The following is a 135,016-nucleotide window of genomic DNA, read 5'->3' on the forward strand; positions in this document are numbered from 1 at the left end:
TCTTTCTTCTTGGTTCTTAGAGCGGCCGTACACGGGCAGCCCGGGCAGTTAAGGGCTAAGCGACGTACACGGACTGCTCGAACGGTCGGTCATACTGCTCGATCGGTTGGTCGTACTGCTTGAGCGGTACCTACTATATTACTTGCTCTGTGCCGCGCACTGCGCAGTTGACGGCTTGAAGCGGTCATGTGCAGTTCGAGCAGTTAGCAGTCATGTCATGTGTACGGCAGTGAATGAGACATTCACATCACACGAGTTCATCGCGCGGTCGCGGCTTTAAGCCGTCGGTCTTAACTGCTTGAAGCGGTCTGTGTACGGCCGGCTTTACTCTCTTGTACCGTATAATATATCTTATATATAAAAATGAATCGCAAAATGTGTTGGTAAGCGCATAACTCGAGAACGGCTGAACCGATTTCGATAATTCTTTTTTTATTATATTCCTTGGAGTACGAGGATGGTTCTTATGTAGAGAAAACGTAAAAATTATGTACCACGGGCGAAGCCGGGGCGGACCGCTAGTTTTATATAACTTCATGTGACTTTTTATATGATTATTGAAAATTATTTTTAGTTTTTAATACTTTTGTTAGGTAGTTACTGGTCATGATAGTTTTCTTTTTAAAATATTTTTATAATTTCAAGATTGTCCATTAATTATTGGACACCTATATAAACAAAGTATTAACATATTAAAGGCTTCTTTAACCATTATTATTATAATTTACAGCCTTTCTTTCTTGCTCCTCCGCCTCCATTTGCTCCATACATAGGTTATTAATTCATAGGGATAGTTATAAGGGAATGGGGGAATAAAAAATAAAATCGATTTTAATTGTTTATTTTTTAATCTGAATACATTATTTAAAATCAAAAGACAAAATGCGTGCAAAGAGCTTGCCTACTTACTTCGCCAGTCTTAACTCTAGAAATGACTAAAGAGCACTTTATGAAAAGTCGATAAATCTGGTTCTACAGTGGAATTGCTGCTTTTTAGAGCTGGTTTCGAACTGCTTCTATAAAAAAAAAGTACACAAACAATTGATATAGATTAAAAAGGCGACCAAAATATTACTATTTCACATGGTCACATTAAATCTTTATTTATGAATTCATCATACAAGATTTTTTACGGAAGTTCAAATTCAAAAAAAGATACGAAAATTTTACCCCCTTTATTACTATTTACGACTGTAACTATCTAACAACATTTTCTCTTAAATATTTTAATCTAATAGTGATCCGCCCACCCTAATTTCTCTTCGAATATTATAAAAAAGATTTAACGAAATTGGTTCAGCTGTTCTCGAGATTTGTGCTTAGCAAAAAATGAGCGTCATTTTTATATTATAGATTGTTCATGTTTTAGTACTTAAAACAATAATTCTGAATATATTTCTTATGTGCGTGTGTTTGTCACTGATATCCAAAGGACTGGACTGATTTTAATTAAATTCAATTATGGATTTGGAAATGTTTTAGATTTAAATTTTTATCATAAATTTGAACACAATCAAAGCCAGGGGCATATTCTAGTATTTTAGAAAAAAAAAATCACTTAAAAATACATCATATTTTTACCAAATACTTACTTGGATGTAGTTTTCGGAGTGACAAGGAGGCAGTTCATGGGTTGGCCATCCAATTGTCGATTATGATACAAGTCCACAGCTCTCTGTGCATCTTCCAGACTTTTATATATTACCTCAGCAGTACCAGGTCTAACAAGACGAGATTCTAGCATACCACCAACATCATCAAATAATTCCTAAAACAAATAATAGTTTTCACGTAATATATTAAAATTACATTGCAATGTCAGGAATATCAGGCTATAAGAGCGTATACGCATTATGCGGGTAACCGCATTGCGGGTAGCCGTCCGGCTGACCGCAAGCACAATTATGTACGTAATATTCATTTCTATGCGCACTGCGATGCGGCTACCGCAGACCGCACAGTGCGCATAGAAATGAATATTACGTACATAATTGTGCTTGCGGTCAGCCGGACGGCTACCCGCAATGCGGTTACCCGCATAATGCGTATACGCTCTAAAGGTACAGCAGCATTGAAAAATGTAGTAAATGGAAGAAAAAGCCGTTGACAGCAAACAAAATTAAATGGAATAAGAAAAAAGTAAAATAAACCATAGAATTATATAAGAAAAAATGTGTGCGTGTACTAGTGTACACACTTAAGAAGTGAAACTTTTTTATGACCTTATTTTTCAAAAAATAATTTACTATATGCAACTTTACAGAAATACGTCAATCCCGCTTGGTAGGGATAAAAACAAGATGGCGCGTAACAGAAAAATGTCACGCGTAACGAAAAAATGTTACACTAAATTTATTTCCAACCCCGATTAAGAAGTTTCACTTCAATAATGTCCATACCTTTATGTCACCTCCTGTTACAGTGTTGCGTAAATTGCTTACAATAATTCTGTATTCAAGTGGAGGTTTTTCAATATCCTCTTCAGATTTTTCCATACGTAAAGCTGCCATAGGTCGTTTTTTAAGAATTGATGGTGGTCTTGGTGGACTTATCTCTCTTTCTCTGATTGCCATCCTAAAAATAATAAAATTAAAATCCCAAACTAATATAAAAAAAAAAATTGTTGATGTCTTGTCATGTTTATAAAAACTCTTTACCTCTGGTTGTCACTGTTGTGTGCTATTATTTTAAGCTGTAGGCTTGCTTTTCTATTGGATAATATGGGTGCAGGATTGTAGTCTTCACCCATGGGATCATCAATGATTTCAAGATCATTCTCTATGGTACGCACTATAGGCTTTATTGGTAACTTAGCTACAAAACAAAATTGAGATTATAGCAAAATATTAGCAAACTAGCTTTCCGCCCGCGGCTTCGCCCGCTTTGTCTAAAACATAATAAATTATATACTAAAACCATCCTCTTGAATCACTCTACCTATTAAAAAAAACTGCATCAAAATCTGTTGCGTAGTTTTAAAGATTTAAGCATACATAGGGACATAGTGACATAGGGACAGAGAAAGCGACTTTGTTTTATACTATGTAGTGATTTGTAAATACAATGAAAACAAATTCAGTACTTTGAAAATTTTTTATACATAAATTATTGATAATAATACAGAATATGGGGTACTGTTTTGCGAGAACCTAATCCAAGACACGAAAGTGGGATATCTTAACACATTGTTGGCTGCCTTGATAAATTTATTTTAAAGTTTGGTATGCTTTATGGATAAGCATAACCTTTTCCATTTTTTTTGGTTTAATTACTATAAGATAGTTTTATACAAATCTTGGCACCATTCAGATATTATAAGGTATTATTTTTAAATGGGACATAATCATATGCTAATTATTTAGTGATTTACAACCAATATAATTATGTTTGTTCTCTTAAAAATATTTATAAGGAAAAATAATAAATCTAATTTTATAAATGGCCATCCTATATCCCCAAAAAATATAAGAAAGTGATAATATATAATGGAATATCTTAATATAATGGAATATCTTACGCAAAGATGTTGAAGCAAATGTTCTTTCTTCCAAAAATCTTTGATTATTTCTTTGTTTCCTTCCTAAGTTTTTATTTTGTAAGGGTTGATATACAACTTGACGAGATGGGTCTGTAAAAACTGGAAGAATATAATAAATATTATTTAAAAGGATGTAGAACAATGCGTTTATAAGTATGTGCAAGTCAATACTAATATTATAAAGCTGAAGAGTTTGTTTGTTTGAACTTTGAACGCGCTGATCTCGAGAACTATGTGTCCGATTAGAAAAATTCTTTCGGTGTTAGATAGCTCATTTATTGAGGAAGGCTATAGGCTATATATCATCACGCTATGACCAACAGGAGTGGAGCCACAGGGGTGAAACTGCGCAGAGCAGCTAGTGTTATATATTAGAATAAAAATTTTAATAAAAAAAATCAAATAGGAAAATAACTCACGTATATCTCTTTTTATATATGTTTTCATTGGCCTCTGCTTGTTTTGTATTACATGTGATCCTGATGGTTTATTTGAAGCCTGATAAAAAAGTCTCTTTTGTTAAAAAATGTGGCAATTTAAAGAAAGTCTTCATATTATATGCGCATCAGATATCCATAATGATTACTGGTAGCAAAAATACTTATATTCAATATTCCATTTGTTTTTAAATTACTTTCTTGTAAAATATTATATTTAAGCAAATAAATAATTTTGTAATTTAGTATAATATACTCTTAGATCTGCATCAGATTTCCTAACAAATTGAACATTTTGTTAATAGAACATAATATTGAAACATGTTCTGTTAAAATTTCTAATTAATTCAATTAAGACTGTGCACCATTTATCCCTATACATCATCACTTTGAGAAGAAGTAAACCTTTACCAATAATTTCGAACTTGCTGACTGTGTAAAAATTACTTAAAAATTTTAAACATTTAAATATACCTTTTTCGCCCTCAATTGTTGTAATTTTAATCGAGCATCCTTTTGTTTAGCTAGTTCAGCTAATTTTTCTCTTGCATCTCTTATTTGAGTCCTTTTCTTAGAGACGATTTTATTCCTAGCATCAATTATATCTAGATTTAATACCCGAGGTCCTTTTGGTTTACCGGTTTTTCTGAAATTACTATTTTGACAATAGAGATTGGCACCACAAAAATGAATGTCTACAAGTTTTAGAAACATAGAATGTAAAGTATTTATTGAGTTTTACAAAAATTCTTTGCGTTTTAACGATTTTTTTAAATACGTACCTATTTTGATTTCCTCGTTTCTTTTTTTGTATTATATCATCTAAACTCATATCTACATACGATGCCATCTTTTACAGCTGTATTGTTTATTTTTCAACAAGAAGGACACCTTTGTAACTGTATTTTCACCAAAGGCAAATTGCAACATAAAACAAGATCTGAATATTATTCCATAGGGCTACAGAAAATCCAAACAGACCTGTGAAACTGTGAAACAAAGAGAATACAAATACTACGTCTGTGAAACAGACTTGAGAGTTGAGGTTGAGCCGAGCCGTAGAGTGAGAATGAACCATAGAGGAGGCACTAAAATGACAAGTAATGCGTGAGAGAAATACACTTATGACTATAAAGCTAAGAGCAAGCGAGACAGAAACATTGTTTTTTGTTTCTCTCATGTTATGCGATTTCTTTTGTTGGGGACAAAGGCAGTTTGTCCCAAACAAGCGGCTACAGTCCATTGTTTTGCTAGTTTTCTGGTTTTTCTCGCTGTTATGTGACTTCAAAGTTTAATAAACATTGACAGTGATCTGTTTTAATCCGACTTTAAGTGAAAATATGGTGCGTTGTAGTGTGATTGGTTGTAAAAATCGGCCGGAACGAAGATTACCAAATATTACCTTTCACACGTAAGTAAACTTATTTGAAGTATATTGTTTTATAGAACTGGATATAGTTGATACATTTTCATTAACTCTAATGTGAAATTATCTACAAATATATAATATTTTCATCGAAATAGACGTAAACATTTTTTTGTGTTATCCGACTAAATTACGAAGTGTTCTTGTTGTTCAGGACGCCATTTGTTTTTACGTAGTTTCAAATTTATGGTATAATCATGTGATTAACATGAGGGATACCAGTACAGGGTAAAATTTTCCCCAAAATCGTGAAATGTTTTTTTTAATATTAAATGTTAATGTTTGTGTAAAGTTTGTTACACGGTTCGGTTTTCCGGTTCAGTTTTCCTCATTTGCATTGGTTTAAGTATTTTTTTTTCAATGTCGGTTTTTTTGTATATTCCAGGTTACGATGCACATCATAACGCTGAAGACTGCGAAGCTGGCCCTTCCACACGAGCTGCAGCTGCCACTGAAGGCAGCGAGGACGCTGCCCCGTCAGGAGAGGCCGTGTTGGAGTAAAATCCGGAAGGCCACCCCCCGCGCCTTCCTCACCGCGGTGTGGCGCGCTTTCGTCTGCTACTCGCGCGCACATTATCGCGGAACCTCTACCCATTTATTTCTACCGTCATTTTGCTGTTCATTTTCAAATAAATGTATTTCGTTTAATTTGCTTTTAATTTGAACTATTCCCAGTACTTTTTTATTATAAATAGGCACTAAAATGACAAGTAATGCGTGAGAGAAATACACTTATGATTATAAAGCTAAGTTTTTGATGTGAATATCAATTGAATACATTACAATATTTGCGTTCATGAGTAAAGGGGTTATAAGTTAAAAATAAAAATATTTTTTTTTTATATAATGTAATAAAAAATTTTTGTCTTTCGTAATTATTCCCGTATATATCTGTTTTATAACATATTATTCTGTCTTCTGATTCAAATTCAATTTGAATTTGAATCAGAAGAAATAGCAATTAAAACCGCATATTCTGAAACTAGCAACTACTTGCAAGGGAATCACAACCTACAAGGTACTCCCCACGTCCTATAGCACAGACAAAGAAAACATTGCTACAAGCAACATTTAAAGATACAACATAATAAAACAATTACCTAAGTTTGTTCGAAGCCCTCGGTGCGCGAGTCCGACTCGCACTTGACCTTTTTTGTCCTAATTTTACTGTATTTTCTATTATTATTTACCATTGATTGAAATGATATCTAAACTTTAGCCTTGTTTTTTTATAAAAAATATATGAACTAGGATATTTCGATATTTGTGGTTAATTGCGAGAAGTGTAAAAGCAAAAGTTGTAATAAATATTTTAAATACCTACAACTTTACCATTAAACTTTATTCCACAGTTATAGTTTTTTTTAATCCCGATCTCAGATCGATCGTAAATAACTTTTCCTCTAATTTTTGTTACCTATGTTCTCTTCCGTTTGAAATTGATTTCATTGTTCTATAATATTACTTTTATGTTTCAAAAGTTAATAAAAAATCATGTTGAACAATATTACTTTGTTAATTTCAAAAGTTAATATTATATTGCCCGGCTATATATTTTATACCCGTGCGAAGCCGGAGCGGGCCGCTATGTTTTTATATACAACATTCACAGTTTTTCTGTAGTGTATTTACTATTTAGTATCAGCATTGCACCCGTGCGAAGCCGGGGCGGGTCGCTAGTTAAGTTAATAAATAACAAAATCTTTTCAAATCTGTCTTTTTCTATCTTACAAAAAAATACCCAAACATTTATAGATATTTTGCCAGTTTTTCGGATAAAAAGTTTTTGTAATAGTTGGCAACATTGACGTAAGGATTCGCCATCTCGTTCGGGTATACGCCGATGTCGTCTCTATAGTTCATTCTCACTCTACGAGCCGAGCCTTCAAATTTCAAGTTTCATTTTTCAACAATCAACATCATAGATGTCAAAATCGCAACTTTCACCAAAGAATATACTCACTAGAGTGCTCTCGGTAGAGAGTAGAATATTCTTTGCTAGAGTGCGTTTCACGAAAGAGTTCCCCTGCCGTTATGTTGGCATACCCGACTGTCAAAAACGAAAATATTTTTTTTTTTAATCAAAAATGACAGAGAAAATATTCTCCTTTCTTCCTAGCCTTATCCCGTATCTTATGGGTTCGGCTGCCTAGAAAGGAGAATATTTTCTCTGTCATTTTTGATTAAAAAAAAATATTTTCGTTTTTGACAGTCAGTTAAGCCAACATAACGGCAGGGGAACTCTTTCGTGAAACGCACTCTACCTCAGCACTCTACTCACCTGCAGTTCACCGAGCAAGTATACTGAACACAGATTAGAAAATAAACCGGAAATAGATTATATATTGGATGAAAGCTTTTTATATTTTAAATGATTACTATTCACGATACGCTAATATATCATATTTGACAACAAGTTAGAGAATATTATCCTGTTATATTATCCGACCTTAAAAAGCATCCTTGACATAAACAATAAAAGATTCTAGTAACCTCTAGCAATATTATTACTATTTACAGCATATATATAGTATATAATTTGTATATTTATACCCATAGGTGGTACCAAAGAGTATAATGTATGGTAGGGCAGTAGGTGGTACATTAACGTACATTATAGGATTACTCGAAACTCGAAGTTAATCGTTTTCAATTCCCTGAAAGTGTCTAAAAACATTAGGGCGTATTCAGAAAGAAAGCTTGAAACTTATAAGCGCTTATCGGCGCTTGTTCGTTCTACACAAAGGAAGCAGGTTGAAGCAGACCAAAACAAATTTTATATGGCAGCGCCCAGCGCTGACGCGCTTGTTGAAGCTTGTCGAAACTTATCAGCGCCGATCAGCGCTTATCGGCGCGTGTTGATATATTTTCCTGCGCGGGTTACCAGCGCTGACAAGCGCCGATAAGCGCTTATATGTTTCAAGCTTTCTTTCTGAATACGCCCTAACTTCTTATTTCATAGATCACAGATTTCTTTTGATATTTTTACTCTGTTTGAAGCTTGATAATTTGTCATTTGTCTGTTGTCATATTGCAATAATCTGTGAAATGTCAGGCTCTTTGATGTCAGGTCTGTGAAGATGTCATTGCACAATGACGACCACGACTAGGTTTATTCCTCTGAGACCACGACCATGTTTAAGTTTACAAAGTTGTACATCTGTAGCTGTAAATATTTTTTTTATGTTATTCGTATGAATTGATATTTATCCAATGAATTAACATTTTTTTATTATACTTCTGCTAATCGAATTTTTATTAGACCAAAGTTATAATGGATAATGACAGAGAAGATGGGGAAATGAGTGATGAACATGAAATGGACGTAGATGTAGCGAAGGAAGATATTAAAAGTCTTCCTGTCGATGGAAGTACTTTGGTGAGATTTGTGAGTAATTATTATGCTTATTATATAATGCCTCAGTCTAATTTTGATTTGTTTTTTAGCTTTACAAGGCAGACAAAACTGGACCAATTGTAAAACATTTAAATAAAGTCGACGCATTAAAACTTGAGGAGAGGGCTCAGCGCTTTGGACTGAATTTAAGTGGGAATCGGGTCGTTACCCAAAAACAAATTGATGATCTCTATGCTAATGTTGGCATTGAAGGAAATGAAAGACATTTTAGACTGGATGCATTGCACCTAACTGGTATTGATGGATTAACAACGAAAGATGTGTTTGAGTATCTGGAAGATTATAAACCAGTATCATTAGAGTGGATAGACGAAACATCATGTAAGTTGAGGATTGACTTCAATATTTCATTTATTTTGTAAAAGTTCATTTTAAACAGGTGGTTGGTTTTGATGTGTATTTTTTATAATTATTGTTGTACAGAAATCAGAGGTTATTTAGAAGTTATGTGTAGTAATATTCATTTTTAACTGATAATACAAACAAATTCTACATAATGGCTGATTTATTACAGGTAATATAGTGTGTCAGGACCATATTGCGGCAGCATTAGCTTTACTTGTTCATTCACGTGAAATTACTGATGAGGATTTAAAAAATGTGTTATCAGAGAGGTCCTCATATCATTGGCGAGAAGGCATGCCTCATCCTAAGAAAGATGTTATTTTAATGAGATTTGCTACAAACGGTGATAAAAAAATAGGGAAAAAAGTAAGGGAGTCTACAAATGTAGATTCTAATGAAAAGAATCCCTGGGGTGATCTTTGTAAATCTTGGGGAGTTTATGATCACCAAGAAATATTTCAACGTAAATTGCCCGAATTTCATGGCACAAGTGACGATGAAGAAGTTGAAGTGAAGCCTAGAAAATTTATTAAGCCAAGAAACAAGAATCTTGCAATGCGATTGGGTAAGAGGTCTCAGAAAATACAAAATGCAGAAGAATCCAGTGACTCTGATTCTGAATGGAATAAAAAATCGAAAGTTCCCAGAATGAGAATGAGGGCAGATGATGAAGAAAGTAAACGGAAAAGTCGTATTAAGGTTGAATCAAATAGTTTAAGTGACAAAGATGAGTATGCTCCATTATCAATTGAAGTTATAAACTCTCAAAGTGCCCCAATGCCAAATAGATCTTCATCAAAATTGATATCAGAGAAGTTCAAGAAACATGAAAGTGTACATTCTAGTAAAAATATACAATCTCGTCTTGGTGTTAAAGTTGTTCCACAAGAAGACAGGTCTTTCAGTGATAGCTGTTCAGATGATTCTGATTACAATACAATGAGTAGAGTACAAAAAGTTAATGTTCGAAATACAAAGACTTCAAGTGTCTGGTCAAGGTTAGAGGCCAACCCCGGATTGTCAAATGATAAAACAGATTTGAGACAAATTTTAAAGACAAGAAAGCATAAAAAATCTGTCCCGAGAGATGACCTAAGAGAAAGACTTGGTAAATCTAAAACAAATTTAAGAATTGAAATAGACAATAATTATGCAGACTAATAAATAAATATTTTTTATTATTAATGACTTGTTTCATTCTTGCAAATCTGTATTACCAAATTATTATAACATTATTTTACATGTATGAAAGAAAAAAACTTGGTTAACCAATAATAATAAAATTGGAATGTTTGTTTTTAATATTGAAAAGAAGAAAAAAACGATTTTACTAAATGCATATGGATGTACATACCATCAAACAACACTGTACACTGTACATATTATATACCAAAATAGTAATTTTTACCATTTTTGTCTGTTTGTTTGTTATGGCAAATCTCAGGAACGGCTAGGCCGATTTTGACCGGACTTTCACTGACAGATAGCTGTTGTTATAAGGAGTAATTTAGATTATTTATTATACCTATATTACCACTGAGGAACATGAGGGTTTAAAAGGAAAAAACAACCACGCGTGCGGGTGAAACAAGCAGCTAGTTTTTTAATAAAAAACATCATAATATAAAGATTTGAAAGGTTTTTAGTACTATGGATAGTTGTAGGTAGTTTTTAACAATTTTAAATCATCTTAGAAATAAAAAACTAAAAATAGATAAAAGAACTCTTTATTTTATAAATATTTGTTTTTGTGCTTTTTATATAATATATTTTATGTGCGCTTATGTTAAGTAGTTAGTTTTTAATAATATCATTTTTTAAATGTTTTAAATTCATTCAGTCGTCTGAAACTTAACAAGGTGTAGTTATGAGTATTACTTTGTATATATTTAGCTATTTGGAGGTTAATTTGAAAGCATTTGGACTCGTCTTATTAAAAAAAATATACTTATAATGCTACTGTTAATACTTGTTATTTGTTAGTTAATAATATAAACCTTGCATTATATTCATAACATATGTTAAGAATTAATTTTATAGTATTTTTCATCATTATTGTAGGTATGTATATTGGGAAAAACAGCTTATGAAAATAACATAAAAAAAGAAAATATGTAACAACTAATAAGGTAAATATATCTTTCAATCTAGATGAGAAAAATATTGACGTGTTTGTTCAACATATTTTTTGGAGCATTGAAAATAATTTTTATAAAACAAAAAAATTAGTATGGAAATAGTTATATATATTAACAATTTCTATACTATTTTAAAAATGTTATTTTCAATATAGTAAAAAAGATACACCATACTTTGATCTGTTAAACGATTTGGAGATTCTATAAGCATCCATATTGAATCCAGCATGAGATAAAACGATTTATTAATTTTAATGATATTTGTAGGATATGTGCTTCGCTTTGTAGATATTATACACAATTTTAAATATAATTCAGTAAAACATATTGGAATGTTAAATCTTCAGTCTGTGTGATTAAGTACGTTTAGGTCTTTCGAAAAATCACAAATAAATAAAGTCAATTAAAATAATTTTACAAATTAAAACAAGTTCAAAATTATCTCATGTCGTTTTATCTTTCTTTTCTTCATCTTTTTTCTTGGCGATTAGCGTATGTTTAGCCTTTTTTAATTGTTTTTTAACTTTGTCCTTTACTTTATTTTTCTTCACGGGTGTAACAACCTCTGTCGATTTAATTGATGAGCTGTTAGAGTCGCTGTTTCTCTGAGCTGAAATATAACAATGTTTTATTAATTATCAACTGTGTTAAAATCAATTTGTATTAAAATCGTTAAATTTTCTTGTAACCTTGAAGGGCTCCTATTTCTGTTCAGTTTTTTTAAATAAACAGAACCGAACATAACCTATCATATCTTATACCTATTTCATATCTAACGATTGCACATCCATACATCAAAAACCGAAAAATGACGCGCTTAATATATTATAAGCACTAAGCGTAAGCAGTTTGTTACGGATCACAATTTTTCAACAAATTACAATTTATGGTCCTCCTTGGTACAGTGGTTGACGCGTGAGCGTAACACCGAGGGGTCCTGGGTTCGATTCCCGGTGGAGACGATGAAAAAAAAAATGTCTCGGTCTGGTAGGACACAGAAGGCTGATCACCTACTTGTCCCTAAAGAAAATCGATCAGTGAAACAGATGTATAATACATCTGCCCCTTACCCCACTGGGGGACATTGGACTTCACTTTTTTTTCACATATAAAGCAAAATAATAGATTTGTATTACATACCTCTCTTACTAGCGATGGAAGCAGCTATGGCCAGGTCCTCTTGTCTCTCGCGTCTTCTCTCCGCGTCGATTTGTTGCACCAATTCATCTCGCATGCGAACGATTTCTACCAAACGGCACACCAGATGTTCCTCTCGAGCCTAAATATAACAATATTTAGTAATAATAACTAGTGATATTGCTAACTTCGATTTATGGCTAACCAAACTTAATTTTAAACTCAAATGCAATAATGTATGTCAGTTTTTATGTGATTTGAATAAATTGTAAGCAAAGACGGCATTCCACTTTTATATGCAAGAAGTTACTAGTTGTTTTAAAGTTTCACTCTACACTTATCTGTAACCAAACCTTAATCCATTTTTTTCATAAATTAGTTAGAATTGAAATATAAATATTCTTACTTTGTCAGCATCTATACGATTAACGGCTGGACGAGATTGGATGACTCTAATTTCATGTTCAATATCTGCTTGCTCTTGTTCCAGACGCTGTTGTCTCCGACTAAAAAATATTATTTTGTAAATACAAACATACATAATATCCTCAAAAAATTACGATCATGATAAAAAAAAACTTTGAGCAAGCAATATGATAAAATTAAAAAAAAAATTTCAATGACGAATTGAAATGAACTTACATATACATTAGTTCAGTTTGTTTTCTAAACAAATCATTCTTTTCATTGACTAGTTCACAGAGCTGAATAACTAAGTCCTCTATCTCTTCCTGGGGTGCCATTGACGCTTCATCACCTATAACAGATGCACAATAATTAAAAATATAACATATAAAAAAGAATATACCGGTTGTATAGATAACCTCCTCCTTTATTTCGAAGTTGGTTGATAAAATAGAAAATATATCCACAACAAACAAAGTAAATAAGTTTTGATCGAAAAACTATACTAATATTATAAAGCTGAAGAGTTTGTTTGTTTGAACGCGCTAATCTCGGGAACTACTGGTCCGATTTCAAAAATTCTTTCGGTGTTAGATAGCCCATTTATCGAGGAAGGTTATAGGCTATATATCATCACGCCACGACCAACAGGGGTGGAGCCACGGGGTGAAACCGCGTGGAGCAGCTAGTAAATGGATAAAAAGGAGCGATTAGAGGAGTATTTATAGAAGTAATAGAATAAGCATCTAAACTTATACAATCAAATATCAATCCATGTTCTATCGCCATGTTTGTTGTAATTTGTAAACAAGCGTCAAATTCGGTATATTCCTAACTGGACTAAGAAACAAACTGATTCTGGACTAATTAAACTAAGATAGAGATAAATTTTTAATTTATTTTAACTTTCACGTTTTATTTTACGCGAATATATTTTGCTATTTCCATAAATACACAATATTTAACTTTTTACAATATATACAGAAGAAGTCGCGTATTTAGCCACCACCGTCCACAGACCTCTAAGATTTTATTCAAACATTGTGCATGTGCTGGAAATTGTCTTAAAATATAGTGAATAAATGTGCAGTCACTCAATTACCCTCACACTTGTCGCGAATCATCTGCTCAATGAGGACACCCTGCCTCTCTAGACCGAGTTGTTGTGTCTCAAGTAAGTCTAGTTGCACTTGCAGTTCCTCAGGCGACATTTGCATTTTAACTTCACGTCTTTCCGGTAAAGGCAATCCGGGTGCTGGCCCTTTCGGTTTACGACCACCTGAGAAGATTAAATAGATAAACATTGATGTGAAACTACCCGCCAATTTGTACTTATTTCTTGAAATATAAAAATCTTAAACATAAATTTTATGTTATTACTGGCATGGAGTATGAGCAGGAAAAAAATGGCAGCAGGTTGGACACTTTTTACCCAGTTAACACTAATGTGTTGGCTAATGCCAAGCAGACTATTTCTGAAGTGAATCTTCTTTAGGTGCGTTGAGGGTAAAATCTTAATGTCGCGTCATGGCAATTCCGACACGTCATGGAGTAAGGCGACGATTTTGGTATCTTTGGATCTTGCTAAAGAATTTTCACTTCTGATACGTGTGCTCGGCACACGTTCTTTTTCATTATTGAAGTGAAAACTTGTTTAGCGGCGTTGGGTATAAAATCTTAAACTCGCGTCAGGACACGTGACCTGATCGAAAAAGCGTAAGGGGATGGATATCAAACATGCTCAACGTTAATAATCAAGTTTTCACTTCTGCCTGCACTCCCGGAGTGCAACCCGTCTTTTTTTTCTTTGTATTTTAAGTAAGTATATGCTATATAATCATACTGTCAGACAAATTGCTTCGTGTCCCCGAAGTATCCACGCCTCGTTCGAGCGAGCCCCCACAGCCTGACACAGTTGACAAGCTATCTAGTGGTGTGGGCGCGGGTCGCTTTTTCTTTGAATTCGGAGTTAATTTGCCAAACGATTTCTGTAACAAGAAAACTCAACGTTTAAATATTTATAAAAGGATAGTATATTTTTTAAAATTAGGCATCAGTAAAGGTAGTGAAACATAAAGTTACTTATTCATAAAGCTACTTACACAGTTACTTTACAGTACAGGCCCTGAATTGCACAATTTTAGCATCTTAAATATTTTTAAATTTTTAATAAATCTTTATTTTTTGTATCGAAAGAATTACCTCATTCATTTGGCAAGCACAAATAGTATTATTATCTAACGAAAATATGCATTAACCATTTACCATAATCTATTTGACATGTCATTCGGTCGGAATGTGCAGTGGACATAATATATTGTGAGCTCATAGATAGACTGGCCGCATCGTCAACAGTGGTGTTGGGCGGGTCATGATGTTCACTGACATTCTTCATTAATAGCATTTTTTTAAGTAGCGATAATACACCAATAGACAATACCTGGTCAGAATGTGCAGTGGAGGTATGCGAGCTCATAGACGATAGACTGGCTACATCGTCCATAGACGTGGCTGGCATATCATGATGTTCACTGATGCTGATGACGGGCGGCGGCGGTGCTTTCGGCTTCCTGCGGCGCGGCGTGCTCGACGGCAGGTTCGGTGTGCTAGCCGTGATAGGCGATTTGTGCATGCTACTGGGAATAGCAAACAATTAATACAAGTTAATATTTATCACGTGTTGTTAATATTTTATTTTTATACGGCACGATCTGATCCCATACTAAGCTTATTAATAACACTCTTGGTTTACAAGATACAATAGCAGGTGACATATTATTTAGTTGTATTTTTTTAAATAATTTTGAACCACTGATGCTATAAGTTTGCGATGTTTGTGTAGAAAATGACATTGTTGCTTATTCAGTATTTTATAAAATATGATGATCATCTACATAATACTCTTTATTTTTTTCACCAAATGATAACTAGTTACTGACTTTATAATTTATTATGTTCACCTGACTCCTCTACTTAAACAATTTACAGTCGTGGAAACCTGATCGAAGCCAGAGCGAGCGCCTAGTAAGTAATAGGAACTAATATTATAAATAAATTTAATGAATATTTATCATATTAATTATGCAAATAATGTGTTTGCTTATAATTAATTAAGTATAACAACTTTTAAGCATGTGTCAGTATATGGTAATGCTATAGCATGCTTATAAGATTAATTGCAACTACACAGTCATTTGATAATACTAACAGTATCTATTAGTAAAGGATAAGAATGTTGCAATATAAAAAATGTTGCAACTCCCTCATTATTTCATATATAGAATTTTTCATTCTTTTTATATTACTGACCTCATACTGTCGTATTCCTCATCGGAAGAAGGTTCTTCGCCATCAGACCAAAATGGGTTATATGCTGTTATGTGCCGTTTACTGTAACAATGGTTAAATTTAAAACAAATTAAATATTTTCCCAATACATTTCAAATTCGCATACAACTGTTTAGTTAAAATTTGGAATACAAAAATATACTCATATGAAGATTTTCAGACTATAAATTAGCTTAAATTTAAATACACTAACATGGGTGTTGATGATTGTACATCAGGTATTTTCGGTGGAGAAGCTATAGGCGGGACAGCATCATCTTCTTCATCGCTGCTTCCAAATGGGTTGGTACTCACTCTCCTTTGTGATGGAGGTTCAGGCTGCAAAATACACAATAAAATACATCCCCTGCTTTACTTCTAGTTTCTACACTACTAATAAATCTGAGAAGTTTGTTTGTTTGAACGCGCTAAAATCAGACAAAAAAATATTTCACTATTGAATTACGAGTATCACAAGCAAAGCCGGGGCGGACGGCGCTAGCTATTTTATGACATATACTATATTTTGTTATTATAGTGTATAATAATATATTCAGTACAAACGATGTTAAACATTAGGTATACAGGGAATATTATGGCTTAAAAACATTTAACTTTAAACCACTCTAAGTGTTCATCAATATATTTACTAACCTCATCCTCTTCATCCGAGAACGGATTTAAATCTTCAGGATAATCCTTATTGCTTTTCTTTATTTTCTCTTCATTGTCACATTCAATTTTTTTATTGAATGCACTATTTTTTTTTCTTCTTGGCGGTACATTAATTTTTACTTCTGTCTCCTTTTGAGTAGATATATCCAAATCCATATGAGAGTTATCATTTATCAGTTCTCTGTCTAATTCTTTATTTGTGCTTTGAGCTAACCTACTGTCATCAGTTATGTTACTTTTTAAATCATTTAAGGCAGTAATATCATTCTTTGGAACACTTTTTGTTAAATCATCTTCGATATCCGGCTTAATTATTTCTATTTCTTTTGCTTGGGGTTCATTTTCTTGTTCAGTTAATTGTGTTTGTAAAAAATTTAGTTTATCAATACTACTTTTATAAACTTTCTCAGGAGTTGTTCTGTGCAATGTTTCATTTTCTTTTTTCATAAGTTTATCATGAGTTCCAACTGTTACACTATGAGCACTTTCAATAACACCAGGTTCCTCTGTTTTAGTACTAGAACTGCTAATATTATTAGCACTATGTATATCCTTATATTTATTATTATATAAATTATCTTTTATACTAATATTTCCTAATTTACTTTCAATACTGATATCTTTATCAATGTTCTCAAACATATTTATTTTTTCTGAAACAACATATTAATCCTTGACTTAATATACAATAGAATAATATAATATTTAATCGAGGTAATAAGTACTCTGTACAAATTGATTTAAATAAGAGCTAGCGCTCACGAGCAACTTTGTCTCCGCAAATATTTTGTTTCTCCCATCAATTTGTATGGGGAGTTGCGTCACTACGTGCGCGCACTTTCATACGAGCCCATGGGTGGAGAGACAAAATAGTTGCGGAGACAAAGTTGCTTGTGCGCGCTAGCTCTAATGTATGTGTTTTGTTTTACATTGTGTTCAAATTCATTATTGATATAAGTAACTTATAGGTTACATGAATATATAAAACAATTTTATGTAATACTCACATTTTAAAAGTATATTCTGCTAAAATTTCTTTTATTAAAACATTTATTTAGATTTATCACATTATGATTTTTATTGAATGTCACTGCTTTATTTGAAATGTTTTACCTGTTCATATCAGAAATGCAATAATTGATGCAATAAAGAATTATTGTAACATTATGCACATGCAACATTCAATAAGTTGTAATGTCCCAATTACGATTAGGAGCTATAATCTTCATTTATTGCAATAATATTATGTTGTTATAACACACACACAAACATAAAACATACAAACACATGCAGGTGAAAGAAAGAGAAAAATTAAGAAAATCTTACCTAATATTGACTGGGGTCTTTGTTTATCTCTTGTAACCTTTAAGTCACCCTTTAAGATTTCTTGGTTTGAGCTACATGTATCATTAGTGAATGCCAGCATTCCCATTTGATCATTATTGTTAAGATATTTGGATATATTCTTTTCATTTTTACAAGTATCACAAGAGAATTCATTTTCATTAATAATATGAAAGTTTTTAGGATTCAAATGTCCAGAACATTTGGAACAACGGAAACATTGTCTATGGTACAGTTTCTGTGACACAATAAGTCTTTGTGCTAGGTATACAGGAAGTCCACAAGCGGCACATTTGTCCAGAGCCACTTTTCCAAACTTGATTGGTGTCTACAAGATTGAATAAAAAGAGTAGAAAGAAGTTCAAGGAATAAAATTAAATATGACAACACATAAGTGCTACATAAGCAGGCACATACTATCAAGATACATTTCTATGCATATGTAAATTTGTGATATACTAACTGTTGATTGTGAAGATGGCGATGATTTTGACTCACTTTCTGAAACCTTTGTATTTACTGTAAAGCAAATGAATGTGTTAAAATCTCTGTAACTTCAATGTTACATATTATGCGAAATACATGTAGGCATACATGTTGTCAAGCTTTACTTCATTAGGTTCATGTAATATTAGTATTCATTCACTCACCTGTGTGTCCAAGGCGCTGATAGAACTGAGACAAATATGTTAGAACTGACAGTCTATCTGGCACATCGTTTTCTACCATATCCTCAGGGTCTAACAATGCTGGAATGCCTAAATGCTTTTCGGCAATGCTATATGCCAAACGATTGTTTTCGTAAATGTTTTCAGGATCTAATTTTGACAGATCTCTGAAATTTTAGTAATTAATAAGTACAGCATATAAATCAAAAAATTTTGGAGGTTTAGATTAAGAATTTCGTTCTAAATTAGTCAATATACATACATTAAATCGGGCCTAAAGTGATGCACAAGTGCACAAAACGCCATTCCATTTCTCCAGGATGTTGTCATATTATCTATTTGAACATCAGGACAGTCTTTCACCAGACGTTTGCACCATAATTCAAGAGCCTTTGTTCCTTTTACTTCCGACATGGTATTAAATGTTTTGTTTATAATAACACTGATTTGGTCACAAGAAACATATTATAAAAACCAGCGGCGAGTCATAAAACATAAATAACATGTAAGTTATTCATCGTTGATATTTGATATAACTTATAATTTTAACATTAGATTAGATTTTGATATTTCAAATTCATTTTCACATAAACCAATTAAATATAAAATTTCAAAAATAAGTTCGTGATCAATGAATTGAAAGTGCATAAAAATTAGAATTGTATGATGTGTCAAACTGTCAACATTTTAAATGTCAAATTAAGGTACAATAAAAAAATATGACCTCAAAAGTGACAAATCTCAGAGTGACAAATAGTGCAAATCCGCGGACCACAGAGTACTTTAAGATAAATGGGGTCTTTCTTATTTTCATACAATTTTCATCTAAGCAATTTTCATAACTTATATTCGCGCGTTACTTAACGATTCTCCAGTTAATCGCCAATTTAAAGGCAGTTGTCTCTCTTGTAATTATTTATCGTAGGAGCAGCGGAGTATCGTAGGAGCTTAAGCTAAAACTATACTCAAATAAAAAAATACCGCTACAGAATCCGCTGAAAGAATCGAATCGTTTTAAAGATCTAGGGTGCTTTTCAACTAGAGATGTTCTATGCTACGTTGCTGTGGATGCGTTTGATATCCACTGATCATATTCATTGATGCGCATAGCTTAGCTCTGCACTGGTGGAAACGGATTCAACTTAGATTTTTTTAAATGGAAGGATGCTTGCTATGGATGTGTGTTATGGATGATTGTTATGGATGCGTGCTATGGATTGTCGCGAGAAGTATAGCTATGTGCAGAGCAGAGCCTATACTATCGATGTACATAATATTACATAGTTCGAGCTGCGCATTTTCCTCGCACAGCTACTTTGCGGAGGCGAATCTTCATAGCACAGCCTCCTCGTATCATTACGTAGCTTTAGTATAAGTGGAAAAGGTTGGAAACTTTCACAGCATCGCTATTACATTTTCGCAGCGATAGCGACTTTGTTGTAATATACTGTTCAGTGATATATGTATTCTATTTAATTATAACGTAGGTAATCAATAATCTTATATATAAAAATGAATCGCAAAATGTGTTGGTAAGCGCATAACTCGAGAACGGCTGAACCGATTACGATAATACTTTTTTTATTATATTCCTTGAAGTACGAGGATGGTTTTTATGTAGAGAAAACGTAAATATGTACCACGGGCGAAGCCGGGGCGGACCGCTAGTTTATAATAATTGTCCTTCTAATCAAGTTTCTACGTGATCGAGAACCTTATGTACCAATGTAATTTGATAAATGCATGTGTATTTATTGTTGTAATATAATATGATTGTGTTTATATTTACAACTGATGTAACTAGGTACATATTAATACTGTGATGTATTATCAAAGCAATATAATACTCAAGATACGGAATTCTGATAAAATTAAGAAACGAATAACGATAGAAATATAGTTAAGATAAGAAATACCTATCTATGAATCTTTGAAATTAGCTTTGTTTGGTAGTACCATGGTACCTGTGGTACAAAGTACTCTTATAATAATCCAAAAATTTGAATATTATCACAATGAAATATTAATAAAAAATAATATCAATGCAATTTTTGAGTACATTTTTTAAGGCCTTAATAGGGGCTAGCGACCTTGCTAGGTGATTTACAATTACAAGGCGGGATCGGGGGACGGGGGATATGTACATTAAGAATCTAAGAAGAAAAACGGTTATAACTAGAGTTAATTTTCGGTATTAAAAGGGAATTCTACCCGATTCAGGCCTTAAGCACGAGACCCCGACCGGCGACCGGTACCAGAGAGGGAACCGAGCGGCGTTGTGTGCGTGCGTTCGTACATGAACGGGAGGCCGGGCGTGGCCAAGTGCTCTGCGTATATATACAAACCATTACAAACGGTGTGATCTACCTTTTTTTCGAATATAACATACTAGATTTCCGCCCGCGGCTTCGCTCGCGTTTTCAAAGGAAAACCCGCATAGTTCCCGTTCCCGTGGGATTTCCGGGATAAAACCTTATCCTATGTGTTAATCCAATTAAGTTACCCTCTATATGTGTGCTAAATTTCATTGTAATCGGTTCAGTAGTATTTGTGTGAAAGAGTAACAAACACACACACATCATCATAAACTTTCGCATTTATAATATTATACTAGCTGTGCCGCACGGTTTCACCCGCATTACTACGCTCCTGTTGGTCTTAGCATGACTATATTACTCGTGGATAATGAAGCTTTCGAATGGTGAAAGAATTTTTAAAATCGGTCCAGTAGTTTATACCGCAATCGCCGGTACAGCCTGAAAATCAGCGCTGCTTTTGTGCAGCATTTTGCTGAGGCTGTCTCCGTTTGCCTAATGAAGAATGTTACTAGGTATGCCAAATCCCTTGAAATTGTGTCTCAGTAAAGCCTGTATGTATACAAATACACTAGTTTTTGTCGTAGTCAAAAATACCAAGTAGTTTTGATTTTATACGCATTCAAAGTTTCGAAAAATATCGAGTCCCGCTAATAGTCACGTGACCGCTTGTGACGTCACGTCACAACGCACCGCGCGGGCCGCGCGGCCGCGCTTTGTATCAAGTCGGCAGCGCTGTAGTAGGTGTTATAGCTTGCGCAGTATTTTGATGGGTTTTCATCCGCGAATTTCGTTAATAGTCCAATAATAGTAATTACTAATTATTATTCGTTTAATAAAATAACAGTCATGCCAAAGTTTCATCTTTATTTAATGGTTTCTCAAAATATTCTATACGATTGCGTTTTTGCACTGCTGATCTCTGAGGTTTATCTTCATTTTCCTGTTGACATTTGAATTTGTGTGGAACTATACCCTGTTTTTGTTTAATTCTTCTCCCGACCAACTTATATTTTAGTATAGTTCTCCATATCATTCTCAACTTAAAACAAGAAAAAATCTTACTAGCCATCTACCTATACTTAGCCCATACGAGCAGAGCAGAAGAACAATCTAGTATATAGATTAAAACTTGTATAACTTGTATATATATATATATACTAGAGGTCCGCCCCGGCTTCGCCCGTGGTACATATTTCGCAATAAAAGGTAGCCTATGTCCTTTCTCAAAATTTCATGCAAATTGGTTCAGTAGTTTAGGCGTGATTGAGTAACAGACAGACAGACAGAGTTACTTTCGCATTTATAATATTAGTATGGATAACAAAGGATAACGCAAAACAGCTGCAATGTTCTCAAAATATTATAATATGTAGTACTATATTGTAAGAACACGGAAAATTCGCATATACGAAAAATCGCTAGCGGACTGAGTGAGCCAGATTGAGCGTGTTGTGGTGTGACGTCACACCATCACCGAGCGTTTACAACTTGTTTTACTTCTAAATCGGAAACTAATTGACGTATCGACGTAATTTTTTCACTAGTATTATTTATTTTTGACAGAGAATATGGATTGCTAATAATCAAAATTAGTGAACATTCTCCATTGTAAGATAAATTTTATAATGTGTTTGGCTGTGTTTTTTTTTGGCAATAAATTTCTTTTCTTTCTTTCTTTTCTTTCATAAGCCTATTCATTACAATCAAACAAACAAACAAACAAAGTTTTCCTCTTCATAATATGTATTAGTGTAGACTAGCTTACCGCCCGCGGCTTCGCCCGCTTTGTCTAAAACCCAATAAATTATATACTAAAACCTTCTTGAATCACTCTATCTATTAAAAAAAACGCATCCAAATCCGTTTCGTAGTTTCAAAGATACAAAGGGACATAGGGACAGAGAAAGCGACTTTGTTTTATACTATGTAGTGATTAGTATAACTTCTCTCTTTTAACTATGCAAATACGATCACAAATACGTTATGATAATATTCGTCTTATTTCATGGAACCATGTTACAGGTACTTGAAATTACTGGAAAATGCTTTTTTTATAATTTTTTATACACCAGCTTTGCCTCGCAGTTTTACCGTTGTAGTTAGTTGTAGAAATAAATTTCAAACTGGACCAGTAGTTTCTGAGATTAGCGCGTTCAAATAAACGAACAAACAAACTCTCCAGCATTATACAAATATGTGTTACATGAAAATTTCAAAATCTTAAAAATTAAGATAAGTATTGATATTGTTTTTAAAATTAATTTTCAACATTTGGAACGTAAACAGAATATTTTAGAAGCACACATACGGATACAGGTAGCTACATATTTACTTTCTTCTCACTGTGTACATGCACAGATTAGTGTACTGCATGCACGTGAGTGAGCGGTTTTCTTTATTTCCAATGTTTATCAATAATGCAAATCATTATATAAGTACCTAAGTGTGATCGTATCACACGGCTTAATAGATTTAATACACAATTTAATACCTACAACAAATTACGTAAATATTTTAGATAAAAATCTGTACAAATTAAATAGGTATACGTACCAATGCGATTTCTACTTTATTTTATCAAACCCGACGTTCTTGACGTGATTGACTAATCTAAAAAAGTTTGTGAATTGGGGAGTTAGTGATATTGTAGGTGGTAAAATGTCTCTAAAGTCTAAATTAATATGGACTTGATAGGTCAAGTCCATCTCAACATGACCGCCACCTTGGTACAGTGGTTGACGCGTCAGCATAAAACCGAAGGGTCCTGGGTTCGATTCTCGGTGGAGACGAAGAAAAAAAAATGTCTCGGTCTGGCAGGACACAGAAGGCTGATCACCTACTTGTCTCTAAAGAAATTCGATCAGTGATACAAATGTATAATGCATCTGCCCCTTAGGGGACATGGGACTTCACACTCACTTAGTCTAAGATCCCACAGCAGGATTAGTGCGTTATCGTTTCTTTGCTAAAACTTAAATTTTATGTAAGTATATTTATAATCTATATACATATATAAGAAAGTCGTGTTAGTTACTACACTTATAACTCAATAACGGCTGAACCGATTTAGCTGAAAATTGGCAGGGAGGTAGTTTAGAGCCAGGAGAAGGACATAGGATACTAAACATGTACCACGGGCGGAGCCGGGGCGGACCACTAGTTATTAATATAGCTAGCTATCGACTAGGTTGCCAGTCGGCCGCACTGCGTCTTTTGGTACAAGTTTAGAAAGAGAACTTGAAAATATGAGATGAAAAATAAAACTCTTTGTTAACCGAATCAAATATTTTTATTAAATCGCAGGCTACCAATTATTTTTGTACTGTATACATTTACAAGTATAATTCAAATATTTGAATCTTGAAATGAATAGATAATATAATACAATAGCCGAATCATATGTTACATATTTTATGTTAAATATTTCTTCACATATTTTTTTAATTAAGTATTGAGTTTTACAAGCTGAATATACTTTTCCAAGTGCTGTACGGTCGGTATATGATTAAGTGTGGTTCAATAATAATAGCACAATGGGTTCAATCTAGGATTGGGCGGCATATTCCGTTGGCGTCCGGTCGGTATCCAGAAGGACATTGCGATGGGACGCTTATTATGTTTTTATTGCCCACTCCAAAGTTTATTTCCGACAAGATAATCCCATCAATTTGGCGCCTTTGGGATTGCCTGAAATTTATCACATCAAAATAAATAATCTCTCAAGAAGGACTGAATGGATTACACTTACAGTAGCATAATAGGTGCAAACAAGATGTACCTAAACATAAACACAAGTATAATTACTTATGTATTATAACTTATAATAAGGCAGTGGATATGTCGCAGTCATGGTTGTAACTTGTATCTGCTTTTTGATTGAATGACTAGCGCGTTCATTGAATGACGACATTTAATTGAATGACTAATTGACAACTAGTCAAATTGCTTAATCATTAATGTATCGTTCAACGTCTTGACTGAACATCATTAATTAGCATAGTCGTTAGATATAAGGAGGTACATTAGGTTAGGTTAGTGTTTTTTTTTCAAGTACCTACATAGAAATAGGAGCTCGTCACCGTCTTCTTGGGGATGTTTGGAACAAGTAAATTCCGTCGTCATTCAATGAACGAGCTAGTCATATTATTTCAAAAATATGCCGACTGTCTCGGTTGTCTAGTTCTCTCGGGAGTTATATTATATCCGCCCTCTTCAATCGGTTTTGTTACAATACCCTAACGGCTAACTAGTTGGACGTTGAGTGACGCTTGTTAAATCAACGTTCGCGGCCTAGTGATTCAATTGAATGTCGTCATTATCAACGCGCTAGACATTCAATCAAATAGCAGATTCAACCAGATAACGGCGACAGATATATTTTCAACATTGGTATCGTATAAAGAATCTTCTAAGAATACAATAGATACATTATGTCATTATTGGATATCAGTACTTAGATAATTTATATTTAGTATAAAATTAATAACATACTAGCGGTCCGCCCCGGCTTCGCCCGTGGTACCTACATGTTTACGTTTTTGAAGTGAAAACTTCTTCAAATAATATGTTGCTCAGTGAAGATGTAGCTTTCTAATGGTGAAAGATTTTTTGAAATCGGTCCAGTAGTTTATGCGTGAAAACCATACATACACACATACATACATACATAATTACAAACCTTTCCTCTTTATAATATTAGTATAGATAGTATAGATAGGTAAACAGATGCGTTTGTTTTCTCAATATATGCTGATTGATTACTCAATTATCGTAATACCTACCTAATCGTTTTATCTGTCCTTTAAATGAAGTAAGTATAAGCAATTATCATTTTCCTAGAACCTGGATATTTAACGTGTTACAAAATGTAGATAGATATCAACGACTATCATGTAATATTTTAAATAAATTAAAAGAATCAGTTAAGTGCGAATCGGACTCGTAAAGCTAGAGGTTTTGCATACTTAAATATCTAAGTTATTTCTAGGGTTATTTTTCTTTATTGTATTTTTATATGTTCTTACTTCATGAAAATAAATTCCATTTTGAGAGTAAATTTCGAGCAAAAACTTGCATAAAATAACTTTTCAATATTAGTTATATTTTCATTGATTTTCTCTAAAAATTTCTAATAAATGTCACTTTCGGCACGGAATCCTATAAAGAAACATCGCACTAGGTACACAGCAGTTCTTTTTCGCATAATTCTGCAAATCAAATGTTATGTGTATTATGTATAAAATAGTCCTGTTGTGGTGTTTTACCAAACTCCTTAACGACTGGACCGATTTTGATGAAATTTTGTGTGCACAGCATTGAATATGGCGAAAAGAAGGAAAAAATAGATTTTTCATACTCCCAAATCATTTAAAAGTAAGGCATCGTTTGTAATACCCCGCCCCCGTAAGAATAGCGATCGCAAAGGACATGAATAATTATAATTCATTTAATACGTATTGGTGTTCTTATCAATAATAGATTTGAGTATAGCCTATTCTTTATGGATAAAAATGAAATTAATAACACTGTACCTAATAACAAAGATAACATATTTATAAAGAATTTCGTAGAAGTGCCTAACTAATAACTATACGTATAATAAATATTTTATATATAGGTAGATTGCCTTATTTACTTATCTTATTTTAAAATTAAAAGCTAATTCAATTGGTAGTCTACTAGCATCTTAGAGCATTATACCAACAAGTAGGAAACCATTGCGAAGAAAAGCTTCTGTAACTAGTTATTCTGTGGTTAAGGCTAGCACGCATAACTAGAACTCTAGAAATTAGCGATTAAAATCAAGTGGTAGCATAATTTTTTTTAAATGTTTTAAAAATATAATTAACCATTGTAGTTATAAAGAATTAAAAAAATATGTTTTATTTGCATTTGAAAGAAAGCAAGAAAGAAAATACGTTTAATCACAAATACTTTTACAAAATTTTGACTTATAAGTAGATATAACTAAACGTAGAAAATTGAAAAAAAAAATATATCATTTAAGTAATTTTTATTTTTAAATTTTCTATGCGTTGTATCGTTTTCGGTAGATATTAATGCGCCGATTTGAGCTGCTCCAATAAATTTTACAAGTAAACATTTTACAGTATGGACTATAGTGAAGTTATTTTAAGTTGTCGGTATTTACTTCAAAATATTAGATCTCCAGATATTACGACATACTCCATTCACAAGTTTTTGTCCTGGAGGGCAGTTGTCTGGTACAGAAATCACATTGCTAGGCACACCATCGGTTCTGAAACGATATTTAATTATTATAAATCAAGTAATAGAGCCAAAGAACATTAGAAAAGAGCCTTCATGACATATAGGGATCACGTATAAATCCAACGGGGATTTTTTTAAATCCCTTCTTCCTTCTCCCGTTTCTGATATTACCTATCTCGATCAAAAATATAAACAAACACTCTCGTTAAAGCGGTTATTAGTACAGGACATCCCCACTTTAATATTAATAGATATTATAAATGTGAAAGTAACTCTGTCTGTCTGTCTGTTACGCTTTCCCGCTTAAACCTCTCAACCGATTTTGATGAAATTTGGCACAGACAATCTTAAGACCCTAAAGAACATAGGCTACCTTTTATTACACCACGCGGCCGAAGCCGCGGGCAGAAGCTAGTAGATAATAAATTGGTACTTTTGCAAAATAAGCAACATTCCTAGCCAGGAATAGAATCTAAATATTTGTTAAAAAATGATTAAACACCAGGATGTTGATTGTGTGAATATGGTTGTGAAAGCTCACAGTAATAATATGCTCCAGATATCACGACATACTCCATTCACAAGTTCTTGTCCCGGAGGGCAGTTGTCTGGTACAGTAATCACATTACTAGGTAAACTTTCAGCCCTGAAATTATTATAAAATTAAAAAAAAAAGAAATTTTATTAACGCTTTATATTTATTTAGCGCGGTTCTGGGTCCAGTATTCTCTACTCTATCTTTACTAGCCAAGTCATACTTAATATTACGTATGACAGTTGAATTTATTGATAACTAGCTTTCCACCCGCGGCATCAACCGCGCAGTCAAAGAAAAACCCGCATAGTTCACGTTCCCGTGGGATTTCCGGGATAAAACTAAAATAAAAATATCCTATGTCCGGGATAAAAAAAAATCCTATGTCCTTTCTCGGGTATCAAAATATGTCTATACCAAATTTCATGCAAATTGGTTCAGTAGTTAAGGCGTGATTGAGTAACAGACAGACAGACAGAGTTACTTTCGCATTTATAATATAAAGTATAGACAATTAAAATAAAAAAACAGTCAAAAGCTTTTTAGTTTTTATACAAAGGAAGTTAGTTGGTCAAAACTATTTTAACACGCTTTTATTAGCTTCACCTGTATGGGCGTATTCAGAAAGCGCGCCAAGCGACGCGGACGGTAAGTGCTTATAAGTTTCCAGCTTTCTTTCTGAATACGCCCTATGTTTGTATGTAACCGACTCTTTTAGGGCTCCCTCACAAAACCGCGAATTCACATCGCATCGGAAATATCTGCGAATTCGCACGAACGCACCGCAAGACCTGCTTCGCATCGCACATTCCTGCGATATTACGTAATGGCGTATGCAGAAAGCTGGAAACTTATAAGCGCTTAACGGCGCTTGTCAGCGCAGGTAACCCGCGCAGGAAAATATAGTACTGAAAAATAGTACTCACTTCAGAGCGCTGTAAAACCTTAGCTATTGACTTAATGAAAAAATGTTGTAAGTATGTAAAAGTTGTTCCTCGAAAAACAATCTACAGAAATGGTCTGATATCATTTCTTCGTAAAATGATAAAAAAAAAGTTTTATTGAAAAATATAAATATCTCTAATTTCTGAACATTTTCACTTATAACTTTTTTATTTATAGTTCTACGACAAAAATTTGCTGGACCAAAGTTGTAGAGAATTTAATTTGCAACAAATAATGTTAACATTTTTTTTTATCAGATAAATAGTTTAAGAGATATATCGTAAAAACCATTTCAACCGCTATTTTCAAGATGGCGGCCGTGGAACAAGGGTGGCGACCCCACAAACTTGATTTTAGCTTCACACTGACCCCCCCTACACATCAAAAAAATAAAATTGCGTCCTCTAAAAAACGCAAGGTTAGGCCTAAAAAATGTAACATTTCAATGGACTAGTAGACCAGGGCCCGTAGACAAAGTAACAATTAAAAAACGATAACGAAGTTAGAAAAGGAAAAATGTATGGGATTGACATTAGATAGACCACGTGATCTAACGCGGCGTATGTCAATCCCATACATTTTTGCCTTTTCTAACTTCGTTATCGTTTTTTAATTGTTACTTTGTCTAAGGCCCCAGGGTCGATAATTTTTGAAACAAAAAAAAATAGTAGTAGGATGAAACCCATTAGAAAAGGAGGGGAATGTGAATGGGAAATTTGCCTGACTTAGTGAAAGCTCATTATCACACTGTTTGTATGCATTTTCCGAGTAAATTTCCTATGGTAATGTATATTATAATTTACACCATCAGAAAGTAGATATTTCAACGAACAAAAAGATAATATCACTTTTTAATAAAAATTGCGTTTAATTTTAGGTTGAGGTATGAGGTAATAAATAAGGCTTGGTATATTAAATGAAATATTCCACCTGTAATGGTGTTAAATTTTTATATTTATCTAATATGAAACATACGTACGCAATAAACGCAACTTACAAATCGATTCCTGCCCCCCTAGCCAAGTGGCTTTCTGTTAGCGTAGCGTTCAATAGAATAGACTACGAATGTATGAGATTGACGTTTATCTACAGCTTACGTCAATCTCATACATTCGTAGTCAATGATTCGTAGTCTTTTCTATTGAACGCTACGCTAACAGGAAGCCACTTGGCTAGGGGGGCTGATCGCCATACATAACGGTAGGCTCCATTAATTAGAACTTGTGGAGGCGGGCAGTTATCGGGAACTTGGATTGTGCCTCGAGGCTCAGCTAAATGACTTTAAAGATTGCAATCATGAATTAGGAGAGGAAAGTAACTCGTAAACCTCTATAAAGTTCGCTCGCTTCTAGGTGCATTAAAAACTGTTATTTTAAATCGACATGGAAAATCTGATAGGATATAATTAGAAAAAATATTTTGAAGTGAAAACTTCTTTAGCGGCGTTGGGTATAAAATCTTAAACTCGCGTCAGGACACGTGGCCTGATCGAAAAAGCGTAAGACGTACTTTTTTTTTTTAGCCCTTATATTCCATGCGTAAGACGGATACCATTCCAAAATATCAAACATGCTGAACGTTAATAATCAAGTTTTCACTTCTGCCGGCACTCCCGGAGTGCAACCCGTCTTTTTTTTTTTCAAGGAACTAAGTACAGGTTTGAAATTTAAATCTCGGAAGCATTTATAACATTACGCTACTGCCTACGACCAATATTATGTAGTTGAGGAGCAATAAAAATGCTGCATAAAAGGATAATATGTATTTTGAACCGTTGTGTGTGAGGCAGAAACGGATATGTACAAACAGGTTTTTTCCTCTGAATAAACTGAACCAAAAACCATGGGCAGTTAGACTCACACTGTATTGGATTCAAATTATCTTAACCTAGATACCACTTTTTTTATAAAAATTGCATTTAATTTTAGGTTGAGGTAACTATGAGGTAATAAATAAGGCTTGGTATATTAAATGAAATATTCCACCTGTAATGGTGTTAAATTTTTATATTTATCTTATACTAGCTTTCCGCCGGCGGCTCCGCCCGCGGTTTCAAAGAAAAACTCGCATAGTTCCCGTTCCCGTGGAATTTCCGGGATAAAACCTATCCAATATTACTCGTGGATAATGTAGCTTTCGAATGGTGAAAGAATTTTTAAAATCGGTCCAGTTGTTTATGAGCCTATTCATTACAATCAAACAAACAAACAAACAAACAAAGTTTTCCTCTTTATAATATTAGTGTAGATGAAACATGCGTACGCAAGAAACGCAAGATAACAGATGTAAAGAACTTACAAATCGATTCCTGATCGCCATACATAACGGCAGGCTCCATTAATTAGAACTTGTGGAGGCGGGCAGTTATCGGGAACTTGGATTGTGCCTCGAGGCTCAGCTAAATGACTTTAAAGATTGCAATCATGAATTAGGAGAGGAAAGTAACTCATAAACCTCTATAAAGTTCGCTCGCTTCTAGGTGCATTAAAAACTGTTATTTTTAATCGACATGGAAAATCTGATAGGATATAATTAGAAAAAATATTTTTTTGCAAGGAACTAAGTACAGGTTTGAAATTAAAATCTCGGAAGCATTTATAACATTACGCTACTGCCTACGATCAATATCAGTTGAGGAGCAATAAAAAATGCTGCATAAAAGGATAATATGTATTTTGAACCGTTAGATAGGGAGGCGAATAGGGGAATTTTCGGTAATACTCGAGCGTGGCAGTATAAGATATGAGAGATACCTTAGACCTAATAGAACAACCTTGTAAACTATTTAGCTTTATATGTAGTGACGCGCGCCTAGGATAGACGATCAGATTAGTAAAAAAAAATCGATAGTCTGAAATACTCGAGCGCGTCAGATTAAGATATTGGGGGTTGATTTTAGTGTTATAAGCCTAAATTTAACTAATCTGACGATAAGTCCTTGACGCCGCCGAGTTATAGGGTCGCGAACTTGTAAAAAAAAAACGTTAATCCGGCATTCTCGAGCGCGATTTTTTTTATTTTTTATTTTGAAGAATATAATCTAAAACTTACTAAAAATACAAAATCTGCCGGTTTCCGCATGACCGGAAGTCTGGAGGAGCCATTTCGTCTTCCGAAAAACGCGTTGCAGTATATAAGTCGCGAACGATACATTTTACAAAAAAAAAGTATAAATACACAAAAAAGGTAATTTTATTTTACACAAAAAAAGGTATCTTTACATTTTTGTCCAAAGTTAAAACTTTTTGACTTGAAGCATCACAAAAACTTAAACTCCCGGTTTTTTGAGTATATCTCGAAAACTGAGGGTGTTAAAAAAATTGATATGAAACAACGATGATTAAAAAAAAGAAACCCAAAAACCTTTTTCGGTCAGATTAAGAGAACCCACCAACATTTTTGTCAGATTAAGAAAATATGCTTTCAGGATACCGAGATAAACCTCCCCTATGAAAATCTGACGCGCTCGAGTATTTCAAAAAGATTTATTTTTTTTTTGCATTTTCAAAAATTCATCGTAACTTATCGTCACGCCGAAATCGTCAGTTTTTTTAAGGGGAGCTTCCTTGGGGCCTACTTAACACCCCTTCCGAAAATCAGACGCGCTCGAGTATATTTTTTTTGAAGTGAAAACTTCTTTAGCGGCGTTGAGCACTTTTTCTGTAATGGGTATAAAATCTTAAACTCGCGTCAGGACACGTGACCTGATCGAAAAAGCGTAAGACGGATGGAGAGTAGACAGCTATCCCCTCTCTACTACGCGCGTTTTCACTTCTGCCGGCACTCCCGGAGTGCAACCCGTCTTTTTTTTGTGCATTTTTGACTAATTTATATGCCTAGCCCCACCACGCAAACCGGCAGATTAGTATACAGAATATTCAGAGGCACTTGGGGCATACGTAGTAAGAATATCTGACGCGCTCGAGAATGCCCAAGTAACTGTTTTTTTTAACATTTTTGATAAACCGTACACGCCAAACCCACCGCTAAAATGGTTTTTACCATATAAGCTTTTCTTTTCGAAATTATTTTATCTTTCGATTTTGATAAGTCTCGACGGCGCCGTCGAATTACGCCATTTAGCTACCTCGCCTCCCCAACTACGTTGTGTGTGAGGCAGAAACGGATATGTACAAACAGGTTTTTTCCTCTGAATAAACCGAACCAAAACCCATGGGCAGTTATACTCACACTGTATTGGATTCAAACTATCTTAACCTAGATACCACTTTTTTTATAAAAATTGCGTTTAATTTTAGGTTGAGGTAACTATGAAGTAATAAACAAGGCTTGGTATATTAAATGAAATATTCCACCTGTAATGGTGTTAAATTTTTATATATATCTAATATGAAACATGCGTACGCAAGAAACGCAAGATAACAGATGTAAAGAACTTACAAATCGATTCCTGATCGCCATACATCACGGCAGGCTCCATAAATTAGAACTTTTGGAGGCGGGCAGTTATCGGGAACTCTGATTGTGCCTCCTCGAGGCTCAGCTACATGACTTTAAAGGTTGCAATCATTAATTAGGAGAAGAAAGTAACTCATTAACCTCTATAAAGTTCAAAGAAATGATGTAGAAGAAGCTGGCAGCAGTGGATTGCGTTAACATCCGGTGCCAGAGACACTTCTTTTTTATTCGACATGGAAAAATCTGATATAGTGCAATAATGTTTATTTGCAAATATCATGTCGGTAACTACTGTCCATTTATCGTGGAAGCATTTACAACATCGCGCAATGGCCTACAACCAATAGGAGCAAAGAAGCAACGAAAAATGTTGAAATGTTGTGAGCGGAGCATGATAACTTAGTTATATACTAATAGTGTTTTTTCTCAAACTTATCAAGGAGAAAACAGGGGGCTCAGCTATATCAAACATACGGTATATTATACGTAATTATACAGCTGTAAAGAACTTACGACTCGAATGCTGATCTCCAGACATCACGACAGACTCCATTAATTAGAACTTGTGGAGGCTTGCAGTTATCGGGAACTTGGATTGTGCTTCGAGGCTCAGCGAAATGTCTTTAAAAGTTTCAATCATTAATTAGGAGAGGAAAGTAACTCATAAACCTCTATAAAGATCGCTCGCTTCTAGCTTCTAGGTGCACTAAAAACTGTTATTTTTAATCGACATGGAAAATCTGATAGGATATACATAATTAGAAAAAATATTTTTTTGCAAGGAACTAAGTACAGGTTTGAAATTAAAATCTCGGAAGCATTTATAACATTACGCTACTGCCTACGATCAATATCAGTTGAGGAGCAATAAAAAATGATGCATAAAAGGATAATATGTATTTTGAACCGTTGTGTGTGAGGCAGAAACGGATATGTACAAACAGGTTTTTTCCTCTGAATAAACTGAACCAAAACCCACGGGCAGTTAGACTCACACTGTATTGGATTCAAACTATCTTAACCTAGATACCACTTTTTTTATAAAAATTGCGTTTAATTTTAGGTTTAGGTAACTATGAAGCAATAAACAAGGCTTGGTATATTAAATGAAATATTCCACCTGTAATGGTGTTAAATTTTTATATATATCTAATATGAAACATGCGTACGCAAGAAACGCAAGATAACAGATGTAACGAACTTACAAATCGATTCCTGATCGCCATACATCACGGCAGGCTCCATAAATTAGAACTTTTGGAGGCGGGCAGTTATCGGGAACTCTGATTGTGCCTCCTCGAGGCTCAGCTACATGACTTTAAAGGTTGCAATCATTAATTAGGAGAAGAAAGTAACTCATTAACCTCTATAAAGTTCAAAGAAATGATGTAGAAGAAGCTGGCAGCAGTGGATTGCGTTAACATCCGGTGCCAGAGACACTTCTTTTTTATTCGACATGGAAAAATCTGATATAGTGCAATAATGTTTATTTGCAAATATCATGTCGGTAACTACTGTCCATTTATCGTGGAAGCATTTACAACATCGCGCAATGGCCTACAACCAATAGGAGCAAAGAAGCAACGAAAAATGTTGAAATGTTGTGAGCGGAGCATGATAACTTAGTTATAATACTAATAGTGTTTTTTCTCAAACATATCAAGGAGAAAACAGGGGGCTCAGCTATATCAAACATACGGTATATTATACGTAATTATACAGCTGTAAAGAACTTACGACTCGAATGCTGATCTCCAGACATCACGACAGACTCCATTAATTAGAACTTGTGGAGGCTTGCAGTTATCGGGAACTTGGATTGTGCTTCGAGGCTCAGCGAAATGTCTTTAAAAGTTTCAATCATTAATTAGGAGAGGAAAGTAACTCATAAACCTCTATAAAGATCGCTCGCTTCTAGCTTCTAGGTGCACTAAAAACTGTTATTTTTAATCGACATGGAAAATCTGATAGGATATAATTAGAAAAAATATTTTTTTGCAAGGAACTAAGTACAGGTTTGAAATTAAAATCTCGGAAGCATTTATAACATTACGCTACTGCCTACGATCAATATCAGTTGAGGAGCAATAAAAAATGCTGCATAAAAGGATAATATGTATTTTGAACCGTTGTGTGTGAGGCAGAAACGGATATGTACAAACAGGTTTTTTCCTCTGAATAAACTGAACCAAAACCCACGGGCAGTTAGACTCACACTGTATTGGATTCAAACTATCTTAACCTAGATACCACTTTTTTTATAAAAATTGCGTTTAATTTTAGGTTGAGGTAACTATGAAGTAATAAACAAGGCTTGGTATATTAAATGAAATATTCCACCTGTAATGGTGTTAAATTTTTATATATATCTAATATGAAACATGCGTACGCAAGAAACGCAAGATAACAGATGTAAAGAACTTACAAATCGATTCCTGATCGCCATACATCACGGCAGGCTCCATAAATTAGAACTTTTGGAGGCGGGCAGTTATCGGGAACTCTGATTGTGCCTCCTCGAGGCTCAGCTACATGACTTTAAAGGTTGCAATCATTAATTAGGAGAAGAAAGTAACTCATTAACCTCTATAAAGTTCAAAGAAATGATGTAGAAGAAGCTGGCAGCAGTGGATTGCGTTAACATCCGGTGCCAGAGACACTTTTTTTTTATTCGACATGGAAAAATCTGATATAGTGCAATAATGTTTATTTGCAAATATCATGTCGGTAACTACTGTCCATTTATCGTGGAAGCATTTACAACATCGCGCAATGGCCTACAACCAATAGGAGCAAAGAAGCAACGAAAAATGTTGAAATGTTGTGAGCGGAGCATGATAACTTAGTTATAATACTAATAGTGTTTTTTCTCAAACATATCAAGGAGAAAACAGGGGGCTCAGCTATATCAAACATACGGTATATTATACGTAATTATACAGCTGTAAAGAACTTACGACTCGAATGCTGATCTCCAGACATCACGACAGACTCCATTAATTAGAACTTGTGGAGGCTTGCAGTTATCGGGAACTTGGATTGTGCTTCGAGGCTCAGCGAAATGTCTTTAAAAGTTTCAATCATTAATTAGGAGAGGAAAGTAACTCATAAACCTCTATAAAGATCGCTCGCTTCTAGCTTCTAGGTGCACTAAAAACTGTTATTTTTAATCGACATGGAAAATCTGATAGGATATAATTAGAAAAAATATTTTTTTGCAAGGAACTAAGTACAGGTTTGAAATTAAAATCTCGGAAGCATTTATAACATTACGCTACTGCCTACGATCAATATCAGTTGAGGAGCAATAAAAAATGCTGCATAAAAGGATAATATGTATTTTGAACCGTTGTGTGTGAGGCAGAAACGGATATGTACAAACAGGTTTTTTCCTCTGAATAAACTGAACCAAAACCCACGGGCAGTTAGACTCACACTGTATTGGATTCAAACTATCTTAACCTAGATACCACTTTTTTTATAAAAATTGCGTTTAATTTTAGGTTGAGGTAACTATGAAGTAATAAACAAGGCTTGGTATATTAAATGAAATATTCCACCTGTAATGGTGTTAAATTTTTATATATATCTAATATGAAACATGCGTACGCAAGAAACGCAAGATAACAGATGTAAAGAACTTACAAATCGATTCCTGATCGCCATACATCACGGCAGGCTCCATAAATTAGAACTTTTGGAGGCGGGCAGTTATCGGGAACTCTGATTGTGCCTCCTCGAGGCTCAGCTACATGACTTTAAAGGTTGCAATCATTAATTAGGAGAAGAAAGTAACTCATTAACCTCTATAAAGTTCAAAGAAATGATGTAGAAGAAGCTGGCAGCAGTGGATTGCGTTAACATCCGGTGCCAGAGACACTTTTTTTTTATTCGACATGGAAAAATCTGATATAGTGCAATAATGTTTATTTGCAAATATCATGTCGGTAACTACTGTCCATTTATCGTGGAAGCATTTACAACATCGCGCAATGGCCTACAACCAATAGGAGCAAAGAAGCAACGAAAAATGTTGAAATGTTGTGAGCGGAGCATGATAACTTAGTTATAATACTAATAGTGTTTTTTCTCAAACATATCAAGGAGAAAACAGGGGGCTCAGCTATATCAAACATACGGTATATTATACGTAATTATACAGCTGTAAAGAACTTACGACTCGAATGCTGATCTCCAGACATCACGACAGACTCCATTAATTAGAACTTGTGGAGGCTTGCAGTTATCGGGAACTTGGATTGTGCTTCGAGGCTCAGCGAAATGTCTTTAAAAGTTTCAATCATTAATTAGGAGAGGAAAGTAACTCATAAACCTCTATAAAGATCGCTCGCTTCTAGCTTCTAGGTGCACTAAAAACTGTTATTTTTAATCGACATGGAAAATCTGATAGGATATAATTAGAAAAAATATTTTTTTGCAAGGAACTAAGTACAGGTTTGAAATTAAAATCTCGGAAGCATTTATAACATTACGCTACTGCCTACGACCAATATCAGTTGAGGAGCAATAAAAAATGCTGCATAAAAGGATAATATGTATTTTGAACCGTTGTGTGCGCGGCAGAAACGGATATGTACAAACAGGTTTTTTCCTCTGAATAAACTGAACCAAAACCCATGGGCAGTTATACTCACACTGTATTGGATTCAAACTATCTTAACCTAGATACCACTTTTTTTTATAAAAATTGCGTTTAATTTTAGGTTGAGGTAACTATGAAGTAATAAACAAGGCTTGGTATATTAAATGAAATATTCCACCTGTAATGGTGTTAAATTTTTATATATATCTAATATGAAACATGCGTACGCAAGAAACGCAAGATAACAGATGTAAAGAACTTACAAATCGATTCCTGATCGCCATACATCACGGCAGGCTCCATAAATTAGAACTTTTGGAGGCGGGCAGTTATCGGGAACCCTGATTGTGCCTCCTCGAGGCTCAGCTACATGACTTTAAAGGTTGCAATCATTAATTAGGAGAAGAAAGTAACTCATTTACCTCTATAAAGTTCAAAGAAATGATGTAGAAGAAGCTGGCAGCAGTGGATTGCGTTAACATCCGGTGCCAGAGACACTTCTTTTTTATTCGACATGGAAAAATCTGATATAGTGCAATAATGTTTATTTGCAAATATCATGTCGGTAACTACTGTCCATTTATCGTGGAAGCATTTACAACATCGCGCAATGGCCTACAACCAATAGGAGCAAAGAAGCAACGAAAAATGTTGAAATATTGTGAGCGGAGCATGATAACTTAGTTATGCACTAAAAGTTTTTCTTCTCAAACTTATCAAGGAGAAACCAGGGGGCTCAGCTTTATCAAACATACGGTATATTATACGTAAGTATACAGATGTAAAGAACTTACGACTCGAATGCTGATCTCCAGATATCACGACAGGCTCCATTAATTAGAACTTGTGGAGGCTTGCAGTTATCGGGAACTTGGATTGTGCCTCGAGGCTCAGCGAAATGTCTTTAAAAGTTTCAATCATTAATTAGGAGAGGAAAGTAACTCATAAACCTCAACAAAACTGGATTGCACTGCATTTTGAATGAGACACTGTTATTTTAATCAAGTGGGAAAATCTGATGTGATACAATAATAACAATATTTATTTAAAAATATCATGTGAGGAATAACTGGTTTGAAATGAAAACCGAGAAAGTAAAATAAAGTTCATACGAATAACTAAAAAATGAAATAAGCACACAAAACATATTGTATTGTCACCGATAAGTGTAGCTTTTTAAGTGGGTCAAAATCTAGTCTATATGAGTCGGTAACATAATATAAAAACATACCTATTACCTACTTAGTTTAATAAATCTTATAAAAGCGTGTTAAAATAGGACGCAATTTATAAATCAAAATATAATATAATGTATCTTGTGTAGAACCGGATTTCCGCTTGCTATTTTTTTCTATCTTCCAAATCTATAAATGAATAAATATTTTGTATAAATAATAATCGTTGTACTATTTGAGTGATGCACTCACGTATCAAATCGCCTCCAGATATCGCGACAGACTCCATTTACAAGAACTTGACCGTCCTTACAGTTGTCTGGCACCTGAATCACATTCCGATCATCATTTGATCTAGATAAATAAAATAATAATAATTAGTATAATGTCTGATCCTTTCTATGAACTACATAGCTTGGCAGCGTGTGGTGCAGTACCTAATTCAGAATCATCAATCATCGTGTAATGTGCTAAATAGCAGCAACTATTAATAAAATATACGTGCATAATGCATATACTCTGGGGTGACAACTCAACACTCCTGAGCTGGGTCATCGTTCGGAAGTGCAGTTGAAGCAATCAGCAATGATGGGTTTGATATCCGTGGAACTAAATTTGTAATTTGTAAAAGTAGGTAATGAATGTCTGTCTTAGTTAGATGAATTTTATGATAGTTAAGTAAAATATTTATTTTCAAGGTTAATAATAAGGTTAATAAAAAGGCGTAGGGATGTGACGACCCCATCGCCCCCGGTTGGCATATCTACAATAGATATCCCAGCCGTGCAGTCAGTCACCCCGCAGGGCACCTTGTGGCGAGGTGTCGGGGAGTAGCGACCCCGCGGGAACCGAGCGCTCCCGGGGGAGGTCCCTGTCCTCACCTCTGGACTGTCCCAGTGGCAGTTCGGAGTGAACAATGACGAGGTTCAGGATCCCCCACCTCTGGCTTGCCTTTGTTGGCCGTCCAGAGTGGAGCCGCCAGAGCTATATGCTCGGGGGTGGAAGTGTCTAATGGCGTAATAGCGGGGAAACCCGCTCCGGGCCCGCGGGCCCGCGATGGTGAAACCGGTGCCGCACCTCTCTACACCCCTAGCCGTTCAGCTGATGTTGCCCCCTTGTTGCCACTATCGGTAACCTTTTTGGGAGTCCATCGACCGAACTGGCGAGTCACCGTCTGCCATAATTTTCAATTTTTAATATTGAAAAGGCAGACGTCCATAGTCCCCATAGAACCAATATACCAGTCCATCTAACACCCCCTTCCATAACCCAGTTTTATTCATTCCATTTTTCTGCAATAGTCCTACATTGGCCGCGGACTGCCCAGGGCTGTATCTCTATAGTGCAGTCATGGGCAGGCTGCGGCTGGTGTCCCACAACACATTAAATTCTCTAAAGGGCCTCTGCGTGTTGGACCTGTGTCCCCACGTAAGCCTTCCAAAGGACCGGGTATCTTCCTTCTGGTGGTACCCGTGTATTATAGAGAGGTTAATAATTATAAAGTTATGAAAACTTTGATTTGGTTGGTTGATTTTCTAAATGAAATAAAAGTTATTAGAAGAATTAATAATTATGTTATATAAAATTTTCGTTCAAATTTCACATATATTCATACCTAGTGATTCTTCTCGAATTTTGAAAACGAAACTTTTTGTTTCACCGTAAGTAGAACTTTTTAATTTGTTAATTATTAATATAATTTGATAGTAGTTAACTATTATAGTTTGCCCACTTTGAGTCGGCTCTTTAAAAACATATTTCAATTAATTATGTAAGTAAATCACAAGTAAATTGATTGTGAAATACTCACATTGAACTTTCGTGATAGAAATCAATAGCTATCCGTATACCATATCCATATACCTACTTACAGTTGACACGACAAAGGATTTTTGTATGTTCAATGTTGATATCAAATAGAGAATTAAATCAAATAATATTGTTTTGATAAAGATTTGTTTTAATTGCGTAGAATTTTTGGCGTTAGGAATTATTATAATAAACATATCATAATACATATCTACTAGCTTATTTAATTTATAAACAATCAATATATATATATTAAATTAGTTACACAAAAAAATATTCGTATGGAGTTACTTACGTTCCAAGTGTTTCTTGATAATTCGGTCGTGCAAAAGTACAAGGCGCCACACATAGAATGAATACAAAGATTGTAAGCATGTTAAATGTAAAATATTTAATGATGTTAAAAATGAAATTAAAATAATGTACACCCGTGTTTTATAGCTACTACAATTAAGCGTGGAGAAACAATTTGCTACTAAAAAATAATTAGCTTCCAGGTAGATTTATATTAACTTATCAATAATTTACCGTATAGCCTGCGATAATAGACGATATGTTATCTTATAGTGTTGACTGATTTCTAATTAATTGTTGTACATATGTAAGTACTAAAGTACATATTGTACTAAAAACAAAGAAATAACTACCTACCTAATAAGTAACTCAATTAAAATTCTCATATAAAATCATTAAGTTAATATGTATAGTACATCTATCTCAATGTATAAAATACACTAAAATATTTATTATAATTGAAATATATTGAATTGATATGTACCTAGGTAACTAGGTTATTTAGTTTAGAAAAACACGTTTTATTTCCAGAAATTATCGTAATTGCCACCGATCCTTGATGGCCTGATAAATGTAAGTACAAAGTTTGAATTAAAATTTAAATCTGTTCGTTTAAAGTGGGTCAAAATCGAATCTAAAGGAGTTGATGACGTCCAAACATGTCCGTTACATACAAACATACACTTCAACTAGTCAAGCAAATAACATCGCGTTAAAAAGTAAAGAAAGTAGGGCAAATGCGTATGTATTATGTCTTTGAAGACAACAATGCGTGATAAACACTGAAAATATTTTGAAGAAAAAGGATAACATACTTCTGAAATCTTAATTTCAGACCGCGGTTTCGTCTAAACTGATCTATGGGTGAAGGTGCAATAAAAATTGGTGCAATATTTTTTGAGTTCATCGTGAATACAGACACACAGACAGAGACGATGCATGACATTGGTATGTACAGTGATGACATGTCAGTTTATGGAAAATGCTACGTTTGGATCTGTATTATTTAAATTCTTCTTATATTCCTATTAATTATTATTATGAAGGTGGAGTCTGAAAAGCTCCCAAGATAAATAAAAGTACATAACCTAGCGAAGTCATGTTTTTTTTATTGAATCTTGAGTGTTTTTATCGTCTATTTTTCTCTTATAGATTATTACCAATTTCCAACGATTATCTGAGTATTATGAGTCTATACAGTCTATACAATTCTCAATACTCATATTAAGGAGCTAACGAGCATAAGTGACACATCCGCTCCTTTAAATAATGGGTGGGTTACTACGATTTCTCGTTGTGTACCTTAGCTCCGTTTTATAAATGAAACATGAAATATTGTTATGTTACATATGAAACCATTATTATTAAAATGATATCAAGTAAAAAATAAGTAAATAAGTACATGAAATATTGATATAAGTAAGTACATGAGAATTAACTTCCTAGTTATTTTTCAAGGAAATGTTTTTGTTTAAAGGGTCTTTGAGTTTATAAATCAACTAGCGCCTGCATAAGTACTAGTTTGTAACATAATATAAATAAGGGTTCGTAGAATATTATTGATCTACTGAAGTCGTTTGTTTGCGTCATTCAAGTTTCACCTCGACGCGGACGGCGAGCAAAGGTAAAACTCCTACTATAATAATACCGCAGTTATAGGGCGGCTGACCAATTTATTTCCAGAACCATTGTATGCGGCAAGTGTTTGTGTCGTGCCATTATTTTTCGAATCTCCATATAAATATTTCGTGTTGTTTTAAGTCTCAATATTATAAACTACAGTGTGCTTGTAATGTTACTAGAACTAGACTACAATGGCTAAATTATTATGCAGAATATTATTGTTGTTTTTGTTAATGACTATCCTCATTGCGGAGGGGAAAAAAATATCAAGGGGCAGAAGTTCAAGCCGTAGTAGTAGCAGTAGTAGAAGGACGTCGAGTAATCATCCAGCACCGACATCGGTGAGCCATTCACAAGCATCAGCTCCAAAGCCTACGTTATTTGGATGGCAAGAAAAATCTGCTCAGAAAACCCAGAAATCACAACCTCGCCAGTCTAAGCCAGGCGACCAAAAACATTCATATCCTTCTAGTAATACAGGCTTATCTGGAAGTGATCCGCCAAAGAAAACACAGGGTCAATCGGAAACTATCCAGCGCAGTAATGTTGCAAATCAGCAATCAGTGCCACAACATACACCTGCAAATGGACACTCATATCCAGCATCTAATGGTCTCTCAGGAAATTCTGGAACAGGTGCAGGTTATCCCCAAGGCACGGGACTCTCTGGTTCTAATGTGGCACCTCCACCATATCAAGCATCTAACTCATACAAACCACAAAATAATTTAGGAAACGGCTATAATCATCCTCAGGGTCCACCACCACCGTATCCTGGTTTGGGAAATAATCATAATCAGCACGGACAATCTCAATACTCAGGCTACGGAAATATGGGAAATAATTATGGCGGATATGGCGGAGGACATGGAGGATACAGTCCGCAAATGCCAGGTTACTTCGGTGGTTATTCAAATAATAAAGGTTTTGGTGGTATGAGTCGAGGGAGCTCATTAGCTGGTGTCGGAATTGCTGGAGCAGGAATAGGAACAATATTAACTGGGTTGGCGTTATGGAATTTAGCTAGATCTACGGGACATCATCATCACACTGTTATATATGACAACAGAGGACAGCCTGTTGCAGTAGCACCTGTTAATGGGACAGATACTTCGGCGTCCGATTCTTTATTAGCTGATTTGGTGAACTGTACTCTAACTATAAGTACAGATAATGCAACTGAAGTTCTTGCTATTCCTTGTTCAATTGCAACTTCATTTACTCCAGATGCTGGTGATAAGGATGCAAAAGTTGATAGCCCAAATGATAATACTAAGTGCACTATAACAGTTGTTACAAAATCGGCCAAAGAGTTTATGACTACTATACCTTGCTCAGTGCTTCTTAACACAGCAGCTCAAAATAATGTGACAGAACCACCGCCAGAAAGTTTTACAGAATCGACTGCTAATATTACAATTCCAACTATCGACATTGATACAAATTCACCTTCAGCTTTAAAACTTTCAAGTTCTAAAGAAAATATAGATACTGATTCTCCAACCGTCTATAATTGTACTTCCGAACCAGGTGATATACGGGATCCCATAAATCCGTGTTTTAGTGTAAATCACAATTTAACTGTAGTTCCCCTTGCTTCTTCGGATGTTCAATAAAAATAAAATTAATTTTAAATCAAATATTGAATTCAAAAGAATTAACTATTATAATATAACAATTAAATTTATTTAAATTAATATTGATGTTTAATTCTACAAACTCCCAAATTCTACAAAGTAAGGTGGAAATAAAAAAAGAATAAAAAAGACTTATTTGTAGATTTAGAGTAAATTATTAGTTATTACCTACCATTTCAAGATAACCGTAGTAAAATCGGTGTAAGTACTTACATCCATAAAGAAATATACCGATCATATAAGCCGATCATATTAATAATCTCCTTGTTTTTTTTGAAGTCGGTTAAAAATATCACACTGCGTCTTTATTTTGTTTTGAGTGACGTCTATGCTCGATGGTTTGTATGGGAAGGTTGATTATTGTGATAATTCTTGTGTTTGTTACAGGGTGTAATCGTTAAGTGTGCACAGGCGATTATTCCGTAACTATTGAAGATATCAAAAAACTAACTGATATGGAAAGTACATTAAGAGCGAGCGCGCACGAGCAACTTAGTTGCCCGGCAACTATTTTGTCTCTGTCGCTGTCTCCTCGCAAAGTTTTGAACGATGCGCACACGAAAGCGACAGCAACGCAACTTTTTCTTTAAAATTTTCTGCATTTATCAACATGGATTACGAAGAGACGGTTGTGGTCTGTGCTCTTGTCCCGCATAGTTCCCATTCCCGTGGGATTTCCGGGATAAAACCTATCCTATGTGTTAATCCAAGTTACCCTCTATATGTGTGCTAAATTTCATTGTAATCGGTTCAGTAGTTTATGCGTGAAAACTAAAAACCATACATACATACAAACCTTTCCTCTTTATGATATTAGTATAGATATGTAATCGTAATTGTAAAAAGTAAAGTAGTCTTTATTTAATACTTTTTAGTGTATTTTTCAACACGAATCAAACGAGCCCAAACTCGATAAAGTTGAGTCAATATATTACTAAGTTTCTATGGCCACCTTCCGATTCCATCATCAAATCAGCTCTATGTCATAATAATGTTTCATCGCTATCCAATTTACATGAGTATACAAAATTTCAGCTCAATCGGTTACCTGGAAATGAATTTAAGTTACTTGCTACATTTCAATTAAGTCATCGAGACCAGACAAAAATGCTCATAAAATAAAAACTACTGGGCTTATCCGAATAAAATTTATGGGACCAATTCCACACCATTCCGCATCAAAAAAAAAAAAAAGAATCACGTAAACCGGTTCAGAAACCTCGGAGTAGGTAATCGGTGTACCTACATACATAAAAAAATATACCGGCCGAATTGATAATCTCCTCCTTTTTTTTGAAGTCGGTTAAAACTACTGTGTACGAGAATAAATACGTTGACATAAATACGTATTATCGGTACGCCGGTTCCGCGGCAACTGGCCGGCGGCCGCCGACAGGCAACATTTTTGTCGCCGTGCGCGCACTTGCATTTAAACCAATAGATAGGGCGACAGTTGCGTCGCGGGCTTGTCTCCGAACCCGCGGACAAAAAAGTCTCCCGGGAGTTGCGTCGCTACGTGCGCGCACTTTCATACTAGCCCATGGGTGGAGAGACAAAATAGTTGCGGAGACAAAATAGTTGCGGAGACAAAGTTGCTCGTGCGCGACTTTTTTGTCCGCGGGTTCGGAGACAAGCCCGCGACGCAACTGTCGCCCTATCTATTGGTTTCAATGCAAGTGCGCGCACGGCGACAAAAATGTTGCCTGTCGGCGGCCGCCGGCCAGTTGCCGCGTAACCGGCGTAGCGATAGTACGTATTTATGTCATCGTATTTATTCTCGTACTCGGTAGTTTTTAACCGACTTCAAAAAAAAGGAGGAGATTATCAATTCTGTCGGTATATTTTTTTATGTATGTACACCGATTACTCGGAGGTTTTTGAACCGGTTTACGTGATTCTTTTTTAGTTTGATGCGGAATGGTGTGGAATTGGTCCCATAAATTTTATTCGGATAAGCCCAGTAGTTTTTATTTTGTGAGCATTTTTGTCTGATCTCGATGACTTAATTGAAATGTAGCAAGTAACTTTGATTCATTTCCAAGTAACCGATTGAGCTGAAATTTTGTATACGTATGTAAATTGGATAGCGATGAAACATTATTATGACATAGAGCTGATTTGATGATGGAATCGGAAGGTGGCTTAGTAATAATATATTGTCTCAGCTTTATCGAGTTTGGGCTCGTTTGATTCGTGTTGAAAAATACACTAAAAAATATTAAATAAAAATAACTTCGTTAAAAACAACCGACCTCAAAGACGGAAAAGTAAAAAATAAAAAAGATTTGATATTATTAATTACTACATATTATTTACCTAGATGTGTTATTTACTACAAAGGTTTGATGTCGGTGCACGGGCTTTACTAAGTGCTTAGTGCTTGGCACCGACTTCAAACCTATGTAATAAATTAATAATAATTAATAATATTGTTTTTCATGAAGTTATTTTTATTATTAGTAGTTTTTCTGTCTATAGTAGAGCCATTTTAATAGGCAACATTGACAGTTCAACAAAATTCAGCAACGTAATCTAGTAACGACGCCATAAAAAATATGTTATTTCGTTTTGTTGGAACTGCACATTTACCGAACTTTTTTCAATTACAATTACATATCTATACTAATATTATAAAAAGGTTTTTCAGTTTTCACGCATAAACTACTGAACCGATTACAATGAAATTTAGCACACATATAGAGGATAACTTGGATTAACACATAGGATAGGTTTTATCCCGGAAATCCCACGGGAATGGGAACTATGCGGGACAAGAGCACAGACCACAACCGTCTCTTCGAAAACCATGTTGATAAATGCAGAAAATTTTAAAGAAAAAGTTGCGTTGCTGTCGCTTTCGTGAGCGCATCGTTCAAAACTTTGCGAGGAGACAGCGACAGAGACAAAATAGTTGCCGGGCAACTAAGTTGCTCGTGGGCGCTCGCTCTAAAAATGAGTAAAATGACAATAATAACTTTTAGAAAGTGTTTAGAAATAAAACGGGAAATATCCAAAAAAGTTACATTAAACACTACCATAGACTTAATTTCCCATACATTTTGTGTTCAAAGAAAATGTTCGAAGTGTCGTCCTCTTTTTGGAATACCATTGTATTCCACATCGACCTCTATGTACAGTTTCTAAATGAATTTTCATTAAAATTTACGAAGTAATTTAAGCACAAAACAGAAAAAGAGTAATTATCAAAGCGGAGAAAATCTAACAAAGGAAAAATCATTAAAATCTGTTCAGCCGTTCTTGAGTTGTAATACCAATAGATAATTAAAAAGGAGAAGATCACAGAGAAGATGAATGGATGATATATCATATGAGAAAGCAAAACAATTTTATATAGGGGGATATTCGGGGGGTCATGGCAAATATCACGCAAATCATAACCGTAAGATTAAATGTTACAGTTATGATTTAAATATTCTATTGTTAAGTAAATTTTTGAAGTGAAAACTTCTTTAGCGGCGTTGGGTATAAAATCTTAAACTCGCGTCAGGACACGTGGCCTGATCGAAAAAGCGTAAGACGGGTTGCTTTTTTTTTTTTTTAGCCCTTATATTCCATGCGTAAGACGGATACCCTTCGGATACCATTCCAAAATATCAAACATGCTGAACGTTAATAATAATCAAGTTTTCACTTCTGCCGGCACTCCCGGAGTGCAACCCGTCTTTTTTTATTACACTTATTATCTCTCAGCAATATTGATTATATAGCACATAACTAGTCTTAACTAGTCTGAAATAAAAGCACAAAGCAATTTTTTATGAATTGGTTTAAATAATGGAAAAAAAAAATACAGCTAATAAACAAGTCCCTCGCTTTCACTAGTACATATTTGAACTATGTACAACATATAGAACATAAATATGGGAAGGATTGCATTGAAAGATTGAAATAGTATTAAATATTATATAATATAATACTAGGTTTCCGCCCGCGGCTTCGCCCGCGCTGTCAAAGAAAAACCCGCATAGTTCCCGTTCCCGTGGGATTTCCGGGATTGCGTCATTTTCCCGGGATAAAAAGTAGCCTATGTCCTTTCTCGGGTATCAAAATATCTCCATACCAAATTTCATGTAAATTGGTTCAGTAGTTTAGGCGTGATTGAGTAACAGACAGACAGACAGGGATGTGTAAAGACAATTCACACTCGTGCACCAAAATTACAAATATTTAAATTAATAATACTCAACATAAAAAAATAAATTGAATTTAGAATAACTTTTGAAAAGCCTTTGAATCACATCTATTTCCCCAACTTTATTATTTTAAAAATTAAATATAATATTACCAACATTAAATATTATAATGTTGACGGGACTACTTTCGTAGCGTGTTTTCGATAAAATCATAAATGTCAAATCTCAAATGTCAACGCCGTGTGGTACACTGTCAAATAAGGAATTGACAAAAAATGTTTTTGTTGATACTCGGCGTCGTAGAGTGAGAACGTACATGATATTCTTGGTTATCGCTTTCTTGTTTGATTGATTTATTTGTTAATTGTTATGCTTAACTAATATTCATTATATCTCAATATCACAGGCAGGTATACATTTCATAAAGTTGCAATGTTTATGCATTCGTTTGTGATTCGGCGTGTGTAAACGGAAAAGTTACTGGAAGTAATGAAGTGCACTGTATTCAAACTTGTTTTAATTTCATTTATATTTTAACGAAAACTGGTTTTAAGTACAATTATTGCATTTCTTGAGCCAAAATCGATAACGACATGTCTGACCCTACAATTCAAACATTCTGCTGCCATCACAATGATAATAAAACCGGAGTTGCGATAAAGATTATGGATGAATTTAATACTGAATCATATAATACTGTTTGTTTAGTTTCATCCACTATTGGAATATTAGGTGCCATGTACCAGGTATGAATTATTCATAATCATATAAGTAACTACTAATAAAAAATTAAATATACATAAGTACAGTACATTCTCACTAATCCGGCATTTAGATAGCTCTTCGCAACATGTAACAAAAGCTTTTTAGGCAAGGACTACAAGTTGCTCTTTGTTAGTTGTCGTTGTCTGCTCTATAATTAAGGATTATTTTAAAACAAATTATTGCAACCCAATGTGCTTATTTTTTTCGCTCCTTGTTTAAAAGAAAAACAATTAATTTCAAAAGATGACACTAATACATAATCACTTAAATAGCCTTGTAAAAATTATGAGACTGTTATTTTCAGATTTTTCAAAATGGAGCACAGAGATTACACAGTCCAAGTAGGGGTCGCAGTATTATTATGTGGTTAGCAGTTGCAGATCTTTTAGCATCTCTAGGTTGGTAAAAAACACTATTTTCATTTACAATATTGTAAGTTACGAAAAAAATAGTATAAGTGGTATTTAAGTTATAAAATTCATTTTAAGTCATATAGATGCTGAAGAAACTAATGAAATTGAATAAAACAAAATGTAAAAACAGAGTTATAAAAATATAATAAAATTGTTTGTTCGCAGGTGTTTTAGTTCGTTCATCATTTTGGCTGCGATATAAAAATATTATGCCGCTGCCCGATGATGAATTCAGTGTTTTATTTTGCAGTATATCATCAGTAAGTTATCTTTTATTTCATGCTTGATTTCTTTATTTCAATCATTTCAAAACAAAATATTTTATAACAATGATTGTTATGTGATCTCACTTAACTTTCATACTGAATTTATGCAGTCAATATGACATTAAAAACTATGTTTTGAAAGTTTTTTACCATACTCTACTAGTGGAAATGGGAATTCACACATACATTGTTATAAAATACTAGCGGCCCGCCCCGGCTTCGCCCGTGGTACATATGAAAAATAGACATTGGCCGATTCTCAGACTTACCCGATATGCACAGAAAATTTCATGAGAATCGGTCCAGCCGTTTCAGAGGAGTATGGCAAAGAAAACTGTGACACGAGATTTTTATATATTATATGAAAAATAGATGTTGGCCGATTCTCAGACTTACCCGATATGCACTGAAAATTTCATGAGAATCGGTCCAGCCGTTTCGGAGGAGTATGGCAACGAAAACTGTGACATAAGAATTTTATATATTAGATATAGTTTTGACTTAAGTTTTATATAAAGCATGCGTATTGCGTATGCCTAAATACCCTTTTCTACATGATTTACATGAACTCTGATCTTCAAACTACAGGTATAAACCTGTCACACTTTATTTGTATTTTAGACCCAAATCACAATCCGAATTTTTTTCATTTTCGCGTTTATTATATTGTAGGTAACGAATAATGATAGTGTCAGATTGGCATGTGGCAAAGCATTTTGGTATAATATAATATCTAATTATTATTATTTGTGGTTGTGGTTGATTGCCCCACATCTGATAGACTAGATTGCAAGTATTAAATGACAAGGGGTGGTTAAATTATGTAATTTCAGGTTTATATTATAACGAAAATTTTAGCGGGCCCTACTACATTTCATTTATTTATTTATTTATTTATTTACTCTTTATTGTACAAAAGTCTTATAAAATAAAAGTACAACAAAACCATTCAAAATGTACAAATGGCGGCCTTATGGCTCAAAGCCATCTCTGCCAGGCTATAATAATTAATATAGTTTATATCACTCAGGAATCACGTAAAGTACAGATCCAATGGTGAAAACATTTTTGAAATCGGTTCAGTAGTTTTGTGTGAAATCGTTACAAACTAACATTAAAAAAAGTTTCCTCTATCGAGAACAAAATTATATTTAGCATCCACTTTCAATAATATTATTTAAAAACTTTTGATGGAAATAGCAGATAGCCGATTTAACGCGGATAAAAAGTTAACGGTCCTTCGATAACTAACAATAGAATTTATAATATTTAAGATTATGGCTTAGAAAAAAAATGAAATGTCTGCTTGTTAATTTTTTCTTTGATTATTACTTGTTTTTGGGTTTGTTATCTCAGAACATTAGAAACTTTCGATTGTGCAAACCGATTTTGACGATTCTTTTTTTATTTGAAAAACAGTGCTCTGGTTGTTTCAATTTTGAGTCTTGTTCTGACCATTTGAATTTTGAAGGCGGTTTAGATTTTTGTTAAAAAATTATTTACTATACATATTTTTTAATTTGTGTTTCTCTAACAAAATACGTATAACTTTCAGGCGTGGACGCAATATTTTTATACAGCGACGTGGTTTTGGACCCTATTCTACGCAATAGATACTTGGCAATCAATAAAAGGTCATGACACGCGCCCTCTGCTCTATCACTCTTTAGCTTGGGGTATACCAGCGGCCACGACTAGTATTGGTCTCTCCATTTTGTACATTCCAAATGCTACGTAAGTTTATATCACGTATCGAATTTAAATCTTGCAAAGCTTATTCATTTTTATTCTTACAGCAGCAATTAATCATTTTATAAAGTTATCTCATAGATCTCAGATCTTTCCTACTAAAAATTAAAGTTAACAAACAAGTAAATTTTTATACCTATAATAAATTTTGGTTTCATCGAAAATTTACATTCTGACTCTTAACCCGTGACGCGTCCGGCGCACAGCCGGCACCGATCCCGATAGTGTCAAGGGACTTCACGAAATCTAGCTTTTTTATGACTACCGAGTTTGAAAATTTTATTTTCCCTATTGTTCTATAATTATATGCCATGTATGATATATTTTTGGAAAGAGGAAGAAACTAGTTATAGCATAAAAATGTAATCATGACGATATATTTTTTCTATAAAATTATAAAAAATTGATTTTCTTTTGTTTTAATTTTAATTGCTTACATACTAACACTTACATGATAATGCTGAGTCATCAAATGATCATATTCACGTTTTCATATCACTACACGATTGCCAAATACATTCACTTATATTTTCACACATTTAACACAACGTATTTCACTATGAATAATAACAAATCTCCATTATTCACAAACAAGAAAAAAAGCGCCATTTTGCGTCTTCCGCACTGAAAAGTTGAGACACTTTTTCACTGAGTATTCTTCAAATATCCCTAAAACCAATATCATAAACGTATTCTACGTAAAATTTCCAGTAATATACGTCTCAATTATCACTCATCTAATTATTCCTCTCGGCATAATTCACAATCCAAATATTCGTTGAACAAGACAAATGTCACAAACTATGGCTGATGACGCAACTCAATCAATGATTCACTTTTTTTTTTTTATTTTGTGGTTTTAGTCTTTATTGCCAGCGTCGGAGTCGTACCGATTCGAATTAAAAATGTATAAGGCATAGACAAATATTTTTTATACTGGAAACATTCACTTGTAAGCAGCTACAGGTGACCTTCAAAGTCATTGGCCGCGTTATGAACAGTCGTTGTTACGCAGGACGCTACAGTACAGTTTTAGTTATGAGCAACCGCCTGTACATAGGACGCGTCACGGGTTAAGATCGATTTTAATTATTATCTAAATTATAAACAACATTAACAGGGTTCAGTGTACGCACATACAAAAATCAAGACCTATGCGTGTATAAATTTTCATCAGCCTCAGGCTTTAACTGTCCACTGCATATACGTAGTCCTCTTAAGAGCTAAATAGTCCGATCGCCGGCTATTCACCGCTGATTGCGGTTAGAAACCCTGTGAATGTAGATTGTCGACACTCAAATGGCTAGCAGCGTATATACAAACCACGTTTTTGGAATTATCTCGCCAACAGCAATTGTTTCATTGCATTTTATTCATATCCAATAAAGAGCCTGTACTTTTTCCTATTATGAAATTGTTATGTTCAGGCGCATCAGATATTTTTTGTACTTAATTGAGTGTCAAATTAAAATATTTTGTATATTTTTTTGCACTGTAAAAGTAACAATAAACCAGTAACTTCGTAAAGTAGAAGATTCGGTTTTTCCCTTGTATGTATATTGTATATAATGATTTTTAGAGAATAAGCTAATACTAGCTGATCCGGCTTACGTTATTCGAGCAGGAAGGGTTTTAAAATATTAAACAAACTATTCCCAGGATTCAGACTTTCCGAATATACACAAAAAACTAAAACATCTTTCAAGCCATTTCCAACGAGTTTGGTTACAAAGACTGCATGCTTATTAATACGAATACTTCATTACGTTACAGGTGCCATAATTTAACATCCCTTTCAAGTGTTCTTCTAAGAATTCTGCCAAATTATTGTGCTACTTATGTACCAATAGCCTTAGTAATGATATTAAACCCTATTATATACATGATGGCTGGAAAGAATATCGAGATGGCGATTGCCTTACCTTTAGCACAGGTAAGAAGATTTGTTTACGAAATATTTAAACTGACGTAACTAGGTACATATCAAATTTGTTTGCTTTCAATTCATTTATTCAGGATTCAAAAAAATTGACTGAAAATTTAACAATACTTTGTTAATATATAATAAAAATAAATTATTTATTTTATTAAATGGTTCTACATGTTTATCCGTTGCAGTTCACGAGTAAAGAAAGAAGAGTCGTTGATGCATTGCGACTGAAGTTTTTCTTGATAAACGTGGTCTTCTACGTGTGTTGGTTGCCTAACCTCATAAACGGTATTCTGATCTGGACCATGTGGTTTAATATGCCTGTTAAAGTTATCATCACAATTTGGTACATTATGGTGAGCGATACTTTGTTATTTTACAACTTATATCTTGGTTTGTAGTGCTTTACTTTTAATTATTGATCTTATATACATCTTTAGACCCACTTTATATTCAATTCTCTTTTAATTATAATGTGAAATAAGATTGTTATTTTGCAAACAATTGTAAAATTGTACATAAAGTTATTTTTTTATTCCACAAGTAGGTAATCTGTCTTCGTGGATTTTCTATCTGAATTCAATGATCGTATTTTCTAATGCAGGCATTAATGAATCCACTGCAAGCTTTATTGAATGCGATGGTTTACCGAAAATGGAATATGACGGATAGAAGATTTCGTCCGATGTTTCAATATCAACATAAAAAAGTGGATTTCGACGATGAACAATCACCACTACTGGGATCGGAGCCACCCCGCTTGTTGTTAGCACCAATTCCCTCTACTATTAATAATTACGCTACACTATAAACGATATATTGCTATAACTCTATATTCTATAATATTGTGCATGTGTGGAAACCTGTGATCATTTTACCATAGTTTTAAGCAATTTGGACCAGTGATAGAACGTTAAGAATAAAACAATGATGTTTCCCTTTATAAGGTGAAAATTTTATAAATTTCAATCAAGACTAGACTTATCTAACATTATTATTTACATCTACTAACAATGGCCTCGGGAGTATGAGCAATACTAAAGCTAAGAGTTATATTATATTGATTGATAGGTTTTTATATTTCGATTATTTTAAGTTACCATTCAAAACAAAATTGTAGTTCTTTGTTGTTTTTTTAGTGAAACTTTTATTACATCGTCTCAAGCTTTTTGGTCTGTGTAGCGCATGTCGCGTGTAGACCGTCATGCGACATGCGCTACACAAAGGAGTGTTCGGAACCATTCGAACAGTTTCACTTTTACCGTGGTTTCATAAAACCACACATTTTTTTTAAATATGTAATTGTATTTTTTTTATGAAAAATGCTACCTACGTTAGTGTGATGTTTCTCGTGTTGATTGTGTAAAAAAAATATATCGGCCGAATTGATAACCTCCTCCTTTTGTTTGAAGTCTGTTGAAAAGGTACCTACCTTAGATTCAGTTCGTTTATGCACGTAGTAATTACGGGTGTTGTTCAAGTGTGATGTGACAAGGTTGATTTTAAGATATTTTTGCAATGTTTTGCACGCACATATTTGTATGATTTAATTTTGTAGGGCTAGGTCGAAGTTGGGTGTGTTTATCAGGCCATATGTTATTGCGATTTAGGTTAATGCTTTAAGACGAATGTATCGAATTATTATATCACTCATGTCGGGTGTGGTACACTATAAGAACATTCAAGGTTTGTGTTAAGGTTTTATACAGATGTTATGTACAAAATTTATAACAAAAGGCAGTCGCTAACGAAAGTCGATTAGTTATTAAGTTAAAATGATAATACATAAAATTAAAATATATTAATATGCCATTTAATAAGTACAAATTTTTATGTTAACATATTTTGTTATAAAAAATAACACAATCCATGTTTAATTATTTATTAAATTTTTTTAAATAATTACCACTCTGAAGCGACTTTCGTTACTGACCGAACATTTATAATAAATATACATACATTTTTTAAACTTTGCTTTTCATTTACCTACTTTACTTTTTCAATTTGTTTTATTATAATTAACCCATTGAGCCCCGAACGGCCAGATCCGGCCGCGACACAATAGGTTTTCTATTGTGTCTGTGATTCCGGGGCCTGATGGATTAAAAGTATAAATAATAGGAAATTGCTTTGAACCAATGATTTTTTAAAAGTAATAGATACGCTAGTTATACGCTCACAAAACAAACAGAAAATTTGTTCGTCGCGAGCCACTGCACAGTGCACACATTCGCAAGTCTTAATAACCACATTCATAAACTGAGGTAAAAAAGAAAGCATAATTATTGAAACAGTAAGAACGAAAGAGATAGTTATATTACTCTCTGCTACATCCTTTTCACACTTGTCAAAACATCTATGTATTTACTTTCTCTTTCGCCGCCTGGGGTAATGGCTGGTTCACACTTTGATTAGTGCGAGTGCAGGTGATGAGTAGTACTACGTGTGGACAGCGACTGTTTAGTGCGAGTGTTTAGTAGGCTGTGTAGTAAAGTGAATAGAAGCGTGTTCTATTTTTTTGCGAGTGGACTGCGAGTAGCCACGTCCCGCGCGCCCTCCCTTCCCCCTCACTCGCAGCGTGCCTGCACTCGCACTAATCACCTGCACTCGCAGTCAATTGGACACTACTCGCACTACACACCTGCACTCGCACTAATCACCTGCACTCGCAGTCAATTGGACACTACTCGCACTACACACCTGCACTCGCACTCATCACCTGCACTCGCACTAATCAAAGTGTGAACCAGCCTAATGGCTGGTTCACACTTTGATTAGTGCGAGTGCAGGTGATGAGTAGTACTACGTGTGGACAGCGACTGTTTAGTGCGAGTGTTTAGTAGGCTGTGTAGTAAAGTGAATAGAAGCGTGTTCTATTTTTTTGCGAGTGGACTGCGAGTAGCCACGTCCCGCGCGCCCTCCCTTCCCCCTCACTCGCAGCGTGCCTGCACTCGCACTAATCACCTGCACTCGCAGTCAATTGGACACTACTCGCACTACACACCTGCACTCGCACTAATCACCTGCACTCGCAGTCAATTGGACACTACTCGCACTACACACCTGCACTCGCACTCATCACCTGCACTCGCACTAATCAAAGTGTGAACCAGCCATTAAGCGTGAGGATCATTTCGCAACTTCATATCGCGCGCCCGGGTCTATTACTTAAAAAAAATCATTGCTTTGAACACACAAAAATTACATAAATCTTCGACTAGGTATATTAAAATCTATGCTCTACCTTTTATGGATGGTTAATCAATGAATATATCACAAAGTACAATATGAGCTCGTATATCAAAAAAAAAAAAAAAATGCGTAAGTACAAAGTAAAAAATAGAATCCTCATGATCTAAGGCAATAAATCACGACAGTTATAGGTAACATGTATATGTTTTAAGTTTAATAAAAAGCAGGTAAAGTAGTTAATAAAAAAAAAATCAAACTGAAAACAGTACTATTTAAGGGAGTTTTTTAAAATAAAACCATAATATAGGTATTAAATACACATTTATTTGGATCTTTACATTGTATTTACATTTAAATATAAAATTTTATCTTAACTATCACATTTAATCATCATGATAATTTTCTGGTGGAGCCATTGTCAGATCCGTTACATCTTTAACAATCATATGAGCTATTTGCCAAGCCATTTCTTCTTCCACTCTAGAAGTACTTGTAGGTACGAATTTACTCACCATTTTCTTAAGCATAGACTTATCTTTTTTATCAGGATCTGGTTCCAATTTAGATTCAAACCTCCCTAAACTATTTATTCTACCTAAACTTAGTCCATCATGTTTTTTTCTTTGCCATAACGCATCAGCATTATACAGTTGATGAGAATCTATTGTCATGTCAGGTACTGAGTGATTACGTTTTTTCCTATAAATGGGATCTCCCATCGCTAATAATGTATTTTGAGTACTTATACTATATTCACTACTGCAGTCTGATTGAGACTTGCAACTAGTTGGTGACAGTAGATCTACAGATTTAACCATCTCTGACAGATATGTATAATATATTTCAGATTCTAAAAAAGCCTTTACATGGTTGTTTAATGTTTTATAAACAATAACATATGGTACATCAAAGCATGTAGCGAGGGGTCCACCCTCTCTGCATATGTTGCTTTCAGTTTGTAACCTGATTTCTGTCGGAAAACCAATGGGGCTAGTGGCTTGTAGAGAAAAATATTTGTCATACAATATAATTGCATCAGCTTGTGCTTGTTCCGAGTTTGTGTTACTATTAATCAGATTATCTCGAAAATGGGTAAGTGCTATAAGAAATTCAAGTAATATACTACATGATTCTTGCTCTAAATATTCAGTAAAGTAAAATAATATATTTTCGTTATAAAGAATATCTTTCAATTCTATGCATCCACTGGTTAAAATATCAATTTGTGTTTTTGTGTACAAAGAATTATTTTTGAATTCATAAAAATATTTTGTCTCCATTTGATGTAACAGATAGTCTTGAACAGGTTTAAAGCAATCTTCTTTTATTTGCCCTTCTGGTTGGCATATATTTGATATGAGCACCTTTCGTAAAGCGTCCGGTATTTCTAATTGGCAAGGTGCTTCTAATGCCACATATTTCTTAAATAATTTAACAGCTTCTTGGGTTAAGTCTACATATTGTCTGTTTTCACAAAAATCACAGGATTCTTGAAATACTGTGTTGTCATTTAAATTTCCACAAGAATTTCTAGTAGGTATTTTGTGAAGTTTTTTGAGATTACTTGTACTTGCTCTCCAATTATTTGATGGTAAACCACTCAAGTCACTTTTAAAATTATCACAAGTACAGTGAATGTCTAAACTTTTAGTGTGACTAAGTTTAACATGACTTTCCTCATTATTAGAATTCCAAGAGAGCAATTTCAGACGAAAGTTTTCTAATTCAAGCCAACATTTTATGACTAATTGATGTCCTATAGAATCCATAAACATCATAAAATTTTTGATGGCTTTTTTATCTTTAAGTATTTCTTTTAATGTCAAACACAGCTTAGATTTTTTTTCAAAAACCCCAGTAACATCTGCAATAAAATTGATAGTTTGGGATAGTACAAGAGAAAACTAACAGCAAAGAGAAAAATTAAATTTTACAAAGATATCTTACCATCATCAAAATCATTTACCAATTCAAATACAAGACCGCTGAATTGGGGAGTTTTTACAAAACTTTCCTCAGGGGGTCTAACAGGACAACCTGTTTTACCTTTTGCTAAAAATCAGATGCACAGTTTAAATAAAATATATTATTTATAGCTACTGCTTTTAAAAATGATTTAATTGTATTACACAACTGAAATAGGCATTTAAACTAATAGGAAAATGGTCGGCATTAACATAGTAAGTGAAAATTGCATTGTATATTACTATGCTGGTACCTGCACTTTTCCAAAACTTAATCATTTTATTTACATTGGAACTTTAAACAAGTGATAAGGTTCACTTGGCCAAAACTATAAAACTCAAGGCAACTAAGTCTTTTTCACAAACTATAGTTACAAAACAATAGCAAAAAAATTATTTTGTAAATAAGGTGTAACAACATAACAACTGTCAGTGACTGTCGTCTGCGGTCTGACATCTGTCATTTTGTTTTTTTTATTACCGTTTTCAAATGTGCAGAGACCTCAATTTTTGGGGATATTGATTCTTACAAAATCCGTCAATCAGCTTTGCTGCCTTTACTTAGAGTATGTATTAGCAAGCCTTTATTTCCAGTTATAGTTAATAATTCTTATGAAAATGGTTTGATAATCTAACAGTCTTGGTGAAAAAATACGTAAATGTGACTTTCAGAAAAATATTTTTATAGTTAGAGACTTTTTCAATAAGTATCGTAAGCGGGAAATTTCTTTAGTGCCCGAACCTGGGAACAAATAAAAAAATAAGGTTTCTGAGTAATATTATTATTGTTGTACATAAATTACGGGCATGAGTCGTGACATTATGCGCATTACTCCCTTCCAGATTTATTCACTCAGCGCTACAGTTACTTGCCTCATAAAAATAGTTATATGTGGTTGCCGTTGCCTAAATAAATGTATATATGTACATAATATTTTATACTAGCTGTTGCCCGCCGCCACCGCTTTGCTTGTGTTGTAAAATAAAATTAACAGTTGTTCTTTTATTACTATAATATAATTTATGCGAAAGTTTGTGAGGATGGATGTAGTTTGTTAGTGTCGCACGAAAAAATTGGCGGGGTTTTCATGAAACTTTATTGTAATAACCCTTATTTTAAATATCAAAATTACACATTCGATAGAATATCATCTAAGTAGGTACTTTATATACATATTATGGAATATAATATTCATAATATGTCTCTGTGAAGCTGTGACTCTAGGTAGGTACTCTTGATGATATTAAATGAAGATGAATCCCAAAAATATAAAACTGATCCTTACTAATATATTATAACTACGTAATTTATTTATTATTACTTTATAAGATAAAACATATATAGTTATGTACCTTTTAATATGTACTATAATTATTATACTATGTGCGAAGGTGTTTGTTTGTCTTTCTTTCACGTCGTAACGGAGCTATTCAATTATGGTATGATTTTTGTGTCTGGGCCCTAGAGACAGTTTGGCTAGAGTAAGATATAGGCTTAAGGATAGTTCTATTCAAGAACTCTTATTTAAATCACTCCAAAAATTTATTATAGCTTTATTTCACCCGCGGATCAATTCACGGCAAAAGTCAAGTCTTTATCTATAACTCATGTGTTATTCTGGTACATAAGCTATATCACAGCCAAATATTATCAAATTCCTTTTGAATGGTTTTCCCGTGAAAGAGTAACAAACATACATGCATCCATCCTCACAAACATTCGCATTTGTTAGGTATAGGTACATAACTACTATTATTATAATATTATAGTCAGACCCTCCCCTGAGTATATAGGTATATGTTCTGTGGTCAGGCCGCTCGCGCTGGTGATTGGTCGTTAAAGGAAATATTTGGGTGAACGGGGAGGCCTATGTCCAGCAGTGGACGTCCTGAAAAAATGGAACGAACGAACCTAGTTAAACTACTACTTATAGTAGAAAGTAGGATGCAGAACCTACATTAATTTGAAACATAAATAATTAACAGGTATATGCGCGAAAACAAAAATAATTGAGCGAAAAAATATAATAAATAAAAATAAATCTTAAGTAGTGCCAGTATTATTAGACCTCGAGCATTAAATTAGACCTTTTATTACAACTAAAATCTTGTGGTATGTTTATATCTTGTTTATATGTATTGATATAACATTTAATTCTTGACAGATTTTAAAACCAAACTGGTAAGGCTGATAATAAAGAAAAAATCTCTCATAATACTTAAAATTATGTTTAACTAGCGGTCCGCCCCGGCTTCGCCCGTGGTACATACTTCGCAGCCTATGTTCTTTCTGAGGGTTTAAAGATTATCTGTGCCAAATTTCATCAAAATTGGTCCAGTAGTTTATGAGCCTATTTATTACAATCAAACAAACAAAGTGTTCCTCTTTATAATATGTATTAGTGTTATACAAATTACAATTTAATTATGTAAAATGTATTTAGTTATGTGGAATTCTTTCATTACCTAGGTAGTGGCTAGTGATAAAATTTTGTCAAGTCCGCGAATTTACGTAAGTAGTTCAATTAACCGATAACTGGTATGGTATTAACTTATTATGTATTGGCATTTAACTCAATCTCAGGACGCAGCTCACTAGCAAAGGCTATCGACCTTACCTCGGTTAGGTACGTGAAGTAACTGTTCTGTTGATGGAAATAACTTGGTGTCTCAGAAGCGTGTTAAGCGACTTGTGATGACAACGGTCCAGTTACGTTAGTTTGCGGAACAGAAATAAATAAATATTCTAATTATAATAAAAAATTAATCAAAATGAAGAGTAATATTTTTTGTATCATTTATTTCGTGATAGGATGTGTGTATTGCGCTAGATTCGATCAAAGTCAATCCGGCAATTTAAATGTACAGGTTGATTTAAAGGATTTACAAATAATTGCACTTCTAAAAGGAGGAAAAGAGGAATATGTGGTATGTAGATAACTTCATTTTACTATTTGTACTAGCTTTCCGCTTTTTAGCAACAACGCCTGTGTTATGGAAAAAAATAATAGTTACGGGGTTTAATCAGCATAGTTCCTATTTTGTGAGATTCGGGATTAAAACTATCCTATTTTTTACTCGGGTCTCAGACTATCCTTGTACTAAATTTCATCAAAATTGGGTCAGTGGTTTAGGCGTTAAGAAGAGACAAGTTTTTTTCGCATTTAGGTATACTTTTGAAAAAAAGATTAGAATAAAGATTTAGGTCGATAAAATATTATTAATTTACATATTTTATTTTCTTTAATAAACGAAGAGTGAAGTTACCTATCATATATAAAACAGTATTTATTAAGATTTTTTTATATTATGTTATTATTATTATATATTAATGTCTTCATTAATATTATAATGTCTTGAATATTCTGTTTTCAGGATTACGATTATGCTTATGATTACAACGAAATGACTATAAAACCACAAAACCGGACAACACCGAGGCCACTAAACGGAACAACTACACCGGCAAGTGAAGCTGGGATAAGCAGTAAGGCGACTATTACACCGGTGTACAATGAACAAGCAGAATTCTCAACAAAAGCTCCAATTACGGACTTTTCTGATGGACCTACCGATGTGACGGTTACCGATTTCAGTACAACGGTCAAAAATAATATTCAATCATCATCGGAAAAACTAATTTCTATAAATAAAAACGAAACTGTCTCTCTGAATACGACGGCGAACAGTAATAAATGCAAAAAAGGATTTGTATTAAATTACAAAGGAGATTGCGAGTTAAAATTGCAAAGCTCTGGAAACGCGTAAGTTAATATTTTGTACTGAGCGATTTTATTGGAAGAATTATATATGGAAATGGAATATAGTATTCAAAATTCCTACTTATAGTTTTAAGATGAGTATTATTTTGATCTAATTGAATTCAGTGAATATAAATTTTAAGAATGATTAATGAATAGGTTTTTTACTTAAAGAAGTACATACGTATTATGCGTTTTCTTTAAGCAATATAATGTATGCTAATATTTAAAAGATGAAGAGTCTGTTTGTTTCAACTCGCTCATCTCAGGAACTACTGGTCCGATTTGAAAAATTATTTCGGTGTTCAATAGTCCATTTATCGAGGAAGGCTATAGAGTATAGGCTATAATATATCATCACGCTAAGACCAACAGGAGCGGAGCACTGCGGGTAAAACCGCGGGGCTCAGCAGTCAGCTAGTAAAGGGTCAGTCTTATCAAGTTCATAAAAAGTTCCCATTTAACATTACAAGTGTGAATAAAAAAAATACAAATTAGAATAATCTCGTTATATTTTTCTCTTAATATATAAAAAGAAGTTTTAAATTAAAAGGAAAATGAATATCTGAGCCAAATATTTTTATGAAATAATACATCTGATCTCAAGATAAATAATAAATATTATACATAATATTATGTATTATAAAGTTGCTTTTTTTTTGTTTCAGCTTACTAAAGTTAGTTAAATTATCCCAGAAATTAAAATTAAGGAGAGAAAATAAGGATGAAGATTAACATAGTGAAGATAATATTACTTCCTACAAATAAAATTAGGTAGTTCAAAGTTGAAAGCTGGCAATTTTCTGTAATAATTATTTGAACATTTGTAAGACTGCATGGTAACAATTAAAAATATAATTTGTGTAATTATAATAATAAAAATATAATTTGTGTATTTAACATTTTTCATAATTAATTAATATTGTAATAAATAAAAATAATAAGTGTTTATAATAATTTATTTATATTCTAAGTGCATCTGCAGTGATGAGTGCATATAATGTCATTTATGTAAATATATTATGTGGGACGGGTTCTGGTGAATTGTTATATTTGTACTATTTGGCATAATAGTATCAAATTTTAAATAGATCTGATTTCCAAACCCATTATGGAAATTTATGACAAAACCAAAACATTGATAGTTAAAAAACATTGGCGTAGCAGATCTTTTAATTGGTCGCAAGGAGTTAAGGGGTAAAAAGCAAATCTAAAAGTTCAATATAATATAATAATTTGGTGCATTTGACAAAGCTATATATACCTATATAAATATATATTTTGAGTCTTTTTGATGCTACGCCTTTGTTTTTACAAATATAACACAATATACAGGATTGGTTAGAGTTTACAAAGGCAAAACAATAATGGTATGAAAGCACCAATAGTAATAAATAAGGGAACCATAACTGAGCTGTCATCTATTGAGTATGGATCTGGTTGTTTTGGACCGCTTGCTCGTCTTGACTTAGTGGCTTTTTCTTCTACTTCTTCCCGTGGTTCTTCAGCCTCTGCCTCTGGCCAAACTATTGGTGGTAATTTCGGTATTTCATCAATAGTACCTTTCATTACATAAAGTGCATTTATTTTTGGGTTATCCCTGTAGCCTTTAATGAATTCTACTTTAATTTTACCTCCTCTTATATCAGACTCTTCATCGTTGTAATATAGTTTACCATTCTTTATTGAATATGGGATATACTCATCATGAGCAACACCTCGACCCACCTTATCGAAAATATCCAAGTCAGCAACTATTGTATGGTCTCCATTCAACACCACGTCAAAAACTTTCATATTGGGGGCATTAAAATATACTTCACTAAATTTAAGCACTAACACATAATCACCATCCTTAATGGCTGGAATATCATACCCAAAAGTACTGTGATGGTAACGCTCAGTTTGATAAAGTATTTCATCTTTGGAATTCACTCTTCCGATCATTACAAATTGTTTTCCATAGTCTGATGCGGTGCCTATTCTCCCTTGAAGTGGGTCTTTTTCATAATGAATGCCATAAATATCTGTATGTGCCGGTCCTCCTGCATTAACAGCGTAAATAATTTCACCCAAACCAGTCGCACACTTGATTAAATAGAAGAGGAAAGTTAAAGTACATGTTTCAATTCCAAACATATTTTTTTACAACAAATAGAGATAAGGCAATATAATGTTGTTGCCCTGAAATAACCTAAGACACACGTTTTATGTCAACACATTTTCTTACTGTATGTAATTAAAATGTTAATGAACAAAATGTAAATAGGCTAAAGCCGGCAAGCTGAACCTATCAATAATTTGACCACTCACCAAAGTGAATAGAGTAACGTTGTTCTACTTGGAAGCTCGGAGCAATTAACAAGCCTGGAGAAGTAACAATTAATTGAACAATAACGCACTAGTTTGGCCTTTTTAGCTTATGGCAAAATGTCATGCGAAAAAAGAGGACAGATATATGTCAGTTCGACAGTTTGAAATGACATGTAGCCATTACAATTTGTTTTGATCACCAGTCTGGTGATCATCGCTTGGTTATTTTACTTATCTTTTTTGAAGTGAAAGCCACAGCAAATTAGATTCAGAATCGTCGATCAGATCGAATAATTCGTGTAGTTTTGAAAGTTACTACAGTTATACCTAAAGGTGTCCCGATGAATATACTAAAAGCCCCCGAGGGAGGGACACAAGCCGGCGGCGGGGGAGGGGGGGAAAGGTCTCTTTTTCAAGGTTTTTGCTTGTAACTCGAAATTTTTTTCATAATATCTCTTTAGTGACTTCTACATTAATTATCTACATTAAATTTCCTATAAATTACGTCTCAACATTTTTACTGTACGATCAATACTTTAGGAGATACAGAGTATTAAAGGTAAGAAAAATAAGAAACAACATAGTTTTACAAATTTTAATGATAAAAAGAAATAACATCTTTTTTTGCACGAGTATGCCGACTTATTAGTCAAATTGTGTTTCATCTTCGTCATCTTTATCACTAACATCGATAGGGGGTCCATTAGTACAAGCTCCTAGGCAGCCGTTACAGATAAGACTACACATAATGCCCACTTTTCGGCAACTGCATTTTCCGGAACATCCACTTTTACATCGGCAAAAAATTGAATTTAACAACGCTTAAGGAGCAGGAGGATCCAAGGTCGTGATTGGTTCTAAGTATCCATCGACTCTTCGCTTCCAACCCCATATTTCAGGAGGCAGTTGGTTCCCACGCCACTCCTGTACTTGATGGAATACTCTGTAGGCGTGATATTTTGCTGACCCTTTGGTAGGGGGGAGGGAAGAAAGATCCGGTTTGGGCTTGGTACAAGATTTCAGAAAAACTGTGAATCGATGTCTGTTGATCTCAGACTGAGTACAGGGCGCTCGGTATACTGCAAGAAACATTTTTTCTCCGGCTTCTGCTATAACCTCCTGAGTTGACGTTGGGTCATAAAATACAGTTGCTGTTTCCTTTAGTGACGGCTTTTGATCAAAAATCTTGATAATTGATGTTTTTCCCTTCCTGTAAATAGCTGAGGTTGTATCACACCCACTGAAACTACTTCTTCCCTCCCCCCTACCAAAGGGTCAGCAAAATATCACGCCTACAGAGTATTCCATCAAGTACAGGAGTGGCTTGGGAACCAACTGCCTCCTGAAATATGGGGTTGGAAGCGAAGAGTCGATGGATACTTAGAACCAATCACGACCTTGGATCCTCCTGCTCCTGAAGCGTTGTTAAATTCAATTTTTTGCCGATGTAAAAGTGGATGTTCCGGAAAATGCAGTTGCCGAAAAGCGGGCATTAAATGTGTAGTCTTATCTGTAACGGCTGCCTAGGAGCTTGTACTAATGGACCCCCTATCGATGTTAGTGATAAAGATGACGAAGATGAAACACAATTTGACTAATAAGTCGGCATACTCGTGCAAAAAAAGATGTTATTTCTTTTTATAATTAAAATTTGTAAAACTATGTTGTTTCTTATTTTTCTTACCTTTAATACTCTGTATCTCCTAAAGTATTGATCGTACAGTAAAAATGTTGAGACGTAATTTATAGGAAATTTAATGTAGATAATTAATGTAGAAGTCACTAAAGAGATATTATGAAAAAAATTTCGAGTTACAAGCAAAAACCTTGAAAAAGAGACCTTTCCCCCCCTCCCCCGCCGCCGGCTTGTGTCCCTCCCTCGGGGGCTTTTTGTATATTCATCTGGACATCTTTAGGAATAACTGTAGCAACTTTCAAAACTACACGAATTATTCGATCTGAATAAATTAATTTTCCCATACATTTAAGTATGGATTTTATTGTTATTTGCAGGTTTCTGGCTTGAGAACAATTAAAAGATGTTTGGGTTAAAGCTATAGCACAGGAAAAATTGGAAGCCTTCAAAACATTCTCGGCCTTGTTCAAATCATTTCGAATCAGACGGGAAGAATAGTAAAGTGCTTTGCAGAGATGCTGTGCCACAAGTTTAAGGTGGCATCTATTTTAAATAATAAATATTGTAATTTGGTAATTAAGTATCGAAATTAAAAGGTTGTAAAAAAAATAAATGTTTATTTGTTTTATTTGAAGCAATTTATTTTAAACTTGTACCAATTTTTTCCTGTGGGAATGAGTTATTTTCCTGCGGTAAATTGTAGCCTATAATATGTTATTCTGATGTTTAAACAATATATAATTATGAAGTTCCATAAAAACTCATTCAGTAGTTTTTACGTGAAAGAGTATCAAAATATGTCCATTCTTATATATTTTTGCTTTTATAATATTAGTAGGATACGACTATTGATTTGTAAAAAGATCAACCAGGTGGAAGTCAGATTCGCGCACGAAGGGTTCCGTATAATTCTATGAATGAATCTATGAAAACAGGAAAAAATACGTACCTTTTTATGAAACCATAAAAACAACCTAAACCGAAGTACCTCATAATATTTTTTTATAAATACCACTACCATACAATGCAAGGCAGTCAATACGCATCGTAAATGAATAATTCCAAATTAAACGAATCTTAAAATTTGGAATTACCTATCCATAATTCAAAATTAAACGAATCTTAAATTATCTTCAAGCAATTTTATAACTTAATTTTTTTATTTATCTATATTTTAGTATTCGATAAAGTAAAGGCAAGCACTACCTTTTTAGAACAAAAAGTGGCTACATGTGGATTTGAATGCCAAGCAGATAACAGTGTGTTGTCTTTTTCTATCGCATTAATTAGGGTATTGAATAAAAGAGAGCCACTATATAAGAAACGTTCAATTAATTGTTACTTCTCCAGGCTTGTTAATTGCTCCGAGACTTGGAAGATAGTACAGATTATGTAGAGTTCGACAGATAATAAAAAAAACTGTGGTTTAAACTCTATGATTCAATAAAGGTGCTGTTCACACTAAGTGTTCACATTAAGGTTCACATGTTCGGTTTTAAAAGATAATCCATTTGAAAAGAAAGAAGAAAACGAAAAAGGACAAAATATTGGTTAGCTAGGAAATAAAAATACTAATTTGAATTAAAAATCTTTTAAAACAGCAGTATAGGTACATGTACTATAATTAATAATATAAATAATTTCATATTATTATATTATTTGCAATTATTGATTTGTGACGACCGCGACATACCTTGTCTAGACGTTTTCGGCTTATTTTACTGGCGTTAAAGTACCCACCTAAAGGTAGCATTCGGATCTGGGCAGTCGCGACCCGGCAGCCGCTGCCCCGCAGCCGCGACCGTGGTCGCGAGGCACCGCTTCGTAGGGAATTGTATGCGATAGTGTCCGACGCAAGCGACCGAGCCGCGCGGCCAAGGGGCGTGGCTTGCTCGCGACTTTGGCAGCGCCGCCGAACCGCTCCGGGAGCAGTACGGTCGCGCTGCTGGCGACGTTTACCGATGAAAACGACGAGTTTTAAGTTAAATTAATTGCTAAAAATCCACCACTTTACGATCCTTGACTCAAAACCTATAAGGATAATGTTATGATATAATGAATCGATTTTATTCCTCTTTGATGATAGTAAGACCAACATTATTTGGTCGTCCTCTTCTTCGTCCTCTATCAGTCTCTTCACGAGTTCTCGCTTTCGTATATTTGACTATTATTTTGACTGAGTGCTGTTTGACTACTGCGCGTGGCAGTCGCTGCCCGGGTCGCGGACGCTGTTATCCGTAAGCTTCTGGCAGCGCCGCACAGCAGTGACAATTTTCCCGGCTGCAGGGCCGCGGCTGCCAGGTCGCGACAGCCCAGATCCGAATGCTACCTTTAGGTAGCATTCGGATCTGGGCGGTCGCGACCCGGCAGCCGCTGCCCCGCAGCCGCGACCGTGGTCGCGCCGTACCGCTTCGTAGGGAATTGTATGCGATAGTGTCCGACGCAAGCGACCGAGCCGCGCGGCCGAGGGGCGCGACCTGCTCGCGATTTTGGCAGCGCCGCCGGACCGCTCCGGGAGCAGTACGGTCGCGCTGCTGGCGACGTTTACCGATGAAAACGACGAGTTTTTAGTTGAATTAATTGCTAAAAATCCACCACTTTACGATCCTCGACTCAAAACCTATAAGGATAATGTTATGATAAAATAAATCGATTTTATTCCTCTTTGATGATAGTAAGACCAACATTATTTGATCATACTCTTCTTCGTCCTCTATCAGTCTCTTCACGAGTTCTCGCTTTCGTATATTTTACTATTATTTTGACTGAGTGCTGTTTGACTACTGCGCGTGGCAGTCGCTGCCCGGGTCGCGGACGCTGTTATCCGTAAGCTTCTGGCAGCGCCGCACAGCAGCGACGATGCAGGGCCGCGGCTGCCAGGTCGCGACCGCCCAGATCCGAATGCTACCTTTAGGCTACTCTTTATGCTTCACGGCACTAATGTGCAGCCGCCGTTAAACTGTGCTTTCCCGCCAACTTCAAAGTTCTAAGTGCCGTTTGCGCATGTTTGGTGCAAACTTTCAAATGGTATTGTCATTTGTAAGTGCTTGGCATTTGCTCAAATCACCGAAATCATAAAATTATTTGTCTGCAAAATTTTTTTGCGTGATTTTTTTTAATCGCTTTTTAAGAAAAATGTTAAGACGAAGTGCGGAGAAGTATGTTTAAAGAACACCTATGGTTTGTATAGGGAAGGTACGACTAAAAAAAAGCGTACCTAATGACTAGCATGATGACTAGTAGATACTATATGTATCTAACAATTAAGTATAACCTTGGGTACCTAATGCTTGGGTACATACATAAGCTATTATGTTAGAACATGGTTAGAACATAAAATTTACCTACCAGCCTTTGGAGTAGTAGGATGGTTTTTGGGACGTTATTACGTAAGAAGAAAGAAAGAAAAAATATTTATTGCTGTATGTTAACTTAAAAACTACATAACATACCTACATATTAAAAAAAAACAGAATAATTTTATACAGATTTTTAATTTTATATAGATTTTTAAAATTTAATATTGTAATATATTTTAAATAAAACCAAAGAAGAAGCGGAATAGAGAAAAGGCTGTTATCTATTTAATCCTCTGTTATTTGAAACATTAATGTTTTTCTAAAGTGTTGCGGAAATTAATAGAACTAGGTGCATAATTACATTATAAATATTAGAAGTTGTTTTTCCTAAGCCCATGAATAAAACTGCTAAGTATGTAAAAGCACAATCATAAAATTGCGGAACGATTAAAATTATCTATAGATAAAATCCAGAGTGTACGTTACCGGAATAACCTCATATAATCCTTTTTAAAATACATTAGCATTTTTTAATTTAACATCTCTCGTATAATACATAATATCTAGGTATAGGTACCACACACTTTTTTATCATTAAATAATATTACATTAGTTATGATAATCTATACTTACTAATATTATAAAGAGGAAAGGTTTGTATGTATGTATGTATGTATGGTTTTCACGCATAAACTACTGGACCGATTTTGATGAAATTTGGCACAGATAATCTTTAAACCCTGAGAAAGAACATAGGCTAACTTTTATTGCGAAATATGTACCACGGGAGAAGCCGGGGCGGACCGCTAGTTAATATTAAATCAATACTACATTTCAATGCAGCTTTAAGGGTTAAAAAGCAAATTTTCTAATCAAACTTTCATTAAGCGGCTTTGTAAACATGCTCTTTTGACTACATGGAAGGGGCTTTCCTGAGGTTCAATCCATAAAATGTAGATTAAGTTAATGACACTAATTTCACAGATCAAGTAATTCGCTGTAACGAGCCAAACCTTATGTAGATTCACGCTTTTGAATTGAGGTTAAATGATTATATTATAAGACTTATGGCACACAGATAAGTTTTGTAATAATAACTTTAGGGAAGTTGAGAAAAATGAGCAAGATGAAATAGGAAGTTTGCAAATCATTTATACATGCAAGGCGGGGTAAATACATGCTTTACTAAGGTTATTGAACTAAAAAAAGAAGTGTGGCACTCGGGGACTGCCGCGGTAAAGCTATTGCATAGCATGCCTTCAAGCCACACCTCCGTGTCCGTCGGAGAGGGGAGCGTGAGGTTTTTCGTTACGGAATTTCTCGATTCGGTCCCCGCGCTCAAGGCCCGCGATAGAAGCTATGCAATAGCTTAATATTAAACAATACTGTAGTCATTGATGATTGAATCGGCGGGCAAAAGCAAGCATGTACCTACCTACTTGTGTTCTTCTGGTAGGTACATAAGACACATTACTGCCAATTAGTATCCTCAAAATCCGTTCAGGTTGTTTTCGCGTGAAAGAAAAAAAACATCCATCCATCCTCATAAGCTGTCACGTTTATAGTACCTATAATCACAGACTAATAATAATATACTACGTATACAAGAACAAGTATAATGTATTTCAATATTTCCGTTATACATATTTGTCTATGGTTATACTGTAAATAAATTTGCTAAATCGTACAATATCTACTTGTTTAAAAATAATAGGTTCATTATTATTTTAATAGAAACTAATTTTAAAACGTGATCAACAAAGTGGCAACCATTTTATTTCAAATCTGTTTAGAATCCCCTTTTGGAACAGGCTTAAAGCTTTCGAGGGTCAGTTATAAGCTATGAAAATTTCAAGATCCTTTTAAACTACTTTGAGTTGAGAAAAGAAAAACAAAATGGAGATTAGGTCTATAGTAGCAATGAAATAATATGTAATTGGAAAACAAAAGAGCTTGCCGGTAGATTTTTTCCTACTACATATAATAAATATTTAAATAGTAAATTTTTACTTTATTATAGGTAGTTAGGTAGTTATTAATATACCTATTATAAATAATATATATATACAGGGTGTCCCACTGTTGGTATACTAAGCTCAAAGGAGGTTATAGTTTTGCATACGCTGAGTACGTAAAAAATAATTAAAAAATTCCAGACGCATTTTTTTTTCAAATAGATGAATTCTTAAAACTCTATGTGTACACCCATAACAAGCGAGCCGCCCAACTTTGCCACCAGCACGTGAGCTATCGTTTAAGATTATGTTTTCATAGATAAAATGCTCATATTAGAGAAGCGGTATATGCCGGCTACGCGAAGCTAGAGAAGAAAACATGGATTTTCAGGAAAAATTTAGCAAAAAATTTTGGACGTAATTTTTTTTAAAGTATTTTTTACGTGATCAGTGTATGCAAAACTACAAGTTCCTTCGCGCTTAGTATTATATACCAATAGTGGGACACCCTGTATAACTACTGAGATCCTTAATTGGTGCCTATAAATAATTGTTATTCTCTGCGTGGTTCTATGCGCAATAATCCTCTTAATTTATTATCTCAAAGGTGATCCTTTTTTTTCAAAAACTGGTAAAATATTTACTGTTATAGGCTAACAACAATTATCGAATCGAAAATATAATTATACACTATCTAAGTACCTATGTAAAGAAACTGAATGAAATAAATATAATACAGCTATAATGTTATAATCAAATGAAGATGGTTATATCTAGTGAGAGAATGAGAAGGATAGGATTTATCATACCACAAAGACGCGCAAGTTTATATGTAGGTATATAATTATATGAGTAGGAGAAAGATTGACGCTTACAATCATACCCTCTATATATTATCAAGACAAGCGAAATAGGTAAATCAGGTTTCATTTTTTAACATAACTCCTATTACAGTATAATAATTATATTCAATACTTTTGAGAAATTGTAATTTTCAAGAGAAAAATATTGAAAAAAGTGAACAAGCGGTTTTACCCGCCGTGTTCCACTCCTGTTGGTCTTAGCGTGATGATATTATAAGCCTATTATAGCCTACCTCAATATTTATTGACGAAGGCTATAGGTAGGTTATTTAACACTAAAAGAATTTTTCAAATCGGTCAAACCTACTAGTCCGATTTGAAAAATTCTAACTATTAAACTAACTATTAAAACTACTGTTCAAACAAACAAACTCTTCAGCTTTATAATATTAGATAGTATAGATATAATGTGATTATCCAATAAATTTCGATGCAATACAGGTGTGAAATAAGCTCCTACATAGTCAATGAAGTTCGATTCCCTTGATAGCCTGCCCGTGAAAGCAGTGCGGAAGATTTCAAACATATTTCAACAGAAATAATCATGGTTATTTCTGTAATATAATATATCTATATACCTTTGGTTTAAAAAAATAGAAATACACAGTATTACCACAGTATTACAATATACAGTATTAGTTATTACCTACTTACCCGTGTACCTACCGTCCAAGCTATTTGAAGTTTTTTCTTGTATAAATTTCGCATAGAACTAATTCTAAGCCCAGTATGTGGAATTAGAGAAGAATTGCAATTTTCTCAGATCTTTATTCTGGCTCTATCTAACGTATAAAATTTAAAAGGTTAATAACATGACGTAATGAAGGAGTCTCACATAATAAGATTACTTATAATATTTCAAATGATTTTGTGAATTTATTCATGCAAAAATAGAGGTATAGTGGCACTTAAAACATGAATCTGGCACGTAGTAACATTTAAGTAAATACCATTCCATTCCGCGGAGAATTTTATTCGTAAGTCGTCGTTTATCTTTGAGATAACTGAACATCATATCCAAAGGAAATGCACGTGCTTTGCATATTTTTATATAGCATTCTTTTATCAGGAAAACATTTTTAGTGAATAACATCGTTTTGAAGAAAATAGATAGACATCATTATTTTTATGATGCTATTTCAGCGAACTATAGGGAAACGGGCGCATATAAATCGGTAGCGTCAGCAGTTAAAATTGTTATAATCATACACACAACGTTATAAATATTGAACATAAAATGATGACATTTCCAAATATGATAGATTTATTTATTATTTTAAAATAAATCCAAGTTCATATTATTAGATTATATCCACTATAGAAACGAGGCTTTGACTTTAAAAGTACATAGTCACTGGCATTGAAGTAAAATACGGCAATAAGTACTGATTATTATATTATTTTTACAATGTCTAGACCGTATTACATTATTAATAATACATATACTGCTAATACATATAGTATCAAAGCATATAATAATAAGTTTTTCAAATATAACCTTCAAGCAAGCTTGATAGAAAAAAAACTGTTCAAAAAATAATGCTAATGATTTCTCAAAATATAAAATATTGAACAAAAAATATTTTTTGAGATATCCGTCCGTGAGGCAAGGTTTAACGCATGGATAATCATGGAATAGGCTAATTTCTAGTAAGCTCACGTACTTCATCTTCAAAATTCTTTGTCACGTTCAAAGTCAAAATTAGAGCACAAAAATATAAAGATTCAAACTTGAATCACATTTATACATATTTTTAAGAAACTTAATAAACTATAAGGTTTAATTTTGCGTTAACTCTGATATAAATTCGGATCTCATGAATAATGCAACAATATTAATAATACAGATACCTACCTACTGCGAATTGAAAACTTGACTGATTTTGGGAACTTCAGTTTTAATATTTATAGGTTGATACTTAAATCAAAGTTCTGGAGTTATAAATGATGTAGCTTACCATTACCATATTACTATTGATTAGGATATGTAGGTATCCTTATAGGTAATAATAATAACATACAAAAAATGTCTTAAAAATAAAATATGAAAATCATGGATCGACATGGGTTATCATAATATGAACTTTAATAAAATTCATGAAATAAAAAGTGAATGATATTTGAACTAAGTAAATTAAATAATTCTACTATTCGTTTATCACGTGAACTTTTCTTTTCTTTTCTAAACGTCCATCGCGGGAAGTGACTCAACGCGAAGCGAAGGGTGTAAAGCCTGCCGGTAAAGTTCTCTGAAATTTTCATTTTTTGTGCAATTTCCTCAATTTTTCGTTTCGAAGGAAGCCCTTTTCAAACAATTAGTTCACGTTAAAAAGAAAGACGAATGATCTGAAGAGAACAGTAAAATCGTTTTCAAGTTAAAGTTAGGAAAGATTTCTGTTTACTTATCAACAACTTTAGTACAAGTAAGAAACTAAGTTTGGAACGAAAAACATAGCAACCGATTCCGAACCGTTCGATTTGTTAAAACAAATTAATGGATTGCTACATTAACAGCACCTTAAAAAAATAAGTGACCCTTTAAAAATTCTAGTTACCCAGTATACCCAATTTAAAAAATAACCTTGACATATCCCATACACAGTTGTTTTGGTTAGTCTAATATAACACATTTAATGGATCCAATTGTCGATATTGGTCAGTTAGGTTTCCCTTTCCGTCTACCATAGAGTATATATAGTATATATTGATGGTAATTCAATGTAATCACTGTTTTGTATGAAGTATATAATTTGTGCAGTCACATATATTTTCGTAGTTATTGACTTCTAAGAAATCTGATTAAGTGGTACAAATATAGGTACTAAGGTACAAATTGTAGGCCACATATTTCAAAATTAATGACCTGGGGCTGACTTATACTACTCAATTCAAAAGTAAAGTGCGAATATTTTAATTACACTTGCATGTCGATACTGTTCATAGTTACTTACATAAATTAATGCGTACTTTAGTATACTTTGAGAAAATATCTTAAGCTATATCAACTAAGTACATATAAGTTTTACAGCTTATAACTTGTTAATTACTACATAAGTGTGGTAAAGAAAGAAAAAGTGTAATTGAAATTTCATTACTATGGGATAGTAATTAACTAAGCAACGAAGAGACTATCGCAGGTCCAATGCGGCCTTGAATCCCTTTTAGGAACTACTTAATTAATTGTTTCACTAGTCCCTTATTAGCTTTACTGCTTTGAGAGCTTACGTGGCTGGCAATTACTGGTTGGAATAAAAAAGAGTAGTTATACATTCGTTCAAACATTATATATTAAATTTACAGGCTTTTACTTATAAATGAATATATTAGTTTGTATATTATTATAAAACAATATACAACTTGTATCTACAATCTACATACAATCTCAGGTAAGCAATGGACATAGGTAAATAAATTGTAGAGTAAAAATAAGATTAAAAAAGAGTTTAAAGCTCTATACATTTGTTGCGTATGAAAATATCTTTTTCACTAACCTAATATTAATAAATTATATAACCAGACTTACGTAAGTTTAACTTTCACTCTAGTAATGTTTACATTGTTTTAGTTTTGTAAAGTAAGCATCATTAATATTCCCTTGTATAATTTGTGTATAGTTACGAGAAAATTACGAAATTGAAAACCTTAGAATTGTGTATGGTTATGAAGCTTTCAAAAATATATATCTCTTAGGTGATATCCATAACATGTGTTTTGTTGAAACACAAAGTCGGTAATTGAACTTAATGCTTCATAAAAAATCCATGTACGTATAAACGATGGTAAATTTTTCCGTTTTGTAACAAATTGATTTGGTAAGTAAGCAAATTTAGATACAAACCTTTCTAAAGAAAGGTATTTCACTTTATTGCTTTTTCTCAAAATAAATCTCATTAAAGCTTACAGGACAGAGAGTGATTCACAACTCTAATTTAACCGCTTTAAATCTCTTGAACGTATAGAAGCAATAAATTTTGCAGTATCGTGTGCACTGGATTGACAATTTAAAAAAAATCTACAGCAATACCTACATAGGTACAAAAATTATTTTAGGTCTTATCTTTTGAACAAATACAATATTTGAATTGCAAATGAGATATTTGTTTGCCGTTGAATGGTGTTAAACCGTGTGCAGATTTTAAATGTGCCGTGTTGATGTAGGTCAATATTATTGTAGGTCTAAGCAGAAAAGGTATTATCTCCGTATAAGTTTGGAATAACTGAAGTGTTACGAGGGTTGCAAGGGTCTGAAACGGAGCGATTGTTTCGTGAACCGCAAGCGTTCGTAAAGTTTCAATTGTACGATGTTCACAACAAGTGTAGCTGATTCTTCGTCTGCAGCAGTTACAATGAGAGCGGCTCTGGGTTAGCACGCCGCACGCCGCCCTCTCGGCGCCACTAGTCGTCGCGATAAACGCCCAAATAATTTCATAGTCCATCCACGCTGCTGTTGTCCGCATGAATATCTTGATGAATTGTTATTCTCTTGCAACTTTATCCGTTAAATCTGTCTCAGAACCCTCACGTTTCTGATTAAAAGAAAGTGTACGAACTTTTTGTATTCTTGATGCAATTACAAAAAAGAAACAAATGAGTAAAACTGATCTCAATAAAATTAGGTAAGTCAATTTTTATTTTATATGCATAGCAAAAAAATATATTATTAACTAGGTACGTGATACCTACTAAGAAAGAGTAACTTCGTTCCTAGTTTTATTACAAATTGTTTTATGAAAGAATGCATAATTTAAATATCTCATATTATATATGTATTTGAATATGAATTTTCCCAAACATTATTTAATATTACTTAGATGTTATCAATTAATTACCAACCGAAATGTTGACTATTGAAAAATCAAGAAAATTAACTATAGAGGTATTTGTTTATTTTCAAAAACGTGTTCATTTTTGGCAATCTCAAGAAGGTAATCATTTAGGTAATGAAATGTGTAAATAAAATAAATAAAAATAAAATAATTGTAAATTCTAAAATGACCTTGCATATGAAAGCCTTATCGCATGTGTATTGTTTGCATTGTGAAATGATTTCCTTGAAACGGTTTGGTAATTAAATAGTTTCTCACAATACAATTTCCTTCAATAAGCATCGTTTGAATTCCCACAAATGACTTTCAAACAGAAAACGGAATAATATCTACCTACTGTATTTTATTAAATTTACTTGTGATTTCATAAACTAGGATTCTATTTTATTAGGTAGTATCTGATCGTACTGGCTCCGCTCGAATTCTCCTTTTTTCAATTTTAAAAGTACCTAAACTATCTTAATCTAGGTAGAGCTAAATCCAGAAAACGTAAAAACATTAAAATCCGTTCATTCCGTTCTATAAGTGGTGTAACAAACTGGCCTTTCTTTTACAAATATAGTTATTATTGCACATTTATGGCAGTCAATAGTATAATTAGCCATTTGATTAAAATAAACGTGTTCTAAAAATACAATTTAAATACATAGAAGAAAAGACGTAAACATAGCAAATTAAATTTTTCGTTTAAATAGAAATAAATATATGTAATATAAATTCGTTTCGTCAAAAACAAAAGAAAGAACATTTAAATGTCTCTGATCTCTGATTATGACAGATAAAGTGATTTGTGTCCACTTAATTTTTGTAATATAATTAATTATTTCGTAGACCTTCGTAGCCCTCTACGAAGTGTACCCTAATGCTTAAACGTTAAGGCTGTGTACGCGGTCCGTGCGCTGTTTGGCTCAAATATGTGATTTTTCAAACCAGATTGTCCATCAACCACTTATCTTACAAACATATGAATTACTAATAATTTTAGGAAATTTTATTGTCTATGTAGTTAGTTAAGAGTTTTTTTCAATTAATACAGTATTTCTGAATACCATCAAGATAACTGATCCGATGATTACTTGATTTCACTTTTAGTGTCAATTTCGAAGCTAAAAATATATGAAATTGCTGACAGATCTAACACACAATTATTTTTAACTAACTGCAAAAATCCTTATTAAAATAGTTAGTTAAAAGATTTTTTTATTTTGGACTCCTAACTTACGAAATTAAAATCCGAACAATGTGAATTTTTTTAGAAATTATAGTCGACAAAATTATTATTTTCACCAAGATATTTGACTTTATTGAATATAATTTATACATATTGCAATAAAAGAATGTCTTACTTATAAGATAAAATTTATAAAATCAACTAAGGTACCTCTATTATTTTTCTACAATTTTTTTTAAAGTACTATAAAACACTGCGCGCGACCCGATTAAAATCAGTCGGCAGCGAGCCTTTCCAGAGAGAGGACATGTTGCTCGGCGCTCTCCTGTGGACCTATGCTGTTCATAGTAAAAGGATAGCGCAAGCCGCGATCTATCGTAATAGATCGCGGAGTTTTTGACTTGCGTTAAATAGAATATGCGCTCTTAATTTATTTTTTTATTACATCAATTAGCATAATAGTATTTGAAAAATGATTTAAGTTGTTTATTAATATCTTTTTAAAACATATTAAAATTTTATGACGCGTCACTATATTTCACAAATTAAATTTAGTTTACATTTGTTTATTATTATAATGTAGGTAGTTAATGTTGTTACATATTTAATGTACACATTTGATACCGGATATTTAAGAAAGAGAGAGATAAAATTTGTTATTTCAGCAGTCTCTCAAGTCTCAATAGAGGAATTCCAAATAATTGAAAATTTCCTGCAGACCAATTTGTGCCCACCTCTTCGCGCGATACAATTGGCATCAATAATAAATGGAAAAATAAAAATAACGTACTTACATTTATTTATAAAACACGTAGGTTTTAACTTTGAACCTACATATTGTATACTTGTTGTGACATCATTTAAATACGCCTTTTTCGTTTATACATCAGAAGTACATCTATTTTATATAATCTATTATTAAATATGTCGATTTCGCGGTCTATTATATCCTAATCTCACTTCCTAATATCCAGGGAACGGTTTAATTAGATTCTAACAGTAATAGTATTAGGACTATCGAAAATAGTTATGAACGTGAAGCACCGCTATACTCGATCCCAATCCAATCTCGATAGTGTTCGAGGATAGTTCCGCCGGTTGACTACGTATTTACGGACTCCGTGACACGTGATTGGAATACATTAAAGGTCTAACGAAGAACTATTTTACTCAGATTTTATCTGCCCGTATTCCCCTATTATTGGAAATCTACCTCTGATACAGAATCATTGTTTATAATAATAGACAAATAAAAAAAATCGGGCTGTGAATTTTTTCTGAGATTCACATAGTTGTAGCCTTATTATTATTAACTATAATGTAACATATGTTAAATAATATACTTTATAAAATTCATCCGATCAAATTAAAATAGTTTTTGGTGAACTAATTTCCACAAAACCCCTTTGAATTTGTATTTACTCGGTTGTGAGCACACTTCGCCATATTATGAAATTGGAAGTTTTGAACTATTGCCATTTTGTATATGTGATACACTTTAAACTCTAAGTCAGGGTTCATTTATGAGGATAAAAACATATTATTGTGAAAGGGAAATTAACTTGAAGTCGTTAGATAATGTGATGCCTATATACGTGAACTCTTAACTTGATACCGCAAGAGAAGTTATGTAGTTGTTGATGTTTGTTGCATGTTATTGTTTTAGCTGTGGCAGTGCCGGATTAAGCCAGCGCGGGGCCTGTAGCAAATTCTGTCAAGAGGCCCTGTGTGGGTGTTATGTTACCAGATATTGAAGTTTTCCCAAATTTTTCCCCGACTACGGAAGAAAGAGGGTTATGTTTTTCGAGTGTATCTATGTATAATATTTCTTTGGCACGCCCTGCAGTATAAACCGCTGAACCGATTTTGATTTATGAGGTGACATTGCAATCATCTGAATTATTATGGTAGTGGTGTTAGTGACGTTCTACATAAATTAGCTGTCAGGGTTTAATTTTAATTTTAATATAAATATTTGTATATGATAATTTTTTATAATATTGTAAAAATTATTTTGTTACATAAAATATAAATTTTTAATTAAATAAAATTACAATGATTACCTTTATAAATCCAACAGCACAACCTCGAAGATCTTTTAACCATTTTACCGTTTTACCCATAAAAATGGCAAATTCATTTTCAAAATACTGGCAGCATAGTTACGTCATACGTTGAAGTTTTGTATTCCTTCGTATATGTAAAATTATTATTTGTATAAAAAATTAAATAAGCCAAATAATGTACAGAGAACCTGTAAAACGATGTTTTATCTTTTTGTTTGTTTTCGGGAACAAATTTTACAGCGTTTTAATATCACAAGACAGCATTTTTTTACTAAAATAGCAAACCCCTTTTGACGTATTGCATGACACTATAATCGCTATAGCTAGGGTTGCCAACACTTCATCATCAAAATATAGTATTTTCCAAAATAAGGTGTAAAAAATATAGTACATTTAAAAAAATATAGTATTTTATGGGAAAAACAAAAAAAAATAGACAAATATATATTTATTTTTATAAACACTATATTTTTTTGCACTTCTTGCACTGTGTAACAGCTTTTTGTTTAAAATAAAAGTGTCAAGCTTTGTCACATTCAATTTTTAAATTAATATAAAGGAGATGTCCAAAAAATGACCCAGAATCGACAGGAATGAAATGTGTACCAATGGATTGATAATTAAATATAATATAATGTAACAAAAGCGGTAATCTTGAAATCGTTATACATACTTAGTATAGGAGCTAGGAGCAAAATAAAATAACTAAGGAATTCGTTTAAAAAATCAAAAAATAAGTTTACGTCATGTTGTAGCTTAATATGACGTTATAATAATGTTTTATCACTTGTGTTATACATGATCATTATCATCAACACGTTTTAAAAGCAACAGCAACATAATAACATCATGTTCAATCACAACATAACTGACTAAAGATTTCGTTTTTAGTAGTTTTTATTTTGGTTCAAGATACTACAATTGCTATAGTACTGTGTGTATTATTGGTGCCTAATTCTGTGGCTAAGGATTGAAAATAAAAAATAATAATAGATATAGTATAGGAGTTAAAAGACAATAGAAATGAATAGAAAATCATTTGAAAATTATTATGATGTGGATGAGATTATCGTTGTTATTATAATTTTAATTTTTAATAGATTAATTGCTTTTACTTGTACATTCATGTGTAACACAATTTGTTGTAGATTCGAATGTAGTTGTTATTATAGATAGGTAGATTATAATATCATTAAAACTTAATTACGTTTTTGTTTCGTTGCTTGTAAAATATGATATTTATTATGTGTAACACAAGTGATAAAACATTATAACATCGTCATATTAAGCCACAACATAACTGAAACTTATGTATATTATATTTTTTAAGGAATTTCTAAGTTATTTTATTTTGCTCCTAGCTCCTATACTATAACGATTTCAGAGTTGCCCCCTTGGTAATATTATATTATACTTCAATGCCAATCCATAATTGGTACACGTTTCATTCCTGTCGATTCTGGGTTTTTGGTTCATACATTTTTGGACATGTCCTTTGATATAAATCAAAAGCTCATTTTTTATTAATGATACACTACTTCTGTTTCTTTCTTCTCGCCACTGGTATATGCTCAATAGGTTATAATATGACTTAGCCATCTTAACAATTAAAAGGCGCGTTCTTATTTTTTTTTAATGAAGGATTTGTTTGTAACATTTGTCGGTGTTGAAAATATAGTATTTTTGCGTACTATATATGTTTTCAACAGTATATAGTACGCAGACCCGAAATATAGTACAATACTATATACATATTATAGTACGGTTGGCAACCCTAGCTATAGCATTGGCGGAGGTTCGTATTCGTTTTTGATTTCGTATTTTCTTTGACAAGGGCGATGGATGATTGTCATACTCCATCTGCCTTTTATTTTGTAATCTAAGGTTTGATAGTCGATTATCGATAGAATCCTATTTTATTTGATCGGGTTGTTACGACTAGCTCGTTCGATGACAATTTCAGGGGATTCCCCTGTTAGTTTTGCCGTGCTACCAACTTGCGTGTAGCGCAGTGCAAGCAGTACAACACAACTTTTGGTGTAGCCAGCGCTCAATTGTAGAAACGTGGTAAAATTTTAAATTATTGTTGTAGATTTTGATACCAACGTTTCTCGTGGTAGGTACGTGTATTTTTTTTACGGTATGTGTATTATAAATTGATATTTTTTTACGGTCAGACAGGTATTAGACCGCGGGGCCCCCCGAGTCGCGGGGCCCGTAGCATTTGCTACTCTTGCTACGTGGCTAATCCGGCACTGAGCTGTGGAAGTAATATGATCTTTCAAGAATTAGGTCAAAATTACACGATTCATTATTGCACCTTAACTGAACATAAGTGGTAAAATATTTAAAATACATAATAATATTATATTCTTGCGTCTCGCACGCACAGTGTGGGTCCGACCGCGGCGACACGTTGCTAATTTATTTGTATTTTGTGTTTTATGATCTTGTAATTCATACACATTATTTTACGTACAACGTAGAGTACGTTCAGTTGTTTTTTCAACTAACTCATTAACAAATTGTTTTCAGTCAAAAAACTAATTAATTAGTGCAAATGTAGGCTACGTATCTTTTAAAAAATAATTGAATCGCTGCGGAATATCAGAATTCATTATGTTACGTACTCATTTCTTTGAAGTGCACGTAAAAAAATGTTCTTTATGAATATTTTTCAGTGGAATACACTTCGTGTCGAGAGATAGTGAACCCCGAGAGGATGCTCATCATCAATTGTGTTGCGGAATTCCAGACACAATATAGAGCACGGAGAAATATTGAGTTTGTTTTTGATACGAGATTATTTGTTTGCTTATCAAACACTATCCACACGTAACATCTATTTATGTTTAACTTTTTACCTACCTCCGCTGTAGTAATATTGTTTTTCACACAATCTGTTGGTTGCCTGGAAGAGATTACTTGTTAGTAATAAGGCCGCCCTCTGTGTTGTTTGTACTAGTTTAAGTCCTATTGTACCCACTTTTGTTATGTTGGCAGCACAATAAAGTGTATAAAATAAAATAAAATAAAATATCCGCAAGCCGTAATTTAATGTTTTATTGCGATTCAATCAACGAAATTACTAAGTATACAGTGTTTCTAAATTTGTCTCCAAGGCAAAAATGGCTTACATTATAATTATTATTCAAAATAAAAAACATTAGTTACCATGAAAAGTGGTAGGTTTTACATAATGCATAGTGACTCGATTTAATGTTTCAGTCATAAATTGAAGTCAAATATCTTAATCAATTATTTGTTAAAACGTTTAGTTAAAACAGAGTTTAACATAAACAAAAGTAAAGGAAATAAAAAAGAAAGCTAAAACTAATAATCTATTTATCTATCTACTACCTACTGACTGTATATTTTCCGGATCGATAATTCAATGCACTGTGAGATTTATTCAGTTTATTCTTGTCTTATAAACATTAAACATGAAATTTTTAGCCTCTGATCTATGCGTCTGAGACTGTCTTCAGTCAAAAAATCTAAATATTGGATTTGAAGACAGACAAACTTGAAATAACTTTGTAGCTGGTTGTTACACTTCATTTAATCCGCATTATTTTAATGTACAGTGCAAAACGGGTTTCTGTTTAGTGTGAAATACTAAATGGTTATTAAATTATATAATATTCACATTTATCACTTAAAGTGACCCAACCGAAGTTGTCGACATTTATAGCAAAATCTTAAAAATAAATTAAGATTTAAGGTCAGTCAGTTCATTACTTATTACTCTTATTAATCAATATCCAGAAGCGGCAAAAAAATAAATTTTGAATAAGCGAACTTACAAGAAGCAAGTAATAATTAATTCATGATTTCGCGATCAGAAGTTGAGCCATTCTTTTATATCCCTTTGTTTGAAATAGTAAAGTAACGTTCAAGAAATATTGAGAATTCTCTACAAACAGTGATTGAGTAGTTTTCACTGAAATAAGCGTCCGAATTTTATGATCAATAATATTTTTTGAACAAATATACCAAAATTTGTTGACAAAACAAATTAGTATACGAGGTCGTTTATTTGATATATTTTCAGGAAACGGTAGATAGCACAACCGTCAAAAGCACACACTATAATTATTTGCTACGAGAAAATATTGCTGACGGGTAGAAAATATCGCACCGCGACTTTTCTAATATTCTATTTGTGACGAGTTACATTCGCTGATACTTTTATGCACAGCAAAAGTGATTTAATTTAAAGAAGAAACCGAGTATATATGAATTCAGGGCGAGCTCTATTTTTATTTTTCATCTTGGTAATGCACGCGATTTCTTCCGTATTTTATGAGAATTTTCAAACAAATCTGATTACTCAATCTCTAGCATCAGCAGATATTATCAACACTTCTGTAAAACAATAGTCTAGCCATTTCGAAGATTTATCCAGAACAGTCTCACTCAATAATAAAATATTAAAAGCTGTTTTTATTAACCCATTTTCTTATTAAGTATGTCTATAAATTAAAGATTTTATTGTATATGAACTGATAAAAATATACAAGTATATATTTTTCTTTACATATTTGTAAAAATAGAGTGCGCATTATGGTGAGAATATCTCGATATTGGTAAACTTCAATAAAGAACACTTAAAGGTATAATAGCTTCCTATAACCGACTTCTGTAGACTGCTTTAGAGGAACATAGTTTGTAGTTTTGAATTGCATAGTCTCTTGAGGGCTTTGAGGCAGGTACTTTAATCTGAAACTACATAATTGACTCCACTGCGATTATTTACGACATTGAACTTTATAATAAAAGTCTATTTTACATTTTTTACGTATTAAAATATTTACATCGCTTTAAATATGCTGGAAAATTATGCAATACGGATGGTTACGATAAAAACTTTACCCAGTAGTAAGATTTATATGATACGCTAAATAAGAAATAATTTCGAATAAGAGGAAAACTAGGACAAACTTAAAATAAGTTTTAGCTCTGTTCCAAAATATACTGAAATGATATTACATAACCATTATAAATCGATCTTGATCCTTCGTTAGACGAGTATAGATAATGATATTATATAACTTGCGATTCAAGAATTCTTAAAATGTGTTTTTTGAATGTTGATTAAATTATTTAACGTTGTACATTAAATTTTGGTTTTATTTTCAGAAAATGCCAGATTATGGAAGAATACCAAATTAAATATTGTTTACCAAGACAAAAGGAGTAGATATGTCTGGTTTAGAGAGCGATAGCGTAGCTTATTGCTTGCCAGGGGGGCTTGATTTTCAGCGCGTTTACGTGAAGATCCATGGCTACATAGCTTTAGTTATTTGCATCCTCGGCTCCATTGCAAACTCTGTGAACATCGCTGTATTGAGCAGAAAAGAGATGGCTTCTTCGACAAATTCCATACTGACAGCTCTCGCCGTCGCTGATCTCTTAGTTATGCTGGACTATATACCCTTTGCCCTGCATATTTATATTAAAATTGGCACAGAATTGAATAGAAACTCATACGCTTGGGCGGTATTTGTATATTTTCACTCAATATTCAGCCAAACGTTCCACACGATATCTATATGGTTGACTATAACACTCGCAGTTTGGAGGTTTATAGCGATAAAGTTTCCTCAAAAGAACAGAACTCTATGTAATAAACGAAATACCAGTATCGCTATAGCTGTGGCATATGCAGTGTGCCCGATAGCATGTCTTCCAATTTATTTTGCAATGAACATACAAGAGGTGCCCCGGACGAGCGGAAAGACTAATGTTACCATTAACGAAACCATGGCGTCTAATGCATCGGAAGTAAAAGAGCCAATGTATGCTCTAACAATGACAAATAGCAAAGAATTACTAACAGCGATATTTTGGATTTACAGTGTATTTATAAAACTCATACCGTGTATAGTGTTGTCAATTTTAAGTGTTTGTTTAATATTAAAAATGAAGTCAAGTGATAGAAGACGACAGAAGTTATTAAAGAAATCGGCGATTCCTTCAAGTGAGGTAATATATTTATTTTTAATTGTATTCGACACAATAATACATTTTGTTATTTGTTTTGGACAGATAAAAACATTTTACGTATAAAAGTAAATAAAAGTCACTTGTAATTTATGACCAACATTTAATTTGAGATTATAGATATGGATGTAATATTGATAAGAAATCTGCTTGCGTGAAAAGATTTATGGACGGTTATTTTTCGGGGGTTTCTTTGTGACATTTTTAATATAGATAATATCCCTTTAAAACACTATCTGTTCCTCTGAATATCAAATCGTTGAGATTGTATTCACAGGAACAAATAACGAAGATGCAATATAAAATGTTCATAAAAAGTTAGTATATAATATGCTAGATTGTAATAATTAAGACTCACCATAAAATATGTTTTACTCGCTGACCCGGCAAACGTTGTTCAGCCTTACCATTATTATGTAGAGGTATTTAATATTTATATACTTACATAAATATTTTGTATTTATATACCTGTATAATAGGTTATAATGTTAAAAGTTTACCAGTTATTTATTTGATATCAGGTAAACGGAAATTATAAGTTTCTTTTTATCTCTATATTTCATAACGTAGTTAAACGAACGGTAAAAAAAAGGTAAGGTTATAATTTTTACAGCTGAATTTATTTATTTTGTTATGCACACTTTCCCCCACTTAAAGGTCTAATCTTTTACTAGAGTAGAAATGTAGTCTGGCTGCTTTTCTGGGGGCACGGCAGTGCCCCCGCCAAGTCGAGCAAAAAAAAAGCGGCACGGCCGTACCATCCTTTTCTCGAAGCAATTCGGGCCTTTTTCGACCCCCTATAATTCGGTTGTGGATAAAGCAAGAAACCTGAATCTTCAGTAACTAATCCGGCATTGTATAAACACGGAATATTTAAAATTTCAGTCAATTTGAACCAGTAGTTTAAGAATGACAACTTGTTAAAGTTTCTAAATTTTGTCACTCACTGACTCACCGATCATCAAAAGTCCAAGGCACTTCTAGCAGACTTAGAAGCTTCATATTTGGAATACATATAGAGTTTAGTGTCTGAATCATGGGAAAACTTAAATATTTTGTAATTTCGGTCCAGTTTTCCAAATACACCAACTGCATCAATAACTTTGTAATCCCATATAAATATATGGGATTACAAAGTTATTTATGCAGTTGGTGGTTGGTGGTGGTTATAAATTTAATAGGTGTAGATAGGTACCTACCATATGAGGCAAGGGAGGGGGTATAGGGTGGGTAAGGGTGTGTTTAGCCCATGAAACTGAACAACATTATTACTTGTAAAATGGTCGACAAAAATTGAGACATCAAAGCCTCCGAGAAAAGCCCATAGAGACAGGGAGTGGGCTTTGAGAAAAACTGTGGCTGAAGCTCAAGAAGTAGTACCGGAAAAGAAAAAGAGGAAGACTACATATAAAAATAAGAAAATATCATAAGACCTTTAACAAAATTCGTTAGAAGTAGATGGTATCAAAAAGAAAGGCTCTACAAAAAGAAGTGAGATCCCATCAAAAACATCCTGTAAAAAACCCAAGTCTCGCAGCTAAGTCTTTCTACCGTCAAAAGTTGTGAGATCCATGTAATACCAAGTCGGTTAATCTATTTAGTGTCTACTTGAAGGACCTTCTGTCTTAAGTTATTACATAAGTTATTATCATGCCAATATAAAAAATATTTAACGTTTTAAACAAATAGATCGACTTGGACATCGCATGAAAACAAAATGAATATTACAATATTATATTAGATTCTTTAGTCTCTCGCGCCTCACACGATTGAAACTCTCGTTCCTGTTGGTCGCTGGCCCGTCGTGCTGTGTAGTGTGATACATACTAATAATCAAATCAAGCGATGTCCAAGTCGATCTATTTGTTTAAAACGTTAAATATTTTTAATATTGGCATCATAATAACTTATGTAATAACTTAAGACAGAAGGTCCTTCAAGTAGACACTAAATAGATTAACCGACTTGGTATTACATGGATCTCACAACTTTTGACGGTAGAAAGACTTAGCTGCGAGACTTGGGTTTTTTACAGGATGTTTTTGATGGGATAAAATTTCTTCTGCATTGGATTCCTACCAATTCCTACTATATATGTATGAGTATTTATCGACCATTCAAAAAGCTCTCAAGTATAAATGGGCATTAAGCAACACACATCGATGCAAATTGCTTGCTGACTATTGTACGTGTGTCAGCATTAAGCATTTACATGCTAAATAAGAATACGTTAAATGTACCGTACGTACGTATCAAATGATATTTATTCCTTTCAACTCGGAATATAGCCCGTAGGTAGCAAACGTTTCACGCTTTCAAATGTATGGATTCTATAGTCGCCGCTCCATTACTTTGAAATCGGTCTATAACCGTTTGGGATTAATGGGTACTTAATAATATAACAATGTGTAACATAAAACAATAAAGGCTTTTACAGGAAATGTTAGACGGCTTTAATGGCTTAAGCATGTGTTTACATGGGTCCTTGAGACGTATATTATGGTAATCTCTAGCGTGATCTCAATACAATCTTTGAAAGAGACGATGAAGAAATTTTGTTATATAGACAACATATTTGGTCCTTCAGTTGACAAGTAATTCGGTTTATTATATTTAAACCATAATCATTAGTTTAGACTTATGATAGTTTTCAATACATCAATTATGTTGAATACTTATCACGCTGTTTTTGTTTACAGGCGCTATATTACCAAAGTATTTTTTGTAGTATGAGAACTTAGATTTTTTCATTCATAATAAGAATATCATTTTTTAGGGTGAGAAAACTCGTTTGAATGAAGACAACAAGAAGGGAGGTGGTGGTCGGACAGACCGCACCACTCGCATGCTGGTAGCGCTGCTCGGCCTGTTCCTGGCTACAGAGCTCCCTCAGGCCCTTTTTGGTCTCCTCACAGCAATCGCGCCGCAATTCTTTGAAATATGCTATTATGCATTTGGTAAGTATAACAATATTACGATACGAAGTCAGAGTTTAGGATTAGGGTTAGATATTTTTGTACATCGATCGATTTTTGATATTTGTGCTATTTGGTGCCAAAGCACACAGATTATCTAGCTGCCGATATATGATAAATAATTATTTGGTCATCTGTTATACTTGGTAACTGAAAGATAAATCCCAACAGAGTGGCGTTACGTGTATGCATTGTTTGTTCGCGGTTTCAAATGTTTGCGAGGAACTGTACCTATCTCGCAGTGTAGAAAATACTGGCACGTGTCAGTGGGTTTAATGATTATTTGAATCGAGCTATGAAGCGTAAAAACTGGCAGAGTGGTGATATACTCGTATGTGTTAGAAAGATAATAACAAATATCCATTTAAAAATTTTCTCTACTAATTGTCTTTTTATTTTTATATCAGATTTGAAACGAATCCAAATTGGAATTTATGCTATAACAAATTTTAAATAAATTTGCCACGTCAAAGACTGCTGTAAAATTTTCGTATTTGAAATATCTCTGAGCTCAATTATACACTCGTATAAATTCCTAGAAAGACGAATTCAACGTCCCTTGATTGTCGACTGCTTTGAGATTTCAACTGACTAGGTACACAAGGTTAGTTAGTTGTGCATTTTTAATTTTGTATCACTTTTGACGAAATATTGCGATTTTAATGAGTCAATACGAGGTTAAAACATTCGTGAGATATCCTGTAATTCTTGGAGTGTTTAGAAGAATATTGATAATCATTAATGCATTTTTATCTGAATAAATAATAATGCAAATTTGTTACTGTTAAAACTTCAATTTCACGATAAAAGCGTACAACTAAAAAACTGAAACAAGATCTATCAAAAGATATAAACAGAAATAAATAAATAAAATATCACTCAATATTTCAACAAAATATGATAAAGCAATATAGAGCTTCTTCACGACTTCTGATGGAATAACTTGAATGGAGAAATGTCTATTATGTCGTTGACATGTGAAATATCGTGTTGGTTGAACATAAAAATTTGGCTCAAATTAGGTTTTTACATCGTAAAAACAAGTTCCAGAAAATATACATGTATTATGGCTGGCATTTTACAGTATAGCTTAGTGGTTCTTGTGGATATATCTGATTATTTTCTCATTTTTGTACAGCTTTTAAAATATGTACACGTTTTATTGTTAAATTATATTATGTAGATATGTTAAATTTTAATACTGGAACCATAACAATTCAAAATCAAAGCCTGATTAATTTAAAAGCTATGATTAGTTTAAAATGTAAAAAAAAAGAATTTAATCATCCTCATTTCTAACCGACGTTCCTAAAAAGGACGGAGGATTTTTAGTAGATGTCTTTTTTAAATTGGTTTTAACTGTTTTGATTTAGCTAAGTAAAATTGCTAAATGTATTATTATTAATTTATTACTTTTAGGTAGTGGAAATGTCCGTGACCTTTTATTCTATCTATATTCAGTTAATAACGATTACAAAGCCTATTGTCGTCTTTGAATAAATACGATCCCATCAAAATATCAAAATTAATAAAGCCCATTAACGTTTATTTAAGAAGTAAAGTCAATTTTATGCCTATCATAAGCCAATGATGTCATAAAAGACACCGAAATCCCCCAAAGTCTTGATTGAATTCGATAAACTTTACGAGTATTTGGTCGTAGACACGTCGTCTTAGATAACACTTATAATCTAGGAGTTATAAATGTACATTAGTACAAACATATTGCCATCCACGTAATGGTTCGAAATGGTAATAATATGTGTGTTTTGTTTAGTTTTATGAATATTTCAATGCTTCAGGGGGACGTGGGAGCAGTCGGTCTGAAAATATTTATTTTTATTTTTCGTTGTTATACCTAAGCTTTAAAAGTAGGAATTAGTAATAGATATTTAATGAAATAAATTCGATTTATGATGTTCTTTGAAAATCTTGTTCTAGTTTAACAAAAAAAAAAAAATTATTGATACATCTTTATATGACTCGGGAAAATACTGTTGCAATCCATTTTTGTGGGCATAGTTGGCCGATCGTTAACTATGTCACAGTTTTATCACAAAAATCAAGCCGAGGTAATAAAATAAAGTTTCAATAACAATAACTAGAGGTTAAAGAGGCACTTCTAAAATACCAACATTATGAAGCAGCTCCATTTTCCCTGTTTCAATGCTGGATAATTAAATAACAGTGGAGAAAATATAATATTAAAGTAAATTTGTATTTACATCCACACCTGAGACCATATTATGATCTTAATCTTAAGTAAAAAATTTATAAGATTATAGAGAAAGCCGGGGACTTTCTTATTTCCTATTAAATGGAAAATAAGTCTGGCAAAGATAGCATTCTTTAATATATATTGTTTAAGGAATGTGTGGGTATATTTTTCTTTATAAGGATCAAATTAGCTACGCTATCAATCTATAAAACTTCCGAAATTTTTCGCGTCGTCAGTTTGAGTGCACTGAGAAAACGTAACGGCTATAAATAATCAAGTTGCTGCTATTTACAACCGAGTAACTTGCTTCGGAGGGAGCCTGCAAAGTTTGTTGCTAAAATTATACAAGTCAACTTTGTTAACGTATGTTGGTAATATTAGCCCACTAAGGTGGTCAAAAAATACGTATTAAGTGTTTGTTGCTTTTAACCTATTCACTCAGTAAACTTAACAAACCTATTTGCTATAGTCAATCGTGTTACTCTTTTAACAATACCCAACGTGCTCTGTTGTTTTTAGCAAAGTAATTCAGTGATTTCAAATATGTTGCTTTGTAAAACTAGCTAAGTAACACAATAATGTTAATCATATTTATTGGGTAGGGACAGCCAATCTACTTTGTTACTTCTACTCAATTAAAAATTTGTATACGTAGCCAAGTTACTGGGTACTGTCAATCGTGTTCATTGGGTAACTATAACTAAATATACTCTGTTCTTTCTAGTCAATTAAGATTGGTATATTTAGCCAAGTTACTTTGAATTATTAGGCGGGCTAATTAGGTAACCATAGCTAAAATACTTGGTTGCAAGTAATAATTCAAACGACACATATTAAGCTATATGGGTCATTTTCAAAATATTTGTACATCACGAAATTGTCAGTAAACTGTTTCGTTAGGAAATGTCAGGAAGTTGTAAAAGTAAGGCTGTATTCAGAATAAGGTAATATTACATATAAAAAAGTAAGAAGTCACTAGTTAAAAAAAAATATATTTTTAGTTACAAAATAATCAAGAAACAATCAATTTTTATAATTCTCTGTTTGGTTTTCCTTTTATTTTCTTCTATCATTAGCTTCTTTCCATTTTTGTCTTCGAGCTTCTTTTTCACTGTCATTAAGATCTGATATTTTTCTTTGTCTTTGTTTCACTTTCTCGAGGTGTTTTTTCCTTTTTGCACGCCTCATGAGCGAAGCGTTGAGGTGGGTACTACTGTCGCTTCGCGCAAAACATCTGATTTTTCAAACTTAAAATGTCTTTATGTATCATACATTGCACTTGTAAGATAATACATACACACACATATTAAGAAAAAAACACTATTTTTAACGTTCATGATATTTTTGATGTCATTTTTGTTATTTAAACTAGTTAAAAAACAGTTTAAAAAAGTTCTGTCTTGGACGTCCGTGTGTCTGTATGTGCGGATCCTTTTTCTTGTTAACACGATAGCGACCGAAATACTTTACTAATCGAGTCTTTTTTTTTCTCTTACGCTTGAGTATGCTCAGGAATAGAACCCTTTCATTTTTCAGGGTCTGATTCGATGTGGTTTAATTGTTATTAAATAAACAAAAATAATAATTAAAAATATTTATTAAAAAAAATTATGAGGCGTGCACTTTTGGATTTTCCAAATTATCTTTTCATATTTTTCAGGGTTTTGCTTTTTTAGTTTTTCAATGTATTTTTTTGCCGTTCGGCACCGGTTAGCGGCATTCTGAAACTAAAAAAAGCTGTTGGATATATGTATTTTGAATAAAAATAAAAACAAAAGTAAGCATCACTCGTGTGGGTGGAAAAGCGATCAACACTAAATGCAATAAGGCAAGCGTTATCCCATCAGAAACCACTTGTAAAATTGGAGGCCAAGACTCACTGATCCGCTTTCACTATAAAAAAGTTATCAGATCCCAGGAAAAGTCAAGTCCCTAAGCCTGACTTTACTAACCCTACATCATGGTTTAAAAAAGTATGGCCTGTAGTTACAAAAAAATAATCTTGAGAGATTTATTGTTTTTCTCCTTTATTTTTATTCGTTACATTAAATTAACACACATTTTAATATCTTATTTTCATACTTTACACATGAGACCACAGCTTTACCGTCTACAATTTACTGACGTCAGTAAATGTCAAGAAATTGTTCGTCAGTAACATGTAAAAAATAACCTAAGAAATACTTTTACACAAAACATAATCACATTTACCATTAGATTGAAAGTGTAATCTATTACTCTAGTCATAATTTAAGTATATTACAATTGCGGTAGGTGAATTCTTCAAAATGTACTTACTTTTGTAGGACTTCTTCCATGTCTGGACGACGAACAAAATGGCGGCGCGTTAATGTGACCTTACTTTTCGTGACATGACCAGTTTTGCCAATGATTAGAGTTAGATTCCTCTTCTTTGTGATACAAGAAGTTGGTTAATTATGTCAATAAATCAGTGTCACGAAATTGTAACAATTGATAGGGACATTTTATAATATGTCATTCTTCGTTTATTTAAGGTAATTTAAATAGTTTAATCTATCAGATATAACACTTCAAACATTGCTTTTTAATTATGATACAAAAAAATAGGAAGTTTCATACAAAAATTCTAATAAAAATATTGGTTTTCATTGTCGTCCACATAGGGGACAATAAAAAAATGTATGGAGCTTTTTTTGTTACTTGATTTTCACATTAAATTTATGTAAGAATTTGAATCGCAATTCATTGCTTTTCATCAGAAATGATATGCAGTATGCTTAAGTTTAGTCTGTAAAACGTTAACAATGATTTATTTCAGTCGTAACCATATTTTTTTCGAAGATTTTTTAGGGGGACAAACATTTTGTCGTAATGTACAATTATTTTGAAAACGACCCATATATTTTCAGTATAAGCTGACCTGTGAATGTTCGTAAAACCTATACAAGGTGATATACACATCCGAATAGGGCGTGATGTACTGTTCAGTTTCATCAGTACATCACGCCCTGCTTAGATGTGTACCCCCTTTCTGTTACACCCTGTATACAATGTGAGGTCAGCTCATACTGAAAATATTTATCTAGTTCGATATGTTGTCATTTCTACCATTATTAATGCAGTGGGAAAATTTTTGGCATGTCGGAAAAAAAGCCAATGAAACGTTCATGTAGGAAAACAACACTAATTTTGCCGACACACCAAAAACTTAGAAGAAACTGAAAGAAAATTATGCACATTAATGAAATTAGCTTTATTCAGTACATGATACAATCATTTCAAGTAACATATCTACTACTTACACTTAAATACTACTACTTTTAAAAATAGTACACAATTCACAATGTCAAGAAACGATACTGGAGTTCTGTGTTTTAATTTTCACAATAACAGGGTGAAATATAAATCATGAGCAAACTTTTAAGGAATGACTCAGACTAAACCTGAACAACTTTAATTAGGTATAGGACCAAATCCAACATCGTAAAAGAATTAATATCAGCTGTTTCATAATATACAAAAGTGGAATTATCTACTATGCCAAAATCTACGGAACAGCTGATTTTATTTCGCGATGTTGGAGTTTGTTCTCTAATGAAAGTGGTTTAGGTTTGTTTACATAAAAACAAACAACCATTATGGTAATGTAAGCAAGTTAATACACCTAAATTGTACTTATAAATGTATTTGATAAGTCAAAAGTTTAGGCAAAAACCATAGAATAAGCTAGGAGAATAAGTAATCTTTTTGATCTAATAATTTTATTACAACCCAACAAGTAAATCCGTAATTTTTTTAAACATTTGAATTTATTCTCATTGAAACATAATTCACATTCATCTTCGGGAAAATGAACATAAATGCTAAAACTTAAACATTTTTTGCACCAAAAAAAATTTAAGTACAATAAGCTCTTTACATATTGTTCGTTTTCTATTATAAAATATTCTGGTTGAACCTCGTTACAAATTTGATGTGTAGATATGCAGATATCATATCGGAACTATATCGTACCTACCTTATGTAATTTACATATTAAAGTAATAGGTATATGACAATATGATGCTTGATCAGAAGTAACTTACTAATTCAAATTTATTTTTGGTTTGATTGTGGGGAAGCTTTCAGTGATTTCGGTATATTGTCCTTTGCTTTTCATATCTTTTTCTAGCTGTAAACAAATAAAAAAAAACGTAAGTAAGTATACAAAAGTAATTAAACTAAAGCAGACAAAAAATTCTAAAAAACTGAACTCACCAGAAGATATCCTTTGGGTTTTTTAAGAGCAGCATATTCATTGTATTGAGGTATTGGAGCTATGGTTAACTCTTTTGCAGCAATTAGCCTCGTCTCTGTAGTTTCTTGCCACTTTAGTTCTACGGCTGTCCATGGCTCAGAGGAGTTTTTGAGCCATAATAGTTTGTCTTCTGCATCTTGCTCTTCTATAATAGTTTGATTAAAATTCAAAATGATGATGAAAAATTATTGTTTTTAATGTAAATTTGAATCTGCCTTGTAGGTGCTGAGGCGGCGCTTCAACAGACACGTTCGTCACTCGACTATGATTTGATAGAAATGGCCGACTTTGCAGGCTACGCAGCCAATTCCTTATTTAGTTTTTATCAAGTTACTCGGTCAAAAATAGTATTCGCTCCATTGTTAATTGCCGAGCTATGCTTATGTACCAATAGATAAGTTACTTGTTTGTTTTTAAGTAAGAAACACGGTTATATGCTTCATAGCAAGTGATTTAATTTTAGCCAAATAATATTATGTCTAAATTTAAATGATTTACTTGTCATTCAATGATAATGTAAGCTTGTTTATTTTTAACCGAACTCTGTGTAAATAGTAGCCAACTATAGTTAAGTCTAAAAATAAATAACTTACTTATCATTAAATAATAACGTAAGCTTGTCTATTTTGAACCTAATTCGGTAAAGGTAATATTGACCGAGTCGTTAATTTTGAAATAAATAAGTACTTTTTTAATAATAGCCAAGAATATTTAGCAATACTTGCTTGTATAATACTAGCAAAGCTTTAATACACATTTTAAATATGTCTTGATTGAATGCAGCAGAAAAATTTTTAACCGAGCTAAATTGGTACTTTGCTAAAGCAAAATTTTCTCAGTGTGAACATGGGTTCTTTCTCATTCATAAATTCTGCAAAAAATACAAATTCTTTTAACTTTTCCTCCAAGTATAATAATATGTAGGTATTGGCTTTTTTTGAAGATAGGAAAATCTTCAATATAATTTTAATAATCGTAAGATTTATTATGGGTACTTTATGTTGGAAAATTACACTTTTTTATAGGAATGTTGTAATAACAGTACTATATTGCAAAATATTTTATTTGACTTGTACAGACGCGATGCCAATTTTGGGATCTGCATAATAAATCTCTGGGTCCGAATCATATATCATTTATCATATCAAATTCAATATGAAACAGGATCACAATATTGCTTATTGTACAATAGTATGTATATTTTTATTTAAAAACTACAACTGCTCTTCATAAAAATTTATATTATTTAATTATAATATGGATATAATATATTCTCTATATAAATACAGATATTTATTTATTTTACTTGGAGCACCAACACTAACAGCTTCTACAAACAAGAGATATGTAGCAGTTAAAGATAAATACATTAAGCCAATTAATATTTAAAGAAATAAATGCATAAATATTAAATTATGGATAAGTATTGCTTCAGTTTTTATAAATTTAAAAACAATATAGAATTAATAAAATTTAGCGTAGTAGAGCGTAGAGATCTCAAGTGGATTTAATTTCTTCAATTCTAGTATGATCCTATAATTTTAAATTATAGAGCTACTACTTGATTCGCAATTTCCTTACGTAGTAAATTTCGTTGTTCTAATTGAAAATACTATTACCTATCTAAATATATAAAAATAACTAAAGAATATTTATGCAATGTGTATCTTTTGGCGACAGTCTAATTACGGATTAAAACTATTGGACCAATACAGCTGATAATAATGTACATATTAAATATTGAGTGTTTTCTGCTCATAGATAAATACATTATATTCTGCAAGGACGATAGGATCCTTGCAACAATAAAGGAATTATAAGCTTGATTTGAAATGTCAATAATCGACTTATGTTGTAATCTACAAAGCTGCTACCTAATAAAACAGACAATAATATCAGTCAACAAAGTTGTTGATCTTTCATTAAAGTATTCTGTATAGGTACCTATAGGTATACTAAACATTTTGCGTTCTTGGAAATTTAAGGATTGTCACAAGTTTGCCGAACATTTGATGGATAACAGTCGTAAATTATGTTTACTTAAATTTAAATAGAATTTATGTGACATATTGTACTTTTTTCTTTTAGGAAAATTTATTTCGTGTTTTTTTTTTATAATATCTAGTGTTGCGGAATTAAATATACGAAATGAATGAATGAATGAATTGTTCACAGGCGAAGTGATGGACCTAATGGCTCTCGTGGGGTCAGCAGTGAACTTCGTGCTGTATTGCAGCATGAGTCGCCAGTTCCGATCCACATTCACGCGCCTCGCGAGGAAGGTTCTCTCCATCCCGTCGCGGACGGAGAGGGAACCGCTCACTACGACGTCCACCGTGAAAGCGTAGCGTCAGCGCAGCGCAGCCACTTTAGCTGCGAGCGTATAATAATATAATTATACACCATTTCCCTAAAGGGCTCCAAATTGAACGATTATTCTAGTCATCTCGGTTTAAGTAAGCCACTTTCGTATGAACACATCTCTCATTGAATTCCATTTGCATAAAGTTCTCGATTGACTACATTACCTAAACACGAATCCAGCTCATATATCCATTTCTATGAAAATGAGGTTCGCACTATCTTAAATGTGCCGTATAATATTATTGATGTGTAGTATGTACGTATTGTAATATAATGTTCTTGAATAATTTAATTAGCTACGAATAATGCGACGAACATTTTAATTAACAAGGTTTAATGAATGGTGCTTACTCATAACATGTAAAAGTTAGTTATTTAATAATATTATCTTTATGAGTCGCTGTCATACTTAACGAGCAATAGTTTATTATATATTATACATAAAATTAGTAATAGGCAATCGGTAAATTGGGCCAATTGTTTGCCAGGGTACGGATGTACAATATTAAATAATCTACTAAAACAAAATAAAAAGGGCTGTGCCTGTATATGGAAAATATAAAAAGAAAACGAGCATAAGGAGGTTGGCGTGATTTTGTTGAAAGTGACTTTTTTGGTACGAATAAAATAAATTGATGACGTGTTATACTAATTCTTCATGTTTATGCAAAAAAAAGTATTTGTAAAAATCCTTTATGATAAACAGAGTAACCGATCAACTGACAATTAAAAGTTTTACTCGGTATTCATCAGGGGTGGGTCGTCGAGGTTAAGTGTTTCAATTATGAAAGTCGCTTATGATCGAGGTAGGTATGTAATTTACGTATTCAATGACAGTTGATGGTAATGTTGACCCAAATCATTAATTTTAGAAGTAATTATGTATCTGTTTATTGGGGGTTCATTTGCCCTGTAAGTGGATCTCTTCATTAGTAAAATATTTTACTTAAAACCGAAGAAGTTAGATAGTTATATTACATTGAGAGCACGTCTTTCTGTAGCCTCAGCCAATTAAGCTCCTGACGAGCCCGCCACAGCAATCGAATTTATTGGACTCTGTCTGTTTTCATAACACTGCAATATTTTATTACTTCTATATACTTTTAGGAGCTCTAATATATGTGTTACTCGAGATTCTCTTGTTATCTCGAGTAACACAGCCTTTGGAGTGCCAAGAGCGAGTGGAGTGGTCATTTGGAGCGTCAAAACGAATTACGTGAAATATAGCACCTAGTCGTTGATTAAACATGAATGTTAAAGCAGAAATCAGTGTTATTGTAAAATATGGTAACTACAGCTACAACTTGTAAAAAATGGTATGACTCAATGGAACAAAGGGCGCCACTAGACTTTCGGCTCTACCTTCAATAAAAGCAAGGGCCAACGCTTCACAAACGTAATACCTGATGGTGCGTTTACACATTCGTGTAAACGTATAATAATATAATTATATTATATAATTATATTATATAATTATATTATATAATTATATAATTATATTATTTTCCACTTTCTCATTCGAAGAAACATTCGTATATGAGTGTTGTCACAAACCACTATTCCCACATTCGTCTTCCCTTTTAACACACCTGAACGAATACGCGAATGTCAAAGTGAATAGCGAGTGCACTGTTTTAATATGCGTGTTTTTATTTGTTTCGCTCATCAACTACGCTCGTTGCACGAGTGTGTTAATGCACCCGATGTGAGTCTGGGAATGGGATACCAATCTATTCTCCGTCGGGGATTTTAATCAGACATTTGTTGGTCAACATCCTTTAACGAATATTATTAAAAAAATGATCAATTAAATCTAATTGAGATATGGAAGACACGATGTCTATTAGAAACAATTATGTCATGTAATACAATAGGAATTTACAAAATTGCTCTGAGTCGTACATAATAAGAATTATATTTGCTATTGTTTCGCTTTTAACATAAAATAAAATGTAAATATGTTGACAACTTTTGTAAAAGTTAGGTTGTCTATAAGTGTAGATGCGATCGGCTTTTACTATTTATATTCTATTGTGTTTAAAAACCTAAGTTTTCATAAGTTCGACATTACTTGATAACGATCCAGACGAAAACTTTAGTTTGCAATCTTAACGAACTCATTATTAGTGTGTTACTTTGTACATCAACGTATAGAAAAACACTGTCTGCCTGTAAAAAGAAAAGATCCTTAGATGTACTTAAGATACATTTACCTAAGGTAACGTAACGGCACCAGTCTTGTACAGATTAAGGAAAAAAATGAAGTTTTTTGCAAATTTCTCGTAGGTTTTTTAACTTTATTGGATATTGTTTAGTTATACCTTTAGTTCAATGTTAGTTTAACGTAACCAATGTTAGAAAAAAGATTACAATGCATAAATAAAGAAGTTATTTATAAATTAAAAAACCACTTTTTTGCACCAGTGTTGGACAGTGAAAAATCTAATGATGGACATCCAGTTTTGGACAACATCCAGTTATGAACACCCATTTATGGGCTGTACCTAATGTTGTTTCTCCAGTTATTTACACTTGGAGAAGACTTATAGTTAGCAATAGAATCTTGAAAATGATGATTGGAATACAATAAATCGGGGATGCATTTATGAAACTTTATAATTATTTTTCATACTTATAATATTTAAAACAGTCTTAATTTCCATTTTCTAGGCAAAAATTGGACAAATGCATCGTTAAATACAAGTTATGTCCGTTACGAAACACCAATATTGTTTTTTTTTCTCAATAAGTCAGGGATGAAAAATATAACTAAAAAGTACTGCCATTCCATCCATTTTGGGAATTCTTCTTCTTCGTTATATCACTCTAGTCAGAGCGAACGTGGTCAACATGAGGTTTGGGGGGTAGATGTTACCCGCTTCACGATGTTCCACCATATCTCTCTGTTTCCTGGCATTCCGCTACACTCGTGAAGTGAATTGCCAATCTGAATCCGCCAGCAGCCTAAATCTGATCGGTCCATAGATATGGGTTCCAAATTGTAGCACCCTCGTGCTACAATGGATTCCAAATTATAGCACGAGGCAAAAAGCTTTTTTTAAACTGTTGTCAAGATGGTGTGGATGAAATTTAAGCGGGTATATGGTGGTGGAATTTAGCAGCAGACAGCGATCCAAACAGTTCATCAGAGAACTCTCTATGATAGATGCGTTACAATACGCATAAGTATGCGACTTCTCTAAGCAGTGATAGAGCATGAAGCCGAGAACGAGTCGCACAGCACATAATGACCCATTGTTCTAAAATATATTCTTCATGTTTAGATAGATATTATGTTGTTGGACCCATTAGTGTAATTTTAACAAAAAATATCAATGTCCATTATAGGAACCAAAGCAAATCCAGTCATGGACAATTGTTGTACAATATTGGAACCCTTTGTTTGAAATGGTCGTGATAGATATATTATTAATCAGAAAGAAAAGACAATACAGAGAAGCGCATGTAAATAATAACTTTAAAAAAAGTTTATTTTCGACATATGTCCATAAATGGATATATCCATAGAATTAAATCCAGTTATGGACACTGAAGAATTTTATTTAAACAACATAACCTATCATGATACTAAATCGTGTAATATTTCGTACACTTAACTACTATAAATAAAAGTAATATCAAATTTTGCTGACATTTATACAAAAATTCTTATAACCAAAATTGTGTCCTCACTTCCATAAGGATTTCCTTAGTAAAAACGAATTTCTTCGAAACGAGTCGCAGCAACTAAACATAACGTTCTGCCATCTTCAAACATTTTGGCCGAATAAGATGAAGTGTCGTATTCTGATAGCTTATGAACCAAACTTTTATTTTAAGTATTGCCAAATTATATAACGTTAATTTTGGCCTTAATATTTAAATTTAATATTTATTTTGTCCATTACTGGATGCTTGTCCACGACTGGTGCCGTTACCTTATACGTTTGACAAAAGATACATGATTTTTTATGTAAACAAAAAGGGAACGCTTTGATATAATATATCCAGCATATAAAAATACAAATGAAAATGAAAACAAGAATATAGGAATATTATTTATTGTCATTCAATTTGCTTTGTTAAGGATTTAATTTCCGCTACTTTGCATTCGTAAAGACGGATAGACTTTTCGTTCACCTTTATATTATTTTTCGATAAAAATAAATGGCTCAAATGCGTCACAAGAATGAAACTGATCCGACCCGTGAAAATAATTATTTGTAGAACGAATAGATATTTAAATTCACAGATGGGTAGTTAATATAATATATTTACAATTAGGTACCACTTTGGCTCTGTGACTTCTCAATTAGATCTAAGACATCTAATTTACACACTAACTAGTTTTACAAAATCTATAATGAATAAATATAAGCTAAAGTATTATGTTATATTCAATTTGAGAAGTACTCAAAAATAAGTAAATTACATAAATTCTTAGGATTTTTTTTTATATAAAAGTGGATAACAGAGCCAGTGGGTTGCCTCGTGGTATGCGACCATCACATGGACATTTTCAGGGGTCATGTCTCTGCAAATGTGTTTTTATAATTGCGAGCTTTCCCAATTCGTGCCGACGCGACGCGTGATCCCACATATTATACTATATAAACATAATACCATATCAAAATTACATCTTTATCAGATTAAATTCTGACCTTTTAATCTAATATAGACGTATTTTGAAATCTTAACAAGACTAATTGGAAACACGCGAGAATGTTGACGTAAATTTTTCATTAAACCTGCTTTTAAGTGTTTCCTTTGCGTATACAAGACCCTTGTACAATTTTAATAACTCCATTACAGCGAGAGGAAATAATTTTAAGGACAGTGCTAGTCGTCCGCTAAACGGATGAATAAAATAAATTAGTCGTCCGATTACCGGATGAATAAAATAATTTAATCGTCCGATAACATCTATTTATCTATATAGTTAGGTTATCGGGGTTTCTTTAGAGAACTGCCGCACGTATTATAGGTTTTTTGTGGGGGGAGGAGAGGGGGAGGAGAGGGGGAGGAGAGGGGGGAGGAGGGCACACGTAGGTATTTGATTTTTTTCAAGTGAAAACTTCTTTAGCGGCGTTGGGTATAAAATCTTAAACTCGCGTCAGGACACGTGGCCTGATCGAAAAAGCGTAAGACGGATTTTTTTTTAGCCCTTATATTCCATGCGTAAGACGGATCCCATTCCAAAATATCAAACATGCTGAACGTTAATAATCAAGTTTTCACTTCTGCCGGCACTCCCGGAGTGCAACCCGTCTTTTTTTTTGCGCGTCGAAGGAGCCCCGCTTCGCGGGGCTCCTATTTCTGTGTAGTTTTTTTTTTAAGAAACCTAACCTAACCTCACCTAACGGCTAACCTAACCTAAACTTGATTTTTTTTTTGCGCGTCGACGGAGCCCCGCTTCGCGGGGCTCCTATTTCTGTGTAGTTTTTTTTTTAAGAAACCTAACCTAACCTAACCTAACGGCTAACCTAACCTAAACTTGATTTTTTTTTGCGCGTCGACGGAGCCCCGCTTCGCGGGGCTCCTATTTCTGTGTAGTTTTTTTTTAAGAAACCTAACCTAACCTAACCTAAAGGCTAACCTAACCTAAACCTAACCTAACGAATTGAGGGCGAATATCTCGGCCATTTTTGATTTTAGAGAAAAGTTGTTCCTATAAAACACGCTTATATTAGCGTAATCTTTACGATAAAACAATAATAAATAGGTGTTATAATGACACCAACTCCATCAAAAATTTTCTAAGTCCTGCGCCCCCTTTGCTTTAGTCCAACCCAACTAGCTTTAGTGTTAAAAGGTTATCTAGTAATCCGAATAATCGGACGATTAAATTATTTTATTCATCCGGTAATCGGACGATTAAATTATTTTATTCATCCGGTAATCGGACGACTAATTTATTTTATTCATCCGTTTAGCGGACGACTAGACACTTCGTAATTTTAATGTAAAAGTGTAAAATTATGTTAGAATAGATGGACTCGTAACTCCAACTTGTAAGGAACTTAATTACATTGCAAACATGAGACATTGTAGTGAAATGAGTAGAATGTAAATAAATTTTAAATGTCATGATATTTATAATACGAAAAAAATGTTTCAATTAATACATACGAATAATTTATTTTGAACACATTTGATATGTATTGTATAAAACTTCAGTGATTACCAATTATAACGTTATATTTTCACAAAAGGAGAGAACAATTTTCACAGTGAAAATTCGAAGGGACCACCGTTTACCACGGAGCCGCTTTATAATTTCAGATTATTTGCAAAACATTTACAGGCCAAGTCATCAAAGGCATCAGTCTATTGTTAATGTTATTCGTAAAATTCTTTGTTACTAGAATATTGATATGAAGTAGATATGAAATGTAAAAAAATAAAAATTTACAGTAGTCAGTATTCTCCATATTTGTAACATATACCTATTAATGATATCATTGTACATAACAATCTTCAATGGTAGATAATAATAATTAATTATAAATGATGAAATGGACATCTCGGCATTGAGCTGAGCATTCGCTACGAGGGTCTACGGCAAGAGAAAGATAGGTATATCTTCAATCTTAATACAGTTGCTAGTTTGTAATATATTTTTTGTATTTTTTCATTGAAATCATATATTGAATTATCATAAATTAAACAATAAAACCTTAATAAAACTCATTCACACAATGTTATGATAAGTATAATAATATGCATATGTATACAACGTAGCAGTAACTAGGGATTTAGACTTAGACCAATAAAAATATTTGTAAGTAAAAGTTTAAATATTTACTTTTGTATTATTTTTGACTTAATACGTAATGAAATAAATAATAAATATATATTATTGTCTTGTATAGCTATAACGTAATATTGTATTATTGGGAATAAATTATATGAAACGTTGTAAATAAAAATTTTCCGGCTATTATTAATTCATATTGTCTTGAATTTTTTTGGTTCCTTTCCATCTTCATATTCCATTCTTATTGTGTCTCCCTTGAAAATATAACATGTCTTTCTTCACTTCAAATAATAAAGTCGCGGAGTTCCCCTTTGTATCGAATTGTAATAAAAGTGACAAAGTATGTAAACAAAACCCAAGCATCTCGTGTAGACGTTATCTGCAATATTAACTATGGCAGCTCTAGATAAATAGCGAATAACGTTATATATGATACAATATTTTATCAGACCTTATATCCATATGACTCATTCCATGAACACAAGTACTTGAATCCTATAGTATTGAAGTATTTGTATTCACATAGATTAAAAGAGAACTCGTGAAAGCATTTTCAATATATTTGCTTTCATTCTGGGACTCTAAAGCTACTCCAACATGTGAGATTCTGTTTAAAAAAATGACTGATCTCGTTTCATTCCATTTCATTAAACAGTCCCAGGATTATGTGTACATGAATGCCAAATAAAATGACTTTTTCCATTTGAGTTGACGTCGAATAACATTTACTTTACTATCATGTTCTATAAATAAAAAATATCTAATTTAAGATCGAAGCAACTTCGTGGTTTGTTTATTTGGTTTGCGGGTTGAGTGGTTTTAATTTAACATGATTATAAGAACTGAATATGATCGATCGATTTAAAAAAAATAGAGATTTTACCCTTATATCAAACGAAAGAATACCTTTACGAAAGAGAATACCAAGTCCATAAATATTAAATACAATATGAAACGTAAAACTACGACTCAAGTCAAATTGTCTGTGAGAAAGTCGTGCATGTCGCTGGAAAACTCGAGAGACAAGTACCAATAAACTTTCTACGTGGGCTTTATGAACATATGGCGATATTACAATTTCTCAAAATTGTCCGTTGAATACTGAAAAGATAAAATAATAAAGGAGTAAACTCTACTTAAAAGAGCCTCAAACTTCATATGTATGAATACTAAAAATTAGAACATGTTTTATCATCGATAAGTGTTTTCCCCCGAAACAGCTTACATACCTACACGACGCGACAGCGACATAAGAAGATAAGTAAAATATTTTTAAGGAAATGTAACTTAAATGTTGAATATTGATTTTCAGTTTAGGTTAAATCTCCATATGAACTCCATGATGAACGGGCGTTTAGTTTCTCAAAAAACTCTAATTCCCTGTATATTTTCTTCAACTTACTTACGGGTATTTTTAAAATGGAATACATGTATACATTTCAATAATTAAAATAATAATAACATTTAATTTCAATCCAATAAAATATGGACACGGTCTACATTACAACGAAAGTCGTATTGTACAATATTTAGTAGTGGTAGAGTACTCTTGTAGAAGTGTTATTATTTATCTCGACGAACATCTAAAGAATGTTAGTACTATTACGAAACGACGATTTTGCTTATTTGCAGAAAAACGGTAATGCTAGGTTTGGCCGTTGAATATTTAAGTGAGTGGACTACGCTCCGATGACCTTCGTTGAAAAATCTCTCGACTCTTTTGAGTGATCATTAAATTTTCATGCCGATTTTTACCACTGTGTATATTGAACATCGTGTTAAAAATTTTACCTGTATAAGTAATAGAAGGATGTCATACTGAATTGAGGAACCTTAAAACATAAAAACTATTTATATTTATTTATTTAAAGAGCATCTACAGGTAACTTTGCAATGTAACTTTTTCCATACAATTTGTAAAGAATTTTCCCACCAGTAACAAATAAGAGCAGCCACAACTTGACTCTTAGAGACAATGAAAAGTTTAGAGGCTTAACTTATTAATGTAGAATGTAACGGAGACATCGTGCGGCATAAACTCGTTAATGATAGCCAATTGTTCTCATTTTGCACTGAGCATTAATTTTCGAGCTCCTGTCAACGTAAATAATAAATAAGGAGTGTTGGTTTTGTGAATTTGTTTGGTGATAGATGATATCATAAATTCATTCAAAAAGCTTGTGTGGCGTAGGGTGTTATGATGATTTGTGGATTCATGTTAATCCATTTATTCTGACCCATAAGCCCTATATCTATTTTTTACATTTCACACCTGGAATAATAAATATCATGCAGACTGTCGTAAATTTAAAAGGTAGGTACCTACATAAATTTGTGGTTTCCAATTTGCTGGTAATAAACGATATTTTTATAATTGGAACGATATTAATAAATACATGTCATGGAATTCATTTTATTTTTTGTTTTTTAATGTAGGTACCTCAATTATGTGTGGAAGGTGACGTCTGCGTTTATTATAATTCACGAATTTACGCATACGCATTGCTCAGCTCCTGTTGGTCTTAGCGTGATTATATTATAGCCTTGTTATAGCCTTCCTCGATAAATGGGCTATCTAACACCGAAATAATTTTTCAAATCGGACCAGTAGTTCCTGAGATTAGCGCGTTCATCAAACAAACAAACTCTTCAGCTTTATAATATTAGTACAGATTATTCAAGTATCTTTTCAACTTTAATACAGGTACCTAATAAGTAACAAATTTTCATAACATGTTTGTTAGACTTGAAATAATTTTCACAAAGAATAAACATGTTACGGTGAACCAAAAGAAACCTATATAATATTTTCTTTCATTTTCAGAGTTCCACAAAAGTCTTCTGTTACATTTTATTTATTTAACGTTAAATTAACCTACCTTTCTTCATTCATTAGGTATAAATAAGCCGCGGAAAATTGCTGGACAAAATGAATGGAGTGTTTTGTTTCTCTTTTATTGAATTAAGGAATAACAAAGTTCACTTTGGGCCTTTTACGAATACAGTTTACGCACTTACGAAACGAAAAGTAGGCTCTCGCACATAATCGTATATAAGTAACCTTAAGGTGTACAAGAACCTCCTTTATTACTTATGTAGGATAATATTTTACTAAATAGTGGAGGTGTTGCCGATTTGAGTAGATTGATTATGATTGCAAATAAAATAAAATCACTTTTACGGAGTAAATATTATGATTTTACTTTTACACGTTTATATAATATAAGAATATGTTTATCAGACTGATAATAATCAGGAATACTGTTAATTTTCTGAATTTGAAGTCTACTAAGATGTTCTTTTATTTTTGTCCAAATATTTTCGAGAGGATGAGCAGATTTTTTAATATTCATCTTGACATGTGGCCACTTTTCTAGAACCTTAAAAACCTCTCGGTGCCTAGGACAAATCTGAAAGTGCATTGGTTCTGTTTCTGCGTTCATTTTAGAACGAATAAATGAGGTGTTAGTCCCAATATCACACTCAGGTATCGATATATTGATTGCGCTGGTGTTTTTATTCGCTATATCATTTAGAGGGTTATCAAATTGGCTACAAACTTGCCGATGTTTCGAACGTGATCTATTAACTTGTACGAGTTTCGATTGCACTTCAATTTTCTTTCGCCGGTCGTGATCAAGGTGAAATTCATCAGAATCAAAATAGACGACTTGAACGCTTTTATCCTCCTTCAAATTAGCGTCGCCTGATATTTGATTATTAGACACGCATTTTTCTGCTTCTTGTGTGTTTGAACGACATTTAAATATATCCAATAAATCGCTCGATGGTTCATTTAGAATTTGGACTATACCCCAAAGATACCGAGACATGGTTTATTTACAAATAATAATAAACGAATGACATATTGTGAATCACGGGAGGAAACTTCAAATTTTACAAGTAAATATGACGTAGTAAGTATAATAAATGAAGTATTGCAATAAGTTAATATAGGATCATAAACATTGTAAAGCATATCTAAAGCATAATCTATGTACGAGATTGTGTGATTGATTTTTTACCAAGAAGCTTATATCTAATACACTGGAGATTGCACTATGACCATTAACTTGTCACAAGAAAATATAACCTTGAATGAGGTCAGTGTTGTTTTTTGTCTCTTTCTGTGGGTGACCACACTGGTTTGTATATTCAGGATTTTTCGAAATAAAAAAAACTAAAAATCATGGTCTATAAATAATAACGACATATTTTTTTAACAGTATTTCTATACTAATATTATAAAGAGGAAAGGTTTGTATGTATGTATGTATGGTTTTCACGCATAAACTACTGGACCGATTTTGATGAAATTTAGTACAGATAATCTTTAGACCCTGAGAAAGAACATAGGCTACCTTTTATTGCGAAATATGAACCACGGGCGAAGCCGGGGCGGACCGCTAGTATATTATAATATTACTGGTCAACTTACATGAATAATTATCATCTTTATAGGTACATACCATTTTAATTGGTAGAGAATGATAGTTTTAAATAACGCTTGATAACTTTTGATCTCATACTACGATTTTTTAATTAAAATGAGTGCTACATACATTAAAACATCGTTTTGGTTACTCAAGCTTCAGTCTAAAACTTTTCAATATTCCAAAGGGAGAGTTGCATCGCTAGTGTTGATGTGTGGTAACGATATTACAGTTCTCAGAAATTCGTATGTCTTTCAGGAGCTGTACTTACGGTTACTAATGGTTTCATGGTGGTTAATTATAATATAATTAAAATTACTTTATCAGTTGAGACGCAGTAACAAGAATGTGGTAAATAAAAAGGTATAGAACTTTTCAAAAGGTATTTTTTTCTGGACCGTAATCCTCAGGCTTAAAATGTAAACTGCATATTCTGGCATGTTGATAAATTTTACCCTTGATAGGCACTATGGACAGCCATTTATTTCTTTTTATTTCATTTTTGGAAAGCTGAAATACGTAAAACAAAAAAATATTAGGTTAATAAGTATAAATTACAATGTAAAAAAGAACAAACCACAATATGTGAGTGCAATACCGATGTCGTGTGTTGTTTCATTACTAGTATAAAATTTTTTAAAATGGTGTTCTAAATGTTCATCATAATATTGTTTAGCAATATATTATCGTCGCTATCCGTAAAAACCCATCATCATGGTTACCTTACTTGTTAAATTTGTTTGTTGAAAACTTGTTGAAAAATGATGAAAGTATTAGGAAAAGAACTTATTTAACATGATTTCTTAGTAAAATGATGATAAATTTGACGATTTTTGCCATTAAAATGATTCTAAACAGGTAAATGCATGAGTATTGAGGAATATTGTAAAATAACGTAAATATACACTTGCCTGTGAAATTATAGGCCAAAATTTGGTGTCCAAAAACTTCTGCAATTTTTCACAATGCAATACATTATTAATATTCGGAAAATATTTATTAAATACGCAACAATATTAACTTAAATATTCGAAGCGACGCAATTTTTTTGACACTTATGTCATATTGTCAAAGTGAGAGTTGCTACAATTTTATTATGGTAACTACCCATAATCAGGGAATATCGCTTTTTAATAATTGGTTCAGATACTTATTTTATTCAGCATAAATAATAATTGTCTCATCCAACAATGCTTCTGAATGACGTTGTTGGCAATTTATCAACAAACTCATGTACAAAAACTAACCTTTTGCACAGAATATTACAGCATACATAGTAGCCTTGGGAAAACTTCGTATTAACAGTGGCAATACCAAGTTAGGTGTGAAAGTGATAGAACACAACAATTTTCTTGTTACACGTCAAATGTTCATACCGAAATCTCCAGTGTATAAGATATAAGCTTCTTGTTTTTTACATTTGGGAGCATTATGCTACAAAAACCTTTTTTCTTCACGCATATTTCATAGAAGAAACTTCATAAAATACTTTATATGTCCTATATTAGACAGAGATACTTCGTTGGCTTTCTAGAATTAAATGAACGTGAGTGGAATTCAAAGTCTTATCAGAAAGTATAATGTTGGATGTTTTCCGAATACAATGCTCTACATTTTATGATAAAAAAACTGATATTAAATCAGAAATTCAAACATCTGTTATAATATAGATACCTATTCACCCAATTATGTCACGTAGGATGAATCCTTTTTTAAAACTAGCTGAAAAACATGTAGCGCAAGCAATATACGACAAGCTTATTTTTCCGCCCTGTACAGGCTTTTTCTAGAGCTTGTGCAAATGATAACCATTAGATTCTTCTAGGCTCTTGTGAAATTATCATTGGACGCTCGGGATTGTTTTATGGAGATTAATCTTGTTATAAACAAGTTAACAGTTTAATCTCGATAAAACAATGCTACGGACTTCTCTCATAAAGTGTGGTAAAATGTCATAAAAAGACGATTGCGGTAGATAGAGTAAAAATTTAATGCGTTAATTGGACATACAGAGTAGAAAAATAACATTTACCCGTATCCTTATTTCAACAATTTCAAAAGCAAATGTTTACAGAATAACTCAGTAACTTTTATATACGATTCCTAATGAAGAACTTTGGCTTCGTAAGCGTAATGGCTACTCAAAGATAAAGTTTTTTGTTGATTTTGCGCAAATGTCTTTTTAGGTTAAATGAAAAATTCATGTTCTATGCTGGTAAGTTACAAACATAGAAATCTAAATAACAAGACATATAGAAGTGCTAGAATGTCATAATTCGTATGAAAACCGCTGTCGCCAAAATCAACACATTCAAACCGAAAGCTAAACAGTACACACAAGTAAACTATGCCTTTTATTGGACAGCTTGATTTTAGTGAAAACTAACTTAACTATTAAATTAAGCTTTTGAATATGTATCCTAACGCACGAATTTACGGTTTATTTTAGAATAACATCCCTAAGTATATGAGACTTTTTGCTCCAATACGAACAAACGTGATAATAAGAATGGTCGACTGTGTCATTCATTGTTATTTCGATTACTATGGTGACACTCGTAATACTTGTAAATATTCTATAATTTTAAGGAAAAACGGCATTATTTCTAAAAAAATATATTTTCCGATGAAATATTATTCCTTTATAAGTATAATTACAACTTGTGGAAGAATTTCCGCAATGGGAATTGCTGAAACACACCATGTATACACTCATACGTCTCCAGAGCAACTGAACAGTGACGAATGCACTGGTGATGTGCAAATCACCTGAGTGGCGACAAGGTCACGCACGCTTACGACTTCTAGTGTCTTGTAATTTAGATTTCTATGGTTACAAAGGTTGTATGTTTACATGAACAATATTAAAGACACGAATTCCTCAAATTAAGTCTGAGTGTAAGTTCTATACAGAGACATAATATTTATATTTTCCAAGAATTGACGGTATATCATTACCTATCTTCGATAATACAAAAACGTTTATGAAACAGGAAAAAATTATTACAGAAGATACAAAATTTTATGTATAGAGATAATCGAAATTTCATTCAATGAAGAGCGTCGAAGAAATGTACCTACATATTATTAAATAACAATTTTCCTAGAGTAGATGTATATTTACATACATTTACATGAAAATCAACCTGTTCCAGACATTCATTTAAAAATAATACTGTTCTTTATAGATGAATCAAAGCTAATAATATTTACTTGACGAAATTAAAATACATATGTATTTTTAAGTATTATTCGAGCTACGAATGTGGCATTTCTTGTTATGGTAAAGAGGATAAAAAAGGGACATTTGTTGTTCTTGCAACTTTTATCTATTTACTTTTGTAAACTTTTGTAAATAAGAAGTAAAGCTCAATTCAGAGATTTATGGCGAACCTGTTTAGAATTATTTCACAGAAACCTATATTTATTTTTCATTCTGCTCTGATTCTGTATTATTCTACAGTAAATTTAGATTTACGTTTTTTGTGTAAATAATAATTAATGTTAATTTATTTTCGTACGTAGGTAATATAAAAATAAGCCCATTTCACCGTTAATCATGTGTCAAAAACGTAATTGAGTTTCTCCGACGCGCCCTAAACAGGTTTTCGTAGGTGTCGGCATCAACAATGAAGACGAAATAACGATCGCTAATAAAATAGCCACCATTCGGTTTATTAGTGACATATTGGATAGAAGGAAGTCGTAAACTATCGCTTAATGTATGAGAGACATTAAGAAAAATAGGAATTGAAGACATGAAATCATTTTTTGTGGGAAAATGTTTATTCCTAGGAGAGATTATTCCTGGTATTGGAAAATTTATTTTATATATATTACTCGCATAATTTTTAATTTAATTAACAAGCATTGAAATAGAACGGAAAATTTACCAGAAAGTTTAATTGCTGAAAAAACAATTAAAACCGAAACAACCCTTGGGATTTCATTTTGGAACAGTAGATATTAATTAGCAGAATTTCATCATACAATCTCTTTATAATGGAAAATAAAATGAAGTGTAGAGAATCTGAACTCGTTAACGGTAGTTTGTTCAAGTTATTGGAAGCTTCATTTTCCTTATTATTGAAAGCACTTACAAAAGGTTCCATTTGTATATTAATACAATTTATTATGAAAAAAATATTCAAGCTTCCAAGGCTCGCCGTGTAACATTATACCTGCATACTCACGGGTATTCTTATAAAAGCATAGCTTTTGCTTATCCATTTCTTTAGAAAAACATTTCTTTCTTTATATCTCGTGGAAATTTCGTTAAAATGACGCACAAATTATAGCATGAGGGATTGTATTTAAAATCTAAAATTACGTAAAATAGAATGTATCGGGAATACTTAACAATTAGGTATTCAATTAACTGTTTAAATACTCGATGATCATAATTCGTAAAGTGTCTGTTTGATTGTTTCATTAAATTATCTTTACTATTGAGGATATTTTGGAGTAAATATATAGCTATAAATTGGATGGGTGAGTAAATTATTTTCCGTTTGAAGTTGCTCGTTATTTGTTTTCTAATAACGCATATTTGTACGGAAACGTTAGTGTCGCCAGTTCGACTCGTTCTTGACCGATTTTTTTTATTCTTAGTAAAGTTAGTTGTAAACTCCACTTATTCAAGTAGCAATCGAAGCAAGCCACAACTTGGTGGTCCGTTGTTTACTTTTGTGAGGAAAGTTTTCTTATCTCGATGTAAATGAAATGTAGTTATTTTAAATTTACCTGTAGGGAGTTACCACTTACTTGATAAAATTAGGTCATGAAAGCCTCGCCCACACAAAATCGATGGTTTGTGTTTGCTTTTAATCATATCACGTTTAATTTCTTTTGTCCAATATAAGCGTGTTCGGGCTGAAACACGACTCGCCTATCAACTAACTACTCACAACAAATTAAGCGATTTTTATTATAAGAGCAATAATCGAATAGTTGCAAAATAATTATTTTATACGGTCTATAAAAATATTATTCATAAATTATTTAAAAATTACTGATGCAATATAATGTAATGCATGAAACTATCTGCCTTTTCAGGATTTGTTCGAGTCTACTTTTTTTGTGTTTGCAAAACTCTAATCCATGGTAGTAAAATTAAACAAACCAAAAGTAATTAAAATTCGCTCTTGAGTTATAAGTTGTGTAACTAACCCGATTTTCTTTTATACATAGATCTATTATATAGATAAACGAAAGAGACCTCTTTCTTGTAACAAAGAAAGCATGTTTCTTTAATAAAATTAATAAGATAGCATAATCTTTTTCTCATTTTAGTATAATTATTACAAAACTATACCTTGTGGGTTAAAACTTAGAACAATATTAAGAAAATTGCAAGATACATATTCCTCCTTTGAGACCGACACATTTAACTTGAACATTTAAAATCAATGTTAAATTACTATTGAAAAATAAACATTAGGTATAAAGCAAGACAAGGTTGATAAGTTCACGAACCTAATAGAATTTTATTTATACTACACTATTACGCTTCCTATCTTTCAGGAGGGTATAGCTTTTCAGAGATAAAGTTATCTATTTTTATTACCTATACGTTTATCTTGTTGTAGTTTCTATTTTCTAACAATAAATACTTTACCAATATCAAGTGTAAAAAAGGGTTTAAAATATTTATAGAATATTACTATGTGACGATATTATGCTTTGAGCGATGGTTGATTGCTTATTTGTATTTTTTTTCAATATATTAGGTAGTACTGTCATATTACTTTCAAGAATAATAAATGACATTTGGAAGTGTAACTTCTTAGGCGCGGGTCAAACACAAGCGGCGCGGGCGCGGGCGTGCCATAAGCGCACCTCTTGAATCTGTTTTGCACCACGTCCTTCTTATACATTTTGTAATTTGTATGAAAGAATTTTGGACAGGCGTCGAGACGGCACGCCACGGTTGTGCCATGGTTACGCCGCCTTTCCAAAATTATTTCATACAAAATGCCATTAGGCGCGTTGAGAGTAAAATTTCAAGGTCGTATCATGGCAATACCGTCATGACATAGATTAAGGCGACGATTTTGGTGTCTTTGAATTTTGCCATAGAAGTTTCGCTTCTGACACGTGTGCTTGGCACATACGCTTTTAGTTAGTTTATGTACGTATATTAGAAATGACAATTAATTAATATACTTCAGTTGTCAATCTGTTCGTTCATCCATACTATATACTATACTATATATCCATACTAATATTATAAATGCGAAAGTAACTCTGTCTGTCTGTCTGTTACTTAATCACGCCTAAACTACTGAACCAATTTGCATGAAATTTGGTATGGAGATATTTTGATACCCGAGAAAGGACATAGGATAGGTTTTATCCCGAAAATCCTACGGGAACGGGTTTTTCTTTGAAAACGCGGGCGACGCCGCGGGCGGAAAGCTAGTAATATTATAAATGCGAAAGTAACTCTGTCTGTCTGTCTGTTACTCAATCACGCTTTAACTACTGAACCAATTTGCATGAAATTTGGTATAGAGATATTTTGATACCTGAGAAAGGACATAGGCTTCTTTTTACCCCGGGACAAAGGATAGGTTTTATCCCGGAAATCCCACGGGAAGGGGAACTATGCGGGGTTTTCTTTGATTGCGCGGGCGAAATAGGCTGGGAATGTTTGTATGAAAATTAATAATCATCACGTCCAGTAATATGTTAAGAGCTTACCTGCGATTGAATGGAATTCATGACGAGGCTTTATTTAACCTAGTTCCCAGAGCTTAATTTGAATCCCAATTAATTAAACATTCACTGACCATAATCGATTTATGAATCTTCCTACGTACTGAGTTTCCCAGAAGCCAGTGTTATGGAAATATAATGGACATTACCTACAACGAAGGACCGAAACGCTGATGAAGGGACCTCTAACGTAGCCTTTGAATATTGCACTAATAAGCAATATTGTTTCATACTAAGATAAATAAAGATATAATGGCACAAGAGGCAACGTATTCAATTGTTTGCATAACAACGAAAAGCTGTAAATTCAAAACAGACATAGATAGCATAAATAATTTTTAGGTATGTAGGAACTAGGAACCATAGATTTTTAAACAATAGAATAAGCTTAAAAGTTAAAACTGTTGAAGTAATAATTAACACAGATTCCCCAATTGCAATATATAACATAATAGGATACGGCCATCGATTTGTCAAGTATAGAGCTTGAAGTTGAAAAAGTTCCCGCACCCGCCCGCACTTGACGCGTCATGAATTATGGCCAAACCCTCGCTCAGGGTCTTTATTGTGTAGTAGGTATTTGTGAGTGCAGTTGAACTTATGGGATAATGAAATGATTGCTTCGTGAAAGAAAGTCAATATTTGCAACGTAAAATGATATTTGTGATGAAGTCTACTTAGTATATATAATTACTTTATTCAACAGTTGAACAACATTCAAAGCAGTTTGAAGAAGAAGCAATGGGATAGCGAAATATTTATTTATTTTATTTATTTATGCTTTATTGTACATACATACCAGGACAAACAAACTTAGACTATAATTTTATACAATAATAACACACGGGCACATATGCACGAAAAGGCGGCCTTATTGCTCAAGAGCAATCTCTTCCAGGCAACCCTGATTGTAAGGAATGTTGAACGAGTACGCGATGGCGCAAATTCAATGTCTAAATTGATACATTGTACAAATAACTAATTTGTATACAATACAAAAACTATAAAATATAATAGAAAAAATAAATAAAAATAATATATATATATATATATATATAAAGTATTATATTTAAAAATAAATATATATATATATATATATATATATATATATATATATATATATATATATATATATATATATATATATATATATATAAAGTATTATATTTAAAAATAAATATATACAGATAACATAAGAATATAATAAATATATATAAATACATATACTAAATATACCAAATAACACACAAAATATTATAATATAATAAATGATGTCTCATACAAAATATGATATCAAGAGATAAAATTAAATATAGCAACACAATATTATAATGATAAGAAATGGTTTTTAACCAGAGCTTTAAAACTACTAATATTTTTCGCCCGCCTGATGGATTCAGGCAGAGCGTTCCAAAGATGTATAGCACGAACAGTAAATGAGGAGCCGTAGAAATTTGAGCGATGAACCGGTGTAGAGAGAGTTAGAAGATTGGAAGAGCGAAGAGAGATAGAGCTATTTTCACTAAGATAACTAAACTGATTTTTAAGATAAACAGGTGTTTTAGGGTCAAACAGAACACAGTACAGAAGCTGAAGTATGTGGGCGTCCCGGCGAAGACGGATGGGGAGCCAGTTAAGTTTTTTGCGATATTCCGAGACATGGTCAAATTTACGCAATCCGAAAATAAATCTAATGCAGAAATTTTGCAGCCTCTCAAGGATGTCTAACTGGTACTCAAAAAGATCAGGGAATGAGGAATCGGCGTAGTCAAGGAAGGGAAGCAGAAGGGATTGGGCTAACGCAATTTTGGTGGAGATCGGTAGGAAGTTACGCAGGCGGCGCAACGAAGATGCACCAGCAAAAATTTTCTTGCGAATTTGCATGATGTGCTCCGACCAAGATAAGTTCTGGTCAAGGTACAAACCGAGGCTTTTAACTGTTTTGCTGAAAGGAATGCGAGAACCATCAACCACAACATCTGGCAAGCAATCCCATTTAATTTTGCTCATAAGCGGCTTACTGCCAAGTATAATGATTTTAGTTTTTACGGGATTTACCTTCAAGCCATGTTCCTTGCTCCAATTGACGATAGCTGCGAGATCAGAATTAGTACGGAAAATCGCTTCAGGAAGTTCAGGCAGTGACACGTGCGAATATAGTTGGAAATCGTCTGCGTACATATGATAAGGAGAAGTTATGTTATTGGAGATAGAGTTGATAAATATTGAGAAAAGGAGAGGAGACAACACGCCACCTTGCGGAACCCCGGCATGAACATTGCTCCAGGAAGAGGTTAGGTTCTCCACTAGAACACGCTGCCGACGTCCCTGCAAGTAACTACGAAACCAATCAATAGTCGTTGGAGATATGTTAATAGAGCGTAGCATAGCCAACAAAACCTCGTGATCGACGGTGTTAAAAGCATTGCTAAAGTCTAGCAACGTAAGGATTGTTAACTGCTTATTGTCGAAACCCAGGCGTATGTCATCAGTGATTTTAATAAGAGCAGTGGTCGTGCTATGACCTGGACGGAATCCAGATTGATAAGGATTAAGGAGATTGTGGGAATTAAGGAAGCGACTTAACTGCTCCTGCACTAACCTTTCCAAGACTTTAGACAGGAAAGGCAGTATAGCAATGGGTCGGAAGTCTGAGGGACATACAGGATTTAAGGTCTTAGGGAGGGGCAAGATGTGTGCATCTTTCCAATTAGCTGGAAATGTGCCCGTGGAAATAGAAGAGTTAAGGATGTGCGTAATAACAGGATTAATGATGGAAAGGATAGGAATAATCATGCACCGACCAATGCAATCACTACCAACAGCCTTAGAGGTAATAGACAATATGCTCTTCTTAACACCACAATCCGAAAATTGACTTAAAACAAACGGAAGATAGTCTGGAGACGGTAATGAATTGAGAGAGCTTAAGGTGCGCGCTTTAGAATTAGTGTCAAAATCCAAGAGAGGATTAGAAAAATGGGAATTAAGTTTATCGATAGAAACCGTATCTGGAAGGGAACTTTGCGCAGCCTTGCCGATTCCAAGGGATTTGAGAAATTTCCACATTTTGGAAGGATCGCCGTTTTCGATCGATTCAGAGATGTGGCGTCGTTGAGCATCCCTACATAATGTATTGCAGCGATTTCGTATGCTCTGATACTTTGCTCGGTTGACATCAGAATCGAGCAACTTTAATTTTGATTTCGCACGTGCTTTTTTTTTTAAAAGTGCTTTGAGCTCAGCCGACATCCATGGCGCTGGTAAATGCTTCACCTTGACTGGGCGCAAAGGAGCATGTTTGTCAAATAGGTTCAGAAGTAGAGAGTTAAATAACGCAACCTTCTCGTCAATGGAACCTGCTGAATAAATGACTGACCAATCGGTATCAGCGGCATCTTCACAAAGACGATCTACATTGATTTTACCAAAATTGCGCCGCATAGAGATACTAGGCTTAGCTTTGGGAGGCTTTAATTTATAGGAAAGGAAGATTAAATCGTGGAAGGAGAACAAATCAGCTGAGCACTGACCATGCTTAGCGACAAGTTCAGGAGAGGAAACTATGATAAGGTCAAGAAGGGAGGGAGAACAATTTGGAAGGGAATGGGTAGCGTTAAGAGGAAGGATTTTTAGGTTAAAGGAATCAACAATGGACATTAACTTTTTGCTACGTAGATCACCCTTGAGAAGGCAGGTATTGAAATCGCCCATAAATATTATATGTTTATAGGCAGGGGTATAAATATCAAGAAGATGGTCAAAAGACGAAAAATAGTTGACGGTTAAATTAGGAGAATAAAAAACACCAAGGAGAATTTTCGTATTGGATAGGGATACCTCAAGTAAAAGGTGCTCAGCCGCATCAGCAGGAGGAGGTTGAGGAGAGCTACTAATTATGGAAAAAGGAATATGCGAACGTAAATAGATAGCTACTCCACCCCCTACCCTACCAATGCGGTCATTGCGAATTAATTGGAATCCTGGGAGACTATAAGATAAAGAAGGTAAACAGGGTTTTAACCAGGATTCCGAAATTAACATAAAGCGAAAGTAAATATTTGCAGCCTAAATTATTTTGATCTCTATACTTTAGTATAAGTATTGATTAATTGTTTCATTCAATACAATTAACAACATCCAAATATTTAACAAGGTTATTTTCTGATCGCTTTCGATATAAAACATAAGTAGGCGAAGCGATTAAAACTCTGTAATCTGTGTTATTGTAAAGGTTTATATAATTTATTTTATCTCTAACTTTGAAATTTGTTCCAGAATGATCAGAATTAGATACTAAACAGTATTTTGATATAAGTATTTGTTAAACTTTTCGTTTATTCTGATTAAATGAAATGTAAAAAGCTCCTGTTGGTCTTAGCGTGATGATATAGAGCCTTCCTCGAGAAATGGGCTATCTAACACCGAAATAATTTTTCAAATCGGACCAGTAGTCCTGAGATAAGCGCGTTCAAACAAACAAACCAACTTTTCAGCTTTATAATGTTTAGTGGTTAAATGTTAACATACTTTCGATGTTACAAGAGAAAAACGAATAGCTATTTCAAAAATCTTAACTAGAATGAAATTGTATAATTTTTTGCGTCCATTGGCTACATTGCACAGATGAGATGAGACGTGATAACTTATATAATATAATATTGGTTACGAGGCTACGTTTGTATCAATGAATAAATGAATTAAGTATCTCTAGTATTTTCTTATAATCACATTATTTGTTATTTTAATGCTTATACATATATTATTACCTACATATCCTAAATACTCCACAATGCAAACTAGGTAGATACAGCTAAATAATGTGTTTGTTTGTTAATTGTTTATGCATATTGAAATAAATATTTTAACCAGTAAGTTGTAAACTAGGTAGTTTTTAAATAATTTTCTGCTAATTGGAAGGAAAGTGAAGAGGAATAATTTTTTATCAAGATATATACATTCATCTAGGTCAGGATTAGTTCAGAAAATGTTTGTCAATAAAATCATTAATTTTTATTAGAAACATTCATTAAAAGTGTCTGTCAATACAGACAGTTCCGCAAAAGTTTTATTTGTTTTTTTCGTTTTGAGGCTTAACAAAAATTACTAAATGTTTAATATTTGAAGAAAAAAAAAGATTTACCTTATTAGCGATCGTGATTAAATGTAAAAAGGAGATTAACCGTGTCCGTATCAGTATTCGGCTCACAAATCTTCTATAATATATCATTTGTAGTAAGCCCGTCCCTGTAAGTAATTAATTGGAAGAATCGATCTTAATTACGTTTTCCGTATACTCACGTCCTTATTTCAGATTTCAATTTCTGTTCTTGATTATGAAAGCAATTAATTTGCCATACATACTTTAAAGACGATATAATTTGTAATACATATTGCAATTCATTAATATGGTTAACATATAATAAAAACTCATATATTATGATACAATAATATATGATGCATAGATTCAGAAAGTACAAAAAATGCATTAAACGAAGCTGCATTATAGGTACCGCAACCTGACGACTAAAACATAGATAGAGATAACAAGTTTGGCAACGGTTCGCAAACAAGTTCCCTAATTCAAAAGTTATCGATCGCTTTGATAGCCAAAATGCGCGTAAATTGTCGCGATGAATTGCGAATCATCGCTGTATAGACAATGTCATGCATACACAATACACTAATGCGAAGTAATCAGTAAAATTACAAATTGAGGCCAGTGGTTTTGAGGTGTGCGCTGAAATTGGCCGAAAAGCTTTGCGGTGAAAGGAAATTAAGCTTGATACATAATCGTGCTAGTTCGTTATCTAATTGATGGAGCGATGTTAGTAAGGATTGGATGAAAAATACGGTTTATTTACTGTTAAGTGGAAAATTTTTGGGTAATGTAGAAGTATAGAATAGGGACATGGGTGAGATGTTTAACAGAGCTAGCTAACCATTATTAGGGAGAACATAAGTATATGAAATAATATTTTATGCATTGGCTGTATGACAGTTTATTACAATGTGGTATAAATAGATAATATATAAATATAAGATAATATATAATAGATTTTGGAAGTTCTGGGAAGGGTATAACAATAAACCCTAAACGCCTAATCCGAAATCCCGAAATTTGCAGTAAAGTTAAAAAAAGTCACTTATTTGTTAGTTAAGAGTTATTTGTAGTTGGTGAACACTGTATATATGCCATTTTATAGTGAGAAAAGTTAATAAGGGCAAAATTGAATTTGCTCCTCTATTCAATTTGTATGAAACCCTTGGAGCGCCAGTCAAACTCGCATTTGGATTTTTTTTTGAATCGATGCTTGTTCCCGTTTGATGTTAAGTGGCGTCGACACAATTCAACCTAAATGACTTAAAATTTTATCGCTTTCTGAAATATTTTTTACTTGCAAAGGAATATTCTTTTCTATATATACATACTTATAACTTCTAACATAATTGATGTTTGAAATTCAGCTCTTATCGTAAAGTATCTTGACGTTATAAAATATAATCGGCATATTTTTTGTTCAATTTATAAGTCGTAAGGAATTGGGGTCATTGGTTTTTCTTCTCAGTTAAATATGATTTAATAAAGACAGTATGTACTAATTATCGACCTTAGGCTATTATACAAATTTCAAAACAGATAGCAATATAATAATGTACGCAAATTTCTTATATAAAGCTACTTAATAATTTAGGATCTTCATTTAATTCAATAGCGTGTTAAACTCTGCAATTAAAAACATTTCGGTAAGAAATAATGTTTCGGAATTTAGTAAAGTAAAATAACTTTTATGTACATAATTAGTCCTCTCAAGAGGTAGGTATAACAACAAAGGAAAATTAACTTGGCAAAGTCAAACTGCTACAAAATTGAAGGCAACCAAGTTAGTGAAAAAATATATTATTCCATTACATTCCATGACGAATATTCAGATATTATGAATGAAGGCCTAGGCCCTAGACAAATGACCTTTCATAACGCAAATAGGTAGGAATTTATACGGATGTTGTCCGTCTCAAGTTTCAGATCCATGTATTAAATGTATTTGCAAGAGGCTTTACTTGAAATGGTTCGGTTTTACAAAGGAGGCCGTCTAAGCCCCTTTGATGTACTAACGTATCCTGGATTACAGATCTGTTCAGTTATTCAGCGACCCTGAGCGGAAGAGTCGCGTCATTTGCTTTTACATTTTATGGTTATCATAATGATACTTAGTGGGTTAACGTTGAATACGGATATTTTTGAATTTATTAGAATTACATATTCGGTTGAATGATTTTTTTTCCAATCATAATTAATTGTGTACCACATTTTTTTAAAAAGGGTTCTGGAATGGAGGCCACGTACTGCCGGTGTCGAAGCGCGGGGGACAACCCATAAGATGGACAGACGATCTGGTCAGAGTGGCATCCGGAGCCGCTGGATGCAGGCCGTTCAGCAGTGCAGTGTGGACGTCCCAAGGCTAAAACGACGACGACGACGAAACGACGCCGCCTTTTTTTTCTGAAATAATAGTTTTTTAACAATATCAGAGTTAGTTTATTATTAGACTCCTATTTTCCTAGAAGATACACATATCTAATATTCAAATGTCAGGGCTGTAAACATCTTGTTGTATTAAAGTTTTTGGTTCTATAATTATGGCAATAATAAAGAATCGTTATAGTCTAGATAGAAAAGTAATAAACACGTTATCTTGTGTTTTAGAGTTCATGAACAAATAAAACGTTTGTTGTGATACGAAAAGCCAAAATACAAGTTGTATTATGAATGTACATACATGTGGAACATATTCCAAAACGGAGATAGCAATGCATTCAATAGATCCTTTTTATGATTAATAAAACACAAACCTACTTAATGTTATATTATCCTACTTGATACTTCCTACTAATATTATAAATGCGAAAGTTTGTGAGGATGTGTGTGTGTGTTTTTGTTAGTTTTTCACGACAAAACTACTGGACAGATTGCAATGAAATTTAGCACACATATAGAGGGTAACTTGGATTAACACATAGGATAGGTTTTATCCCGGAAATAACACGGGAACGGGAAAGATGCGGGTTTTTCTTTGAAAACGCGGGCGAAGCCGCGGGCGGAAAGCTAGTATTGCATGTTATGTTAAAATGCATATTGGGTAAAGTATATCGCTTAATTTTGATCAATATAAAGTCATACATTATATTTATTTTTCGAATAACTATGAAATAAAAATAAGATGACAGTTCATACTTTCTACACACAAAATATTTCATATCGCAATCAATATTTGGCTTTATCCGTATATTTCAGGGTGCTATTCGTCGGAAGCAAATATATCTTACTTTATTTGCAGCGCGGGCGTATTCAATAAAGTCCAGTTTTTTATAGCATGATTATTGATTAAAAAAGGCGCTACTTATACAAATACATTAAGCTGGCTGACCCACACAACTTCACCCTCAAAAGGAATATTCTTTCACATTATTAAAAAAATTGTGTTAGACGACATGTACCTATCCGTCATAGTATGATTTTAAAAGCTCAAACTACTCGACGATGCTGTGTGGATCATGTCGACTACATTACACTAAAATTAATATCACTAATTAACATAAAACAAAGCTTTCCGCCCGCGGCTTCAAACTACAAAATAATACAAACCAGTTTCCTGAGATTACCGCGTTTAACCAAACAAACAAAACTATTTAATATTAAAATATTTTTGCTGAAAAAATATCATCATAATTATTAAACTGATTTTATAATCTGAGAAACGGTTAGTTCTCTTATGCATCAATGCAATCACATGTAAATACATACATAGCATATCTACATATTATCATTTTAGATTCGTCTTATAATATAGATATTTTCAATATATATTTAATTAAATTCCTCAAACGGAATTTATATTTATCTAACTCCCTTCACGCTTCTATGATAAACATTAATATAGAGCTTTTAACAGAGACGATGAAATATTATTGTAGAGATGAAAACCATATTTCTTATCGCAAAATAAATGTCAAATCTTTTTAGAGCTTTGTTAATGATTCCATATAATGAAATGTCTTTTATCAAGTTTAACTACGAATTTTTTACTTTAATTTCAATAAAAGGTCTTCTGAATCTTGGAAATACAATTCAATACCAAGTGACTTTTGATTTATTACAGCTGGAATGATGGCAATATTTCACAATTATATGAAGGGTTCAGTTCTAAACGTATATTGTAGTTTTATCACCCTGTCATAGATGGCATTGTTTTATATTTCAATACGTTAAAATGTACTTATGTGTAAGATTTTGTGTGTATGATTTATCAATAGAGTTGTTTAGATGTATGTTTATAATAAGAAAATAATAATTACTTGGTAGGCAATCCTAACTTAGAGAAAGGACATTAAAGGGGGTCAAGCCTTAATCGTCTCTTAAAATAACACTGCTTATTTATCAAACGTGAGTTTTTTTTCATAATGGCAATCTGGATGGATCCCGAAATAATCTCTAGAGATAATAATATTAGATAATTGAAAATAATTTTGAAAATTTTGTAATGTATCTTCGGATTATCTTCAAATACTCATTATTTTCATAATTTGTGATAAGTCATAATATGTGTTTTATTAACCGTTTTATACTACTATACATTAAGATCGTTCGTATACATTGTTATTTGGAAAAAAATCGGCTTGATTTCGTTGGTAACAAATATAGAATCTTTAATTTATTTATCAGATTGCAATTCTCTTCGACTTCATTACGAAGGAACTGTAAGAGGCTTTAGAGATGACTTTTAATCAGTAAGTCGGATCGTATTGCATTTCCATTTGTCTTATTTCTTCCTGAAAAGGTATTTCAGGTATTCTTACGACTATTATAGCTATACAGCTAATAACTAATTGTATGAAACAATTGTAATATAAAATTAATACTGAATTAGAGATATATAAAAAATGTTAATATATTCTATGATAAAAGGTTTTAAAAATTTCCATACTATTTTCTTAACTTCATAGGCACGGTGACTTAAGACAATCGTTTATATCGTTTTTATATTTTCTAGCAAACAATTCAAATAAGGAGGAGAAAAACAAAATAATTGTGTCAATCATCGCGACGGGGAACGAACTAACTAGCTGTTTTCTTATTTCACGTATATGTTTGTACAACTTGTCCGAGGAAAACATCTGATCAATTTGTACAATAATTATTCGGTAGTCGTAGCTGCAAAAGTAGCTGGCAATAAAGATCCTATTTAATATGGCCAATATTCTAGTCTAGTCAATGGTCATCTTACCGCTTCCAGATAGTAGTAGTTAGTAGAGTTGTAAGATTCGAGGCATTAAATATTGTTAAGTTACGACCATGACATTTAAAAGAATGTGTTAATTAATTAAAAATATTATTTTAATATAAGTCTCAAATAAAATGTCATAAGCACCGCGTAGCTGCAATGCTTTCAGGGACAGCTCGTTGTAGCGTAATATTTCACTGCAGCTTTAGTCTTTTGGATGTAGTAATTTAATTAAAAGGCTCGTTAGGAAGAAGTAAGTTTAAATTAACATGAATGCATGAATACACTAACGAGTTGAAACAAACAGAAATGAGAGTTTCGCAGGAGATTTAAATATAACTTTTAAATATTGATAGTTTCATTTTTTAGATGGATCTAGTTCCTGTACTCTCTTATCTTCCAGGAAATACAATTTTCCAGAACGATGAATGAGTTCCGTACAATTTTCTCGTATTCATTTCCATGTTTGAAAAATACCCTGAAAAGAAGTGATGCAAAAGGGCAGACCTCACCTACTTTCCGCTTTAAACTCTTTAGCTATATATTACGTTACACATATGCCCGTGGGGAACATTCCAGAAAATACGAGCACGAGCGTGTTGCACACTTTGTATCAAATTTTTAGCTCCACGTTTCAACCTGGGGCTATAAATGACTTTAGCGTAATTAAATTTTGTAAGAACTAGGCATGTAGACGATTTCAAGTTCATATTAAGGGTAGAATAATTATTTGAAGTAAAATTATAAATCTCGTTATGAAGATTGGTTTACATAAAAATTCGTAAAACAAACTGTAATAAATATGGCAGAGGTATAAATTTGATACAAGCCGCCTCTTAAATCTTAGTATAATGCTTAAATGATACTTTAATAGTTAATTATAGTCTCACAAGACTGGGTACGAAATTCGAATAGTTGTTAAGTGGAAGTGACGAATTTTCAACCCATTTAGAAATGATTAATGACACCTAAGTTAATTACGTTTAACCCTATACACGTCGGCAGTCGGTCGCCATTGTAATACAATAAATTTAGCTAGCCCACTATTATTACTATATTCATTACCCAATGTCATATTATCCGGATGCTTTCAGTGTGTTATTTGACAATTTCATAGCCGAAATGACCGATATCAATGGAACTATCAATAATTGTCCCAGGCGTTTGTTATTAGTTATTATATATGAATCTTGATTTTAGCCGACGATAAGTTAATTAATAAATAGTAAATAACAGCACAATATACATATACTGGGATAGTCTATCAAAAAATTAGGACAAATAAAAAAAGTGTATTGTCATGTCTATCCAAAAGTAAGTAGATTCAGGGTACTTCAAGTCTGGCATAAATAATAATGACTCAGGCCTTTCTTGGATAATGAGTTGACAGAAGAGTTAACATAATGGTCGTCGTTGACGAAGAATAAAATTGTTATTTTGATTGTTAAACCTTGTGTTAAACACAATGTTATGGAACTTGAAGTTTTATTTGTTGATGATCTTTCAAAGAAGATCCTATTGAATTAATAATAAAATACTTGTCAAAAATCGCAATCATTACACCTTTTTTAAATGGGAAACTATTATACCTTATATATAGTACTAGCTTTCCGCCCGCAGCTTCGCCCGCGTAGTAATAGGAGATCACGCATAGAAAAATTCTTCATTGGTGCTCCGCTCCTGTTGGTCTTAGCGTGTAGATATATAGCCTATAGCCTTCGTCGATAAAAGGGGCTATCTAACACCGAAATAATTTTTCAATCGGTAGTTTCTGAGATTAGCGCGTTCAAACATACAAACAAACTCTTCAGCTTTATAATATAGATGTAAAATCGTGTTATGGCAACGTCAGGTTAAATATGCAGTTTTTAAATCAGAACATTTGTAGATTTATTTTCATTATTTTTTTTGTATTCAATTGAATACAAATGAATTTTACAACAGTGTTGACATTGTTGTCTTGATTCATATACATATTTTGATTCATGTTATTGACATGAAAATTAATTTGTAGCGACCGCGACGTGACTAATGGCTCTCACAATTGAAGTTTATTTTTAATATGCATGGACAACTGCCAAATCTTGAATAAGATGTATAGGGAAGGTGCAAATGTGCAAGATCATTCCCTTTAATTTGAAAAAAAAAAAATTTTTTTCTTTTGCTCTAAAATTTAAACTCTAAAAATATGTGGTCCATTAAAAAAATAAAAAGTATCAATAGTTTACACTTTAGTCAAGACCATAATATTCTATTCCATATTCTATATTCCAAACTTTTTAACAAGATCTATTTTTTTATTAACTTAGTAGTTAGTAAGTAATTTGATATTTAACTTGTTATAATTCCATTCAGACATTAATTTCAGTATAAGACATTCCACATCGATTCGTAAATGAACAGTAAAAATAGGGGAGATAGCTATCTTCAGATTATTACAGACAATTTGGGTTACGAGTGCCCATTTCATAAATTTACATCAAATGCTTTGCACAATTTCATATAAAATATTCTGAAAAAAGAATCACTTTAGAGCTTAGATGAACGTGTCAAGTTTATATTATTATTATAAAGTATGGGTTATACACTTTTAATCGCTGATACCTTTTTGTTACTACCTTACTCAAAGAAGATCATGATTCATGGGTAATGAAAGCAATAATTATGATATAGTAATATTAATAATTATCTGTAGTAACACATAATTTAGATTTTCCGTGCTTCGTTGTTTTATCCCCAGCCCAAACTGATTGATTTTGGTGACTCTTTACCATGATTTTAAGAGTATTATTGTTATTTCCCATATAATACTAGGCTAGCCAACATAGGTAATTATTAAAATAAAACAAATAAGTAACTAGTTTAAAAACGAAAAAAAAAACACGCTTTTAAAAGATAAACTCATGAAATTATGTACAAAGTTTGAATAATCTGTCCGTTTAAAGTGGGTCAAAATCAACTATTAAAAAGTCGGTAACATACAAACATACAGGTGCAGATAATAATGAAAATATGTGTTAAAAGTTGCAGGATTAATGTTATATTTATGATAATAGTAGATAGAAGTATGATAAATTATTGTCGCGAAGAACAATGACACTTAGAATGTATTTAGTTTCACATAAAAACAATAAACTCACAATATTACTCTGACAATGTAGGCGTTAATTGCCTTTAGGCGCGATGGAATGTACGGACTACGGACAGCGCTATTTTTGATGCAAACAAAATAAATATTTACATTTACAATGTTCAATGTTTTCCGTCAGTTTTAATTTAGAATCTATTATTTTGAAAGCGGACCCATTAAGCTAGACTGTAGTGGCATGTTTTTGTAAATATCTGTAAACTAATTGATTGTTTATATTTATTATGATTGAAGAAACAAAATGTTGTACAAGAATTCTATTAATATTTCTGTTTGCTAATACTGACTCATACGGTATATTAATAATTAATTAATATGATTAATTTATGGTTATTGCAGTTACAGTAACCATAAATCTAGCCCATTTTACGGGATGCTTCCTCGAATTGTATTGTAAAACTTGTATGTAAAAGATGATCCAGATTTTCTTATGAAATTTTCCATAAGATTAGGCAAACAGCCAGGCCATGTACGGTAGGTGGAATGGTACGAGGCCGAGGGTAAACCATAACTGAAAATTATAACTTAATATGTATTGAATATAGATTTGTAACAAAAGTAGAGGGAAAAATCCAGGGATATCAGTGATGAAGAGACCTTTAACAGATTATATATTTTGTGGGTCGGTGTACCAATATTGGCAATTTGGTGACATAGCATAAATTCATCATCATATAACATAATATTCTACATTTCAGTTTCTAAACATATAAAGAAAACTGTTACTTTTTATATTGTAATAAAAAAATCTTACAAATACCAATCATATAAGTAGGTATCAATCAGTCTGTAAGAAAAATGTAATTCCACCGGAAAAAAATAATTATTCATTTAAAAAGGAAAAAGTGTGAACCGCTGTCAAAAGAAAAATATTTTTTCACAAAAGAAACAAGCTGAACATTTTCAAAGTCACTGCCAATCAAATTGCTGAACAGGCTTTAAATAAAGCAATAAAATACAAATGTCCCTTATATTTCTCTACATTTCTTAATATTTACAGAATGATTCAGATTTTTAATGAAATCTTTTAAAATACAATAGACCGATTATATTTCAAAGGTTTGCTCCGAAATTCATGCATCAAAGTATATCTCTTGAATCTCACATGCGTTAAAGAGGTTTCGTTCTAATTTCTTTTTCAAACAATGTTCATTTGAAGATATCCAATATGCTTCTGATGATGTGACTGAACCGATCCATCAAATTTAATTAAATTAGGAAAACGAATCTATACATATAATAAAATCGTAGGAAAGTCAAAACTGTACATTGAATATTTTTTTAAAAGAATACATAATCCATGATCTATAATCGATATAGAAGCCAAAAATATAGTTTTTAGAATTTTTGTCTGTTTGTCTGTTTGTCTGTTTGTCTGTTTGTCTGTTTGTCTGTATGTTTGTCCAAGCTAATCTCGAAAAGTACTGCATAGATTGACTTCAAATTTTGCATGAATATTACTAACAGGTCGTGTGAGGTTTTTTTAAACATATTATCATGCTATCACCTCCGGGGGAGGAGCTGTGAACCTTTACTTTTCTTACGTATTCCGTGAACTACGACAGCGTACAATCTAAAGACTCATGTTTAAATGTTGTTTTTGAGTAAGCCATGCTATTATCTAGCTTTACACTATAAAAACTACGTCATTTACGTTATTTGGGCAGAGAAACTGTTTAATGAATCTTAGTACTATAAAGACAAATTTGATTCAGCGCCATCTATGAGATTTCGTAAAAATCAAATCAATTTACATGTTAACACTACTGAACACAATGTTAAAAATTAATAATTTAAATATAATTATGTTATTTATTTATTTAACTCTTTAACCCATAATAAATCTTCCCTTCCCTATAAGGTGCGCTTATATAATTCGTGTGAATATACTACATTTTTAAAAGTGAGGGTAGATGTATATTATTTTAAGTCAAACTAGACACCATTACAGTTAATCTAATATTGATTGTGTTCATTGGTTACATTTTTAAAAATCTTCGTGTTTTAATAATTCGATCACGAGGCGGGACTCTAATACAAAAAGGTTAGTTCGTTGATAATTATTATTCCTTCATCATTTACATGTTGTTAGTAAAAATATACTTTGACTGTTAATACTTTTGTTCAGTATTTATCTGTATGATTATTGCTTGGTAATTAATATATTTTCATGTCGTATACCTAATTATAAACATAAGTGTGATGTGAAACTAGCTGGATTTATTTTTACACACTCACAGTCTTATATTTTGTGTTAATGTTAAAATAGTATTAATAGTGTAAATCATAATATTTTTTCAAAGTTAAAAATATTTCCTTTTTTCTGATGGTGTTGCCATCGAATTAAACCGCGCTGTCGTTTCGTTCACAAAAAGTCATGTTATTAGGACCGAATATGTAGCCGCCTCACCTTACGGAAACGAGAGTAACCTGCGTTGTCTGTTAGTTATTGTATAGTCGAATTTAACGTTACATGGAAATTGGAATCTAAATATATGTATACCTACTTATATTAAATCTGTAGAGGTCAATTCTGCACATGAAATATATTTCCTAAATAACTATCACGAGGTGATTAGAGATCGACATCGACGTCAAAAATGTTTGTCCGTCTGTCTGTCTGTATAACCGTTATAGAAACAAAAACTACTCGACGGATTTAAACGAAACTTGGTACAATTATTTTTCATATTCGTGAGCAGAGCAGCAACTCCATTTTTAAGCTTTCGTCGCGTGTGCGTTCCTAATGCGTGTATCTTAATGGTTAAAGCTACACAGAAATCAAGTATGAAAGAAATGTTCTCCATATTATATAAAAAATATCTCCCGACATCATAAATGTCTATCTTTTATGGTTGAGCTTAGGAGTTCAAAGCTTTCTGATTATATTTGTCTACTAGCTGTCCCCGCGACTTCGTTCGCGTGGAATAGTGACTATGGGACCTATGACCATGGGCTCAGGGTGGGGCAACAATAAAAAATCATTTTTATTTTCATGCTCCCACTCCCGCGCCCACTCGCACTCCCACGCCATATGCCACGTTCAGTCCCAATCCCACGCCCACGCCCACTCCCCTTCACAATTAGTACCTACCAGCACAAAGCCAGGGTAAGCGCCCCACCCAGCCCCACCGTGGCTACGCCCATACTGAATTACTACTTAACATACAATTATTGAGTAAATACGTACAACCATACTGTACTGTTGTACTAGGTACCATAAATAATTAAAAGAATTGTTATTAAAATTTCTTACTAAACTGAGCTAAAAAACTTACGTACCAAATTATTAAAGAAAATCAAGAAATGAAATGCCTAACCTATACCAAATAGTTACTACATATTGTAATTAAAAATTATGATTAGTATATAATATCGAAAATCAAAAAAGAAATGCCTAACTAATTCTACGTAAAATTTCTTTTAAATTATGTCATATTATTTTTTAGGAACCAGGGGGGGGGAGAGGAGCAAATTCTATTTCCTTCCTTTCTTAAACGGATGTTTTTAATAATCTATGGTGTAGCCAGTAGCCACTGATCAGCTTAATCGATACTCAGTTTTTATCAAATCCAGAAACAAATCCAAATTAGATCTTTCCTGTCTCACGCACGTAACTAAAGGCTGAAGAGAGAGAGAGCACGTAACTAAACCGTTTAGACGAAGAAAAGTGTATAGAAAAAGGAATAAATAATTTCATAAACTTCCCGACGATCTTTAAAAATAAATTATAACTTTCATTTTTTTCATTCCCACTTTTACCCCTATGTAGGTATAATAAGTGGATGAACCAATTTTGATACACTTTATCTAAGAACCAGCGTCGGAAAATATTCTGCCTAACAAAAAAAACCGCATCTAATTCGGTTTACCTGTTAGCCAGCTACGGTGCCATAGACAGACACACACACACACACAGAAATACATAGCGGTCAAACACATAACACCAGTCTTTTTGCGTCGGGGGTTAAAAATATAATACGACATAATTTAAAGGACATTTTATGTGGAAAATTTACCTATACACCAGGGTAGATAATTTTTGAAACAAAAAAAAATCGCAGTAGGATGAAACCCATTAGAAAAGGATATGATAAAAATGTAAGGAAAAATAAATTACGGTCAATCGGAGTTCGGGAAGTGGGAGGGGGGGAGCTTTTAAGAGAAAAAAATGGTTTCTCTCGATTTCTCGATAATAATAACACCTGCTAATTTTTTTCTACATATTTTAATTGTACAGACATCACTTTTCCACAATTTTATTATATGTATTGATGATGATGGTTGAGATTATAACACTCTTAGTCCGTTTTAATTTTTATTCACCCGCATCAGTGCCACCTAAAAAATCTTTATATATCGAAATTCGAGCAAAGTTAAGAAAATGAGAAATAAGAGTTCTCAAGGATCGTTAGAGATAAGAGGCTTACTATTGACCGAAAACAACATGTGTTATGCCGAACCTGAAACAGCTTCACAACGAGAATTGCGGCTCACAGCTGACCGCGAACGGCATGTACTATCCTGTGAGACCGAAACCTTCACTGAGGGTATATATAACGTCTCACAGCTGATCGCAAATGGCATATTGTACTATCCCGTGAGACCGAAACCCTCACTGAGAGGGAATTACGTCTCACAGCTGATCACGATCGTCATATTTTATCTCGAGAATTCTGAAACTTTTACTCAATATGAAGACCGTTTGACAAATAATAGGGTGCACCATAATATTATTCGATCTCTCGAAGATGAACATGAGCATAAGCAATGACTAGAGTAGGGACGCGAATATTACCATTATTTGAGACAAGAACGATTAATAAGTTTGTTTAATGAAAGATTAAGAATTGAAACTATTGTTCTCTTTAAACGGACGAATAGCGAGAGGCCCGTCTTATTGCAAACAGATTTCGACATAGTCTTAATGACTTAGAGGTAAACATAGAAGATCAATCTACAAATTCGGTGGTGTGGTCCGACAAAATAATATAAAAGTGGGTTTGCTTATAACCTCACAATTGATTACAGATCATCTTCTGTATAGGCGATATTAACGTAGTATG

At 33.0% G+C, this 135,016-nt stretch overlaps 10 protein-coding genes across 19 annotated transcripts; 5 read left to right on the plus strand and 5 right to left on the minus strand.

The window, feature by feature from the left end:
* Positions 1 to 825: 825 nt before the first annotated feature.
* LOC149485949 (uncharacterized) lies at positions 826 to 4,964 on the minus strand. Of its 2 annotated transcripts, none has more exons than XM_089698644.1 (8): positions 4,758 to 4,964; positions 4,450 to 4,621; positions 3,958 to 4,036; positions 3,518 to 3,637; positions 2,658 to 2,814; positions 2,400 to 2,574; positions 1,593 to 1,768; positions 826 to 1,016 (listed from the first exon to the last, which is right to left on the minus strand). In XM_089698644.1, the coding sequence occupies exons 1-8, from the start codon at positions 4,823 to 4,825 to the stop codon at positions 926 to 928; spliced, it is 1,038 nt and encodes a 345-aa protein (XP_089554770.1). In that variant the 5' UTR covers positions 4,826 to 4,964; the 3' UTR covers positions 826 to 925. The 2 variants fall into 2 exon arrangements, with proteins under 2 accessions (XP_089554770.1, XP_089554769.1); XM_089698643.1 differs by having other exon boundaries at positions 4,450 to 4,630.
* A 3,567-nt stretch (positions 4,965 to 8,531) lies between these two features.
* On the plus strand, positions 8,532 to 10,349 carry LOC149485950 (uncharacterized). Its single transcript, XM_089699275.1, has 3 exons — positions 8,532 to 8,780; positions 8,849 to 9,140; positions 9,334 to 10,349. Exons 1-3 carry the CDS (start codon positions 8,676 to 8,678, stop codon positions 10,323 to 10,325), a joined length of 1,389 nt encoding a protein of 462 aa, XP_089555401.1. The 5' UTR covers positions 8,532 to 8,675; the 3' UTR covers positions 10,326 to 10,349.
* Positions 10,350 to 10,874: 525 nt separating this feature from the next.
* Positions 10,875 to 19,541, minus strand: MICAL-like (protein). 3 transcript variants are annotated; one of them, XM_089699272.1, is made up of 14 exons: positions 19,121 to 19,541; positions 18,841 to 19,025; positions 18,654 to 18,709; positions 18,173 to 18,518; positions 16,826 to 17,499; positions 16,386 to 16,510; positions 16,154 to 16,234; positions 15,285 to 15,477; positions 14,688 to 14,832; positions 13,947 to 14,123; positions 13,082 to 13,196; positions 12,846 to 12,945; positions 12,443 to 12,581; positions 10,875 to 11,912 (listed from the first exon to the last, which is right to left on the minus strand). In XM_089699272.1, the coding sequence occupies exons 1-14, from the start codon at positions 19,270 to 19,272 to the stop codon at positions 11,746 to 11,748; spliced, it is 2,655 nt and encodes an 884-aa protein (XP_089555398.1). In that variant the 5' UTR covers positions 19,273 to 19,541; the 3' UTR covers positions 10,875 to 11,745. The 3 variants fall into 3 exon arrangements, with proteins under 3 accessions (XP_089555398.1, XP_089555400.1, XP_089555397.1); XM_089699274.1 differs by having other exon boundaries at positions 13,953 to 14,123; positions 15,285 to 15,480; XM_089699271.1 differs by having other exon boundaries at positions 15,285 to 15,480.
* Positions 19,542 to 24,602: 5,061 nt separating this feature from the next.
* Positions 24,603 to 41,392, minus strand: LOC149485952 (uncharacterized). 7 transcript variants are annotated; one of them, XM_089698614.1, is made up of 16 exons: positions 41,189 to 41,391; positions 39,337 to 39,438; positions 38,704 to 38,811; positions 38,173 to 38,283; positions 37,484 to 37,591; positions 36,952 to 37,062; positions 36,264 to 36,371; positions 35,732 to 35,842; positions 35,044 to 35,151; positions 34,512 to 34,622; positions 33,820 to 33,927; positions 33,289 to 33,399; positions 31,186 to 31,293; positions 27,949 to 28,053; positions 27,328 to 27,435; positions 24,603 to 24,863 (listed from the first exon to the last, which is right to left on the minus strand). In XM_089698614.1, exons 1-16 carry the CDS (start codon positions 41,266 to 41,268, stop codon positions 24,716 to 24,718), a joined length of 1,746 nt encoding a protein of 581 aa, XP_089554740.1. In that variant the 5' UTR covers positions 41,269 to 41,391; the 3' UTR covers positions 24,603 to 24,715. The 7 variants fall into 7 exon arrangements, with proteins under 7 accessions (XP_089554740.1, XP_089554743.1, XP_089554745.1 ...); XM_089698617.1 differs by lacking the exon at positions 36,952 to 37,062 and having other exon boundaries at positions 41,189 to 41,392; XM_089698619.1 differs by lacking the exon at positions 35,732 to 35,842 and having other exon boundaries at positions 41,189 to 41,392.
* A 546-nt stretch (positions 41,393 to 41,938) lies between these two features.
* On the plus strand, positions 41,939 to 44,507 carry LOC149485953 (uncharacterized). Its single transcript, XM_089699276.1, has one exon. It carries the CDS (start codon positions 43,002 to 43,004, stop codon positions 44,424 to 44,426), a length of 1,425 nt encoding a protein of 474 aa, XP_089555402.1. The 5' UTR covers positions 41,939 to 43,001; the 3' UTR covers positions 44,427 to 44,507.
* Positions 44,508 to 48,586: 4,079 nt separating this feature from the next.
* On the plus strand, positions 48,587 to 54,890 carry LOC149485954 (G protein-coupled receptor 143-like). Its single transcript, XM_089698642.1, has 7 exons — positions 48,587 to 49,347; positions 49,671 to 49,764; positions 49,945 to 50,039; positions 51,601 to 51,779; positions 53,568 to 53,727; positions 53,913 to 54,080; positions 54,329 to 54,890. The coding sequence occupies exons 1-7, from the start codon at positions 49,195 to 49,197 to the stop codon at positions 54,533 to 54,535; spliced, it is 1,056 nt and encodes a 351-aa protein (XP_089554768.1). The 5' UTR covers positions 48,587 to 49,194; the 3' UTR covers positions 54,536 to 54,890.
* A 2,330-nt stretch (positions 54,891 to 57,220) lies between these two features.
* pkaap (A-kinase anchoring protein pkaap) lies at positions 57,221 to 59,334 on the minus strand. The gene is made up of 3 exons (XM_089699277.1): positions 59,135 to 59,334; positions 58,864 to 58,968; positions 57,221 to 58,780 (listed from the first exon to the last, which is right to left on the minus strand). Exons 1-3 carry the CDS (start codon positions 59,157 to 59,159, stop codon positions 57,300 to 57,302), a joined length of 1,611 nt encoding a protein of 536 aa, XP_089555403.1. The 5' UTR covers positions 59,160 to 59,334; the 3' UTR covers positions 57,221 to 57,299.
* A 2,216-nt stretch (positions 59,335 to 61,550) lies between these two features.
* Positions 61,551 to 63,508, plus strand: LOC149485956 (uncharacterized). Its single transcript, XM_089698673.1, has 3 exons — positions 61,551 to 61,808; positions 62,256 to 62,644; positions 63,310 to 63,508. The coding sequence occupies exons 1-3, from the start codon at positions 61,653 to 61,655 to the stop codon at positions 63,374 to 63,376; spliced, it is 612 nt and encodes a 203-aa protein (XP_089554799.1). The 5' UTR covers positions 61,551 to 61,652; the 3' UTR covers positions 63,377 to 63,508.
* Positions 63,509 to 63,586: 78 nt separating this feature from the next.
* Positions 63,587 to 64,980, minus strand: LOC149485957 (malectin-A). Its single transcript, XM_089698664.1, has one exon. It carries the CDS (start codon positions 64,778 to 64,780, stop codon positions 63,983 to 63,985), a length of 798 nt encoding a protein of 265 aa, XP_089554790.1. The 5' UTR covers positions 64,781 to 64,980; the 3' UTR covers positions 63,587 to 63,982.
* Positions 64,981 to 85,932: 20,952 nt separating this feature from the next.
* LOC149485958 (G protein-coupled receptor dmsr-1-like) lies at positions 85,933 to 100,036 on the plus strand. Its single transcript, XM_089699278.1, has 3 exons — positions 85,933 to 86,758; positions 89,553 to 89,733; positions 98,424 to 100,036. Exons 1-3 carry the CDS (start codon positions 85,976 to 85,978, stop codon positions 98,594 to 98,596), a joined length of 1,137 nt encoding a protein of 378 aa, XP_089555404.1. The 5' UTR covers positions 85,933 to 85,975; the 3' UTR covers positions 98,597 to 100,036.
* Positions 100,037 to 135,016: the final 34,980 nt, after the last annotated feature.

The sequence above is a fragment of the Colias philodice genome, chromosome 9 (assembly GCF_061535455.1).
Source record: "Colias philodice isolate Cphi_HAF_F1 chromosome 9, ilColPhil1 Martin Lab GWU primary, whole genome shotgun sequence".
NCBI classification, from domain to species: Eukaryota; Metazoa; Arthropoda; class Insecta; order Lepidoptera; family Pieridae; genus Colias; species Colias philodice.

What these genes read in the sequence shown, in the direction of transcription:
- LOC149485954 (XM_089698642.1), top strand. Translation starts at nt 49,195, where the DNA reads ATGTCTGACCCTACAATTCAAACATTCTGCTGCCATCACAATGATAAT. An exon ending in AGATCTTTTAGCATCTCTAG is followed by an intron (nt 49,765 to 49,944) that starts GTTGGTAAAAAA and finishes GTTTGTTCGCAG; the next exon opens with GTGTTTTAGTTCGTTCATCA. An exon ending in TCACAATTTGGTACATTATG is followed by an intron (nt 54,081 to 54,328) that starts GTGAGCGATACT and finishes TTTCTAATGCAG; the next exon opens with GCATTAATGAATCCACTGCA.
- LOC149485958 (XM_089699278.1), top strand. Translation starts at nt 85,976, where the DNA reads ATGTCTGGTTTAGAGAGCGATAGCGTAGCTTATTGCTTGCCAGGGGGG. An exon ending in CGGCGATTCCTTCAAGTGAG is followed by an intron (nt 86,759 to 89,552) that starts GTAATATATTTA and finishes ATCATTTTTTAG; the next exon opens with GGTGAGAAAACTCGTTTGAA. An exon ending in AATATGCTATTATGCATTTG is followed by an intron (nt 89,734 to 98,423) that starts GTAAGTATAACA and finishes AATTGTTCACAG; the next exon opens with GCGAAGTGATGGACCTAATG.
- LOC149485956 (XM_089698673.1), top strand. Translation starts at nt 61,653, where the DNA reads ATGAAGAGTAATATTTTTTGTATCATTTATTTCGTGATAGGATGTGTG. An exon ending in GAGGAAAAGAGGAATATGTG is followed by an intron (nt 61,809 to 62,255) that starts GTATGTAGATAA and finishes TTCTGTTTTCAG; the next exon opens with GATTACGATTATGCTTATGA. An exon ending in TTGCAAAGCTCTGGAAACGC is followed by an intron (nt 62,645 to 63,309) that starts GTAAGTTAATAT and finishes TTTTTGTTTCAG; the next exon opens with CTTACTAAAGTTAGTTAAAT.
- LOC149485950 (XM_089699275.1), top strand. Translation starts at nt 8,676, where the DNA reads ATGGATAATGACAGAGAAGATGGGGAAATGAGTGATGAACATGAAATG. An exon ending in CTGTCGATGGAAGTACTTTG is followed by an intron (nt 8,781 to 8,848) that starts GTGAGATTTGTG and finishes TTTGTTTTTTAG; the next exon opens with CTTTACAAGGCAGACAAAAC. An exon ending in GTGGATAGACGAAACATCAT is followed by an intron (nt 9,141 to 9,333) that starts GTAAGTTGAGGA and finishes GATTTATTACAG; the next exon opens with GTAATATAGTGTGTCAGGAC.
- LOC149485957 (XM_089698664.1), bottom strand. Translation starts at nt 64,780, where the DNA reads ATGTTTGGAATTGAAACATGTACTTTAACTTTCCTCTTCTATTTAATC.
- pkaap (XM_089699277.1), bottom strand. Translation starts at nt 59,159, where the DNA reads ATGATTAAGTTTTGGAAAAGTGCAG. An exon ending in TAAGTTTTGGAAAAGTGCAG is followed by an intron (nt 58,969 to 59,134) that starts GTACCAGCATAG and finishes TCTGATTTTTAG; the next exon opens with CAAAAGGTAAAACAGGTTGT. An exon ending in GGTAAATGATTTTGATGATG is followed by an intron (nt 58,781 to 58,863) that starts GTAAGATATCTT and finishes ATTTTATTGCAG; the next exon opens with ATGTTACTGGGGTTTTTGAA.
- LOC149485953 (XM_089699276.1), top strand. Translation starts at nt 43,002, where the DNA reads ATGGCTAAATTATTATGCAGAATATTATTGTTGTTTTTGTTAATGACT.
- LOC149485949 (XM_089698643.1), bottom strand. Translation starts at nt 4,825, where the DNA reads ATGGCATCGTATGTAGATATGAGTTTAGATGATATAATACAAAAAAAG. An exon ending in CACAACAGTGACAACCAGAG is followed by an intron (nt 2,575 to 2,657) that starts GTAAAGAGTTTT and finishes TATTATTTTTAG; the next exon opens with GATGGCAATCAGAGAAAGAG. An exon ending in ACTCCGAAAACTACATCCAA is followed by an intron (nt 1,017 to 1,592) that starts GTAAGTATTTGG and finishes TTTTTTTTATAG; the next exon opens with AAGCAGTTCGAAACCAGCTC.
- LOC149485952 (XM_089698614.1), bottom strand. Translation starts at nt 41,268, where the DNA reads ATGCTTACAATCTTTGTATTCATTCTATGTGTGGCGCCTTGTACTTTT. An exon ending in TGGCGATCAGGAATCGATTT is followed by an intron (nt 36,372 to 36,951) that starts GTAAGTTCTTTA and finishes AAACTTTTAAAG; the next exon opens with ACATTTCGCTGAGCCTCGAA. An exon ending in TGGAGATCTAATATTTTGAA is followed by an intron (nt 24,864 to 27,327) that starts GTAAATACCGAC and finishes GATAAATTTCAG; the next exon opens with GCAATCCCAAAGGCGCCAAA.
- MICAL-like (XM_089699271.1), bottom strand. Translation starts at nt 19,272, where the DNA reads ATGTCGGAAGTAAAAGGAACAAAGGCTCTTGAATTATGGTGCAAACGT. An exon ending in TCTCGGATGAAGAGGATGAG is followed by an intron (nt 16,511 to 16,825) that starts GTTAGTAAATAT and finishes TGTATTTTGCAG; the next exon opens with CCTGAACCTCCATCACAAAG. An exon ending in CCACTGCACATTCTGACCAG is followed by an intron (nt 14,833 to 15,284) that starts GTATTGTCTATT and finishes TTCTTGTTACAG; the next exon opens with AAATCGTTTGGCAAATTAAC.